This window comes from Lissotriton vulgaris, chromosome 7 (genome assembly GCF_964263255.1).
Source record: "Lissotriton vulgaris chromosome 7, aLisVul1.2, whole genome shotgun sequence".
Lineage (NCBI taxonomy): Eukaryota > Metazoa > Chordata > Amphibia > Caudata > Salamandridae > Lissotriton > Lissotriton vulgaris.
In genome coordinates, this window is record NC_141695.1 from 1,774,031,060 (window position 1) to 1,774,152,955 (window position 121,896).

At 51.1% G+C, this 121,896-nt stretch overlaps 2 protein-coding genes across 4 annotated transcripts in view; both read right to left on the reverse strand.

Moving 5' to 3' along the window:
- BCAM (basal cell adhesion molecule (Lutheran blood group)) overlaps positions 1-2,966 on the reverse strand; it is a 261,260-nt gene extending 258,294 nt beyond the window's left edge. For both annotated transcript variants that reach the window (XM_086933147.1, XM_086933146.1), the window contains exon 1: positions 2,756-2,966. In XM_086933147.1, coding sequence (XP_086789273.1) covers positions 2,756-2,795 — 40 coding nt within the window. In that variant the 5' untranslated portion in view covers positions 2,796-2,966. The remainder of the gene's footprint in view (positions 1-2,755) is intronic.
- Positions 2,967-43,551: 40,585 nt separating this feature from the next.
- LOC147706648 (uncharacterized) lies at positions 43,552-118,473 on the reverse strand. 2 transcript variants are annotated; one of them, XM_086933149.1, is made up of 8 exons: positions 118,287-118,366; positions 102,619-102,781; positions 100,355-100,708; positions 95,286-95,591; positions 83,342-83,695; positions 78,344-78,649; positions 71,527-71,663; positions 43,552-45,886 (listed from the first exon to the last, which is right to left on the reverse strand). In XM_086933149.1, the coding sequence occupies exons 3-8, from the start codon at positions 100,650-100,652 to the stop codon at positions 45,824-45,826; spliced, it is 1,464 nt and encodes a 487-aa protein (XP_086789275.1). In that variant the 5' UTR covers positions 100,653-100,708; positions 102,619-102,781; positions 118,287-118,366; the 3' UTR covers positions 43,552-45,823. The 2 variants fall into 2 exon arrangements, with proteins under 2 accessions (XP_086789275.1, XP_086789274.1); XM_086933148.1 differs by lacking the exon at positions 102,619-102,781 and having other exon boundaries at positions 118,287-118,473.
- Between the last annotated feature and the right edge of the window lie 3,423 nt (positions 118,474-121,896).

The window sequence follows — 121,896 nt, forward strand, 5'->3', positions numbered from 1 at the left end:
CAAGGATCGATGCTCTCACCATCCCTCTTCAATCTCTTCATGGAACCCCTTGCAATTATTCTGAAACGAAACATGCAGATGACACACAAATCTACTACAAAATAAAATCACCCAGTGACGTCCGACACCTCAAAGTCACACTAACCAAGATCCAAACCTGGTTTAGCGCAAACCACTTAAAACTGAACCCGGACAAAACAGAATTAATACTGTTCTCTCGGAAAAGTCATCACCGACCAATTCAAGTCTGGCTCAAGGAGCTGGACGTGCTAAACTGCTCCCTCGTCCCATCCGACTCGTTAAAGTCACGAAGCATTACCCTGGATAAGAACCGGTCAATGAAAGACCACATCAAGAACTCTGCAAAAGGTGCGCTTTACTCTCTAAAACACCTCAAGAAAATTAAACCTTTCATTCCCCAGGATGGTTTCAAGACAATAGCACAATCCCTCGTCCTTTCCAAACTGGACTTTGGAAACGCCATCCTAACAGGGGCACCAAACGCTCACCTACCCCTCCAAGGTCAGTCCTCAACATGGCAGCTCGACTCATAACTGGTGTAAAAAAATGTGAACACATCTCACCAACCCTCAACGCACTCAACTGGCTCCCCAAAGAGGGTAGATGTATCTACAACCTGGCCTGCATCACTCGCCCAATCCCCCCACTACCGAAAGAGCAAGCTGGTAAAAGCAGGAAAATCCAGAACTCTGAGAAGCAGCAACTCACTCCTTCCGATCCCTTCGAAACTGAAAAGGAAGCGACCCAGGGCCCTTCTCTGGAAACGCAACGACCCAGGGCCGGCCCGTCTCTGGAAACGCAACGACCCAGGGCCGGCCCGTCTCTGGAAACGCAACGACCCAGGGCCGGCCCGTCTCTGGAAACGCAACGACCCAGGGCCGGCCCTTCTCTGGAACCGCAACGACCCAGGGCCGGCCCTTCTCTGGAACCGCAACGACCCAGGGCCGGCCCTTCTCTGGAACCGCAACGACCCAGGGCCGGCCCTTCTCTGGAACCGCAACGACCCAGGGCGGCCCTTCTCTGGAAACGACCCAAGATGTGGAACGCGCTCCAGATCGACCTCAGATGCGACCCCTCCTTCTCTCGCTTCAAAAGGACCTGAAACCACTTCTCCTCAACCAATACTTGACAGACCAAGTCAACCAACCCAGGCACCAATAACCTAATGGACCCCCCCCCCCCCCCCCCTCAGTTGGACCTCCAAGGATGGGGGTTATCTGACTGTTTCACCACCTGCGTCTTTCTCACCTCTCTGTATACAGAAGTATGATGTCCTTGCGTATATCTTTATTTATCCTTAAGTCCTGCCATGAGATGCAATGTTCTTTTACTTTGAGTATGTAAAGCGCTCTGATACCCACGGGTCTAGTTAGCGCTATATAAAACTTTATAAAGAAAATGAAATACAAATGCACACGCTTGAGACACCCTCCTCTCCTCACACATGAGACACCCTCCTATGTCCAGAGTCAAATGAGACACCCTGAGACCACCCTAGGACGCCCCTCATCCTTGAGGTTTGAGGTTCTTTAGGGTCACTCAGGGGGAGGGGGAGGGGTGACCCCCCTCTCGAGTCTCTCAATCAATGAGAGATGCAGATTGTGCGATCGAAATGAATAAACGTGACCAGACCCAGGTCCGGCGGCTCGGAGAAGGGGGTGGGGGCCGCCCCCCATGCAACCCTCACTATGGGAAGGGGGTGCGGAGGAGGGGGCCCCGGATCTCTGCTGGGGGGGGGGGGTCTTCTTTCTAGGATTGTGATGGGGCGCTCCCTTGGAGGACTCTCTTGCAAGGGGGGGGGGGGTGCTATGGAAGACCCCCCATGTCAGTATCTCTTGGCATCGAATCTCTATGGGGGGGGGGGGTCTTATTTCTAGGATTGTGATGGGGCGCTCCCTTGGAGGACTCTCTTGCAAGGGGGGGTGCTATGGAAGACCCCCCATGTCAGTATCTCTTGGCATCGAGTCTCTATTGGGGTGGGGGGGGGTCTTCTGCCTGAGGTGTCAGACCCTCTTGGGAGGGGGGCGGGTACTTCTATGCTAAGGGGGCTTTCTAAGGTGTCAGACCCCCAGGGTGGGGGGTCCTTCTATGCTAAGGGGGCTTTCTAAGGTGTCAGACCTTCTCGGGGCTCTAGTCTTTATTATGGGGGAACTGAGTCAGACTTCCTTGGGGGGCTCTTTCTATGTTAAGGGGGCTCTCTGATCCTATGTTTGGGGGGCTGGGCGTCTATCCTGTATCTGGCTGCGGGGGGGGGGGGGGGGGGGGTGTTGGTCTATCCCGTATATGGGGGGGTCTATCCTGTATCTGCTGTATCTGGCTGCAGGGGGGGGGGCTGTGGTTCTATCCTGTATATGGGAGCGGGGGGGGGGGGGGTCTATTCTGTATCTGGGGGCTCTCCCATTGGAGGGGCTGCTGCTCCAGCACGAAGCTCTGAAGCTCTTTACATGGGGTGCGGGGGGGGGGGGGGGCAGGGAGTGTGGCAAGAATCAATCCTTGGGGGTCTCGCTGAGATGTCAGGCACTTTTCCTGAGGGGGGGTGGCAGGTGGTGTGCTTAGCCTCACTCCTCAGGGACTCTCACTCACTTCAGGTGTCCGACTGTCTTGCATAAAGGGGGGGGGGGCAGGGAGTGGGGGTCAGGGAGTGTGGTAAGAATCAATCCTTGGTGGGGGAGGTTTGTGGGGGGCTTCAAAAGGTGCCGGCGGTTAGAATTATACAGAAAAGTTGTGCTCTTACCTGAGAGGCCAAGAAGTGCCAGGAGCAGAGAGTCCAACATCCCGGGTCCGATGGAGCGCAGGTCCGGGGGGGTCAGGGGCACCGGGGTACGGGCTCTGGGTCCTTGGGGGGGTTTCCGGGGTGGGGGAGCAAGTGCAGGTGCCTCGCCCTCAGTCCTGGGAGCTCCGGCAGCGGGAGAATCCTTGGGAATCTGTAGGAGGGAGCCTGGGACAGACCCAGCATGAGGGGGGGGCGGGCCCTGGGGGAGGAGCCTGGGACAGACCCAGCATGAGGGGGGGCGGGCCCTGGGGGAGGAGCCTGGGACAGACCCAGCATGAGGGGGGGGCGGGGCCTGGGGGAGGAGCCTGGGACAGACCCAGCATGAGGGGGGGCGGGCCCTGGGGGAGGAGCCTGGGACAGACCCAGCATGAGGGGGGGCGGGCCCTGAGGGAGGAGCCTGGGACAGACCCAGCATGAGGGGGGGCCGGCCCAGGGGGGCGGGCTGATGGAAGAGAGATGGAGCATGCTCCCCTGGGGAGGAGCCTGGAGGATGGGGCAGGATACAGCCCTCTAAGGGAGGAGCTCGAAGGACAGGGCTGGGTACTGCCCCCTGGGGGGAGGGGAGTCTGAAGGAAGGGTGATGGAGCATGCCTCCATGGGGGAGGAGCCTGATGGACAGGGGCTGGATACTGCCCCCTGAGGGAGAAGGCAGGAACCCCCTTCACAAGAGACTGCCCCCTGGGGGAGGAGCGAGGGAGCCCTGTGCGCAACAGACTGCCGGGAAGGGGGGGCTGGTGCTGGATCCTGCTTCAGGATACTGTCCAGTGCACAAGAGACCGCCCCCCCAGGACGGATCCTGACAGCCTCGAGGCTGGAGACTGCCCCCCCCCCCCCAGGGGAGGAGCCGGACAACCCTGTGAACAAGAAATCCCCCCGTCCCAGGGGAGGAGTCAGAAAGCCTCTAGACATGTGGGATGTGGGGGCCCCGCCCCTTCTCCCTTCCCAGGGGACAGATGCCCCCTGAGACGAGACCCCCTCCCCGGAGTGCAGTCGGTGGTGACCCTCGGGTCAGAAGACACCCCCCTCCGCTCCGCCATGACCCCCGTCGGACCCTCGGGTGAGCTCGAGGGCTCTGTCTGTGGGCAAAGAACAGGGCACATCACCCGCCCAGAGGGGCGACCTCGGGGCAACAAAGAGACAGCCCAGGGACTAGAGACACTCACCTTACAAGAGACACCCACCGCAGGCCAAGGAGCGCCCTGTGACGGCCGAGAAAGGCGCCTTGAAGCCCTCCAGGAAGAGGGGCTCACAAGCCCCCAAGGACAGGCTGCCCGGGGGCCACGAAGGGGACCCTCCTAAGAGGGTGGCCACCTTAGTGCCACATGAGGGCCCACGGTGGCAGCCGCCAGTGTTGGAAACCCCTTCGGGGTCCGCGCGCACGAATCACATCCGGGCAGGAGTGGGCGGGTGGGGGGGGGGGGTACAAATACCTCTCCCGCCTGTAATGTTTCAGATGGGGGGCAGCGCCCTCCCTCTGGACAATGTGTGCGGGGCCCTTGCAGCGCGCCGCTCAATAATGAGGCTCACACTCGGGTTATACTCTGGTGCGGACCGCGTGTCAGCTCCGCCCATCTTTATTTATTGCCGCGCTCAGGCTGGCCGGCGTGAGCGCGGGGGCTGGAACTCTAGGCGCGCACCAGCGGTACACGCTGGGGCGCTGACCGTTACATCCCATCTTAACTCAGTTATACCCTGGCGCGGACCGCCGTGTCAGCTCTGCCCATCTTTATTTATTGCCGCGCTCACGCTGGCCGGCGTGAGCGCGGGGGCTGGAACTCTAGGCGCGCACCAGCGGTACACGCTGGGGCGCTGACCATTACATCCCATCTTAACTCAGTTATACCCTGGCGCGGACCGCGTGTCAGCTCCGCCCATCTTTCTTTATTGACGCGCTCACGCTGGCCGGCGCGGGTGCTGGAACTCTAGGCGCGCACCAGCGGTACACGCTGGGGCACTGACCGTTACATCCCATCTTAACTCAGTTATACCCTGGCGCGGATCGCGTGTCAGCTCCGCCCATCTTTATTTATTGCCGTGCTCAGGCTGGCCGGCGTGAGCGCGGGGGCTGCCAACTCTAGGCACGCACCAGCGGTAAAAGCTGGGGCGCTGACCGTCACATCCCATCTTAACTCAGTTATACTCTGGCGCGGACCGCCGTCTCAGCTCCGCCCATCTTTATTTATTGCCGCGCTCAGGCTGGCCGGCGTGAGCGCAGGGGCTGGAACTCTAGGCACGCACCAGCGGTAAACGCTGGGGCGCTGACCGTCACATCCCATCTTAACTCAGTCCTTGACTGGATCTCAAAAGTCGCATGGTTCACTTACTTGACAGGCGAAGTCTCTCAGACGAGTGCTCGGCGGGGGATTCTCTCTGAGAGGTACCTGGAGAGGCTCCGGCCGGTGGTGGAGGCAGGGAGCGGGGTGCGGGGTCCTGGAGGCAGATTGGTGGTTTCACAGGTAACGTAAGGACTTGCTGGCGGCGGGGTTACAGGACTTGCCGGCGGCGGGGTTACTCCTGGATGGTGGTTGTTTGCTTCTGGGGACCCCTCTCGACTGGCCTCGGCCTCCTCGGCTAGATTCTCGACAACCGTGGGAGCATTGGGCTTGTCTACTTGTTTGAACCACGATATGTTGTGGGTCACTATTTCTCCCTCCTTCTCGACAGTCATCATGGTTCCTTGGCTATTGATCACTGTCCAGTACCCCTGCTCCTACCGAGTCTAAAATTTTCCTCTGGGCCTCCAGTTTTTCATGTTGACTGTGTCTCCTTGCTGCAGCAGGCGGAAAACCGCCCTCCAAGATTGATTGGCAGTGTTATTGCGCTTCTCTCTCCTCCTGAGGCCTCCTTCTTCGTCAAACGGAAGGGGAGACCAACCCGATGCAGTGGGGAGACCATCTCGGCGGGTGCCATTGAACATTAGCGCCCAGGGTGCTTGGTGGGTGAACAGTGTGGCGTGCTCCGATACTCCCGCAGGAACTTCTGCAGTTCTAGTTCTGGGTTGCTTTGCTCTGCTACGGCAAGGTTTAGAGTTCTCATGAGGTGCTCAATTTCCCCATTGGCCTGGGGCCATTGTGGGGTGATCCGCAGGTGCCCAATGCCATGGTGTTGCATAAACTCACAGAATTTGTGTCCTTGGAATGGGGGCCCATTGTCACTGCGGATTTCATCCGGACATCCGAGCATGTTGAATATCTTCTCGAAGGCAGGGCCAACATGCTGGAATGCGGTTGACTGCCCGCCTTCTACCTCTGGATACTTTGAGAAGCTGTCGATAAGGGCTAGAGTGACATGCCCGTCAGGGAAACTCCCAAAGTCCACGCTCACCTTTTCCCAGGTGATCTGGCCTTGGGACCATCCATGCCGCTACCTTGGTGCTGACGAAACAAACTTTTGAGGTCCGCAACTTTAGAACCAAAACTTTATTGTGGGAGAAGGAACTGATACGGCTTTCTTCACCGGAACCTATGATGCCGGAGCGTGATATTCGCAACTAAGGGATCCTACCAAACGATATTGAGAGGTTCTGCTAAGGTCCAGGAAGACTTTAAGGCGAACATAGAAAATATTGTAAACAGCATTTCTAAATCAACAGGAAGATTAGAAACCCTTTCAAGCTTATATATATCTTCTTAACGACTCTGGAGGATCCACGTACACGTCACCGGTTTTTACTTTCATCTCGCCCTGAAGAAACTCCCTGGTAGGGAGTGAAACGCGTTGGCTGACTTTGTTGCTAATTGCACTGTGACTGCGTTTTAAAGAATGAACAATAATAAATAAAGGATTTTTTCGTACATCTAAATCAACAGTTTTCTTGGACTTCTTTTTGTGCGCCCCCACACAAGTTAAGCAAATCACCTGGGATCTGGAAAACACAGCAAGGCCAATTAGCAGCTGACGTCGAGGGTGGCTTCACATACACTTACAAAACATTTTTGGAACCGGGTTTAAGGTGCGGCATCGTAAGGTCCGCTGCTACACTTTTTTTGTGCATAACCGTGATCTGGCTGTGTTGTTCTGTGAGGAGGGGGTGCTGGTCGCTCAGGCCCGCTCGTTAGTTGGCAGGACGGGCACTTCCGAACAGTCTCTTCCACTCGAATGTCCATCCCTGGGAACCAGACCTTCTCTCTCATGCCGGCCATCATCTTCTCCATCCCCTGGTGCCCGCCTTGGGTGAGTTGCATCGCCCGTAGCTGCATGGAGGCCGGGATGAGGATCCGGGGTCCTCTGAGGAGAATGCCTCCTTGGGTGAGGCTTAGTTCGTTCGGGACTCTCCACATGTGCATCAGGTTTTCTTTTTCCGGCTTGACCATGTGTTAGCAGACTGTAGGAATTGACGCCACAGCCCTCCCTGGATGGTGTCCCAAACTTTAATCATGACGGGGTCTTGCTCTGCTGTGGTAGCCACTTCTTCGAGCGTCAATGCTCGGGGGCGCCTCAGTGCCGCAATCATGTCTAGGTGGGCCTAGGTGTCATTACTGCTAGGCTCTTCGTTATCATCTTCAGTTGTGTCTGGGTGTCGTGACAGGAAATCGGGCGGGTTCTTGGCGCCAGGCCGGTAGACCACGTCCATGTCGTAGTGTTGGAGCCCGATGGCCCATCTTTCGATATGTGGCAGCAGGTGAGGCACTGATCCTTTGAATAGCGGCACTAGTGGTTGGTGATCTGTGACTACCGTGAATGGGTGTCCGCTTATGTACAGGTGGAAGTGTCTACAACCCCATCGGATGGCTAGGGCCTCTCTCTCGATTTCAGAGTATTGCTTCTCGGTCGGGGATAACGCTTTGCTGGCATATGCTAAGGTGGCCCATTGTCCCTGCTCTTGTTCCTGAGTGAGGACAGCCCCTTGGCCTACGGGGTTAGGGTCTACCAATTTTTTCGTCTTATTCGTTGGGCCAAAGTACACCAGCATCGTGCGGTCGAGGAGGGCTTTATTCTTCAGCTGGACCCCACTGCCACATAGCGTCTGCTCTAGTGAGGTTTCAGAGGGGCTCTGCAAGGGTTGCCAGGCCCGGAATTAAATGGCCACAGTAAGTGGCCATTCCCAGGAAACTGCGTACTTCCGCCATGGAGAGTGGGGCAGCTGTGGTCTTGATGGCTTGGGATTTCTGTGGATCGACTTGTATGCCTTCTTGGGTAAATGTGTATTTGAATCATTCTATCTTTTGTTGGAACAGTAGGCACTTCTGTTCGTGGAGGGTGACTCTGTATTCTACGAGTCTCTTCAGTGTGGCTCCCACGTGCCGGTAGTGTTCTTCTGCTGTCTTGGAGTGAATGAGGATGTCATAGTCACAACTCACATTTAGGGCGCCAGGTAGTCCTACCAGTATTTCCTTGACAGCAATCTGATTATTTCCGCGACAGAGGATATTCTGAAATTCAGCCGTTTGTACCTCCGGAGACCTAGGTGCGTGCTGAAGGTTGTTATGTAACGACTGTCTTTGTCAAGGGCTAGTAGATGATAGCTCGCATTCAGATCCAGCTTCAAAAAACATCTGGATCTATTCAGGTAAGCCTTGATGTCATCCATGTTCGGCGTTATGAGGTGTCCGCGCAGAATGGCCTTGTTAGGAAGGCGCATATCAATGCAGAGCCTGGTCTTCCCTGGTTGGCAAGGTTTTTCGGCAATCACCATGGGTGATACCCATAGGCCCGGATACTTTCTGTATGACCCCTTGGTCTTCGAGTTTCTGCAATTCATCTTCTACCAGAGGCCGTAGGTGGAACGGGATCCTCCGGTGTCATAGGGCCATTGGCGGGTCAGTCGGGTCTATGTGTAGTCGGATGGGGGCTTTCTTCATCTTCCCTAGCCCCTTGAACAGGTCTTCAAACTGGCCCAGTAAATCGTCCGTCTGGTCTGCCTGTATTCTCTTGGCTAACATCACTAGACACAGGTCTTCTGCTGCATGGCTACTGAGCAGTGTGTCCTCTTCCTGGATAATCACATGGACATTGATGGTGATCTCAATGTTTTCTGACTGCACCAGCATGGTCATTTTGCCTCGGAGGGGTAGTGGGGAGCCGCTCCCATACGTGAAGATTTGGGCCTTCGACGGTCTGAGCTCCGGTCTGGGCCTTAGCTTGTTGTACTGCTGGATCCCCATTACTGTCACTGAGGCTCCGGTATCGATTACCACATTGACGTCTGTCCCTGTGATCTGTACTGTGCAGCGAGGTTGGGGTCGCCTCCGGATTTTCAGGGCCCGGGTAAACGAGATAAGGTACATCTCTCCTTCGTCATCTGATGTGGACTGGTCCTGTTGGTAGGCTGTTGGCTCCTTCTTCCTCCTTCTTGGGTACGATGTTAGCGAGACCTGCGACAGTTGTCGGACCATCCTTCTTATGTGTTAGGGTCAGTAACCTTCTTTGCACTGGGTTTTCCTTCTACATACTGACACCAAGTGGTTCTCAAAGCCGCAGCTGGTGCATGTCTTCCCTTGCGCCGGGCACGCCTGGGCGGGATGTTCTTCATACCCACAGTACCCACAGCGGCTCTTTGGGGTCTGCGACTGGCGATCTCTTGGTCTGTAGGTCTTGTCTCGTGTTTTGACTGCGTCAGTCTTCTCTGTTTTGATGGTGATGCCTTTTTCCGCCCCTCGCACAAACTCCATGTCCATTTTCTCTGCTCGCGCCGCCGACCGGTCGTGAGATCGTGCCAGAACGAGGATGTCGTTCATCAGTATGTTCGGCTGCCTGAGTATGAGGCCTTGTAGGACTTTGCTGTGTATCCCAAGCATTAGCTGGTCTCTGATCTCTTTGGCGGCTCTGTCTCCCACGAGGTGGGTGGTGGCTAGTTCCCTGAGCCGCATGTGAAAAGCATCTACTGATTCACATTTTCTTTGCTTGGCTTGCCGCAGCTTCAAGTTTTCGAAGGCCGTGTTCATCGGGGGATCAAAATGGGCATTCAGGGCTGTGACTGCTGCTGCGTAGTCGTCCGGGGGGGGGGCCTGTATCCGGTAGATGCTTGAACAAAAGGTAGATTTCCTCCTATGCGTAGTGGAGTAGCAGTGAGCGTTTCACCCCTCCGTCCTTCTCCCTCATGGCGATGAAGTAGTTCTGCAGTCGACCAAGCCAGGTTTGCCACCTCAGTGTCGCCGTGGAGGGATCTGCCGCCTCACTGAACGTAGGCAAGGCTCCTGAGGAAGGGTGGTGGAGAGTCGCTGGCTCAGGGGCCTGGGCGGCATTATCTTGATCCCCCATTGCCCCATTGCGCTGGCCGTGGGTGCCAACGTGTGGTCTAGTGAGGATACTGGCTTCTCGCAGTGGGCCTATGCGTGCTGGTGCCTGTGCAAAGGCACTGGGCGTCGTGTGGTCCCTCGTGTGTGTGGATGTGAGACGCTCACCAGGCTGTCTTGCACTCTGAAACTGTGTCCCTTTGGCATCCCCTGGAGCATACAGGACTCACCCCTGTCACATGTAGCCAATGGTTTCCGTGGTGGACGCAGAGGTGGGGAAGAACAGCTCTGCTTGTTGCTGTCACCCAGTATCTGCCTATGCAGTCGCTGAGGCAATGGTAGGGTCACTTGTGGTGTTGCCTGGCGGGCCTGCCCCCCTCTGGAGGTGCCCTCGTGGCTTCAGTTGGTTCCAGCTGCAAGCACCTGGCACGGTAAGAGCAGGCATGCGTCGCGCCGCTCCTCGTCGCAAATGTAATGTTTCAGATGGGGGGGGGGGGGGGGGAGCGCGCTCCCTCTGGACAATCAACACGGGGCCCTTGCAGGGCGCCGCACAATAAAGAGGCTCACACTAGGGTTATACTTTGGCGTGGACTGCCGTCAAAGCTCTGCCCATCTTTATTTATTGATGCACTCATGCCGGCCGGCGTGAGCGTGGGGGCAGCGACCTCTTGGAGCACACCAGCGGTAACCGCTGGTGCGCTAACCATCACATCGCCCACTTGGCGTCCTCTTTGCCCACAGCCCTGACGAGGTTTGGATGTTGACCTCCTGGAGCTGTTCTGTGTCTGCGGTGAGTGCTTTTCTCCTCCCCACCCCTTCGGGGGCAAGGTTGCTAGCCCAGCCATTGCAGTGGTTGCGGCCGCCTTACGGGGGGCAGGACAGCTCCAGGGGTCTTAGGGTAGCGGCTCCCTCTCCTGGTCGTTTCAGCTTTCTGTAGACCGGAGAGAGGGCATGGGGTTCGGAGGTTCCAGGCCGTCTAATGCAGCTTACGTGTCTCCGGGGCCCAGGTCCTCGCTGGCCAGTTGTAGGGGGGCCACGAGCGCATGGCCACCTCCCTGGCTTTCTTCCACCCGAGGCCTGATGTGTCAGTGGGGAGCAGCGGGCGTCGCATGGCTTCACCCGCAGACCAATCTCAGCAGGGTTGAAGGAGAGACACATACCCCTGAATGTTGAGGCCGCTGTGGATAGCGCAAGCCGCGTGAGCCACAGAGGCCAGACCAGAAATAGGACCCGCAGGCCCTTTAGGTGCCTTCCATGCAGGAAAGGCACAGCACACGTGGTCTGCCCCTCACCCCAGGGGCCCCGAGGTCACCCCGTGGTCAAATTCCTCTTGAGTACTTGTGAAGTGGCTTCCAGCCTGCACATTTACAAGAGTGAGGCCAAGTGGCAGCGTGGTTTACCATCATTTGCGCCAAGGCATCACGCCTGTCAGCAGTGTCGCATTAGGGGTCCTCGTGCCTACATCACATCCGGGCAGGAGTGGGCAGGGGGGCAAGGTATAAATACCTCTCTCGTCCACTTGGCGTCCTCTTTGCCCACAACCCTGACTCCGTTTCCCTCCCTACTGCTTACCCAGCGTACATGCAGGGTGTGGGGGGGGGGAGAGTTTTTCTAACTTATTATTTTGTGTTGCAGGCGGAGTTAAAGGGCGATCCAGAGGCCGTAAGGTACAGAGGGGTACCCTCTGCAGGAGCACAACAAGAGTGCAAAGGCCAAATATCCCTAGGGAGGTCCTCGCGTTGGACCCTGGAGGAGCGATGGCGCCCCGTTAGTCCTATTGGTGGTTGTGGACCTGAACAACTGGGGTTTGCCTGGAACACTCCGCCCCCTTCTTGGGGCATGAGTCATGGAGTGGACTGGCGGTCTACCGGTGGGAGGGGCTATCCACTCTCCCAAATCTGGCAAACACCATTGGCTATGGCCACGGTGTAATTTGGCTCATCAGGTAGGCAGGTGGCGAGGGGCTGCCTGCCCTGGTATCGCCCGTAAGAAAACCCACCATGTTGGCATATTTGTCATGCAAATAAATCTGAAGCAATTTTCGCCACAAAGAGGTGTCTTTTCTGTTTATTTCTACAGGAGATTTCTGTATGGGGGATGGGGAGTGTTGCTGATATTGGCACTAAGCTCCTTGCATGGTAAACCAGCCCCCTGTGCCCGACTTCTGCACCTAAAATAAACCAAACATTGGGCCTGATTCACAGAACTAATTTAAGACAAAATCTTAAACTTACTACTTTTGGTATTCACAGAAGGCATTTAGTGGTCTTAAATTAGGATTTTGTCCTAAATTAGGATTTTGTCCTAAATTAGGAATTTGTCCTAAATTAGGATTGAGTCTTAAATTAGGATTTTGTCTTAAGTTTGTCTTAAATTTTACTTAAGACAAAATCTTAATTTACGACAAAATCCTAAACTAGGACAAAATCCTAATTTAAGAGAAAATCCTAATTTAAGACAAAATCCTAATTTAGGACAAAATCCTAACTTTAAGACAAAATCCAAATTTAGGACAAAATCCTAACTTAAGACAAAATCCAAATTTAGGACAAAATCCTAATTTAAGACAAAATCCTAACCAAAATCCTAATTTACGACAAAATCCTAATTTACGACAAAATCCTAATTTAAGACCACTAAATGCCTTCTGTGAATACCAAAAGTAGTACGTTTAGGATTTTGTCTTATGTTAGTTCTGTGAATCAGGCCCATTGAGTGTGCTCACTCTCAGACATGCAGTTTCTAGGGTAATTCACGTTTAATGCACCCGCTCTCTTTGATGACACATTTGGGCTTGCTTGCTGCCCTCCACAGTGCTTCTGCAGGCTCGTCTTTAGGATGTAGTGCTTTCTTCATGTTTACCAGTGAAGACTTCCCTTATTTACTGCAGTGCCTTGGTGGTGGGCAGTGATGGAGGTGGGCAGTGGCAGTGATGGGGTGGGCAGTGATGGAGGTGGGCAGTGATGGGGTGGGCAGTGGTGGGTTTGACAGTGATGGAGGTGGGCAGTGGCAGTGATGGAGTGAGCAGTGATGGAGGTGGGCAGTGATGGGGTGGGCAGTGATGGGGTGGGCAGTGATGGAGGTGGGCAGTGATGGAGATGGGCAGTGCAGGAGGGAGTGTCTCTGCGCCTCTTTTTCCCCAAAGTCACCCTGTTGCCAGAGTCTCTGAGTGTCATGTGTCTCGGGCGATCTGTGTTTCCAGTAAATAGTCGCCTCGGTGGTATTTGGAGGCTGTTAGTGCTTTGAGGTTTTTATCACAATGAGCCTTTCAATGAGGTAAAGTTTCTTCCCAGCAATCTGTATGGCTGTATGTATGTGGTAATTCTATAGCTGCGTCTGGTGGCTAAGTGGACTGATGCACCCACTGTAGGGGGCTGTGTTTGACCTCATGGTTGCAGTTTCAAATCAGGACTGGCCCACTCAGCCTCTCATCCTTGTGAGGTGGGTAAAATGAATACTGTTGGGTAACAATAAACACCTGTTATTAAGCGCAAAGAGGCCCTTGTGGGTGAACGTACAGACTTCTGTACTGTTAGACCTGGCACTTTGGCGTGGGTCTCCCTTCCACTTTTTGTTGTTGTGCCTCATAAGTTTTCGCTGGTGTTAGCTGCTCAGAGCACTGTGTCACTGCCGAACAGTGCCATATGCAAGTGCTCCCTGTGTAAATCTGCTATATTGATTGGATTCCATAATTGGCTTATTGCTTTACTATCAGACCCTAGTACAGTGCACCAGGAGTGCCCAGGGCTTGTAAATACAAATGCTGCTGGTGGGCCTGCAGCACTGGTTATGCCACCTACAGAAGCGGCCTTGTAAAATGTGTCTTAGGTCTGCCATTGCAGACCCTGCGTGCAGTGGTACTGTCATGCTGCCTTGGCAAGTGCACCCACTTGCCAGTCCCTAAACCTTCCCTTGACTTCATATCAGTCACCCCTATGGTAGGCCCAAGGGCAGGGTGCATTGTAAGTATAAGGTAGGACAAGCCTGATGTATGTGGCATGTCCTAATAGTGAATTACAGTTATTTTCGTTTTTCACTATTGCAAGGCTACCTGTTCTCCATAGGCCAGAATGGGCTGTTAGAATTATTACATTCTATAATCCTAGCAGACTCCGAGACCATGCTAGAAATTTGAGTTTAGTATGCCTGAACTCAGAATAATAAAATACATCTTTTAGTAAAGTTTATTTTAATATTCTGTGTTTGCAAATACTACTTTTAGAAAGTAGGTATTTGCTTGCCTTACCATTTCAGCCCTCCTCTGCTAGGATGTGTATCTGCTGTCTGTGTTCCGTGAGTGACAGGACTGGGGAATTCCAGAGGGCAGGGCTAGGTAGCCTGGTGGTGAATAGAGAGATTTACATCCAGATGGGTGGGAGGGGTGCACCTGGGCTCTGAATAGGACTGTGCCCCTCCACCACAATGCTGGCTCCACCTCCTGTGGAGTGTGTGATATCTCTAGCCTGCTCCCTGAAGTAAAAGTCAGAGTCATATCAACAAAGTACTCAAGAACTGGTTTTGGCTGGGCCAAGGCCCCTCTACCCCAGGGAAACAAATGATTTAGGGGTATAAGTATTGGGACCCTGCTCCCAAGAAATTAGATCCAGATTTGCCAAGAAGAAACCTCTGCCTGAAAAGAAGGAACTGGGAAATCTGAAGGAGGAATACTGTCCCTGACCTGGGGGATTGGTCTGCAGTGGTTGCCTTGCTGCTGAAGGAGAGGAGAAAGACTGGAAAAATTTATTTTCCACTTGTGCCAAAAGATCTCCAAGGATTTGGAAGTGAGCTTGCCCCCTGAACGAAGTCCCAGGACCAGTGGACTTCATCCGCCTCACAAATCGCTGCCGGAAACACTGTTTTCAGTATCCACCGAGGCTGGGAGCTGTGTACGCCTCGTACGATCGAATCTTTTCCTGAACGCACCGTACCAAGCATCGTCGCCATGATCAACGCGACTCTGAGTTCAACGACCCACACAGGTGCCGTCAACGAGCCGTAGCTCGTACCGTGACTGGGAGGCCCCGCAATGTGCAACGCTTCATGCATCGACTCACACAGGTCGGGACGACTCGCATACCACTGCTGAGGTAGAGTCCGAGAATTGCACGGAGTTGGGTACTCATCGTACTGCCCGACTTGCACCGCTTTCAGAGACTGTATGACACTAGGTCCCGAAATACGGATCGTACGCCGCAACGTGAGCTGACCGCACTGCAACAAGCACCGTCCGCCATAATCAACACAATTCTGAGTTCAACGACCCACACAAGCGCTGTCAACGAGCCGTAGCTCGCACCCTGACCGGAGGACAACTCACCGTGCAACGCCTTCTTTTCACAACTCATTGTCCGTGATGGACTCACCACGAAAAGGTACTGTGTATGACTCGCACCGCATTTTTGTACGCATCAGACTGGAGCGCCCGCTGCGCTTGTTAGACTCTTTTGGGTATCTTCATCACAGTGAGAGCCGGACAAGGGTACGAAGCACACAGAACTCTAAGATAAGCATTTTCACCAGAACTCTTCATTGCTGACCGTCCTGTGGATTATTTTTGTTGTTATTTGGTCTTGTGCTAAGTCTTATATAAAAGCTAACTAGTTTTCGATATACAACTAGTCTGGTGTCCATTTGTAGTGTTGTCACTAAGTTACTGTATGTGGCCACAAATGCTTAACCTGCAATGCCTCTGAAATAAGGCTTGACTGCTCGTGCCAAGCTACCGAGAGGGTGAGCAGGGGTTATTTTGGGAGTGTACCCCCTTACCCTGACTAGAGGAGAGGGTCCCTATTTGCCACAAGTACCTACCTGTGCCAACTAGAGACCCCCAATTCTAACATGTACCAACTGAAAGAACATTCTAGACCCTCTAGCTTGTGTTGAGAAGGCTGTGTTTTGCCTTAATTGTTACACAAGGGTTTAACAACTCTGGAAAAAGTTTGGCTGGATCCTACTCCCCCGAAAGTGTATGAGTGGTTGGGTGAATTTATTAATGTGAGTAGGTAGGAAGTATTGGTTTTCAAGAGAAGAGGACCTAGGGCTCGGAGGGAGGGAGAACGGATTTGGGAACCTTTAAATAACTGGATGACTCTTGAAAATTAAGGCTTTAGGCACTCGGATGAATTGCCAGGTTTTCTGATGTTTCTTCTTCTTTTTTGTATACCTAATTAAGTATTTTTCATTGTATTCTTTCCTTCCTTCCTATCTTCCTGTAGCATTCCCTGGGTGGGAGGGTGGGGGTGGGTGAAAACTGTTAAATTTTGTGATGTTTGACATGGATATTTTGTATGTTAATTTTAAATATTTGAATGGATTTGTTACCATGTCTTATATCTAATAAATATTTTAAAAACAGAGAAAGTATGAGTGAAACTCAGAGTACCAGACCAAGTGTGAGTGAGTGTGAGAGAGTGAGAATGGGTACAAGTGAGGGTGAATGAGAAAGTATGAGTGCCTCAGAGTACCAGAGTAAGTGTGAGTGAGTGTGAGAGAGTGAGAATGGGTGCAAGGGGGGGTGAATGAGAAAGTATGACTGCTTTGGAGTAGCAGAGTGAGTGTGAGTGAGTGTAAGAGAGTGAAAATGGGTGCAAGTGAGGACAAATGAAAAATTATGAGTGCTTCAGAGTACCAGAGTGTGTGTGAGAGAGCGAGAATGGGTGCAAGTGTGGGTGAATGAGAAAGTATGTGTGTTTTAGAGTACCAGAGTGTGAGTGAGTGAATGTGAGATAGTGAGAATAGGTGTAAGTGAGGGTAAATGAGATAGTATGAGTGCCTCAGAGTACCAGAGTACTTGTGAGTGAGTTTGTGTGAGAGAGTGAGAATGAGTGCAAGTGATGGTGAATGGGAAAGTATGAGTGCTTCGCAGTACCAGAGTGAGTGTGAGTGAGTGAGTGTGAGATAGTGAGAATGGGTGTAAGTGAGGGTGAATGAGATAGTATGAGTGCCTCAGTAAGGAAGATGCGGGACATGGGAAAGCAGTTATCACCAATAAGCTGTACCATTTCAAGCCAGCTATGGGAACAACACTTCTCCAAAATATATGCCAACCCTGTCGCTTCTACAGAAGATTATAGTCCCGGCAAACTGAAATCACTAGACATAACCCAGGGGGAGGTCATCGTGGCTATTAATCAAAGCCTTGGGAACAAGGCGCCTGGGCCGGATGGCTTCCCAATCGACCTAATTAAATACAAGCCGGAATTTTGGGGACCCATTCTGGTTAATGTCTTCAATTGTCTGCCGCTGGTCCCTATTCCTGACACCTGGTCAACAAGCATAATAGTCCCTATCTACAAAAAGGGCGAAAGATCTGACCCTGCAAATTACAGGCCCATTTCGCTCTTGGACAACACCTTGAAAATCCTGGGCCGGGTGTTGTATAACAGAGTGAATGACTGGGCTGAGGAAGCAGGGGTGGTGGACAGATGCCAAATGGGTTTTAGAAGCAAGGTCGGGACAACTGAACAATGTTTGAACCTCAACCTTATAATTGGCAAATACAACATAGCTAGGGTCTCACCTATTTATCTAGCATTTATGGACTTATCGTCCGCATTTGACTTGGTAAACAGGTCAAAACTGTGGGCGACCCTCCTGTCCTATGGCCTAGACGAACCTTTGGTGCATTTCCTGGCTTATCTACACGCAGACACTAAAGCACAGGTACGGATTGGTATGGAGGGTGAGATCTCAGGGGCAATCAAGGTTGAAAGAGGCGTCCGACAGGGGTGCGTTTTAGCACCCCTGCTGTTCATCATTTATATAAACGGACTGAGTGATTCTCTGAAAAAGACGACCACTGATGCCCCGAGAATCCAAGGGAGATTGCTACCCGCACTTCTGTACGCCGACGATGCGGTGATTATGGGCTTAACACCAAACGCCCTACGTGCCCTGGTTAAGAAATTTGCACATTATATGGGGAATCTGGATCTTAAAGTGAATTTTAAAAAATCTTTTATTATGACCTGCGGGCCAGGGGCCAAACATCTTAATTCTATTTCTATAGGACAAGATAAGTTGTATTCTACAAAATCATTTCCTTACTTAGGTATGGTCTTTGCTGCGAACGGCCTGTGGAGTGGGCATCTCGCCCACGCCACAGGCAAGTTCTCAAAGGCCATAAACTCAATTCTTTCCCTCCCACGGCCAAAGAGGACTGAAACAACCAATGCAATTTTGAAGATATACAGACTGCAGTGTGCCCCGGTAGCAACCTATGGCGCTGAGATTTGGGGGTTAGTGAAAACACCCAGCCTGCAGACAGAAGAGAATCGGTTATGCAGGAAATTACTGGGAGCCCCAATTTCCTCATCCGGGTATATCTGCCATGCTGAACTCAACTTGCCCTATATAACTGACTTCATCGCTACAAGGCCTGCCCTATTCTGGCTGGCTATTTGGGCCAATGACCGTGCCACCTTAACACAGGAAATCTTGAAGGAGTGGTTAGACTGCGATAAAGGAATGAGTATTCCGTGGCTTCGGGCGACACAGGAAAGCCTGAACAGCATAGGCAAAATCCACCTTTTTAACGATCCCTCCCAGATTAAGAGTACGGATAAAAAGGATGTACAATTTGAACTCTATACCCTCCTCAGGGAAAAGAGGTTGGAGGAAGAATTGCAAAAACAAACTGTTAAGTCATATGTGAATAACGTAAACAAGGACCCAACTCCACAACAAATTCCTTTATACTTAAGACTCCCAATGACTAATTGGGAAAGATCGTTACTATTTCGCCTGAGAGCTGGGACTATAAAATACTCACTTTGCTTTCCTATGGGCCACAGTATGATGAATTCCGGAAATATGCCTTGCCCCTGTCCCTGCGATGGACTTAGTAGACAAAATGATTTACATTTCTTTTTTAATTGTAAATTTTATATGAAATATATCAAATGGTTTTTAGCCCAATGTTTTAAAAAACACAGACCAGTTTCCTTGATTCAATCCTACTCTATGCTCTTAAAACTAGAAAATGATGAATTGATTTTCCGTGTAAGTTCATTTCTGAAAGTTATCTCCCACACACGCAAAACGATGGAATCTCCCTGAAACGTTTATGCGTTGCACAGCTCCCAACGCCTTTGCACTTTAGTAATTGGATTGCACTTTAGTAATTGGACTACACTGACTGTTTACATCTATGCTTGTATGCTCTTTTTTTGTAGTCTTTAATTACTTGTGAAAATTCTGTAACTCTTTTAAACGTATTTTTAAATGTGTTGCTTTTATGGATTTGTTGAAATCCGAATAAAGTACTTTTGAATTGAATTGAATTGAGTGCCTCAGATTACCAGAGTAATTGTGATTGAGTTTGTGTGAGAGAGTGAGAATGGGTGCAAGTGAGGGTAAATGAGAAAGTATGAGTGACTCCGAGTACCAGAGTGAGTGTGAGTGAGTGAGTGTGAGAGAGTGAGTGTGAGAGAGTCAGAATGGGTGCAAGTGAGGGTGAATGGGAAATTATGAGTGCTACAGAGTACCAGAGTAGGTGAGAGTGAGTGTGAGAGAGTGAGAATGGGTGCAAGTGAGGGTGAATGAGAAAGTATGAGCGCTTCAGAGTATCAGAGTGTGTGTGATTGAGTGATTGTACGAGAGTGAGTGAATGTGAGAGAGTGAGAATGGGTGCAAGTGAGGGTGAATGAGAAAATATGAGTGCTTCAAAGTACAAGAGTGTGATTGAGTGAGTGTAAGAAAGTGAGTGAGTGTGAGAGAGCGAGAATGGGTACAAGTGAGGGTGAAGTAGAAAGCATGAGTGCCTCACAGTACCAGAGTAAGTGTGAGTGAGTGTGAGAGAGCGAGAATGGGTGCGAGGGTGAATGTGTAATTATGAGTGCCTCACAGTACCAGAGTGAGTGTGAGTGAGTGTGAGAGAGTGAGATTGGGTGCAAGTGGGGGTGAATGAGAAAGTATGAGTGCTTCAGAGTACCAGAGGGAGTGTGAGTGAGTGTTAGTAAGTGAGTGTAGTTCGGTATGCAACTCTTACCACGCATTTTTTACCACGCATACCATTACCACGCATACCATTACCACGCAGAACCCTTCACCACGCATACCTTTACCACGCATTACACTACAACGCGCATACTATTACAACGCATACCATTACAACGTAAGTATAGGTAAGTATATCATTTAATTTTATATATAGGTTTTAGGGGTGAGTTTGGGTTTTGTGGTACGGGGGTATTTTTAGGTTTTAGGGCTGGGTTTGGGGTACAGGGGTATTTTTAGGGTTTAGGGCTGGGTTTGGGTTTTGGGGTACAGGGGTATTTTTAGGTTTTAGGGCTGGGTTTTGGGTTTTGGGGAACAGGGGTATTTTTAGGTTTTAGGGCTGGGTTTGGGTTTTGGGGTACAGGGGTATTTTTAGGTTTTAGGGCTAGGTTTGGGTTTTGGGGTGCAGGGGTATTTTTAGGTTTTAGGGCTGGGTTTGGGTTTTGGGGTACAGGGGTATTTTTAGGTTTTAGGGATGGGTTTGGGTTTTGGGGTACAGGGGTATTTTTAGGATTTAGGGCTGGGTTTGGGGTTTGGGGTACAGGGGTATTTTTAGGTTTTAGGGCTGGGTTTGGGTTTTGGGGTACATGTTTTTTTTTTAGGTTTTAGGGCTGAGTTTGGGTTTTGGGGTACAGGGGTATTTTTAGGTTTTAGGGCTGGGTTTGGGTTTTGGGGTACAGGGGTATTTTTAGGTTTTAGGGCTAGGTTTGGGGTACAGGGGTATTTTTAGGTTTTAGGTTTGGGTTTTGGGGTACAGGGGTATTTTTAGGTTTTAGGGCTGGGTTTGGGTTTTGGGGTACAGGGGTATTTTTAGGTTTTAGGGCTGGGTTTGGGTTTTGAGATACAGGGGTATTTTTAGGTTTTAGGGCTGGGTTTGGGTTTTGGGGTACAGGGGTATTTTTAGGTTTTAGGGTTGGGTTTGGGTTTTGGGGTACAGGGGTATTTTTAGGTTTTAGGGCTAGGTTTGGGTTTTGGGGTACAGGGGTATTTTTAGGGCTGGGTTTGGGTTTTGGGGTACAGGGGTATTTTTAGGTTTTAGGGCTGGGTTTGGGTTTTGGGGTACAGGGGTATTTTTAACATATATTTACAAATAATAAAATTTAAATTATTTTTATTAATTACATTATTTAATAATTAAATAATAAATAATTAAATATAATAATTAAAACAAAATTATTTACATTATATATAAATATCATATACTTACCTATACTTACATTGTAATGGTATGCGTTGTAATAGTATCTGCGTTGTAGTGTTTTGCGTTGTAAAGGTTTTCGTTGTAACATGACCTGCGTTGTAAAAAATGCGTGGTAATGGTATGCGTGCTAAAAGTACGCGTGGTAACGTCATATATCCGTGTAGTTCAGTGAGAATGGGTGTAAGTGAGGGTGAATGAGGATGCTGTGTTTCTGATCCTGGCATACTGAAGGTCATTCTTGGTGACCCTGGCACAGGGAGACAGTTTTTAGGTCTCGCCTTTACCATTCCGCAGGAATGGGAAATGGGGAGAATTCAAGTCGGCAAAATCCTCTTCAAACCAAGGTCTTTCAGCCCCGCAGTTTTCTTGCAGTTCACGTGAATCACGTGAGTAAACATGCACGCGCATTCACGGCCAGGGCTTCTCCTCCCCTAGCAGCACTCCTCCCACACCAGCAACTCCCCCCTCCCACACCAGCACCTCCCCTCTCTCTCCCCGCAAACACAGCCTTGCCGTAGCAGCACTCCTCCCACACCAGCACCTCCCACACCAGCACCTTCCCTCTCTCTCCCCGCAAACACAGCCTTGCCCTAGCAGCACTCCTCTGTGGTAAATAAATATTTTACCGTATACTTAATTTCTATGCGGTATAAGTTCAATGAAATAGCTCAATCAAAATGAGAGGCAGAGTCCGTGGAGTCTGAGTTATAAGGGTTTTATTCCAAGTAATGGAATGGTTCGAACCATGGTATCATGTTCCATCACCACTAAGGTTCAGGAAGGGATAGACAATACTTTATTAACAGTGCACAATATATATAGTAAAAGCATACAATGGTGATGGATACAGAAGGCGTAACAGCTGAGAGAAACGAGATAAGAACACATGTGCGTAACAGAAGGCGTGCATGAGGGCGTACACGGAGGTGTGTGCTAGAAACGTCACTTGAAAGTGTCATAAGTGGGTGGATTCATAGAGGAATCCTGCAGTGTCAGCAGAAACCTATGGCATAGATGCGCGCGCAGGCGGCATGACGTGACATTGACGTGAAATTGGAGGGTGCAGGGGACTTGACATTTAACGCTACTGAGGGGAGACAGAAGTCTGGCATGTCAGAACAACCTAAACCCAAATCATATCTGATATCTTGTGTTTGGAGAACTGTACTATCTAGAGGTAAAGGTCTCTCGGGCAGAGGCTATTCTATACTGACTGTTAGTGCGTGCATATGTGACTACGTGCAATGTGCGGGGGCCATGGGCCTACCATGGTAACGGGAGCAATGAATTACTTGCATGGAGACAGGAAGGCTTGACTCTTTACTCTGCAACCGGGGAACTGTTTACCTATTTCACTGGACTGGAATGTGTTTTCGAGGAGCTGAACAGATAACTTGAAGGCAAAATACTGTCTTTGGCACGCAGGCAGGCCGAGCCAGGCACCGCTCGCCGAGTAGGGAGTAAGGTAAAGGTCATAGATGTAGATCCGGGCTGCAGCTTTCAGAGGCAGAGATGACTTGAGAAGAGGTTTCGAGCCTCGAGTTCAGGGCCTAGCTCAATTGAGCCAGAAACGTGAAAAGTGCACCATGTAAAGACGTTGGCATGGCATACTTAGGAACCGAATTATCACTCCATTCATGGTGGATCTGATAGAGGACATGTTGACGTTGGACGCAAATGTATTTGCGTCTTCATAGCTGGTCGAGGAGGGAAATTACATGCACTTTAAGCACGTACATGGAGACGTTGGGGTACACGGTAGGGGACATATTTGACCATAAAAATTCTAATTACCTCACCTCCCACACCAGCACCTCCCCCTCCCACACCAGCACCTCCCTTCTCTTTCCTCGCAAACACAGCCTTGCCCTAGCAGCACTCCTCCCACACCAGCACCTCCCACACCAGCACCTCCCCTCTCTCTCCCCGCAAACACAGCCTTGCCCTAGTTTTACGACTTGTGCCTTGGTTGTACAAAACATCAGCTGGATAGTGTAACTTGGTCGTGTAACATGCGTGAGGATGACAAAAGAAAATGAAAAAGGCTCCAAAGTTAAGACACAGACACATCAGATATGTACGTACTGCCTCAAATGTTCAAACTACAGAGCGTCCCTTTCCTTAGGTAGAACACACACTTCTGCCACACTGTCCAGTGGAGTGCAAAAATCCAGCGTCTGCTACACAGATGAAAAACGTGAGGACTCACGCCGTAATTACAAGTTTCTTCACGTTATCGATGCGTCAATTGCTTGGCAACTTGAAGGGAAAACATTCCGAAACAGCAGGTAACTAAGCGGAGTCGATCTGCCAATCCTCAAATGGCGGCACTCAGACACCGCACCGGATGGCTTCCGGCAAAAGCGTATGCCCAAACGTCCTCCACAGCACGCCGATTGAAGAATCCACACACTTCATGGAAGACATCACGGAGGGAACACAGGTATAGAGAGGCTGCGCGCTATGAGTGTGCACGCCTCAGGAGGCTTGTGTAGATTGTAGCAGCACTCCTCCCACACCTTTGAAGTGAAGCTTAGCTTCACTTCAAAGGCCCCTGCTGCTTCACACCGTGTCGCATTTCTCCTCCCCCCTCCCCTTCTATGCTTTCCCTCCGTCATGTCTACTTACTGACCCAGCTTATTATTGGTATGTTTAACGTTATTGGATAAAAAGGTCACATTATCTTTTGGCGGCCATTCAGAATGTAAAAAAAATGTAGAAAGAAGAGTAGTGATCTACTGTAGAAACAATTCTCGCTGCTTTAAAGTAAGAGTTTACCAATACCGGAGCTCCCTCTGCTGTGCATTAGTTGTTAATGAAGTTCCGAGCTTCATTCACTGCGTTGAAAATGCTTATCGCTACATACTGTTCACTGACGTTTTGGGCGAATTCCTCATATTTGATTACTGATCTGTTTCAAAAGTTTGTCTGCTGTCTGACAGGATCTCGTGTTAGGCATGCCTAGGTATCGGGGAGGCAATGATGCCAAACCAGTACTTTAAATGGGCCGTTACTCGCAGGTACAGAGTACCGGCACTTCTTATTTTTTTATCACTGAGTACCGGCACTTCTCTACTGCCGAGGAGAATACCGGTCCTCATTAAGGATAGGCGCATTGCTGCTATGGCTGGTAACATGTCTCTTAACAGTCAACACTTCGGTAGGCCTGAGCCGAGCCCCGGTGAACTATTCAACGTGGGCTCGTTTGTAGGATATCTGGGTGCATCTTCACCATCATGCTGTGTTGAAAGGAATCGAGGCAGCCCGGTGACAGTGCAATTGAGAAAGCCATGGGGGGGGTTAAAATGACTTTAATCCCACCCCACTCTTTTGTGCAAATGTCTGCTTACGTGTGTCTGTTACCTGTGCGTGTTTTAGTGTGAGAGAAAAGAGGGAGGAAATCGAGACACTATTGGGGGAATATTAGAGGAAATGTGTGGAATGCTTTGAGTGTGAACATCTGTTGGTTTCTTTCTGTGTGTGTCTGCATGCTCGAGAACATATAATATTGTGCCAAGTAACAGCAAATAAAAGTATTCAAGCGGCAAATATTAGTAAACAAGGAATTGCTTAAATATCACTCCGTTTGTCTTTGTTTTGTGTAATGATTTAAACAATTTTGTTCTTGGAAATCATTTCTCATGTGTTTTGGTTTGTGCTACAACTAGTATAGAAGTCAATAAGTAAGTAATTTCTTGCCTTTGGCCACGCTCCTAGCCCCGCCCACTCGCCAAATTTAAATGAGTATCTGCGCTATTTTTCTCTGATTTAAAGCACTGGGCCTAACTGCCTGACCTGCCTGACCTGGAACTGGGGAACGAGGCTCGAGTCCCGGCATCGGCTCAGTATTCCGTGCAAAACATTTAATCGACCCGTGACTAAATGAAAAATCTGCTCTTGTGTGACATAATCCAGCTATAATGCCCCATGGGCCAAGTTTTGAATTGAAAGCAATGCACTGGACACAAGTCTGTCCGTTTTGTGCAGTGTTTTTGAGTATTTCAGTGTTCAATTAAGAAATTTCTTTGGCATACTCGGATATTGTAATTTAAAAGCAATTACATGATTGTTTACATATTGTGAAATCGTTGAATTTACTGCTAATAATAATATTCATACTTTGCTAAGTGAGGAGTGGTTAAGCATCTTATTGAGTTAATTGAGCTAGGCCTGGTCAAAATATGTATATTTTCTGTGCGGAAGTTGAGCAAAATGCTTGCTAAAATATTTTGCACTATTTTTTAGCATAGATACGTCTTTACCTCCTTTTTTGGCTCTTCACACAAAGATAAAGCAGAAAATCCGACATGTCACAAACAGCTGTTCTCTTTCCATTCCTCCCTGTCACCTGCAATAACATTTTTACCAGAATTAGGCATAGTGATGTAATTGCAGGCATTTCGATTTAAAAAAGTAATATGAAGGGACGCTAAAGTCCGCAAAACAAAATTGTTGCTCGATATTTTAGGTCCCTGAAAACCAGTTTATATCCAATCAAATCATCATTCTGATTAACCCATCGACTTCTATGATCAACAGATTCACGCACGCCAAGCAATGGTAAACGAAATATCTTAATGTTTGCTCATGTACGTGCTGCTCACGGAACTGAAGGAAGATTGGTGCAGACGGGCCCTGGTCTGGGGCTCTAAGCAGGTACTCGGGCAGATTTGCGTGTCTGGGTGTAACGTGGTTCTTTAGGTGTGACAGTAGCAACATGTAGATGTTACATTTGATAGGAATACAAAATGCACGCTGGTAAATTTCTCAGGAAAACGTCATCCCTTTATTAAAATAAGTTAAATTGAAGATGAACACATCACATGTTGTTTATCCAACAGCTGTCGCTCAGCGGACTCCCAGGTCTCCCTCAAGTTCTAAATATAGCCATATGACACGAGAGCATGTATTCTAGAAAACCACACACCTCTCTTTTTTTTAAAAACAAAAAGTAGAATACCGCACACCAACTCCTTATTTTAACATAGATAACCTCAATTATAACAGATTAAAAATTAATCAGCAGTACCCCCCACAAAAATTATGAAAACAACAAATCATGAAATCATGAAAAACTTAAAAGCAGATTTACAAGCCCCTTGTGCCTCTTTTACGCCGCTGTTGCGTCACTTTTGTGACGCGGCGGCACAAAACCAGCGGCATGCTGCGGGGTATTTACAATGTCACGCATCTGGGAGATGTGTCACGTTGTAAAGCCCTGCACCAGAAGGAGGCATTCCTGCACAGGGGAGGGCATTTCGGCGCAGGAACGCCTCCTAAAAGTGTCTGAGTGAAATCATTGACGCAGCATTGTAAAGATAGGTCAGAGCCTTGCTGGAGCTGCGTCACGCTTGCGATGTGACTCCAGCAATGCACCGCCTTTACGGCACAGATGCGTCACGCATCTGTCCGTTTTGCCCTATGGTGCACCGCATTATAAATGTGGCGCATCCATGGTGGCGGAGCCGTGACGCACAATAACTGGCGCATCCCTGCTGATATGCAGCGATGCGCCAGTTATTGTAAATCTTCCCCTTAGATTTTGGAGGAATCTTGCCTTATCGACAACTTCTTCTTACCTCCGTGCAGCTGTCTTTACAAGCATATCCCGACACTTTGCTGTTGCCAGGGTTGTTATCTATCCCTTCATTAGAGATTTTTCTTGCCCTGTTTTCTTCTCTGGGTTCCCTGTTTCCGGGAGCATCTACAAATATATTCTATCATTTTCTCTTCTCACCTATTTTCCCCTTCGTTTTCATTTGTACTACTCTACAGCCTTCTTGATTTTTTGATGATCAACTTCTATATCATCACCATATTTATTTCTCAATCACCACAATACCAACATGGAACTAGGTTTGCATCCTCTCAGCAATTCAAATGGAGACACCAATGTCACAGAATTTGGGGTATTCCTATAAATGAGTAATGATGCCTATAAAGATTTCCTTCAATTGAGTCCTCCTTTGGTCACTAATTAGATGGACTACTTAATTACCCTGTTGAATCTTTCTACCTGCCCATTAGCTTCGGGATGAAACGCCAACATTCTCGCATGCTGTATGCCACATTTGTAGAAAAATTGTAAAGTACACTTACTTACAAATTGGGAACCCTTATCCATCACTATGACTTCAGGAATGCTATCGCTACAAAACTATTCAGCTAATAACACTACAAGAACCTCAGAAGTAATCTTAATAACCATTTTGATTTCTGGTCTCTTGGAAAAATAATCAACTGCAACAATTCCAAAACACTCCTGTTTGGACACAACAGAAAATCAACCTATGACATCAATTCCTAGGGGCAGATTTATGAAGGGCTTGCGCCACGTTTACGCCGCCGTTGCGTGACGCAACGGCGCGGAAACGTGGCGCATCCCTGCGCCCTATTTACAACGTGACGCATCTATGAGATGCGTCACGTTGTACAGCACTGCGCCATGAGGAGGCGTTCCTGCGCAGGGGGGGGGGGGGGGGGGCGTTCCTGCGCAGGAACGCCTCTTGAAAGTGGCTAAGTGAAATCTATGAGATTTCACTCAGTCACTTTCAGGGCAATGCTGCGTCAAAACCCTGCGCCTGCTTGAAGCAGGCGTAAGGCTTGAGGCAGCATTGAAAGAATAGGCCCCCCCAGAGCATTGCTGGAGCTGCGTTGCGCTTGCGACGCAACTCCAGCAATGCGTCACATTTCCGGCACAGATGCGTGACGCATCTGTGCCGTTTTTGCCCCATGGTGCGCCGCATCATAAATGCGGCGCACCATGGATGGCGTAGCTGTGGCGCATGTTAACTGGCGCATCCCTCGGGATGCGCCAGTTAACATAAATCTGCCCCTAAGTTTCTGCCACAGCCCTTCAGCCAATGTCACAGATAAAGAGTCCGTCACCGTAGCTTTAGTTGATTTGTCGCTACCAGAACTCCAATCGCAGGATCTCACCCACTTGTTTTCCTTTAGATCAATGCCTGGCCTCCAATACTGTGCACATGGACACCTCTTAGTGCTTGACATGTCAGGATGGCTTTCATGTGCATTTTAAATTACTTTAGATCTTACATTAAAGTGCGGTACTATTTGAGCTCTTCTAGACATTTTCATTGCCTGATTCTTCTCTTAAGTTCACACAATATGTCTAGCTCTGCAGGCCACCCCTCAAGAAGATATTGTTGCACTTTTAATAATACCTTGTCTTTATTATTACCCTTGAACCACTCTTCCTCTGAAATGACACACAATCTAGTATTGTTCTTCCCGATTCCACTAACGTCAGCAAACGTAGCGCCACTTCACACTCAGATTCATCTGGGTCTCCGCGTAGTCTTCATTGATGGATAATCTGGATATACAGTCAGTGTGAACATTGCTTTTTCCTGGAACAGGCCCCATCCTATAGTGAACAATTGGCAGTTTGGGAGCACGCCTTGGTAACCTTGCGTTGATGGACTTACCCCCACCGGTCACAACATATTAATGGTTAATTTATGGTCCATTCTAATTACAAATTTACTACCCCAAAAAACACTCTAATGCTCAGCTTCCCACACACATGCTAAAATGTGGTTCTTTATGATCAAGTATTGCCTTTCTGAATGTATTAAGGTCCTAGAACCATGAGATACAATCCCTCTGTCTTTCTATCATGTTGTATGAGACCTGCACCCAGTCCTCAAATGGTAGCATCTACTCAAACGATGCACTCTTTACCGCGTCAAATGATTTCAAACATGGAGAATTCACAATTTCCATTTTCAAAGATTCAAAAGCCTTGTCCCGTGAGGATTCTCATGCAAACTTTACATTTGTCTTAAGAATTGGCATTTTATATTCCACTTTGGTAGCATAGGGACTGGTTACGATCTTGGCGAACAGGGTTTCTCCGTCACAAACGTGCCGGCTATCCCGTCTGCTAAATTACAACTCCATTATATCCTACCGAACTTGAATACGACGCAAGGAATATCCGTCACGTTGGAGATGGAGTATCCCATCCGCCAAGATCATAATCAAGCTCATAGTCTTGAATGAATTTTGAATAAAATACAGTTAAACCTAAAGAGGCGACCAATGTTCTTTCGACATCAGTTTAGTAACATCCATGATGACTGAGACATGGCAAGGCTGGGGTTTGATGCTCATCTATGGAACGGTATGTCCAAGATATTCAACCTCTTGCACGCGCAGCTTACACTAGACTAAGATCAGACGTGTCTTTTGAAGAGCACGTCACACTTCCTTCAGGCAGCCGTCATGATCCAACTCATCCTTTCAACAGACTGATATGCCATCCTGGAACGCCATCACCCCAGAGATACTCTCTAAAGTTTATTTTATTAACCTTTGGAAGACTGAAGCTGCACTAACAGAATAAAGAGGCATTCTGCAATATCAAAACTTTCCTTCCGGAGTCACAAATGTGATGAGGTATCAGGAAATATCACCTAATACTACCTGGTGATACAAACTAGTTAAATCAAGGGTTGAAACAACTGATGCACCACCCAGTGCAGAGGCACCATCTCATGTAAACTAGGCAATGGGTGTGAATCTACCCAAATTTCTTTACTTAAACTGAGGTCAACAATCTCGATTCCCATGATGTTTTCACAGAACATGAGTTGAGGCAGCCCAGGCTAGGGGACATGAGATGACGCAGCCCAGGCTAGGGGACATGAGATGATGCAGCCCTGGCTAGGGGACATGAGATGACGCAGCCCTGGCTAGGGGACATGAGATGACGCAGCCCAGGCTAGGGGACATGAGATGACCAAGCCCAGGCTAGGGGACATGAGATGACGCAGCTCCAGCTAGGGGACATGAGATGAAGCAGCCCTGGCTAGGGGACCTGAGATGACGCTGCCCAGGCTAGGGGACCTGAGATGACGCAGCCCAGGCTAGGGGACATGAGATGATGCAGCCCAGGCTAGGGGACATGAGATGACGCAGCCCAGGCTAGGGGACATGAGATGAAGCAGCCCTGGCTAGGGGACCTGAGATGACGCAGCCCAGGCTAGGGGACATGAGATGAAGCAGCCCAGGCTAAGGGACATGAGATGACGCAGCCCAGGCTAGGGGACATGAGATGAAGCAGCCCAGGCTAGGGGACATGAGATGACGCAGCTCCAGCTAGGGGACATGAGATGAAGCAGCCCAGGCTAGGGGACATGAGATGAAGCAGCCCCGGCTAGGGGACATGAGATGACGCAGCTCCAGCTAAGGGACATGAGATGAAGCAGCCCTGGCTAGGGGACCTGAGATGACGCAGCCCAGGCTAGGGGACATGAGATGAAGCAGCCCAGGCTAAGGGACATGAGATGACGCAGCCCAGGCTAGGGGACATGAGATGAAGCAGCCCAGGCTAGGGGACATGAGATGACGCAGCTCCAGCTAGGGGACATGAGATGAAGCAGCCCAGGCTAGGGGACATGAGATGAAGCAGCCCCGGCTAGGGGACATGAGATGACGCAGCTCCAGCTAGGGTACATGAGATGACGCAGCCCAGGCTAGGGGACATGAGATGAAGCAGCCCAGGCTAGGGGACATGAGATGACGCAGCTCCAGCTAGGGGACATGAGATGAAGCATCCCAGGCTAGGGGACATGAGATGACGCAGCTCCAGCTAGGGGACATGAGATGAAGCAGCCCTGGCTAGGGGACCTGAGATGACGCAGCCCAGGCTAGGGGACATGAGATGACGCAGCTCCAGCTAGGCAAAATGAGATGAAGCAGCCCAGGCTAGGGGACATGAGATGAAGCAGCCCAGGCTAGGGGACATGAGATGACGCAGCCCAGGCTAGGGGACATGAGATGACGCAGCCCAGGCTAGGGGACATGAGATGACGCAGCCCAGGCTAGGGGACATGAGATGAAGCAGCCCAGGCTAGGGGACATGAGATGAAGCAGCTCCAGCTAGGGGACATGAGATGACGCAGCCCAGGCTAGGGGACATGAGATGACGCAACTCCAGCTAGGGGACATTAGATGACGCAGCCCAGGCTAGGGGACCTGAGATGACGCAGCCGTGGCTAGGGGACATGAGATGATGCAACCCAGTCTAGGGGACATGAGATGACGCAGCCCAGGCTAGGGGACATGAGATGATGCAGCCCAGGCTAGCGGACATGAGATGACGCAGCCCAGGCTAGGGGACATGAGATGACGCAGCTCCAGCTAGGGGAAATGAGATGACGCAGCCCAGGCTAGGGGACATGAGATGACGCGGCCCAGTCTAGGGGACATGAGATGACGCAGCTCCAGCAAGGCAACATGAGATGACGCAGCCCAGGCTAGGGGACATGAGATGACGCAGCTCCAGCAAGGCAACATGAGATGAAGCAGCCCAGGCTAGGGGACATGAGATGACACAGCCCAGGCTAGGGGACATGAGATGACGCAGCCCATACTAGGGGACATGAGATGATGCAGCCCAGGCTAGGGGACATGAGATGACGCAGCCCAGGCTAGGGGACATGAGATGACGCAGCCCAGGCTAGGGGACATGAGATGACGCAGCCCAGGCTAGGGGACATGAGATGACGCGGTCCAGTCTAGGGGACATGAGATGACGCAGCTCCAGCAAGGCAACATGAGATGACGCAGCCCAGGCTAGGGGACATGAGATGACGCAGCTCCAGCAAGGCAACATGAGATGAAGCAGCCCAGGCTAGGGGACATGAGATGATGCAGCCCAGGCTAGGGGACATGAGATGACGCAGCCCAGGCTAGGGGACATGAGATGATGCAGCCCAGGCTAGGGGACATGACATGACGCAGCCCAGGCTAGGGGACATGAGATGACGCAGCTCCAGCTAGGGGACATGAGATGAAGCAGCCCAGGCGACATGAGATGACGCAGCCCAGGCTAGGGGACATGAGATGACGCAGCTCCAGCTAGGCAACATGAGATGAAGCAGCCCAGGCTAGGGGACATGAGATGACGCAGCCCAGGCTAGGGGACATGAGATGACGCAGCTCCAGCTAGGCAAAATGAGATGAAGCAGCCCAGGCTAGGGGACATGAGATGAAGCAGCCCAGGCTAGGGGATATGAGATGACGCAGCCCAGGCTAGGGGACATGAGATGGCGCAGCCCAGGCTAGGGGACATGAGATGACGCAGCCCAGGCTAGGGGACATGAGATGAAGCAGCCCAGGCTAGGGGACATGAGATGACGCAGCTCCAGCTAGGGGACATGAGATGAAGCAGCCCAGGCTAGGGGACATGAGATGACGCAGCTCCAGCTAGGGGACATGAGATGAAGCAGCCCTGCCTAGGGGACCTGAGATGACGCAGCCCAGGCTAGGGGACATGAGATGACGCAGCTCCAGCTAGGCAAAATGAGATGAAGCAGCCCAGGCTAGGGGACATGAGATGAAGCAGCCCAGGCTAGGGGACATGAGATGACGCAGCCCAGGCTAGGGGACATGAGATGACGCAGCCCAGGCTAGGGGACATGAGATGACGCAGCCCAGGCTAGGGGACATGAGATGAAGCAGCCCAGGCTAGGGGACATGAGATGAAGCAGCTCCAGCTAGGGGACATGAGATGACGCAGCCCAGGCTAGGGGACATGAGATGACGCAACTCCAGCTAGGGGATATGAGATGACGCAGCCCAGGCTAGGGGACCTGAGATGACGCAGCCGTGGCTAGGGGACATGAGATGATGCACCCAGGCTAGGGGACATGAGATGACGCAGCCCAGGCTAGGGGACATGAGATGATGCAGCCCAGGCTAGGGCACATGAGATGACGCAGCCCAGGCTAGGGGACATGAGATGACGCAGCTCCAGCTAGGGGACATGAGATGACGCAGCCCAGGCTAGGGGACATGAGATGACGCAGCCCAGGCTAGGGGACATGAGATGACGCAGCTCCAGCAAGGCAACATGAGATGACGCAGCCCAGGCTAGGGGACATGAGATGACGCAGCTCCAGCAAGGCAACATGAGATGAAGCAGCCCAGGCTAGGGGACATGAGATGACGCAGCCCAGGCTAGGGGACATGAGATGATGCAGCCCAAGCTAGGGGACATGAGATGACGCAGCCCAGGCTAGGGGACATGAGATGAAGCAGCTCCAGCTAGGGGACATGAGATGAAGCAGCCCAGGCGACATGAGATGACGCAGCCCAGGCTAGGGGACATGAGATGACGCAGCCCAGGCTAGGGTACATGAGATGACGCAGCTCCAGCTAGGGGACATGAGATGAAGCAGCCCTGGTGAGGTTCCGTGACGATTTGAACCCGTGTTTTCAAGTTTGTCGGAAATACATAATATTAGTATCAGCGAACCGCAAATGATCCATTTAGCATATCCTGGTGTTTTCGCTACGATACGAGTAAGAGCACTCCTGTTATGAACACATTTCTAATCTACCCACGGCATCCATCTTAGATCATGTCCGCCATTTTGTGTTTCTTGCCCTCACATATGCAATAACCTCTGATCACTTCATTTCGATTAAGGACACGTAGCCTTAGCCGGAGTTTCACCTCTTTCATGACACGTGTGCCTTAAACCAGATCACGCTGTAGCTGCATGAATCGACAAAGGCTACCTCCTCTGCCCGAGGCCAGCCCACCTGAACTGGTTCTCGTGTCCATTGTTCCGATCATGATTAGGCGGCCGAAGCCGGTAGCCTTGCCCATTTACAACCCACAAACATCTCTTATCCCGCTTCTCTATCTCCTGCACCTGGCTCTGCTCCTTTCCTTCTGGGCCTTTATTAGGGGGAGGTAACGAACTTTACGATGAGGCGGTCCGGCTCTTGAATGCAATATTGACAAGGGATCGTGATGGACTAGTGGGAACCCCTCTTCGTGATGTTTGGCATCAGATATTATCGACAGTTCCTGTGTAACGCCAAATATTTATTGTTTAAGACACAAAGGTTTAGGAATGTACTAGCATGTGAAATATTTGCCTGAAGCACAATTTTTAGTATATAAGGAGCAACCCTCAATGTACAAATCGAACAGGCTCCTAGTCTCTGCCCGTGTGTAGATTCTGTGACTTCTGTGTCCCTGCAGTAATAAACCTTTGGTCTTTGACGCCACCATCGAGAAGCCCGTGTTTCTGTTCATTTGCGCACCAAGGCAGGTGGAACTCCGGGGTCTTTGGGTGTTGTTCCCTGACACCTCTGGACGGAACCAAAAAGTCCAGAACTCCAATTGGCGCCCAACGTGGGGCGACGTCATTCGGTACCGGTCCAAAAGCCTGAAGAGTTCGAGGAGCTTCGTGTGAAGATTTCCGAGGGAGGCGCCCCACTTCATCGATCCCGGCATATCGCAAAAGTGGCCCTGAAGTTCTCTTCCACGAGGGTTCCCGTTCAGGACGGCTGCAGTGGGCCGTTGCCTTGACCGTCGCCCTGTCTTGGACCCGAGGTGCAGCCCTTAGTACAGCGAAACGTGACGGGTTTCTCCTTGGTGACGTCTTCGGTGCCTCAGTTAAGTATTTAGTGATAGCTAGCTGGTTACTTTGTGAGGATTGTTAAAATCCTTGATCGGTTCTTGGTTTGGTTTGGTTTCGTAAGATTATCACTAGTTGTTCTGATTACGATAATCTATTTGGTTCAGTTTGGGTATCGATACATTAGTTTGGTTTTAGTAGGCCTAAGTTCTTGGTTCAAGTGCACATATCTGTTTCGTGTTTTGTTTGTTTTGTGTTCCAGACTGAAAATGGTAAGTCGGAAAATGTTGTCTTGTTTCGGTTGCAACCATGACTCACGATTGGAGGATTCTTGTCTGGTTCCTCCGATTGGGACTCCCCTTTATGACCTATATTGCAAATTTGGAGTGGGTCCTATATCCTATAACGAGGTGTGGGTCCGTTACTGTAAGAAGGATGGTGTCCTTAGTTGGCCACTACATGGTAGTTTTGAACCCGAGATCCTTGATAATTTAGAAGCGAAATTGTTTAGTAAGAAAGCCCGGCCGGCAATGTTTGATTCTTTCCGTTATTGGCGAAAAGAATCTAAACAGAGAGAAATGAAAAGGTTGAAGAAAGAACAGAAAGAGAAAGAAGAGCTAACTCTAGAGCAAGCAACTAAACAACTGCAAGATAATGAGTGCGAAAAGGCCATAGATGTAGCAATTAGAGAGCATAATTTAGCGATTGACAAGTGCTACCCTGCCTTGCCATCGAAAACAGCTAAGATACTGGAGGATCCCGAAAACGATCCTCTGTTGTCTTATCTGTTACGTTCACCTCCACCGTACGCACAAGGTGCTACGGCTCAACTTGTACTGAATGTTCAATTGCCGGTTGCTGGACAACCTGGTGTTCTTGTTCCTCAGAATCTAGTTCCTGTACCTCCTGTGGTTAATATGAATGTTCCTACGGCTCCTCCTCTTCCTGGGTTGCCGACTTCTATACCTGTATCTGTCTCGCTTACGCCTACTACTTCACAAACTATTTTCATCGATACTCCTACTGCTTCGCAATCTGTTCCTACCTCTACTGTGTTCTCTACGTCTGCAAGTGTATTAACTCCACTTTCTGTACGTCGAAAAATAACTGATTCTGTTGCTAATATACTGTCTCCTTTATATAAATCTTTAATTAAGACTCCTACTTCTGATTCAGTTCAGAGACGTAGTCAGCTACCAAGTACTGAAGAACGGGGAGTTTTAGATTCCACGGCTCTCAGATGGATTACGAAAGTTAGAAGATATAGTACGAGAGATGTACTAGATACGTTTATGCAGTGGAAGGAACCAACGCAACGATACGTCTTTGATGAGATGTGCTCGTTGTTACGTGAGGAAATAGAGGAAGATGACGTTGAATCAGACTTGGAGGATTTAATTAAAATTCAAAAAGAGTTTGCTGCAGGAATGATAGTGGGTGATAATATAAAAGAAGCGATGGAACTTATTTTGAGTTTTAGGAATGATCCATCTCTTCGTTCGCCGAGAGATTTAGAGAAAGGTAAAATGAAGCTAAGTCGCCAATATCCTATGAGGGAGGTTCCTCCAATCTGGCGCGAAGCAATACAACGTGATGATAATGCAGGTATTGCAGCTGCTCCAGCACAGTTCCAACGAGTGTGGATACACATTCCATGGAAGCGAGCTGAAGTGCTAGCAGTGAAACAGGCCTTGCCAGATCCGCGTAAGAATCCAGCCGGATATTACAAGGAATTAACACAGACAGTTGAAGCTTGTATAATGAACTTAGCAGATATCGATATGTTATTTGGCAATGTAGTTCCACAACCAGTGTGGGCTAAAATTCGTAGAGAGGATCATCAAGCAGCCTTAGGTGGTGATTGGGCAGCTATCACGGCAGCGGATGGTCAACAAACGGGTGGTGCAAAACCCGAACCCCTAATTGCTAATCTTCCAGGTAGAATAATTGACTTAATGAAGACCCTGATGCCTGCGTTGCGTGTTAATTGGGATAAATTATCCGCATGCAAGCAAAAGAAAGATGAAAGTGTCTCCGACTTCTTCACGAGGTTCGAAGAGACTTTTGTAGACCATAGTGGTCAGGATATGAGCACTGAAGGAGGACAGAGATTGTTTGTCGATAAATTTGTGCATAATTTGTTACCTGAATTATGCAATAAATTAAAGGATTCAGAGAGTGCGTGGGCTGTTTCCACAACTGCGCAAATACTTGCGACTGCACAGTACTACGAAAATAGGGATAAAGAGGAAAAGGAGAAATCAGAGAAGAAAACGAAAGATTTAAAGACTAAAGTTCTATTACAGCAGGCGTATCCGCCTCGCACGAACCAGACTAATATGCAACAGGGTTCGTATCAGAGGACAGATTATAGTTCAACCAGGCCTCAATACCAGTGGAATCAGTGTGCGTACTGTAAGAAAGAGGGTCACTACAAGAATGAATGTCCGATCTTAGCGCAAAATAATGCAGCAGCAGCTCAGAGAGGTCGTGGTGGTTTTGCGCAGAATTCTAGAGGTCGAGGGCGAGGTGCTATGCCTCCGCAAACGAATGATCGTCCCTCTAATCACTTTGATCAACGAAACGTACAGTCAGCTCAACAGAATAGATCTCAGCAATATCTTGTTGAAGATTATTGTGAAGTTGATGAGGGATTTCAGCAAAATGGGTACTAGGACAGCCATGGACAAAGAGAGGGAGTAGTATCAGTTCCAGTGGATCAGAGTGGGCCTTATGTCGCCGTAGCAACATCAGGTGTAGTCGAACCATTTCTGTTGGATACTGGTGCCGCAAAAAGTTCTATCATTCATGCGAAACTCCCTGGCGCACCTTTGTCTGGCTCAACAAATGTTTCCGTAGGTTTTTCAGGCGCCCCTGTTTACAACCCGATATCTGGTCCTTTGTCTATTTCTGTTGGACCGTGTCAATTGAAAGCACCCTTGATTTTGACGACAGGTTGTAATGAAAATCTGCTTGGTTTAGATTTGTTAAAACGACTATATGCGACATTGTACTGTTCTCCGGAAGGGGTACAGCTTACTTTGGGTAAAAGAATCACTTCTCCGATGTACTTGTCAATGGACGCACTCCCGCCAGAGCTGCGCTCACTCCCTGATTCTCTTTGGGCGACTGGTCCTAATGATGTAGGCCTTTTAGAAATACCACCGTATGTAGTAACTTTGAAAGCAAATGTAAAATTTCCAAGAATTCCTCAATATAAAATTTCGAGTGAAGGAGAACGTGCACTTTTATTGATTGTGCAAGATTTGATTAAGAAAGGTGTGGTTGAAGAAACTCGAGGAAATGTTTGTAATAGTCCTGTATTGCCAATTCTGAAACGAACTGATCCTACGAAACCTCCAGTATATAGGTTTGTCATAGACCTTAGAGAAGTTAATAAGATTGTGGTTCCGCAGTTTCCTGTGGTTCCAGACATTACTGCATTGTTAACATTGATTCCTGCTACAGCCAATTGGTTCTCAGTCATCGACTTGAAGAATGCCTTTTTCAGCATTCCGATAGCCGAGGAAAGCAGGGATATTTTTGGCTTCTGTCTAGGAGGTCGAAGTTTCAGATTTAAACGCGCTCCACAGGGCTACTGTGAAAGTCCATCTATTTATAGTCAAGCATTAAAAAGCCAGCTAGATTCTTTTGTCCTTCCTCCAGGTTCTGCCCTAGTACAGTATGTAGACGATCTTTTAGTGGCTGCCGATGACAAGGAAACTTGCAAAGCAGCTACAGTATTGTTATTGCATCATTTGTCTGATTTGAATCACAAGGTGTCACCTTCCAAGATGCAATACTGCTGCCAAGAAGTGACCTACTTAGGTCATCTCTTGTCAAAGGAGGGAAGGAAGTTGACCCCAGAAAGAATAAAAGCAATTACGCAAATGAGTGTTCCACGCACACAGAGAGAAGTACGTGCCTTTTTAGGTATTACCTCCTACTGTAGGCAGTGGATTCCAAATTTTTCTCTTTTAGCGAAACCATTGGTAGCTTTGACTGGGAAAAATGTTCCGAGTCCGGTGCCATGGTCTGATGAATGTCAAGAGAGTTTTACTGAATTACGAAAAGCCTTGTGTTCAGCTCCTGTATTGGGTACACCTGATTACAGTAAACCATTCACGCTCTACGTTCACGAGAGAGAAGGTTGCGCGTTGAGTGTCCTGACACAGAAGTTTGGTGATAAACAACGCCCTTGTGCGTATTTCTCATCAACATTAGATCCGGTAGCTAGAGCGTTGCCTAGTTGTTTGAGAGCTACAGCGGCAGCTGCGGCTTCCATTCGGCAATCTGCTGGTTTGGTGATGAACAACATGCTAGTGGTCATGGTTCCTCATGCAGTGGATACACTCATGAACCGAACGAAGACACAACACCTTACCAGTGCGAGATTATCTGCTTACGAACTGACACTACTAGCGAGTCATATTCAGATCAAAAGGTGTAATGTATTGAATCCAGCAACGCTGTTGCCGACTGATCAAGAGTCGAGTGATTCTGAGCCACATGACTGCTGTTTTAAAACGGAGGAAGAGACAAAAGGACGCATCGATTTGAAAGATACTCCGTTATCCGATCCGGATGGTACGCTGTATGTGGACGGGTCATGTTTTAAATTGGAGAATGGTGATGTGACTGCTGCTTACGCGGTGACGACGTTGAAGACGATTGTGGAGACTGCAAGAGTGAGTCAGAATTCTGCCCAAGCTGCAGAATTAATAGCTCTAACGAGAGCATGTGTTTTAGCTGAGGGAAAGAGAGTGAATGTGTTCACAGATAGTCAGTACGCATTTGGCGTGGCCCATAGTTTTGGCCGGTTGTGGAGAGAAAGAGGTTTCATTACGTCCCATGGGACTAAGATTCAACATGGTCAGCTAGTTAACGACTTGTTGGAATCTCTAACCTTGCCGACTGAAGTTGCAATTGTAAAGTGCAGTGCTCATAAAGCAATCACGGATGATGTTGGACGTGGGAATGCTTTTGCTGATGAAATTGCTAAACAGACAGCTAGAGACGTGATGAGTAGAATGTATGTTGCAACGTCTGCAAGATGGATCGCTGAGTCTGGGATGTGTGAAGATACAATGGAAAGTGTGAAGGAGATTCAGAGAGAAGCAACTGAGGAAGAGAAACGTGTATGGAGAGAGAGTACGGGCAAGTTGGACTCGAATGGATGTTGGATTGATTTGACAGAGCAGCAACGTTGGATGTTGCCGGATGCGTATGTGCTTGCAGTAGTGACAATGGCGCACGGAGTAGCGCATATAAGTTCTAAAGGTATCTGTAAGATGTTGGCTCCGGTCTGGAAGAATGATGGGATCAGTAAGTGTGCAGAGAGAGTGGTGAAAAATTGTATGGTGTGCTTGATGCATAACCCTGGCAAGGGAACTCCAACTCCAGCTGGTCATTTCGCTCCTCCTTCCTGCCCCTTTGAAGTGATTCAGTTAGATTTCATTCACATGGAACGCTGTAATAATTTGAAATACGTCTTGGTGGTGGTTTGTGCTTTTTCCAGGTGGATAGAAGCATACCCGCTAAAGGACAATACTGCCTTATCAACTGCCAAAATTCTTCTCAAAGAATATTTCCCTAGGTATGGAATGCCACGGATTGTATGGTCAGATAACGGAAGTGAGTTTATAGGGAAAGTTATGCAGAGTGTATGTGCAGGCCTAGGTTTGAAACAAAAATTTCACAGTGCGAACCATCCTCAGTCAGCTGGTCTAGTGGAGGGTTATAATGGCACCCTCAAGCTGAAGATAGCTAAGATACAAGCATCCACAGGTTTGGCTTGGCCAGACGCACTTCCTTTGGCTCTGTTATCCACAAGAGCGACTGTACATTCTCGAGTGGGGCTTAGCCCTTACGAGATTGTATTTGGTCGTCCTGCCAATATTTGGGGGGTGCCAAGACCAAGGGAGTTCAGACAGCTGGAATATCCTATGTTGATAGACTACCTTTACGACTTGACTGCTAAATTGAGTCTTATTCATCAACAGGTTTTCGATGCACTACCAAAGCCTCCGGAGAGTCCAGGGCATCAACTGAAACCCGGCGACCAAGTGGTGGTCAGAAATTTTACGAGGACAAAGAATCTTCAGCCCCGCTACGTCGGCCCCTTCCAGGTCCTACTGACAACAAGGACAGCCATTCGTGTAGCTGGCCGCAAACACTGGGTACACGCGTCACATGTAAAGCGTGTACCCTTGCCACTACCTTACGACGACTGGGTGAAAAAGGGAATTGGTGTCTCCGAAACTGACAGCACACCAAAGTTTATTCCTTTCAGTGATGCCGAATTGATTACTGATACTCCAAAATCTGACTCTCCTCCTGAAAAGACTCTTTTGAACACTGAACATTTGTCTCCAGCATCAGAAGACACTTTGCTATCTGCGAACTTAAACACTACAACAGCTGCTAATGATACACTGTTTTCCGATCAGACGATACCTGCGAAACAGAAATACAATTTGAGAAAACGTAAAATGGACAAATAAAGCAGGCAACTGCATATTGTGATTTTGATATATTGAACATTTGATATTGAACATTTGCCTTCAGCCAGGAAGTTTGCTATTGTTTATTGTTTTTTTTAAATTGCCTTGCCGTCTGGGTAGCCGTAGGGTCGTGGCTGTGTGCCTAGTTTGAATTTGCAGGGGTCTGACACAAGGTCGATCTTTCTGTTGATTCTGGGAACTCCCAGGGCTGACAGAGGCATTTTCATCTACGTACACATCATCATTGGTCGCGAGCGGATTGTAGAAGATGGAGCTTCCTGCGCTGCAACGAGAAAATGTGATTTATGTTCGCAGAAACAGACTGTACAAAATACTTCGTAGCAAATGCTTTTTGATGCAATGTGCCGTTACATTTTTGATTATTTTAGCAACATTGGTGGGTGGAATCGTCTTTAGTATAAATCTGATTTTTGTGCCAGTTACTACAGTACCTCCCCTCGATCCTGCTACTTCTACTGTTTCTTCTATACACTCTTTTCACTCGTTTCCTGAACATGAGCAAGCCCGACGTACAGAGTTCATTAACAACACTTTTGTACAGCTCTTGCACCAACACCAACTGGTAGTTAACACTACAGACTGCTGGGTGTGTGGCTTGATACCCCACACTATGGATAAAGGTATTCCCTATCTGGTTTTGCCTTTCAGCTACAATGGATCATTTCAGGCCCTTCAAACCATCTTTGCTTATGCCCTTGAAACCTATCCTCCGCGTCCACCACGTTCCACTAAATATAACTCTGCCAACAAAGCTTTAGTCCAGGGAATTATTGACATGATCAAGGATGTCAATAATACTCCATCATACCCTAGAGACGAACTACGAGTGTATTTAAGTTGGAATACTTCAGAGTATCGCCTTAGTTTAGGAGAAAGCAAGCGTAAAAGCTCAACTCCAATCTGGGTCGTACCTCACCGAGGTCAGGTCTGTTTGCAAGGTAATGGGAGAAATCCGAGAGCTCAGCTAGGGAGGAGTGAGTGCGTTGAGACTTATGTGTTTCCGGCTAACTCTTCCCCTGCCTTCCTTACTGCTAGGGGTACCTATTTCATTTGTCGAGACCGAGCTTATACATGGTTGCCTGCTGACTTTTCAGGTTCATGCTATATTGCTCGATTGCTGCCTCCAACATACACTGCTTCATCTGATTACCACAGAACCAGAATAGCGAGAGGTGTCTTCAGTAAGGAAGATACTGCTGGTCAGGAAGCTGGAGACTTCTTCAAAGGCTTCCTTCCGTTCTGGGGGCCTATGGCCAATAGTAGAAACATACGTCAGCTAACACGGGTAGTTGAATCTACTATTACTGAAACTGCTGGTGCCCTTAGCAATTTGACAGCTGAGCTTCAGGCGGATAGACTCATGACATTGCAGAACCGTATGGTTCTAGATGTTATACTTGCAGATCGAGGTGGGGTATGCAGAATGATCCAATCGAGCTGCTGTGTCTTTATTCCTAATAATGCTCCAACAGTCTACGAGGCGATCTCTAAGCTACACAAGATTTCCGACTCTATACATGTAGACAAGGGAAACTGGTCCTTTATGGAGTGGTTTTGGACTCTGATCTCAGCGTGGGGATGGAAGGTTCTAATGGTCATCGGTGTCATCTTAGTATTCCTGTTCTCATGCTGCCTGATTATCCAGTGTGGTCCTGCTCTGTGTAGTCTTTGCGCTGCAACTTGTCTCAGAAAACCACCTGCGTTTGGAGAAAAGGCACGAGAAAGGATGATGATACAACAACATGTCACTGACCTGATGAGTATAGAACTAGACTCTGATATAGACTGAGTAATTGCCTACGTAAGGGCAAAAGGAGGGTCTGAGGTTCCGTGACGATTTGAACCCGTGTTTTCAAGTTTGTCGGAAATACATAATATTAGTATCAGCGAACCGCAAATGATCCATTTAGCATATCCTGGTGTTTTCGCTACGATACGAGTAAGAGCACTCCTGTTATGAACACATTTCTAATCTACCCACGGCATCCATCTTAGATCATGTCCGCCATTTTGTGTTTCTTGCCCTCACATATGCAATAACCTCTGATCACTTCATTTCGATTAAGGACACGTAGCCTTAGCCGGAGTTTCACCTCTTTCATGACACGTGTGCCTTAAACCAGATCACGCTGTAGCTGCATGAATCGACAAAGGCTACCTCCTCTGCCCGAGGCCAGCCCACCTGAACTGGTTCTCGTGTCCATTGTTCCGATCATGATTAGGCGGCCGAAGCCGGTAGCCTTGCCCATTTACAACCCACAAACATCTCTTATCCCGCTTCTCTATCTCCTGCACCTGGCTCTGCTCCTTTCCTTCTGGGCCTTTATTAGGGGGAGGTAACGAACTTTACGATGAGGCGGTCCGGCTCTTGAATGCAATATTGACAAGGGATCGTGATGGACTAGTGGGAACCCCTCTTCGTGATGTTTGGCATCAGATATTATCGACAGTTCCTGTGTAACGCCAAATATTTATTGTTTAAGACACAAAGGTTTAGGAATGTACTAGCATGTGAAATATTTGCCTGAAGCACAATTTTTAGTATATAAGGAGCAACCCTCAATGTACAAATCGAACAGGCTCCTAGTCTCTGCCCGTGTGTAGATTCTGTGACTTCTGTGTCCCTGCAGTAATAAACCTTTGGTCTTTGACGCCACCATCGAGAAGCCCGTGTTTCTGTTCATTTGCGCACCAAGGCAGGTGGAACTCCGGGGTCTTTGGGTGTTGTTCCCTGACACCTCTGGACGGAACCAAAAAGTCCAGAACTCCACTGGCTAGGGGACATGAGATGACGCAGCCCTGGCTAGGGGACATGAGATGACGCAGCCCAGGCTAGGGGACATGAGATGACGCAGCTCCAGCTAGGCAACATGAGATGAAGCGGCCCTGGCTAGGGGACATGAGATGACGCAGCCCTGGCTAGGGGACATGAGATGATGCAGCCCAGGCTAGGGGACATGAGATGACGCAGCTCCAGCAAGGCAACATGAGATGACGCGGCCCTGGCTAGGGGACATGAGATGACGCAGCCCAGGCTAGGGGACATGAGATGACGCAGCTCCAGCTAGGCAACATGAGATGAAGCAGCCCAGGCTAGGGGACATGAGATGACGCAGCCCAGGCTAGGGGACATGAGATGACGCAACTCCAGCTAGGGGACATGAGATGAAGCAGCCCAGGCTAGGGGACATGAGATGACGCAGCTCCACCTAGGGGACATGAGATGAAGCAGCCTGGCTAGGGGACATGAGATGATGCAGCCCTGGCTAGGGGACATGAGATGACGCAGCCCAGGCTAGGGGACATGAGATGACGCAGCTCCAGCTAGGCAACATGAGATGAAGCAGCCCTGGCTAGGGGACATGACGCAGCCCTGGCTAGGGGACATGAGATGACGCAGCCCAGGCTAGGGGACATGAGATGACGCAGCTCCAGCAAGGCAACATGAGATGACGCAGCCCTGGCTAGGGGACATGAGATGACGCAGCCCAGGCTAGGGGACATGAGATGACGCAGCTCCAGCTAGGCAACATGAGATGAAGCAGCCCTGGCTAGGGGACATGAGATGACGCAGCCCAGGCTAGGGGACCTGAGATGACGCAGCCCAGGCTAGGGGACATGAGATGACGCAACTCCAGCAAGGCAACATGAGATGAAGCAGCCCAGGCTAGGGGACATGAGATGAAGCAGCCCAGGCTAGGGGACATGAGATGAAGCAGCCCAGGCTAGGGGACATGAGATGACGCAGCTCCAGCTAGGCAATATGAGATGAAGCAGCCCTGGCTAGGGGAAATGAGATGACGCAGCCAAGGCTAGGGGACCTGAGATGACGCAGCCCAGGCTAGGGGACATGAGATGACGCAACTCCAGCAAGGCAACATGAGATGAAGCAGCCCAGGCTAGGGGACATGAGATGAAGCAGCCCAGGCTAGGGGACATGAGATGACGCAGCCCAGGCTAGGGGACATGAGATGACGCAGCCCAGGCTAGGGGACATGAGATGACGCAGCTCCAGCAAGGCAACATGAGATGACGCAGCCCAGGCTAGGGGACATGAGATGACGCAGCTCCAGCAAGGCAACATGAGATGAAGCAGCCCAGGCCAGGGGACATGAGATGACGCAGCCCAGGCTAGGGGACATGAGATGACGCAGCCCAGGCTAGGGGACATGAGATGATGCAGCCCAGGCTAGGGGACATGAGATGACGCAGCCCAGGCTAGGGGACATGAGATGACGCAGCTCCAGCTAGGGGACATGAGATGAAGCAGCCCAGGCGACATGAGATGATGCAGCCCAGGCTAGGGGACATGAGATGACGCAGCCCAGGCTAGGGGACATGAGATGACGCAGCTCCAGCTAGGCAACATGAGATGAAGCAGCCCAGGCTAGGGGACATGAGATGACGCAACTCCAGCTAGGGGACATTAGATGAAGCAGCCCAGGCTAGGGGACATGAGATGATGAGGATGACGTCCTTTGTAAGCATCTGAGGTCCCTCCGGTCCAGTGATGATACTGATGATGCTATCTCCCAGTGTCGGGGTCCCTCCAGTCCAGTGATGATGCTGCTGATGCTCGCTGCCAGTGTCGGGGTGCTAGGATGACTGCTCTAGGGTGCCCCCTGAGGGGATGGACAGACTTGTACCTCTGCACCATGGGTTATTCGCTGTATCTGGACATCGTACCACAACCAGCGAGAAGGTCCGTTGTGGAACCCGCACAGCGGGCTCTAAAGCTTGGTGGTGCAGAGCTCCAGCGCTGTGTCCTCGCGACTACTCGGGTACCGCTCGTCCTAAAGAGGAGGGAACAAGCCAGACCCATGGTTAACTGAAAATAAAGTGAGTCTAGATTACACTGAAAAGTAAGAAATGCATTTGATGATATAGCACATGTACGGTGATTATTATTAATGATAATAATAAGAACTTGCTTTTTTATTAACATTAATACTGCATTTTTTCATTTCTCAGCTCTGCAAATAACACCTGCTACTTTGACCTCATTTACTGCTTCTCAATTTATAAACCTCTTTAGCAGCGAATCACAACCTGTGGTCCGAGGACACCTGAGGGTCCGCAAAGCCAACTCCAGGGGTTCACTACCGCTTAGAAAATTAAATAATAGTAACAGATTAAAAAAGTATATATAAATAAAGAAGCAACTTGTAAAGTTGAAATGTTTTTAATGTTCTGTAAATGTGAAGGAATTTGAAATTGAAGGCTAAAAATTAAGGGGCCCATTAGGATGTTGGGCGGATCGCCACCGCCATGCATGTGGTGGCGATCCACCCGACATCCAACCCCGGCTGCCACCTATTTCCTCCACCATATTACAATGGCGGGGGGACCGCGGCGGACAGAAACACCGTCCGCCGTTTTTCCGCCCCGGTCGCCTTGCGGCCGGGGCATAAAAAGGGTTCATATGGCTGGCGGTGTCTTCCAGACACCATCAGCCTTTTTAGGGTGGTCAAATGCAGATGCCTTTCCGTGGCGCCAATGCCGACACGGAAAGGCATGTAGTTTTTACTTTGGGGGCCCCCTGCAGGCCCCCATGGTGAAGGCGGAGAGGGGGGGTGCACATGGGGGGTACCTGTGGTACCCCCCTGCATTTGAATACACAAAGCGGCAGGCACTGCGTGGTTCCTGCCGCTTTGTGTGCATGCCTTAATTTTTAACATTGCGGCGGGCAGTGCTTTCAGCACCGCACGCTGCAATGTTAAAAATGCATGTTGCGCCTGTCAGTGTGGCGGGCGCATCATAATTGGCATGGCGGGACCGCCGCTCACGTCGTGGATGTTCCCGTTTTCCACAGGGATGCCATCCTAATCGGCCCCTAAGTTAGTTTTGTCAGATTGACTTATGGGAGGTGAGCAGATGCATCAGACAGCATGTAGTATTGAAGATGATTTGCCTGAGTTGGATTTCGGAAAGCTCCAATCTAGTCCTGGGTGGAGTTCGCGGAGAGGGACAAAAAATCCCCATCACGCTCCATGGAGGTCCGCAAGGAGTTTGTTCCGCGCTGTAAAAGAGCACAAAGGCGCCATGTGCGGGCAAGGGGCGCAGCTTTTTTCTGCCGCTCGAGCAGATGGTCCGCTCAAGGCAACGCCCTCACCGCGAACGGAAGGTTTCTCAACGCGAGTGGTAGCAACCTGCCGCTATCGCCCGCGCTGAGAAATCTCGCTGGGGAGGGGGGGGGGGGTCTAACATTGGACTTTCCTCACTCGCACTCGCCAACTTAACATGTGCGAGCCGCAAGAGTGGAAGAACTCCGCTCTGCGCCGCAGCACAGTTTTTCAGAACTCCGTGCTGTACGCGGAGCATGAACTGGGAAAAACTCCCGAGCAGAGCAGCGCTTGTCCCGTGTAGGAGTCAAATCCCCAGGTAGGGTTTTTGGCCCACATGCATCATTGTGTCATTTTGCATTTCTTAATTTGCGAAAAATAAGGAATCGCAAATTAAGAAGTGCAAAATGCTATGCATCATTTTTTTCGGTATTTCTTTGTGATTCGGTAAAAATCGCAATTTTTACCGAATCCCAAAGAAATACCGAATTCTTAACTTAATTTTCGCAATTCCCATTGATTCCTATGGGCCAAAAGGCCCATAGGAGTCAATGCAAATTGCGAGTGGCACTTAGAAAATTTCATGGGTGCAGGGGGGGGTCCAAAGGACCCACCCATGCACCCCTGAAATGTATTTTTCGCATCATGTTGCACACACACATGTCCTAAGGACATGTGTGTCCGTAACATGAATGTTGAAAAAAAAGCATTTTCAACATTTTAAACACTTTTTCCAAATTTACCGAGTGGTTCAACCACTCGGTAAATTTGGCACCCTATTTGCGAATTTTCACTTTTTAAAATAATGATGCATTGCTTTTAAGAAATCGCACATCTGCGGCTTCTTAAAAGCACCCGCAATTTTAGAATTCGCAAACATGTTACGAATTCTAAAATTGCTTCATGCATCCCAAAAAGCACTTTTGCATTCGCAAACGGCCGATTTTAAGGAATCGCACCGTTTGCGAATGAAAAAGTGCTTGATGCATGTGGGCCTATGTTTTTATTTTGTATACGAATATTACCCTCGTTGCTGCGTGGGTCTGGGGGTGCAATGCACCAACTGTGGGGGGGCCGGTGCAGCAAGCAGAACACCTGAGCAGCGTGCGGCGAAGAATGACAAACAAGCCTCCAAACCAATCCATGGATAGCGCTTCGCGAAACTCCCAATGATTGCGGCTTTAGGCGCTACTAATTGCAGCGATGACTGCACAGGAGCTCGCCCACAGGACCAGAGCCTGGGGGTGCACGGAGGCTTCGCTGTTGATAAGGGCCAGACCAGGGCAGGGTGGGAGGTGCTGAACCTGGTTGGAGGAGGGGGAAGGGGGGTGGGGGGGGGGGGGGTGATCTCGAGGTCTCAGCAGCAAGGCAGTGAAAAGAAACCTTTGGTAATCCAATCACCGTAGTCTGCCAGAGAGACATTCTTTACTTCACTTCTGGCTCAACTGCAGTTTTGCTTTGTCAATGATAAGTTTCCTCAGGAAGGTGAATGAGTATTCATGGAGTCGCGGCGCCACCTGCTGGTCATGGGGCACCATGATTATAGATTCAAGAATCGCGCAGAGATTGTTGGTTCCACAACTTGTGAAACCCATGGAGAGGGTGTCCGGGAATAAACTCCGCTATGCGGCGGAGTTTTGCTGATTTCTGTGCACAAAGCAGAGCAGGGAGCAGCAAACACTCTGCAAACTCCGCTGGCAGAACTGAGGGGCATAATATCAAGCCTTGGCGATAAAATTATCGCCGCTTTATCGGCAGGAAACTGCCGATGAAGTGGCGATAATGGGCTTGATAATATGCTCTATGGAATTCCAATCGAAGCTCATGTTAGATGTCCTTCACATTTACCATGGGCTTCGATTGGAATTCCAAAGAGCATATTATCAAGCCCATTATCACCCCTTTATCGGCAGTTTCCCACCGATAAAGCGGCGATAATTTTTTCGCCATGGCTTGATATTATGCCCCTGAGTTCACCCCCACCCCTGCATCAGAGGCACCCTTGCATACAGACCACCAGGAGCACACCCTAGCTTCTTCAACACCAGCCCCATCATCGCCCGTCACCACTACATCTTCCCAGGGGATCTTAAATTCCACCTCGATGACCCCTTGACACAAACACAACCCCCCTTCTGGAAAGCTTGAGCAACATCGGCCTCAAACAACTCATCGCCGGCCCTACGTACATCACAGGGCACGCGCTCAGCCACATTTTCATGTCCAGCGACAGAGTGAAGTACAACAACGCATCCCAGCTCACCTGGACCAACCGCTAAGGCACACACTTCACCATGTCAGGACCCACCAATAACAGCACCGCGACCCCCAAAAACATGCAGAGAAACTTGAATTAGACATCAGAAGAACAAGGGAATATGGCACTCAACGTCCACCCCCAGACAAGCATAGAATGTATGACGTTACAACACATGCCTTTACAATGCAGTTTTTACATCGCAACATCCGTTACAACGCACTCCATTAAATTGCATACCACTACAACGCTTTTTTAAAAACTACACTTACAATGCATTCCATTACATCGCATTATACCTTTATAATGCATACCATTACAACGCGTACCATTACATTGCATTTAAGGTAAGTGTTGGATAGTGTAGGGGTAAAAATTACTATTCTAACTCCAGGGGGGTGCAACAGTAGGGTAAGGGTTGGATAGTGTAGGGGTACTATGCGTTGTAATGGTATGCATTGTAATGACATGCAATGTAATGGATGCGTTGTAGTGACGTGTTGTAAAGGATGTTACGATGTAATGCCTGCGCTGTAAATGTAGTGCGATGTAATGGTTGCGTTGTAAAGGTTGTATCCCACAAGCATCCCACCCTGGTCAGGCTGCGAGGAACTTCTCCCGGTGGATCACAGAGTGCTGACACAATCACCCCCGCCAAACCAGCCAAACCCAAGGGAACTGCCACAAGAGTGAGCTGGTTCACAGAGCAGCGGAACTTGACCAAATACAACTGCCGGCAACTAGAAAGGACTGATACACCAGCAAAGAGCCAGGAGACCACACCATCTTCAAGACAGCACTCAACCAGTACCACCGCCTCCTGAAAGAAACAAAGAGGAACACCCTAGCAGACTACATAGAAGCCAGCAGGAACCACAGCCCGGAGCTCTTCGCCACTGTGAAGGAGTTTTCCAACCCTGTAGCCACCACGAATGACATCACCCCCTCCCAAGAATGCCGTGACACCCTGGCGGACTTCTTCCAAGACAAGCTCTCTGCAGTCTATGAAAACTTCAAACCTCGACCCCACCACCAGCAGTGTCAGCCTGCAAACTCCCAAGAACACAGACCCAGAACACCCACTCAACCGATGAGACCCTCTCTTGATGAAAGCCACAATCTCCATCATGAGCTCCATATATTCAGGCGCACGCACGGACCCTGTCCCTGCCATATTTTTATCCTCGGAGCAAGACGATTGGCGACAAGCTCAAGAAAGTCTTGAAGGCCTCCATCACCTCGGCCACCTTCCCAGCGGACTGGAAACATGCTGAAGAGAGGCCCCTCCGGAAGAATCCATCCGCCAACAGAACCAAAGAACTGCCAACCCGTCTCCCTGCTCCCTTTCCAGCGAAGGTTCTTGAAAATGCGATCAACCAGCAACTCACTGAGCACCTGGAACATAACAACCTCCTGGACCCCTCAAATCAGGATTCCGAGCCAACCACAGCACAGAGATAGCTCTTATCGCAGTTACAGACTGCAGGAAAGTGCCCCTATTTGCATGGTTACTCCCCGCTATTTGCCTGACAATTTATGCACTTTAACTTTATGTGTGTAGTACATTGTAAGTTACCTTTCTAGTCTTTGTAGCACTTACTTGCATGGTGTTCCATATTCTGTATTCTGTGTTTGATTACACTGTGGATTCCATGCTGGGGCAGTTTACTGGTTGCTGCTGCAGTCGAGGGTCTGCTCTTGCTCTACCTCTTATCTTGAATAAAGGACTCCACTAACTCTATCTACATGGCCATTGGAACTCATTTACCACAATGTGCCCTGGGTCCCTCCCTGCCAATCAGGTCCCCAGGGCCTGTCTTCATTCAGAAAAACGGTACCTTTGCACCCACAATTGGCACATCCCTGGTGACAGATAAGCTCCTTGTAAAAGGTACCAGGAGTACCCAGGGCACTGTGACCAGGGAAGACCTCTTAGGGTTTCAGCACCTATTGTGCCGCCCTTAGAGGCCCTTTACCCCCACACTCACACACACACACTGCAGGCTGCATGTGTTGGTGCAGAGAAAAGTGAAGAGTCAACAAGGCACACATACTTGTGTGCCATGCTTGCAACCCACTGCCCTGGCATAGGTGACGCAACCCTCTAGCAGGGTGCACTAGACCAAACGCCACTTGTCGTCATTTTTAGAGTGTATCTGAAAATATTCACAGTCATCTACGCAGCTATGCTTCAGTCAGGGCGGAGGCTTTAAGGGTGATGAAGCAGACACACTCTCTAACGGAAATGTACCGTATTGTGTCGCTCTAAACAATGTAAAGGTGGATATTGTGAGGAGTTTGCGGTGGCAATGCGCATGGCATTACTGTTGAGGGCCCGGTCATTATGGCTCGGACCATCCCCTGGCTGCTTTGAACATTTATTAGACGCTGCACTGTGCCACCAAGGGGTTGCTGTATTCCTGGTTATCTGCTGTCTCTGAAGCTTGAATGCTTGCGCTGGTGTGCACAGGTGCAACCTTTACCAACGGGACACAGAGGACGAGGGCTGCCCGTCGCTCTGATTCTAAAGAGAACATTGCTTTTCAAGTTTCAAAAGGTGAAAAATGAGCCTTTGAAGTCCATAGAAGGCCGGTTTGAGGAGGTGGGAGGCCCCTTGGAGTCTCCTTCCCATTATTGCAAGGAAATCCACATGGAGCCCCGTGCGCCTGACGCCGGAGGAATGGCTCACCATTTTATAATCTGAAGTGAACAGATCACTTACAGCACGCGATTAGGGCTACAGTGCCACTAATAGATGACAGGGTGGAAGCCCCATACAGGCTACACACAGATCTTCCAGTTAGTCCCTGAGGAAGACCCCACCAAGACGGTTAAAGTTTCACGCTTTTTTCAGGGGTTGAAACGTCGCCGCTGTATTACCAAGTGTTGATGATCACCCAGGATCCTAAACTAATAATTGGATTAATCTCTTACTGGGCTTTTCTTCTTTCAAAATTGTGCACTGTGTTTAAATATAATTTTTCCATGTAGTATATGTCCATGTATTTTGTGGAATGTTTTGTGACATGTAAATATTTTAAATGTTTGTGCACATCTAAGTCTTAAATGTTAGTTCAGAAGAACTGTTCTGTGTGTATGTTAATATATGTACGGCAATAAGATTACACAGATTGTTTCAAAAACTGATAAAAATATATAGTGGAATATAAGATAAGTGTTTTGCGCTTTTTGGGTTTGGACATAAGGAGCATTTTGTTTTCTCTTTTGTTTCTTTATTTGTTGACTGTTCTCATCCATTTGGAGAGACAGAATTGCAAAAAAGGTTATTGAGATTTTTAAGAGTGGCAGAACCACCTCAAACTTAACGCGCTAAAAATGGAATTCCTCCTAATAGCGCCCCCCACCAAAGTCCCCATCACTCAGTCCTGGCTTAATCATCTCACTGCTCTCAATGTTCAACCTACTATTGTCGACTCAGCGAAATCTTTAGGCATAACCCTCGACGGTAATCTCAACATGCATCATCACATCAGCAATGCAACAAAGGGAGCTAATTTCCAAATCAACTCATTGCGTAAGTTGAAACCTTTCCTTCCTCCCAAGGATTTCAAAACTGCAGTCCAAGCCTTAGTCATCCCTCGAGTGGATTATGGAAGTGTTGCCCTCTGTGGTCTCCCCTTATCGACAATCGCACCATTAAAAGCCTCTATTAATGCTGCAGCCAGACTTATCACGGGCTCAAAAAAACGCTCACACATCTCTCCTGATCTAAAAGCTTTGAAGTGGCTGCCCTACGAAGCCAGAACACACCTGAAAATCGCCTGCATGACCCACAAGGCTATAAACCACAACTCCCCCAGCTACCTCGCTCAGAAACTGACAATCTCGGGTGGCTCAAGAGCGACAAGAAGCGCAGACAATCTTCTTTTGAAAGCTCAGAGATTTCACAAGAAAAAAACGTATAAACGCTCCTTCTCAGGGATGGCGCCCAGGATATGGAATGTCCTCCCCCCAGAAATCAGACTTATCTCATCCACAGCATCCTTCAAAAAAGGATTAAATAAAAGCTAAACTTTCCTTAACTTTGACTATTGTAACCATTTGCACTTCTTTGCTCAAATGATTTGTTTAATTATTACTCATTTGCCTTTTTATCCCGCTCTGTTTGTAAAGCGCTCTGATATCCGTAAGGGTCTTGTTCGCGCTCTATAAAACGTTCAAAATAAACAGGTGCAGCAGGGAGCTATGCTGCGCCCGGCACCTGCGGGTATCATGCCGTCCGTCCACTTGCATCGAAGCACTGGAAGTGAACTGATAGAATCTCGTTTTACCAATAAATATTTTCCTTTTCTATATATACATATGAAAACAGAAATTGAAATGTTCTGTGTATTTTAAACTGTAAAAATATATGTAATGCTGCTACACATGCCAAATTTGGAGCTTTGACCAAATTCTGTGGCAAGAAATACTGCTAACTGCAACAGAGCATGAACAGCGAGTGCGAGCAGCCACTCACGCTTAGTAAATGTGCATGTGGGGTAGGATCTTCCCCCAACTTAATCCCATTATTGAGCAGGCGGAGATGCATTTTGTGCTAAGAAAATAGTGCTAAAGGCAACAGAACACTAACAGCAGAACAGGAAGCCGCTCACACTTGCTAAATGTGCCCTGACTGTAGGAATTTCCCCCAAAAATTACTCTTATAAAAGGAAGTGGCGGTAATTGCGTTATTATCAGTAATTCCACAGAAAAGAGTAATGCAGGATTACAAAAATGACTCCTATTACTGCAGCATCATCGAAATCCCACCCAAGGCTATTCAGAACCCCTAAACTACACATCCCGTGGCGGGCTCGTTCGACGGCTGCCTCGCGCAGTTTCAGGCTCGTAGACCTGCGGAATACGGCAACTGCCACGGCCGTATTTAAAACTCTGGTAAACAATGCTGTAAAAAATACTCCTTCCCACAAGACTAGGACAACTTCCAAAAAAAGGAAAAGAACAACCCACTACTGGGCAGTAATAACATCATATAAACATTTAAGGCCTAAAAACGATTGGAAAACAAATGTTGCTGTGCAGCTCAAAGTGAAGCTCATCTCTTACCGAATGGGCTCTTCCAAAGACCTCACGCCTGTATGGAGCAAAGCCTCTCAAAGAAACATTGCAGAGTCCGGGACGACAAGAAGGAGACAGTTTTACATACTTAGGGGCAGATTTACGATACTGGCGCATCCCTACATATCAGCAGGGATGCGCCAGTTATTGTGCGTCAGGGCTCCGCCACCATGGATGCGCCACATTTACATGGGGCAAAAACGGCACAGATGTGTGACGCATCTGTGCTGTAAAAGTGGCGCATTGCTGGAGTTGTGTCGCAAGCGCGACGCAGCTCCAGCAATGCTCTGGGGGGCCCTATCTGTACAATGCTGCGTCAATCCTTACGCCTGCTTCAAGCAGGCGCAGGGTTTTGACGCAGCATGGCCCAAAAGTGACTGAGTGACATCTTGTAGATTTCACTCAGCAACTTTTAGGAAGCGTTCATGTGCCGGAACGCCTCCTTAAGGCACAGGGCTTTACAACATGACGCATCTCCCAGATGCGGTACAAAAGGGGGTGGTAATGGACGGAGCATCTGAACCAATCAAACACTCACACCCAGTCAAAAGATCTGGGTTTAATCCATCACCGTTCTTTAGCCCACTCTGCCACCCCAGTTCAGACATGGCTATATGCAAATCAGTCTGACCCTGTGCCTCATGGGAACAGTCCAGCCCGAACTGCCAAGCCATGCCTTCCCTGGACCGGAAACAAGCTTCCGAGGACCGGTTTCTGGCATTCCAGCCGTCTTCAGCCCGGCTTGCTTGAATCCAGTGGCAAAGTGAGCAAGGGACTCACGTCTGAGTATACCCTGCCACACTTATGCCGGCCAAAAGTGGTACAAAAGGGGGTGGTAATGGACAGAGCATCTGAACCAATGAAACACTCACACCCAGTCAAAAGATCTGGGTTTAATCCATCACCGTTCTTTAGCCCACTCTGCCACCCCAGTTCAGACATGGCTATATGCAAATCAGTCTGACCCTGTGCCTCATGGGAACAGTCCAGCCAGAACTGCAAAGCCATGCCTTCCCTGGACCGGAAACAAGCTTCCGAGGACCGGTTTCTGGCATTCCAGCCGTCTTCAGCCCGGCTTGCTTGAATCCAGTGGCAAAGTGAGCAAGGGACTCACGTCTGAGAATACCCTGCCACACTTATGGCGGGCAAAAGTGGTACAAAAGGGGTTGGTAATGGACGGAGCATCTGAACCAATCAAACACTCACACCCAGTCAAAAGATCTGGGTTTAATCCATCACCGTTCTTTAGCCCACTCTGCCACCCCAGTTCAGACATGGCTATATGCAAATAAGTCTGACCCTGTGCCTCATGGGAACAGTCCAGCCCGAATTGCCGAGCCATGCCTTCCCTGGACCGGAAACAAGCTTCCGAGGACCGGTTTCTGGCATTCCAGCCGTCTTCAGCCCGGCTTGCTTGAATCCAGTGGCAAAGTGAGCAAGGGACTCACGTCTGAGTATACCCTGCCACACTTATGGCGGCCAAAAGCGGTACAAAAGGGGGTGGTAATAGACTGAGCATCTGAACCAATCAAACACTCACACCCAGTCAAAAGATCTGGGTTTAATCAATCACCGTTCTTTAGCCCACTCTGCCACCACAGTTCAGACATAGCTATATGCAAATCAGTCTGACCCTGTGCCTCATGGGAACAGTCCAGCCCGAACTGCCAAGCCATGCCTTCCCTGGACCGGAAACAAGCTTCTGAGGACAAGTTTCTGGCATTCCAGGCGTCTTCAGCCCGACTTACTTGAATCCAGTGGCAAAGTGAGCAAGGGACTCATGTCTAAGTATACCCTGCCATACTTATGGCGGCTAAAAAGCGGTACAAAAGGGGGTGGTAATGGACGGAGTATCTGAACCAATCAAACACTCACACCCAGTCAAAATATCTGGGTTTAATCCATCACCGTTCTTTAGCCCACTCTGCCACCCCAGTTCAGTTATGGCTATATGCAAATCAGTCTGACCCTGTGCCTCATGGGAACAGTCCAGCCCGAACTGCCAAGCCATGCCTTCCCTGGACCGGAAACAAGCTTCCGAGGACCGGATTCTGGCATTCCAGCCGTCTTCAGCCTGGCTAGCTTGAATCCAGTGGCAAAGTGAGCAAGGGACTCACGTCTGAGTATACCCTGCCACACTTATGGCGGCCAAAAGCGGTACAAAAGGGGGTGGTAATGGACGGAGCATCTGAACCAATCAAACACTCACATCCAATCAAAATATCTGGGTTTAATCCATCACCGTTCTTTAGCCCACTCTGCCACCCCAGTTCAGACATGGCTACATGCAAATTAGTCTGACCCTGTGCCTCATGGGAACAGTCCAGCCCGAACTGCTAAGCCATGCCTTCCCTGGTCCAGAAGCAAGCTTCCGAGGACCGGTTTCTGGCATTCCAGCCGTCTTCAGCCCGGCTTGCTTGAATCCAGTGGCAAAGAGAGCGAGGGACTCACGTCTGAGTATACCCTGCCACACTTATGGTGGCCAAAAGCGGTACAAAAGGGGGTGGTAATGGACGGAGCATCTGAACCAATCAAACACTCACACCCAGTCAAAAGATCTCGGTTTAATCCATCACCGTTCTTTAGCCCACTCTGCCACCCCAGTTCAGACATGGCTATATGCAAATCAGTCTTACCCTGTGCCTCATGGGAACTGTCCAGCCAGAACTGCCAAGCCATGCCTTCCCTGGACCGGAAACAAGCTTCCGAGGATCGGTTTCTGGCATTCCAGCCGTCTTCAGCCCGGCTTGCTTGAATCCAGTGGCAAAGTGAGCAAGGGACTCACGTCTGAGTATACCCTGCCACACTTATGGCGGGCAAAAGGGGTTGGTAATGGACGGAGCATCTGAACCAATCAAACACTCACACCCAGTCAAAAGATCAGGGTTTAATCCATCACCGTTCTTTAGCCCACTCTGCCACCCCAGTTCAGACATGGCTATATGCAAATAAGTCTGACCCTGTGCCTCATGGGAACAGTCCAGCCCGAATTGCCGAGCCATGCCTTCCCTGGACCAGAAACAAGCTTCCGAGGACCGGTTTCTGGCATTCCAGCCGTCTTCAGCCCGGCTTGCTTGAATCCAGTGGCAAAGTGAGCAAGGGACTCACGTCTAAGTATACCCTGCCACACTTATGGCGGCCAAAAGCGGTACAAAAGGGGGTGGTAATGGACGGAGTATCTGAACCAATCAAACACTCACACCCAGTCAAAATATCTGGGTTTAATTCATCACCGTTCTTTAGCCCACTCTGCCACCCCAGTTCAGACATGGCTATATGCAAATCAGTCTGACCCTGTGCCTCATGGGAATAGTCCAGCCCGAACTGCCAAGCCATGCCTTCCCTGGACCGGAAACAAGCTTCCGAGGACCGGTTTCTGGCATTCCAGCCGTCTTCAGCCCGGCTTGCTTGAATCCAGTGGCAAAGTGAGCAAGGGACTCACGTCTGAGAATACCCTGCCACACTTATGGCAGGCAAAAGTGGTACAAAAGGGGTTGGTAATGCACGGAGCATCTGAACCAATCAAACACTCACACCCAGTCAAAAGATCTGGGTTTAATCCATCACCGTTCTTTAGCCCACTCTGCCACCCCAGTTCAGACATGGCTATTTGCAAATAAGTCTGACCCTGTGCCTCATGGGAACAGTCCAGCCCGAATTGCCGAGCCATGCCTTCCCTGGACCGGAAACAAGCTTCAGAGGACCGGTTTCTGGCATTCCAGCCGTCTTCAGCCCGGCTTGCTTGAATCCAGTGGCAAAGTGAGCAAGGGACTCACGTCTGAGTATACCCTGCCACACTTATGGCGGCCAAAAGCGGTACAAAAGGGGGTGGTAATGGACTGAGCATCTGAACCAATCAAACACTCACACCCAGTCAAAAGATCTGGGTTTAATCCATCACCGTTCTTTAGCCCACTCTGCCACCACAGTTCAGACATGGCTATATGCAAATCAGTCTGACCCTGTGCCTCATGGGAACAGTCCAGCCCGAACTGCCAAGCCATGCCTTCCCTGGCCCGGAAACAAGCTTCCGAGGACCGGTTTCTGGCATTCCAGGCGTCTTCAGCCCGGCCTGCTTGAATCCAGTGGAGAAGTGTGGCTCACTGGTTAGAGCAGGCAGACCCTGAAGCAGAGGTCAGACCCGGGACCAGGGTTCAATTCCCGACGCGGCAGGGTGTTGAGCTCATATGTCCACGGACTCGATAATTCTCGCTTCGGTGCCTGACCTAATCATGGGTTCACACTCTGCAACTCTGGGCATTAAGCTTGCTTAATCTCCACAACGGCCCCCACGCGGCGGGATGCCTGGCTTTCACCTTGGGGATGCCCTGTAGGGGCTATCTCACAGGGAAAAACCAGGACGGGTTCCCAAGGCAAGCGCGGAGATACCCCTTCGGGGGTCGATTCTGGCGCTATATAAGAAATGTAATAATAATAATAATAATAATAAAGTGAGCAAGGGACTCATGTCTAAGTATACCCTGCCATACTTATGGCGGCTAAAAAGCGGTACAAAAGGGGGTGGTAATGGACGGAGTATCTGAACCAATCAAACACTCACACCCAGTCAAAATATCTGGGTTTAATCCATCACCGTTCTTTAGCCCACTTTGCCACACCAGTTCAGACATGGCTATATGCAAATCAGTCTGACCCTGTGCCTCATGGGAACAGTCCAGCCAGAACTGCCAAGCCATGCCTTCCCTGGACCGGAAACAAGCTTCCGAGGACCGGTTTCTGGCATTCCATCCGTCTTCAGCCCGGCTAGCTTGAATCCAGTGGCAAAGTGAGCAAGGGACTCACGTCTGAGTATACCCTGCCACACTTATGGCGGCCAAAAGCGGTACAAAAGGGGGTGGTAATGGACGGAGAATCTGAACCAATCAAACACTCACACCCAATCAAAAGATCTGGGTTTAATCCATCACCGTTCTTTAGCCCACTCTGCCACCCCAGTTCAGACATGGCTACATGCAAATTAGTCTGACCCTGTGCCTCATGGGAACAGTCCAGCCCGAACTGCTAAGCCATGCCTTCCCTGGTCCGGAAACAAGCTTCCGAGGACCGGTTTCTGGCATTCCAGCCGTCTTCAGCCCGGCTTGCTTGAATCCAGTGGCAAAGAGAGCAAGGGACTCACGTCTGAGTATACCCTGCCACACTTATGGTGGCCAAAAGCGGTACAAAAGGGGGTGGTAATGGACGGAGCATCTGAACCAATCAAACACTCACACCCAGTCAAAAGATCTGGGTTTAATCCATCACCGTTCTTTAGCCCACTCTGCCACCCCAGTTCAGACATGGCTATATGCAAATCAGTCTTACCCTGTGCCTCATGGGAACAGTCCAGCCAGAACTGCCAAGCCATGCCTTCCCTGGACCGGAAACAAGCTTCCGAGGAGCGGTTTCTGGCATTCCAGCCGTCTTCAGCCCGGCTTGCTTGAATCCAGTGGCAAAGTGAGCAAGGGACTCACGTCTGAGTATACCCTGCCACACTTATGGCGGGCAAAAGCGGTACAAAAGGGGTTGGTAATGGACGGAGCATCTGAACCAATCAAACACTCACACCCAGTCAAAAGATCTGGGTTTAATCCATCACCGTTCTTTAGCCCACTCTGCCACCCCAGTTCAGACATGGCTATATGCAAATAAGTCTGACCCTGTGCCTCATGGGAACAGTCCAGCCCGAATTGCCGAGCCATGCCTTCCCTGGACCGGAAACAAGCTTCCGAGGACCGGTTTCTGGCATTCCAGCCGTCTTCAGCCCGGCTTGCTTGAATCCAGTGGCAAAGTGAGCAAGGGACTCACGTCTGAGTATACCCTGCCACACTTATGGCGGCCAAAAGCGGTACAAAAGAGGGTGGTAATGGACTGAGCATCTGAACAAATCAAACACTCACACCCAGTCAAAAGATCTGGGTTCAATCCATCACCGTTCTTTAGCCCACTCTGCCACCCCAGTTCAGACATGGCTATATGCAAATCAGTCTGACCCTGTGCCTCATGGGAACAGTCCAGCCCAAACTGCCAAGCCATGCCTTCCCTGGACCGGAAACAAGCTTCTGAGGACCGGTTTCTGGCATTCCAGGCGTCTTCAGCCCGGCTTGCTTGAATCCAGTGGCAAAGTGAGCAAGGGACTCACATCTAAGTATACCCTGCCACACTTATGGCGGCCAAAAGCGGTACAAAAGGGGGTGGTAATGGACAGAGTATCTGAACCAATCAAACACTCACACCCAGTCAAAATATCTGGGTTCAATCCATCACCGTTCTTTAGCCCACTCTGCCACCCCAGTTCAGACATGGCTATATGCAAATCAGTCTGACCCTGTGCCTCATGGGAATAGTCCAGCCCGAACTGCCAAGCCATGCCTTCCCTGGACCGGAAACAAGCTTCCGAGGACCGGTTTCTGGCATTCCAGCCGTCTTCAGCCCGGCTTGCTTGAATCCAGCGGCAAAGTGAGCAAGGGACTGACGTCTGAGTATACCCTGCCACACTTATGGCGGCCAAAAGTGGTACAAAAGGGGGTGGTAATGGACGGAGCATCTGAACCAATCAAACACTCACACCCAGTCAAAAGATCTGGGGTGAATGTAAGACATTGTTCTGCATTCTGTCCATCAACTGTGTTTTTTGCAATTTTCACCCCGAGTGGGCTGGGTATGCTCAGATGTGAGTCCCAGGCTCTCCACACCACTGGATTCAAGCTATCAAGGCTGAAGAAGGCTGATAGCCAGAAACCGGTTCTTGGATGCTTGACTCCGGTCTAGGAAAGACAAGGCTTGGTAGTTCGGGCTGGACTGTTTCCATGAGGCACAGGGTCAAGGATGATTTGCATATAGCCAGTGTCTGACCTTGTGTGGTGTGGAGTGCAAAAAAACGATGGATTTAGGCCCAGATCGTTGTACTGGGGTGAATGTAAGACATTGTTCTGCATTCTGTCCATCAACTGTGTTTTTTGCAATTTTCACCCCGAGTGGGCTGGGTATGCTCAGGCGTGAGTCCCAGGCTCTCTACACCACTGGAGTTAAGCTATCCAGGCTGATGAAGGCTGATAGCCAGAAGCCGGTCCTTGGATGCTTGATTCCATGCTAGGAAAGACATGGCTTGGTAGTTCGGGCTGGACTGTTCACATTGAGGCACAGGGTCAAGGCTGAATTGCATATAGCCAGTGTCTGACCTAGGGTGGTGTGGAGTGCAAATAAACGATGGATTTAGGCCCAGATCTTTATACTGGGGTGAATGTAAGACATTGTTCTGCATTCTGTCCATCAACTGTGTTTTTTGCAATTTTCACCCCGAGTGGACTGGGTATGCTCAGACGTGAGTCCCAGGCTCTCCACACCACCGGAGTCAAGCTATCCAGGCTGAAGAAGGCTGATAGCCAGAAACCGGTCTTGGATGCTTGATTCCGGTCTAGGAAAGACATGGCTTGGTAGTTCGGGCTGGACTGTTCCCATGAGGCACAGGGTCAAGGCTGATTTGCATATAGCCAGTGTCTGACCTAGGGTGGTGTGGAGTGCAAAAAAACGATGGATTTAGGCCCAGATCTTTGTACTGGGGTGAATGTAAGACATTGTTCTACATTCTGTCCATCAACTGTGTTTTTTGCAATTTTCACCCCGAGTGGGCTGGGTATACTCAGATGTGAGTCCCAGGCTCTCCACACCACTGGATTCAAGCTATCCAGGCTGAAGAAGGCTGATAGCCAGAAACCGGTCCTTGGATGCTTGATTCGGGTCTAGGAAAGACATGGCTTGGTAGTTCGGGCTGGACTGTTCCCATGAGGCACAGGGTCAGAGCTGATTTGCATATAGCCAGTGTCTGACCTAGGGTGGTGTGGAGTGCAAAAAAACGATGGATTTAGGCCCAGATCTCTGTACTGGGGTGAATGTATGACATTGTTCTGCATTCTGTCCATCAACTGTTGTTTTTTGCATCTCCCAGATGCGTCACGTTGTAAATACACCGCACCATGGCGCATCTTTTGCACTACCGCTGCGTCACATAAGGGACACAACGGTGGAGTAAAAGAGGCTTGTAAATCTGCCCCTTAGGGCTCAATTCACAAAGGTAAACTGAAACTTTTGTATAACTTTATTAATTTTTGGTATTCAGAAAGGTAAACTTAGACCTAAAGTCTAACGTTACTACTTTTTAGTATTTATGAAGGTAAGTTACAACTAGTAAAGTTAGGTTTTTGGTCTAAGTTTACCTTTGTGCGCACTGAAAAGTAGTAAAGTTACATACAAGTAACATCTCTAATTTATTTTCTTTTAGGAAAAAATTAAAAACATACCTATTTACCCAAGACTAATTCACCTTGCTCCCACTCTGCCACGCCCCTCAATAAGTAATCCGACTCATGCAGAAGCTACGCGCGGAGATACCCCTTCGGGGCTGATTCAGGCGCGTTATAAGCATATAAATAAATAAATAAATAAAAAGTTACTTTGTGAATCGAGCCGAGTGGGATTCTGCTCATTGCTGAACGACCGACGAAGAATACATCTACCAACACAGGGGCATATTAGCAAGAACCTCGTTAAAATTATCGCAGTTTTAGCGGCAGGAAACTGCTGCTAAAAGTTCGATAACGGGCATTGCTAATACACGTTATAGAATTCCAATAGAAGCCCAGGTTAGATGTCCTGCACATCTAACTGCAAGGTGCAGACTGCAGCACGTGAGCACCTAAACACGTCAGACTGGCTGAAGGTATCACGCATGACAAAGGCCACAGGATAACTAGATACACTTTGAAAACTCACATTTCAACCAATGAGCAGGGCCCAAAAAGGGACTTTTACATTTCTGAAGCTGAAAATTAAACCACATTGTTCATTATTTTTACTGATCATTACCTTTTGCCTAAAATATGAAGTATTCTTATGATCTAAGAGCTGCTGCCGACAGAGAATGTGCGCAAGAATTGTAGTTTAGTGTAAGGCGACGCCTCTTTTTGTATGGCCGACCTCACATTTTTTAACTGATGCTGCTGGTGTTTCGACTCTGAGAGCGCACTGCGGCCCGATAACCAGAACTCGGTGCCGGCGCCCTGACAGTAAACTGGGAATGTTTGATTGGCTTACACCTGATTGGCAGAAGCAAAGTTACCTATAGGTGCTGGGTATATGGGACCCAAGGCCTGTGAGAAGGATGGTCATCCCAGGGACTGTAGCACTGGCTGTGCCACCCTGGGTGTGACAACGGTAAACATGGCTGACTCGACTTGGTAATTTAAGGTAATGGCAAACCACAAACCTCCCTTTTTAATATATGTAAGTTATCCCTAAGGTAGGCCTAACAAGCCCTGTAGCAGGCAGTAGGCCTGTATTCTAGAAAGAGGAACAGTAACTTTTACATGTTCCAATTGTAAAAACCTGCAATAAAGTTTTTACTGTGTAAACGGCTAGAAGCCCCATTGGTGAGTGCAGAGCTACAGGCTGACATAGCAGCCCTGCTAAGGTCTGATTGGAGCTGCTATAGGTGGTGCTGTAAGGTACAAACAACTCATTACATTAAGCCAGACCTGAGATCCAGGTGGAAATTAATGTGTCTTGTCGCTGGGTGCAACTTTTGTAAAATTGCCACTTTGTTGCCTAAAGCCGCCTTTGCCCTTTCACAGATGCACACAGGGCCTGTCCCTGAGACAGCTTTCTGCCCTCCAGGTAGAATGTGCCATCGACTTCCAGGAAAGGGCACATTAGAAGCCGTCGTCAGGGCAGGTGGTATCACTCCGTGCACTGGTGAACACTTGGGACAGGGGCCGCTCCATTATTCATGCAGACAGGCTGGCACTCGGGAAGGAGAGGGGAAACCAGTAGCCAACCCAGTTTTTCAGGAGCGCATAGCCCCCTAGGTAACCACACATCTGTGTTGCACTACGGAGCTCTGCAAGCTGAGAGAGGGGTTCTGACATCTTGAGTGTGGGCAGAATGGGGCCTTCTGGGATAGCTAGATGCCGCACTTGACAGGACAGAGTCATCAGGAGGGAAATAACCTGGTAGCCCAGTGACTGCAACCTTCCCCTAGGGCATAAAAAGAGCACTCCTGGCACCCTTGGGTAAAAATAACACCCGGTGACTGGAAGACGTTGGCAGGGGTGGAGTTCACATTTTTCCATGAAAACCAACTTCTTCATCGAGATTTCGGCCAAAAGGTATCCGGCATTGAGTGAACTCTTCAGGCACAGCCTTTAACCTTGCTGTATTGGAGGACTCTGACTCCCGTTGAAACTTTGACGGGTGACCTGCGTGGTGTATCCGAGCTCCGCTCCATCGCGGTTAGCCTGCATCCGCACCTAGGTCGCCGTCAGCCACAATCATTGACTTCTGATTGGTGCTTTAATTTTTCTTGGCTTAATTTTTCTATTAAAGTGTAAAAAATCATATCTCTGGTTCCTCTAAATGGATTGTTGGACTTGGCCCTTCTGGCGGCTTCACCCCTAAACTTTTTGCTTTTACTTGTGACATGGTGTTAGTGATTTGTAGCTTCTGCGCACTTTTCCAAGGTGTCCCAGGGTAAAGTGCATGCGTGTAGTAAGGGTGGCCTGCCCTCCCCTAGGAATGCATGGGGAATGTATGTGTCCCTGGTAGTTCCTGATGCGTGGGGAGTGCATGTGCGAGTTTGGTATGTGCAGAGTTGTGTGATTAAATGCTGCGCGATGATGTGTGCGGCGTTAATGTACCTAGTGTGGAAGTGCCACTTCTAGAAGTTGGCCTGTCTGTGTATAAAAGGTAAATTGGCTGTATGGCTTGTGATTGGCTGGAGCTGGCTGGTGTGCCAGGCTCCAGGAGTCAGGATGGGTCTGCCCCAGTGGTGAATTGGAGATCTGCATGTTAATGTGAGGGAGTGGTGCTCCTGGGACCTGAATAGAGCTGGGCTTTCCCCACATAATACTGGCTCCGCCCCCTGTGGTGCGACTGATGACCCTGGCTTGACTAGTGAATGGGAAGAGTGGCTGGGCACAACAGAGTGCTCCAAAACCAGCTGCAACTGGTTTTTCCCCCACCCTGCATCCTCAGACAAAGGATTCCTTGGTATAAGAAGGGGCTGTGACCCCATACAAAATGTTCTCTGTTCCTGACCTGAAGAGGGGGGCCTGCTGCTGCTGGGCACCAGGAAGATACCGCAACTAGGGACTGCGTCCCTACCTGGAGGGCCCTGTGAGCTGGATCCTGGGCCCAGCCTTTGCCCCCCTGCCTGCCTAAGGACCTTGCTGGACTTCTTTTTGACTGGGAAACTTTGTCCCTAAAGCGCCTGGGCAGCGCTGGATTTCCCTGCCCAGGAGCGCTGCTATTCTCATCTGCAGCCCAGCGCTGCAATCCCTAAATCGAGGGATTCCCCGGCATGGGGATCCCCCTGTTTTGGCCAATTCAGAGCAGGTGCCAACCCTGCATTTCACCCGCATTTTGCCTAATCTGCGGTGCGGGTGCCTACCCCGCTCATTGCCGCATTTCTGCCGATTTCCGGGAGCTGACCCCGGTTTATTATTTTAATTTGCCGGGTGCCCACCCCGGTTTATTGCTGAGTGTGAGCTGTTTCCCCCCCTCTGGTCCGCCGCGCTGCCTGCGATGACCCAGAAGTCCTTGGGCAGGGAACGGAAGAGGCCGGAAGTCCCACCCCGCAGCTGCGACGAGAAAGGAAGCCGGCGTCTCTCCCTCCCCCGGGGCTCCCAAGAGTGAGGGAGAACCCCGGAGAGCGCAGGAGGAGTGCGGAGAGAGAGAGAGCCCCGAGGAGCGGGAGCTCTCCTGCTGCAGCCGCCAGCGAGGACCAAGACCGGAGCAGCGCCAGAGGAGCCCCTCAGTCACCGGTGAGTGGGGAATCCTCGGGCCAGTGCTGGGGAAAGGAGGGTGTCGGGGCACATTGCCGGTGCCCGCCCCTCCTCTCCAGCGTGAGGACATCTGTTTAGAGCCTGTCAAGGCTCTTCCGACGTCGGGGCAGTTTCTTTTCGCTTAGAGCGGCCCCGGTTGGCAGCGGGCCTCGCCAACAGACTTTGGGGGGACATTTTTGAATCAGAGCTCACGAGGCTCGAGGGGGCATTTTCGTTGAGGGCCCCGTGGCTCCCCCTTCTGAGGGAGATTGTCTTTTGAGTCCCCAGCGAGGGGCTCCGACATCCTGGGCATTCCGCTGATCTCGAGTCCCAAGAGAGGGACTCCAACGTTGTCGAGGGCATTCCTGATTAAGCCCACGAGCGGCTCCTGGGCATCTGTGTTGTCTCGAGTCCCCGAGCGGGACTCCAACAAGTCCCGGGGGCACTCCAGAGGGTAGAGCGACCCCGGTTGGCAGCGGGCCGCTCCCCCAGTTCAGAGGGCACATTTTGGTATTCGAGCCCGAGAGGCTCCAACAAAGGGGCCATTGTTTCTGAGCCTGAGAGGCTCCACCAAAGGGGGCATAGTTGTTTCAGAGCCCCGAGGAGTTCTACAGCTGCCCAGCAATTAGTGGGCAGCTGCTTCGTTTAGGCTTGCCCCGCCCTTGCGCAATCTTCCTTTGGCTGCCTGCGCAGCCTGCCCTGACTTTGCTGGACACAGGGCGTTTAAGCCCATGAGAGGCCAGTTGGCCTGGAGGACAGTTCTGGTGTTGTGCCCTTGCGTGGGGTACATGTTTTTGGCCCTATATGATCCTTGCGCAATTTGCAATGACCTGCCTAGTGTGATTTCTGTATCATGTATAATGTCTTTGTGCCTATACCTCTGAATGTGTTTTTATGCTTAGGTGATTGTTTTTCCTAGTATAGGTTATGCTAGTGAGCTCATGATTCCCTGCGTGATATTTTCCTAAGGTGGTTAGGGTTGCGTAGGTGGTACTTACCTTTTACCAGTGGTTACTGGTTGTATGCTACAGTTGCTATTTGGTGCTACAATTATTATGTGTTCTAAGTGTTATTCCTACAAAGTGCTAATTCTACCAAGTGCTGATTCTAAAAGTTCATATTCCTGACAGTGGTCCATGTGACCCTGTCACATGTATATAATCCCCTGTAAATTCTGCCCATGCCTCTGGCACATTGTAAAGTGTGTGTTTTATCTAATGTGTTTTGGTGTAATACAAAGGCTATTTTTATATATAACCTTGTGTAAAGTTTCCTTTGTGGTGGGCCTTGGGTGTTGTTGCCTGGTGCACGCGCAAACACTTAACCTACATTGCCTCCGAGATTAGCCTTTCTGCTCGCGTCACGTTACCTAGAGGGTGAGCAGGGGTTATCTTTGGCGTGTATCTCCCTTGTCCTGACTAGAGTGGTGGTTTCTGCCTGGTTTTGGCGCAAGCCTTAGCTAACCGGAAATCCCATTTATAACATGGACTGTAATCCTTTTTGTGAGGATTTTCTTATTCAGTTTTTCTTGATTTTTAGAAATGGACTGTGGCATTTTTATTGGGTTTTGTTTGGACTTTTCAATTGTTTTTGGTTCTGTAAATATTTCACACACTTTTTCTTACCTGAGCCTTTCTGCTCTGAGGCGTGGCCACGGTGGCCTGAGCTGGGTTTACATTCCTGAAACTGTCCGTCGAACCTGACCTTTATTCTTGGGGTGGGGGCCTATCCTCCGCCCCAACTAAGAACCCCCTGTCTCACACTGTGTACTCAGCACACTTGTGGTTAATAACTGGACCATTTACTGATACTGAGAAGGAATCATCGTCTGGACCAGAGGTCTTCAAACATTTTGATGTTAAGACCCCCTTGTTAAACGTTTTCAGGCATAAGGACCTCCTTCCGACAAATATTTCTAGAACCTGGTACTCCTCATCATCAACAACTTTCGACAACCATAAACTCCCCAAATTCCCACAGCAAATAATTTTTGCGGTGGGTAAATGATATGAAACAGTGTGTAGCAAAGCAAAGGTCAGTGAGCCTGGCGTGTAGTCAAAGGTGTAGAAAAATCAAAGGGCCTCTGTTATAAGAGACTGGCGTAGCGACGCGCTGTCAGTCTTCCTGCTGCGCTGCCCTTGGCCAAAGTGAAAGGGCAGGAGTGCGCTGTATTTATGAAATACGGGGCATGCCTGTCCTTTTGCCTTGTGTTGGTGCACAACTTGCTGCCTAGCACCAACATAGCAAGGATTGTTTTTGTGCAGGAAGGGGCACCTTCCTTCCCAGCAACAACCCCAAGAGGTGCTTTCCTCATTCTACGTGAGCTGTAGAATGCAGCGCACATGGAAAGAGGAAAACATGGGGAGAAGTGAAAACACGTCTCCTTGTTCTGCCTCTGCTGGGGAGGCGTCTGCTTTTAGAGCTGCCCCAGGTTGACTTGATTTTGTAACTATGGGGCGGCATCAAAGTCCATGGTTGTTGCGTGGGAAACCCAAACAAAGCCCATGGAACCCCTCCATGACGCAGAGTAAGGCAACGCAGTCACTGGTGCTGCTGTGTTTTACTCCATATCCATGAAGCCATGTAAAGCGTTGCAGGGTGACTTTGCACCGCCTCGTAGGTATGGTTGAGATGCCAGAGCCGTCGGAGCTTAAAAAAAAGTGATGCTCTGGCGATGCGCGCCTCTCATAAATAGGCCTGAAAATATTCTGTGGGTTTTTTATGTCTTTCACCCTCAGGTGTCTACATAAAAGAATGGGCTGCCAAGTGAAAAAAAATGTAAAAAGCTGTTACTCAGTGAGAAATGCACAGTAGTACATTATGAAACCTCTATTAGTTAATGCACTGCAGAGGTCTGTGTGTAACTAGAGAGACATAGAGTTAAATCTTGGTTGGTGCATTGGAGAATAGTGCTGTGTATTTTTAATGCTACGAGGTCACATCCTATGACAGAAAGCACTGTGAATATGTAAGTCATTATTTCATACTTGTATTACACACAGTGCAAGATAGAGTGCTACAAAATGTGCAAAAAGTTTAACAATAAAATGGTGCTTCCAAAATGTTGATTTTATTAATACCGGAGCGTATGTGATGCAATTTCTTTTTCCATAGCTGTTCCTTCAACACCTCTTTAGGGGTACCAAGGGCTGTGTAAATGCAGATAAAATTAAAAGCAAGCACTTCACAGCCCAGTTGTTAACACTTTGCAGTACCACACAAAAAACACATCTTTGTCATCACAAAGCTTGGAGTGATTCGATCAATTAAACCAGAACTGATCCCAAGCACCCTTTACACTTGGAGATTAACTAATAGGAACATTTGCATTTCAATCAGGCAAACAGGCACCCTGGCACAAAGCTTTTTACAATACTAGGGACTCACATGATAAAACTTCAGCTGATAATGATCTAAATTAGCCATTCGAGGAGGGCTGTCTTTTTCCAAAACAAAAGCAAACGTTTTGGATTGCAGGCACACGTGAAGCTGGGGAATGCGCGACCCCCTTCCCAGGACTCCACAGCCCCCCTGTGGGCCGCGCCCCACATATTGAAGACCTTTGGTCTATCCCATACTGCATTACTGCATTAAAAACACCTGTGACAATATTACAGATGTGTGTTAGTAGCAATACTGCACATTTCTACATTACAAGACAACTTTAATTCAACATTGGTTATGCATTTGTTAATTATTGGAAGAAACAAATAAACTAGTAAGTGACTGTGTGCGCCCCGTTTCCCCTCTCCCACCACATCTTGCGCCTCTCCTTTGCAGCCAAGGGTGCAGAGAAAGGAGTCAACAGGGAACTGACACATTTCATCGAAGACAACGCCGTCCTCGACCCGTCCCAATCTGGATTCCAAAGGAACCACAGCACGGAGACCGCCCTAGTCGCCGCCACGGACGGCATCTGCACCCTCATTGACCAAGGCCACTCCGCAGCACTTATCCTACTCGACCCATCAGTGGCCTTCGACACCGTCTCTCACCGTGCTCTAGCCAACAGATTACACTATGCCGGCCTACAAGGTACAGCCCTGGACTGGATCCTATCATTCCTCACCGGAAGAAGCCAAAGGATCAGACTCCCACCCTTGCTCTCTGATCCCACAACAATCACCTGCGGGGCCCAACAAGGGTCATCACTTAGCCCCACCCTCTTCAACATCTACATGGCCCCCCTCGAAGCCATCGTCTGACAACACAGCCTTAACATCGTGTCCGCCGACACCCAGTTCGTTCTCTCCCTCACCAAAGACCCCAACAGCACAAAACTCAACTTTCAGAGAGTAAAGCAAGGTCTGGATGACCGACAGTTGCCTAAAACTCAACGCCAAAAAGACAGAAGTTCTCACCCACGAACCACCCCCTCAGCATGGGACAACACCTGATGGCCCCCGCCCTCGGAAGCCCACCGACCCTCTCAGACCGCGCCAAAAACCTCAGCATCATACTTGACTCATCACTTGCAATGACCCGACAGGTCAACGCCATCACCTCCAGCTGCTTCAACACCATCCGCATCTTTTGAAAGACCTTCAAATGGATCCCCCCTGAATCTAGGAAGACAGTCACCCACGCACTCATCACCAGCAACTGGACTATGGAAACACACTCAATGCCGACATCAATTAATCCCTACCCGCAAACTCCAGACAATACAGAACACCGAAGCCAGACTTTTCCTCAGCATCCCCTGGCACAAACACATCAGCCAACACCTGCGAGACTCCACTGGCACCCTGTGGAAAAGAGAGTCACCTTCAAAATCCTCACCCACGCCTACAAAAGCCTACACAACAACGGACCCAAATACCTCAATGACAAAATACATTTCCTCATTCCCAAAAGAAACCTCCAATCTGCCAGCCTTGTACTGGCCGAAACCCCGCGCATCCACAGAGACCGAGAAGGCGGAATATCGTTCTCCCACATTGCAGCCAAAACCTATAACAAGCTACCGGCACACATCAGACGTGCCCCCTCCCCGAACACCTTCAAGATGACCCTCAAGACCTGGCTCTTCGGCTGAACGGGTCTGCGTACCCCCATGCCCCCTCAGCGCCTTGAGACCCTCACTGGTGAGTAGCGCGCTAACAATTCCCTGATTGATGGAATAATTGAGGACTCCTGCCCCGTGGGGGCTCTCTTCAGAACTGGTACTTACAGGTGGGGGCCTTGCCCCGTGGGCTCTCTTCAGAGCTGGTACTTACAGATGGGAGGGCCTTGGTCCTCGGACACTGGGAGTACATGATGGTGAAGCCGAGAAACGCCATGGTCGCCAGGAGCCCCACACACACCCAGACGGACACACTGGGTGCCCAGACGGGTGTCCTATGGATCGAAGGCCCTGTGGAGGAAAAGTAGACACATCACCGTATGTCAATGTGTGTAAAATGAAATTAATTCATTCAGAGACTAAGTAGCACTGCACTCCCATGAGGGAGGGGTGGGGACCTGTTAGACAGCCTGGACAGTTCCATTGGAGAAAGGGGTAGCTGTACACAACAGTGCCTGGACAGTTCCATTGGAGAAAGGGGTAGCTGTACACAACAGTGCCTGGACAGTTCCATTGGAGAAAGGGGTAGCTATACACAACAGTGCCTGGACAGTTCCACTGGGGAAAGGGGTAGATATTCACTGCAGTGCCTGGACAGTTCCACTGGGGAAAGGGGTAGATATTCACTGCAGTGCCTGGACAGTTCCACTGGGGGGTGGAGTAGCTATTAACATAACATAACATAGCACGTGTATTTGTAAAGCGCACTTATCACCCATGGGTCTCAAGGTGCTGAAATAACAGATGTATATTGTTACCCAACTCAATGGTACTCATTTTGTCGACCTCAGATGGATGAAAGGGTGAGTGGTCCAGCCGGTATTTGAACCTGTGACCATTAAGTTGAAGAGAGGACCCTGCAGTGGGTGCATTAGTCCACCAAGTGGTGGCTTCACTGCAGTGCAGGGCCTGGACAGGTCCACGGGGGGGGGGGTTTGGGGTAGCTATTCACTGCAGTGTCTGGACAGGTCCACAGGGGGGGGTTGGGGTAGCTATTCCCTGCAGTGCCTGGACAGGTCCACAGGGGGGGGGTGGGGTAGCTATTCCCTGCAGTGCCTGGACAGGCCCACAGGGGGGGTTGGGATAGCTATTCCCTGCAGTGCCTGGACAGGTCCACCGGGGGGGTTGAGATAGCTATTCCCTGCAGTGCCTGGACAGGTCCACAGGGGGGGTTGGGATAGCTATTCCCTGCAGTGCCTGGACAGGTCCACAGGGGGGGTTGGGATAGCTATTCCCTACAGTGCCTGGACAGTTGCAGGGGGAGCAGGGTACGGATTTGGACTTCTAACCCCCTTCTGTATTCCGGACACACTGTCCCTTTTTCATTTCCTCTGCCCTATCCTTGATGTCTTTTCACAGCCGAAGTTACACTGTTTGTAGGGAGCTGCCAGACCCTCAAAAAGCACCTGGGGAAGATAAAATAAACGTAAATAAAGAAATGAAAGGAAATGCTGGCCCAGCAGTCCTGGCGCTGTAGTGCAATACTTTGTAGGTGGATGTGCACATGTACTAAGGACTGTCTTCACTCCTAGTGCAACAGAGCGACTGGTTACTGCCCCACCCTCTGTTACGTGTTATGTTACTTGGTACTTAAAAAGCGCGCGGCTACTCCGCAGAGTGTCCCGGCGTTAAGAAAGGACCCAGAGACCGAGAGAGTGAACACAGGCTGACATGGAGATCTCTTCTGATGTTGGAAAGAGAAGTTTAAAGATTTTTCCTAAAGCTGAGTGTGAGAAGTTGGCCTGGCATATGCTGTCCAGTATTCTAGTGGGCACCTTGCACCAGTCTAATCGACCCTTATTGATGGTAGGTTAAAGACAACCTTTATTGAAAGCTATCCTAGTGGTAGCTGTGGAGAGCAGCCTTCAGGCTAAGTCTTGAAGGAGGGTAAAGCAGCTTGTTTGACCAGTCTATAATCTTGTGAATGACCAAATGAAAGGAGAACCACACCAGGTATATATATAAAATATATATATTTATTCTAAACACATCCCTCAAATCTCCTTATGAGGCTAGAGGCAAAAGTACATTCAGTAAACTTAATATCACACAGTAAATTAGCACAATATACGTTTAGCCATAGGGGCGTACCAAACCATATATTAAGAAAGTGATATGAGAACCACAACTGGCATAGAGACAAGGCCTAAAGCCTGTAGAACCACTGGGGCCACCAGGAACCTACCAAAGTAGTGACACAGGGGACCCACGGGGACGCGTGCAGGGTGTGATCACTGCCGCAAATCACCAATAACTTCTATTGGGAAAGTCGCGGTTGGAGTTGTAAAGATAAAGGACACTTAGAGGAGGACTTTGAGCAAACCCCTTTAGACCTAAGGGGTTCTAGGGCCAACACCCATGGGAGCACCGGAGTGCTCGAGTTACCTCACCCAGGGAAGCCAGGTGCATAGGTGTCTTTTAGTGTGGGTTTCGTCATAGTTTTCAATGGTGATCTCCTGCAAAGTGCTGCTGCCGTTGTAGAGGAAAGTGTCCGGTGTGATCCAAGCCTGGATTGAAGATGAGAAGAACCTGAAAGCAGAGGGGACAGAGTCTGGGTCACTTGCCAGTGATCAGGAGCACGATAGGCGGACGCCCACCGATGTCGAGTGATTTCAGGTGAAAGAGGTGAAGCTTGGCTCTTCCGCCACGAGGACCAGAAGTCATCGACGACAACCGGGACCTGAAGTCGGGCTATCCCACAAAGGATGTCGAGTGCTGCGGTGTCGCTTTCCGGATTGGACTCAACAAGCCTTGGCAACAGCAACCCACGCAGAAAGAATAGATAGGCTTCTGTGCAGACCAGAAGGTCTGAGGAACTCACCACTTGGTAGGGAGTCAGGGAACGTCTGGAGCAACCAGGAAAGCCCAAGGAAATTCAGAATGGCCTTCGTGGGGACCCAGCAGTCAACGGACCAGGGATCGTGAAGGAGCCCTGAGCAGAATGGCAAAAAGCAAGCTCATGGAACACTCGTGGATTGTAGGCCCGCAGTCTTCAGCGCAAAGGGTGCTCGGGGCTTGGGCTACAAGTAACTCAAAGCACAACTTCAGGAAAGATCGGGAAGTCAATGCACTTAGCAAATGTGCACGGTGTCCAGGAGTTCCAGTTCCACGTCACTCATGAGAAATGCGGGTCTCAGCTTTGCTGGGGACTCGTTTCGGCCTCTCAGAAGTCTGGAAATCCTCTTCCTAGGCTGCAAATACTTCGGAGGCCGGCGGGAGTTTCGGAGATGCAGACTGGCAAATGCTTTTTTGGTGCCTGTTTGAACAAGAGAGTCACTTCTTGACCCCAAGGGAGATTCTTCTTCCTCTAGTCTTTAGTAGAGCATCAAAGTTCCAGAATTCAGTTTCAGAGTTTCATCCAGGTGTAATCTGAAGTCCTGTTGCAAGGGGTGCCTTACTTATACTAAAGAAAGGGGTTGGACATACTCTGGGGACCCACCTATGGGAGGGTCTGGAAAGAGGGGTGGCTACACCCATTTCCTCTGTCCAGGTTCATGCTAGATCAGGGGCTGATAGACCCTGTAACCGGTTTGAACTGGGCTATGCACAGGGACACCAAGTGTGCCCCAAGTGAAGACTTCAAAAGCACTCATGGAGTGCACCCACCCAGCCCCAATACACTAAAGCCCGTCTGAGAGGTGGTTACACCTCCCTGTGACAGGAAACCTATTGTCCAGGCCTCCTCTGCCGGAGTTTCGTCAAGCAGCAGGAAGTCGAACTTGTGTCTGCAGCGTCCATTTTGTGATCCCAGGGCTCTTTTAAACTATTACCGGTTAGACCAGTGTGTACACGTCTCTCCCTCTAGAAGGGTGGAATTCTACCCCCACCGCCACGACTGGTGGGGGGTGGGGGTAGGATTCCAAAGGGGTCCTGCTCATGCATGGACACCCTCTCATACAAAACTAAGCACATTGCCTTCAGGATTGATAAGGCCTGCCATAGGAGTGACTGATAGGTTTATATGTGTCAGTGATTAAAGGTAGATATAGGTAACCTACAACTTAGTAAGGGGTGCATGCACCACCTTACCCAGGCTGCAGTAGCAGACCTGTGGTGCCATTTTGGAAGGCTTCCCAGGGGTGGCATACTACATGCTTAAGCCACTGGCAGGCCTCTGGGGTACCTATGCCCTTGGTACCTAAGGTACCATATACTAGGGACTCACAAGGGTAACCCAGTAACCAAACTGGAGTGTACCGAAAGTACATGCAATCATTTTAGAGAGGAAGCAGCACGGCTGGGGTCCTGATTAGCAGGGCCATAGCCAGACTAAAGTCGAAAAACAGTGAAACACAAGCAAAAAGTTGGGGTGACCATAGTATGCAGATCCTACTCTCTTACACTGAGGAGATCCTAAACCTGTCTTAAAGAGGGCGGCAGCCTATTCCACGGCTGTGAGGCCACCACCTGAAATGAGTGGCCTTTATGCGAGAGGGAGCAAATTTTGGCACCATGGACAGTCGCTGAGTGGAAGATCCCAGGGTTTTAAGGAGAGCGTAAAGTTGAATACTGTTCCCTGTTGACACTAGGCTAAGGACGTTTGATCACGATGGCTTGTTCACTAGGTGTAGGACCTGTGCTCACCATGGCTTGTGGACTAGGTGCAGGACGTGTGCTCTCCATGGCTTGTTCACTAGGTGAAGGACGTGTGCTCACCATGGCTTTTTCACTAGGTGTAGGACGTGTGCTCACCATGGCTTGTGCACTAGGTGCAGGACGTGTGCTCTCCATGGCTTGTTCACTAGGTGTAGGACGTGTGCTCACCATGGCTTTTTCACTAGGTGTAGGACGTGTGCTCACCATGGCTTATTCACTAGGTGCAGGACGTGCGCTCACCATGGCTTGTGTTTGTTCACTAGGTGCAGGACGTGTGCTCACCATGGCTTGTGTTTGTTCACTAGGTGCAGGACGTGTGCTCACCATGGCTTGTTCACTAGGTTTAGGACGTTTTCTCACCATGGCTTATTCACTAGGTGCAGGACGTGTGCTTACCATGGCTTGTTCACTAGGTGCAGGACGTGCACTCACCATGTCTTGTTCACTAGGGGCAGGATGTGCGCTTACCATGGCTTGTGTTTGTGCACTCAGTTCAGGACGTGTGCTCACCATGGCTTGGTCACTAGGTGCCGGACGTGCACTCACCATGGCTTGTGTTTGTTCATTAGGTGTAGGACGTGTGCTCACCATGGCTTGTGTTTGTTCACTAGGTTCAGGACGTGTGCTTGCCATAGCTTGTTCACTAGGTGCAGGACGTGCGCTCACCATGGCTTATTCACTAGGTTCAGGACGTGTGCTCACCATGGCTTGTTCACTAGGTGCAGGACGTGTGCGCAGTGTGGCTTGTGTTTGTTTTGTTCACTAGGTGTAGGACGTGTGCTCACCATGGCTTGAGTTTGTTCACTAGGTTCAGGACGTGTGCTTGCCATAGCTTGTTCACTAGTTGCAGGGCGTGCGCTCACCATGGCTTATTCACTAGGTTCAGGACGTGTGCTTGCCATGGCTTGTTCACTAGGTGCAGGATGTGTGCTGACCATGGCTTGTTCACTAGGTTCAGGACGTGTGCTTGCCATGGCTTATTCACAAGGTGCAGGACGTGTGCTCAGTGTGGCTTGTGTTTGTTCACTAGGTGCAGGACGTGTGCTCACCATGGCTTGTTCACTAGGTGCAGGACGTGCGCTCACCATGGCTTATTCACTAGGTGCAGGACGTGTGCTCAGTGTGGCTTGTGTTTGTTGACTAGGTGCAGGACGTGTGCTCAGTGTGGCTTGTGTTTGTTCACTAGGTGTAGGAGGTGTGCTCACCATGGCTTGTGTTTGTTCACTAGGTTCAGGACGTGTGCTCACCATGGCTTGTGTTTGTTCACTAGGTTCAGGACGTGCGCTCACCATGGCTTATTCACTAGGTTCAGGATGTGTGCTCAGTGTGTCTTGTGTTTGTTCACTAGGTGTAGGACGTGTGCTCAGTGTAGCTTGTGTTTGTTCACTAGGTGCAGGATGTGTGCTCACCATGGCTTGTTCACTAGGTGCGGGATGTGCGCTCACCATGGCTTATTCACTAGGTGCAGGACGTGTGCTCAGTGTGGCTTGTGTTTGTTCACTAGGTGTAGGACATGTCCTCAGTGTAGCTTGTGTTTGTTCACTAGGTGCAGGACGTGTGCTCACCATGGCTTGTTCACTAGGTGCAGGACGTGCGCTCACCATGGCTTATTCACTAGGTGCAGGACGTGTGCTCAGTGTGGCTTGTGTTTGTTCACTAGGTGCAGGATGTGCGCTCACCATGGCTTATTCACTAGGTGCAGGACGTGTGCTCAGTGTGGCTTGTGTTTGTTGACTAGGTGCAGGACATGTGCTCAGTGTAGCTTGTGTTTTTTCACTAGGTGCAGGACGTGTGCTCACCATGGCTTGTTCACTAGGTGCAGGACGTGCGCTCACCATGGCTTATTCACTAGGTGCAGGACGTGTGCTCAGTGTGGCTTGTGTTTGTTGACTAGGTGCAGGACGTGTGCTCAGCATGGCTTGTTCACTAGGTGCAGGACGTGTGCTCAGTGTGGCTTGTTCACTAGGTGCAGGATGTGTGCTCACCATGGCTTTTTCACTAGGTGCAGGACGTGTGCTCACCATGGCTTATTCACTAGGTGTAGGACGTGTGCTCACCATGGCTTGTGTTTGTTCACTAGGTTCAGGACGTGCGCTCACCATTGCTTATTCACTAGGTTCAGGACGTGTGCTCAGTGTGGCTTGTGTTTGTTCACTAGGTGCAGGACGTGTGCTCACCATGGCTTGTTCACTAGGTGCAGGACGTGCGCTCACCATGGCTTATTCACTAGGTGCAGGACGTGTGCTCAGTGTGGCTTGTGTTTGTTCACTAGGTGCAGGACGTGTGCTCAGTGTGGCTTGCGTTTGTTCACTAGGTGCAGGACGTGTGCTCACCATGGCTTGTGTTTGTTCATTAGGTGCACCATACACACTTACATCTCTCACAGCTGATGGACAGGAACACCTCGATGCTCTCTTCCACTGCCCCGGGCTTGTTGCTGATCTCGCACGTTGCTCTCTGGTTGTGGACCTGGACAGTGGGACTCACGAGGAGGTGGCTTTGCACACTGACTGTCCCGTCGGGGTTCACCGTCTCGGTGGTGTTCACATCAAAGCTGAGTTCCGACCTCCAGGTGATCTTCGCTGTGGGAAGTCCGCTGGCCGAGGTGCAGATGGCCACCACCGCTAAGCCAGGGGTGCCCACCGCAGCTGGCACTGCGTGGGCACTGTTGTTGGGTGTGGCTGAGGAGAGAAGAGGCGAAGAAGCAAGAGGTTCAGTTGGAAGGAGGCTGGCACAAGTCTTTTAAGGGCACCTCAAGCCGGACCCACAAAAGATGGACTCTGGAAGAGGCCTTACCTCGACCCCTTCTAAACTCCCGCTGGGAGAGTGAGCCCTGGCACCCACTGGGAGAGTGAGCCCTGGCATCCACTGGGAGAGTGAGCCCTGGCACCCACTGGGAGAGTGAGCCCTAGCACCCACTGGGAGAGTGAGCCCTAGCACCCACTGGGAGAGTGAGCCCTGGCACCCAATGGGAGAGTGAGCCCTGGCATCCACTGGGAGAGTGAGCCCTGGCACCCACAGGGAGAGTGAGCCCTGGCACCCACTGGGAGAGTGAGCCTTGGCATCCACTGGGAGAGTGAGCCCTGGCACCCACTGGGAGAGTGAGCCCTGGCATCCACTGGGAGAGTGAGCCCTGGCACCCACTGGGAGAGTGAGCCCTAGCACCCACTGGGAGAGTGAGCCCTGGCATCCACTGGGAGAGTGAGCCCTGGCACCCACTGGGAGAGTGAGCCCTAGCACCCACTGGGAGAGTGAGCCCTAGCACCCACTGGGAGAGTGAGCCCTGGCACCCAATGGGAGAGTGAGCCCTGGCATCCACTGGGAGAGTGAGTCCTGGCACCCACAGGGAGAGTGAGCCTTGGCATCCACTGGGAGAGTGAGCCCTGGCACCCACTGGGAGAGTGAGCCCTGGCATCCACTGGGAGAGTGAGCCCTGGCACCCACTGGGAGAGTGAGCCCTAGCACCCACTGGGAGAGTGAGCCCTGGCATCCACTGGGAGAGTGAGCCCTGGCACCCACTGCGAGAGTGAGCCCTAGCACCCACTGGGAGAGTGAGCCCTAGCACCCACTGGGAGAGTGAGCCCTGGCACCCAATGGGAGAGTGAGCCCTGGCATCCACTGGGAGAGTGAGCCCTAGCACCCACAGGGAGAGTGAGCCCTTGCACCCACTGAGAGAGTGAGCCCAGATATCCTTTGTGAGAGTGAGCCCTGGCACCCACAGGGAGAGTGAGAGTGAGTTCTGGCACCAACTGGGAGAGTGAGCCCTGGCACTCACAGGCAGAGTGAGCCCTGGCACCCACAGGGAGAGTGAGCCCTGGCACCCACTGGGAGAGTGAGCCCTGGCACCCACAGGGAGAGTGAGCCCTGGCACCCACTGGGAGAGTGAGCCCTAGCACCCACTGGGAGAGTGAGCCCTGGCACCCACTGGGAGAGTGAGCCCTAGCACCCACTGGGAGAGTGAGCCCTAGCACCCACTGGGAGAGTGATCCCTAGCACCCACTGAGAGAGTGAGCCCAGATATCCTTTGTGAGAGTGAGCCCTGGCACCCACAGGGAGAGTGAGAGTGAGTTCTGGCACCGGCACCCACAGGGAGAGTGAGAGTGAGTTCTGGCACCAACTGGGAGAGTGAGCCCTGGCACTCACGGGCAGAGTGAGCCCTGGCACCCACAGGGAGAGTGAGCCCTGGCACCCACTGGGGGAGTGAGCCCTGGCACCCACAGGGAGAGTGAGCCCTGGCACCCACTGGGAGAGTGAGCCCAGACACCCTTTGTGAGAGTGAGCCCTGGCACCAACTGGGAGAGTGAGCCCTGGTGCCACAGGGAGAGTGAGGCCTGGCACCCACAGGGAGAGTGAGCCCAGGCACCCACTGTGAGAGTGAGCCCAGGCACCCGCTGTGAGAGTGAGCCCAGACACCCTTTGTGAGAGTGAGCCCTGGCACCAACTGGGAGAGTGAGCCCTGGTGCCACAGGGAGACTGAGGCCTGGCACCCACAGGGAGAGTGAGCCCAGGCACCCACTGTGAGAGTGAGCCCTAGCACCCACTGGGAGAGTGAGCCCTGGCATCCACTGGGAGAGTGAGCCCTGGCACCCACTGGGAGAGTGAGCCCTAGCACCCACTGGGAGAGTGAGCCCTAGCACCCACTGGGAGAGTGAGCCCTGGCACCCAATGGGAGAGTGAGCCCTGGCATCCACTGGGAGAGTGAGCCCTAGCACCCACAGGGAGAGTGAGCCCTTGCACCCACTGAGAGAGTGAGCCCAGATATCCTTTGTGAGAGTGAGCCCTGGCACCCACAGGGAGAGTGAGAGTGAGTTCTGGCACCAACTGGGAGAGTGAGCCCTGGCACTCACAGGCAGAGTGAGCCCTGGCACCCACAGGGAGAGTGAGCCCTGGCACCCACTGGGAGAGTGAGCCCTAGCACCCACAGGGAGAGTGAGCCCTGGCACCCACTGTGAGAGTGAGCCCAGACACCCTTTGTGAGAGTGAGCCCTGGCACCAACTGGGAGAGTGAGCCCCGGTGCCACAGGGAGAGTGAGGCCTGGCACCCACAGGGAGAGTGAGCCCAGGCACCCACTGTGAGAGTGAGCCCAGGCACCCACTGTGAGAGTGAGCCCAGGCACCCACTGTGAGAGTGAGCCCAGACACCCTTTGTGAGAGTGAGCCCTGGCACCAACTGGGAGAGTGAGCCCTGGTGCCACAGGGAGAGTGAGGCCTGGCACCCACAGGGAGAGTGAGCCCAGGCACCCACTGTGAGAGTGAGCCCTGGCACCCACAGGGAGAGTGAGCCCAGACACCCTTTGTGAGAGTGAGCCCTGGCACCAACTGGGAGAGTGAGCCCTGGCACCCACAGGGAGAGTGAGAGTGAGTTCTGGCACCAACTGGGAGAGTGAGCCCTGGCACTCACAGGCAGAGTGAGCCCTGGCACCCACAGGGAGAGTGAGCCCTGGCACCCACTGGGAGAGTGAGCCCTGGCACCCACAGGGAGAGTGAGCCCTGGCACCCACTGGGAGAGTGAGCCCTAGCACCCACTGGGAGAGTGAGCCCTGGCACCCACTGGGAGAGTGAGCCCTAGCACCCACTGGGAGAGTGAGCCCTAGCACCCACTGGGAGAGTGAGCCCAGACACCCTTTGTGAGAGTGAGCCCTGGCACCAACTGGGAGAGTGAGCCCTGGTGCCACGGGGAGAGTGAGGCCTGGCACCCACAGGGAGAGTGAGCCCAGGCACCCACTGTGAGAGTGAGCCCAGGCACCCACTGTGAGAGTGAGCCCAGACACCCTTTGTGAGAGTGAGCCCTGGCACCAACTGGGAGAGTGAGCCCTGGTGCCACAGGGAGAGTGAGGCCTGGCACCCACAGGGAGAGTGAGCCCAGGCACCCACTGTGAGAGTGAGCCCTAGCACCCACTGGGAGAGTGAGCCCTGGCATCCACTGGGATAGTGAGCCCTGGCACCCACTGGGAGAGTGAGCCCTAGCACCCACTGGGAGAGTGAGCCCTAGCACCCACTGGGAGAGTGAGCCCTGGCACCCAATGGGAGAGTGAGCCCTGGCATCCACTGGGAGAGTGAGCCCTAGCACCCACAGGGAGAGTGAGCCCTTGCACCCACTGAGAGAGTGAGCCCAGATATCCTTTGTGAGAGTGAGCCCTGGCACCCACAGGGAGAGTGAGAGTGAGTTCTGGCACCAACTGGGAGAGTGAGCCCTGGCACTCACAGGCAGAGTGAGCCCTGGCACCCACAGGGAGAGTGAGCCCTGGCACCCACTGGGAGAGTGAGCCCTAGCACCCACAGGGAGAGTGAGCCCTGGCACCCACTGTGAGAGTGAGCCCAGACACCCTTTGTGAGAGTGAGCCCTGGCACCAACTGGGAGAGTGAGCCCTGGTGCCACAGGGAGAGTGAGGCCTGGCACCCACAGGGAGAGTGAGCCCAGGCACCCACTGTGAGAGTGAGCCCAGGCACCCACTGTGAGAGTGAGCCCAGGCACCCACTGTGAGAGTGAGCCCAGACACCCTTTGTGAGAGTGAGCCCTGGCACCAACTGGGAGAGTGAGCCCTGGTGCCACAGGGAGAGTGAGGCCTTGCACCCACAGGGAGAGTGAGCCCAGGCACCCACTGTGAGAGTGAGCCCTGGCACCCACAGGGAGAGTGAACCTTGGTAACCACTGGAAGAGTGAGCCCAGACACCCTTTGTGAGAGTGAGCCCTGGCACCAACTGGGAGAGTGAGCCCTGGTGCCACAGGGAGAGTGAGAGTGAGTTCTGGCAACCACTGGGAGAGTGAGCCTTGGTAACTATGGTGAAAGTGAGCCCTAGAACCAACTGGGGGAGTGAGCCCTGGCACCCACTGGGAGAGTGGTCTGAGAGAATGGGTGAAGGAGGCACCTACTACGAAGGACTGTTGGGGACGTCTACCAAAGAGGGGGTACGTGGGCTCGACTAAGAGAAAGATTGAGTGGCATCTACCAACATAAGTGAAAGGAGCAAAAAGAAAGTGAAAGTAGGGAGCTCTGATGGAAGCTCCCAAGACGAGGACGGCTTTTATCCACAGAAAGAGTGACTATGGCGGCCAGAGTGAGCTTCCTGAAGTTTATTTATTTATAGAGGATTTATAGTGCGCATGGCTGCCTCAGCGACGAGGCGTCGCAGCGCAGACCAGAAACCAGAAGGGAAGAAAAGGAGATTCACAGGTGGAAGCGGCCAGGATCTGGAGTGAAGGTGACAGTGAACAAAGGTGAAGTAAGTGGGCATCGCTCAGTCATCAGAGCTTTTATGATACCCCCATAACCCTCTGTCAGGCCACGGTCCGGGACGCCTGTGGTTGGCGCTTCAGGTCTGGTGCCCATGAAGCCGTTGGTCAGTCCCTAGTAGTCATTAGCGCTCCTTACCTGTAATGATCAGTGTTGTTGGCTCCTCTGCCCTTCGTTGAGGTAAGTCGAAGGTGCAGTAGTAGGTTCCTCCATCCTTGACCGTCAGTGACCGGATGATGAGCGTTGCGTCTTCAGTCGGGAGTGAAGACCTGAAGGCGAGGCGACCAGGGTGTCGCTCCAGAGGGTAGTATGGTCTCCCAGCTCGCTCAAATACAGCCACCTGCACCCGATCTCCATTGGTCACCACTGACCAGCTGACCTTGGCCACGTCACAGGAGGCGGGAACAAGCGAGCATCTCAAGCTGACCTCGTCCATCAGAGAGCCAAAGACAGTGGGAGCCACCCGGACTACTGGTCCTCTCTCCCGCGACACTGAGAAGAGAGCATTGTGGGAGTTAGGCTCAAGCCAAAGTGTTAACAGAAGAGGATAAAGAAGCAAGGGTGTGGGCAAGAGACCTGGACTTAAATAGAAGAATCAAGAGAAATTAAAAAGAGAATCAAAAAAGAAGGAGCAAATATAAATACTGGGACAGGGTGGAGAATAGAAAACAAGGTTAAGCCCCCCCCCCCCCCCCCTGCTGCCCCTCATCAGTACCTTTCCAGGATGGACACAAGGTTGAGCCCCCCCCCTGCTGCCCCTCATCAGTACCTTTCCAGGATGGACACAAGGTTGAGCCCCCCCCATGCTGCCTCTCATCAGTACCTTTCCAGGATGGACACAAGGTTGAGCCCCCCCCCCCATGCTGCCTCTCATCAGTACCTTCCCAGGATGGACACAAGGTTGAGCCCCCCCCATGCTGCCCCTCATCAGTACCTTCCTGGATGGACACATGGTTGAGCCCCCCCCCCATGCTGCCCCTCATCAGTACCTTTCCAGGATGGACACAAGGTTGAGCCCCCCCATGCTGCCCCTCATCAGTACCTTCCTGGATGGACACAAGGTTAAGCCACCCCCCCCCCATGCTGCCTCTCATCAGTACCTTCCCAGGATGGACACAAGGTTGAGCCCCTCCCATGCTGCCCCTCATCAGTACCTTCCTGGATGGACACAAGGTTAAGCCACCCCCCCCCCATGCTGCCTCTCATCAGTACCTTCCTGGATGGACACAAGGTTGCCCCCCCCATGCTGCCTCTCATCAGTACCTTCCCAGGGTGGACACAAGGTTGAGCCCCCCCATGCTGCCTCTCATCAGTACCTTCCCAGGATGGACACAAGGTTGAGCCCCCCCCATGCTGCCCCTCATCAGTACCTTCCTGGATGGACACATGGTTGAGCCCCCCCCCCATGCTGCCCCTCATCAGTACCTTTCCAGGATGGACACAACGTTGAGCCCCCCCCCCATGCTGCCCCTCATCAGTACCTTTCCTGGATGGACACAACGTTGAGCCCCCCCCCCCATGCTGCCCCTCATCAGTACCTTTCCAGGATGGACACAACGTTGAGCCCCCCCCCCATGCTGCCCCTCATCAGTACCTTTCCTGGATGGACACAACGTTGAGCCCCCCCCCCCCATGCTGCCCCTCATCAGTACCTTTCCTGGATGGACACAACGTTGAGCCCCCCCCCCCCATGCTGCCCCTCATCAGTACCTTTCCTGGATGGACACAACGTTGAGCCCCCCCCCCCATGCTGCCCCTCATCAGTACCTTTCCTGGATGGACACAACGTTGAGCCCCCCCCCCATGCTGCCCCTCATCAGTACCTTTCCAGGATGGACACAAGGTTGAGCCCCCCCCCCCCATGCTGCCTCTCATCAATACCTTCCCAGGATGGACACAAGGTTGAGCCCCCCCCATGCTGCCCCTCATCAGTACCTTCCTGAATGGACACATGGTTGAGCCCCCCCCCCCCCCCATGCTGCCTCTCATCAATACCTTCCCAGGATGGACACAAGGTTGAGCCCCTCCCATGCTGCCCCTCATCAATACCTTCCCAGGATGGACACAAGGTTGAGCCCCCCCCCCATGCTGCCTCTCATCAACACCTTACCAGGATGGACACAAGGTTGAGCCCCTCCCATGCTGCCCCTCATCAGTACCTTCCTGGATGGACACAAGGTTAAGCCACCCCCCCATGCTGCCTCTCATCAGTACCTTCCCGGGATGGACACAAGGTTGAGCCCCTCCCATGCTGCCCCTCATCAGTACCTTCCTGGATGGACACAAGGTTGAGCCACCCCCCCCCCCATGCTGCCTCTCATCAGTACCTTCCCAGGATAGACACAAGGTTGAGCCCCCCCCCCATGCTGCCTCTCATCAATACCTTCCCAGGATGGACACAAGGTTGAGCCCCCCATGCTGCCCCTCATCAATACCTTCCCAGGATGGACACAAGGTTGAGCCTCCCCCATGCTGCCCCTCATCAGTACCTTCCCAGGATGGACACATGGTTGAGCCCCCCCCATGCTGTCCCTCATCAGTACCTTCCCAGGATGGACACAAGGTTGAGCCCACACATGCTGCCTCTCATCAGTACCTTCCTGGATGGACACAAGGTTGAGCCTCCCCCATGCTGCCCCTCATCAATACCTTCCCAGGATGGACACAAGGTTGAGCCTCCCCCATGCTGCCCCTCATCAGTACCTTCCCAGGATGGACACAAGGTTGAGCCCCCCCCATGCTGTCCCTCATCAGTACCTTCCCAGGATGGACACAAGGTTGAGCCCCCCCCATGCTGTCCCTCATCAGTACCTTCCCAGGATGGACACAAGGTTGAGCCCCCCCCATGCTGCCTCTCATCAGTACCTTCCAAGGATGGACACAAGGTTGAGCCCCCCCCCATGCTGTCCCTCATCAGTACCTTCCCAGGATGGACACAAGGTTGAGTCCCCCCATGCTGCCTCTCATCAGTACCTTCCCAGGATGGACACAAGGTTGAGCCCCCCCATGCTGCCTCTCATCAGTACCTTCCCAGGATGGACACAAGGTTGAGCCCCCCCATGCTGCCTCTCATCAGTACCTTCCCAGGATAGACACAAGGTTGAGCCCCCCCCCCATGCTGTCCCTCATCAGTACCTTCCCAGGATGGACACGAGGTTGAGCCCCCCCCCCCATGCTGTCCCTCATCAGTACCTTCCCAGGATGGACACAAGGTTGAGGCCCCCCATGCTGCCTCTCATCAGTACCTTCCCAGGATGGACACAAGGTTGAGCCCCCAATGCTACCTCTCAACGGTACCTTTCCAGGATGGACAAAAGGTTGAGCCCCCCCCCCCCATGCTGCCCCTCATCAATACCTTCCCAGGATGTACACAAGGTTGAGCCCCCCCATGCTGCCTCTCATCAATACCTTCCCATGATGGACACAAGGTTGAGCCCCCCCACCCATGCTGCCTCTCATCAGTACCTTTCCAGGATGGACACAAGGTTGCGCCCCCCCCCATGCTGCCGCTCATCAATACCTTCCCAGGATGGACACAAGGTTGAGCCCCCCCCCCCATGCTGCCTCTCATCAGTACCTTTCACCTTTCCAGGGTGGACACAAGGTTGAGCCCCTCCCATGCTGCCGCTCATCAGTACCATAAGAATGGGGCGGGGTCACCTCTGTGCATTTATAGATTGGATAGCAAAAGCGGCAGTGCGGGTTGAGGCGAAGGTAAACGCTGCATGTGAGCTGTGTTGTGACTGCACCGTCCCCTCTGGTGACTCAGGTCGCACCCTCGAGCCCTACAGGACGCGCCTGTGAAAGACAACAGCAATCTGTCTTTGCTGCTGCATCACACAGGCCCCTCACTCGTCACCCTCCCCATCAAATTCCCTCAGGACTGATGTCAACACAGGGGGGTAAATATAGGAACCTCTTCCTCCCCGGAAGCTCTTCCCATCGCCGCGCTGCCTATTGCAAGCTGTCGCTTCTTTCCTGTGTTCCATCAGGGTCCTGCATTACTACACCCCATATATCATCAGGACAGCTAGTACTAGTTTGTTTCATTTGTAGTGCCTCTGCTGGCGGGCAGCACCTTTCCCGATCGCCTTCACGGGCCGGGCACAGCCCTCCACGACACGGCGGCGGTTCTCTACTGGCACCGAGGGCCGCCGTGGCGGATGACAGCACGTCACGGGGCTGCGGCGGTGATCCTGCGCCAACTGAGGAAGCTCTTGGGGAGCAGACTCAGCTGGGGTGCGTGGACCAGCCAGCGCTTTCTTTCCTGCAGTGCTCGCCTGGGGGCACAACACGTGGGGACAAGCGGCGCTTCTGCACTAACAGTCTCTGGGTCCACAGAGGGTCTCTGCGCCGCAGCGCTTAAGGGGCATACAGCGCTTGGGCCACAGGCATCAGGTCAGAGTTCTAGCGCTACGCAGAGGGAGCGTGTTAGAATTGTGGGTCTCTGGTTGGCGCAGGTATGTACTTGCGACAAGCAGGGACCCTCTCCTCTAAGTCAGGGCGAAGGATTACCCTCTAAAAATAACCTCTGCTTACCCTCTAGGTAGTGTGGCGCAAGCAGTCAAGGCTAATCTCTAGAGCACATAGGGTTAAACATTTGCAGCATCACACACAACAATCACCAACCCACCACACAACGACACTAGACCGTATTCTTGTAAAAATATATCTCCTTTATATAGATTTAAAGCAGGCTTGTAAATACAGTCTTTATACCGTTCAAAATGGTTCCAGTTACTTGTTCAGGTTGCCACAGATCTTGTTCAGCTTTAAAAATAGTACTTATACTTCAAAAGGGGTGAACCTCTCTCTAGGATAGCTTTAAGGTACTTCAGGCAGTGTCACAGTTCAGGATGGGTTAAGGCGACCTTAAAAAGTGGTTCTACGCGCCGTAGAAAATGCTCCTAGAGTTATGGTACTGTGCGCGAAGGTTTTGAGCTCGTCGTAGCCCTCTGGTATGTCTTGTAAGGGAGCTTTTAGCCGGGCCTCGCCAAGCCTCACGCGTCCCGCGTAGCCAGCGTATGGCGCGTTCAGAGGCAGCAAGGCGGATGGAGCGTACAGGGAGACAGGGATCAGGTGAGCGAGTCTCTCCGGTACGGTGCGTACAACAGTGTGAAACGAAGGCCGGGGGGTGCATGCATCACGGACACTGCAGTCCGGAGCGCGTCGCACGGCTAACTTGGGCACAGTACCTCAGAGGTCTTGAAAAGGAGGGTCTGGGGGCGGACAACTCCGGGGTCGATTCCAGGTCCCATGTCTCAGTGTCTTCCTTTGTAGATTGGAGCTACGGCTCGGCTCAGGAGGGCGGCGTTGCGTTGAGGGTCAGGTCTCCGGCGAGGTGCTCCCAGTCTGGCAAGAGGGGGCAGGGCCCCGGGCAGCAGTGTGAGGCGCAAACACAGCCTCTCTGTGCATAGCGTGCGCTCCTTCTCTCCCTACACCGCTGCAGCTTACGAACGGCGGCGGCTGGGGTTTCAGGGCAACTTTTTCTTCTGTGGAGCAGGCAGACACAAGGCAGGGTCCGGTCTTGCAGTGCAGTCCTCAGTTAGGCAGGCGACAGGCACGGTGCTTGGGCCAGCGAGGCTGGCCTTTGCGATGTCAGCTGGGGCCTGTCAGGTAGCAGATGCGTTGCTCGAAAGGACGGGGGTGCCCAGGGCCTCTCAGAGGGTGCAGTGATTCCTTCACAGCGCACTCAGCTTTTCCTCAGTAGTGTTGCAGGGCAGATGCACGGCTCACAGCAGCTTTCTCTTTCCAGGAGGGGGGGGGGGGGTAGCGCCCAATGTTCCTGGGGCGCAGTTCAGGGGGCAAGTTCCACAGCAAGCCCTTGGAGATTGTCAGAGGCACAAGCAGGAAATAAAGCAAAGTCTCTTCTAGTCTTTCTTTTCCTCTCCTTCAGCAGCAAGGCACCCACCACAGGCCAGTCTCTCAGGCTTAGAGACAGTACTTCTCCATGCAGCTTTCTTAGGTCCTTCTCTTCGGGCAGACTTTCTTCTTGGCGTCAACAGGATCTAATTTAGAAGGAGCAGGGCTCCTACTTTTATACAGCATTTTCTTTGTTCTTGCACGCCAGGGGGGCCTCTGCATAACTTCTTTCAGTCTCTGAGCACTTGTTGGGTGTAAGCTTCTTTCAGTGTGAGGGGCAGGCACATCAGACGCTCCACAGGAGGCGGAGCCAGCATTGTGTGGACAGGGGCAGCCAGGAGTACCTTGTTGACAGTGCTTCGCCTCTCCTGCGCCAGGTGTCGGGCTGAGTCATCAGTCGCTTCCCAGGGGGCGGAGCCAGCATTGTGGTGGCAGAGCACAGCCCTATTCAGAGTCCAGGGGCACTCCCACCTCCCACCAAGGTGTAATCCTGCCATTCACCACCTGTCATCCCCCAGCCCTGTCACTCACATAACCCAGACAGTCAGATACACATCAGACCAGAGGCGGGCTGAAATGGTCAGGCAAGCAAATGCTAGCTTTCTAACAGTAGCATTTGCAAACACAGGATATTAAAATAAACTTTACTAAAAGAAGTATTTTATTATTCTGAGTTCAGGCATACTAGACTTGACTTTCTACCATGTTCCCTGAGCCTGCTGGGATTATAGGGTGTAATAATTCCAGCAGCCCATCTTGGCCTAAAAGAACAGGTAGCCTTACAATAGTGAAAAACGAAATTGGCTGTAATTCACTATTAGAACATGCCACAAACATCAGGGCATGTCCTACCTTACACTTACAATGCATCCTGCCCTTGGCCTACCATAGGGGTGACTAATATGAAGCAAAGGGAAGGTTTTGAGGCTGGCAAGTGTGTGCACTTGCCCAGCCAGCATGACAGTACCAGACTGCACGCAGGTTCTGCAATGGCAGACCCTAGACACATTTTAAAGGGCTGCTTCTGTGGGTGGCGCAACCAGTGCTGCAGGCCCACTAGCTGTATTGGCATTCACAAGCCCTGGCACTCCTGGTGCGCTTTACTGGGGACTGACAGTGAATCCAATAAACCAATCATGGACATCAATTACAGGTACACTTTGTACAGGGAGAGCATATGCACTTTAGCACTGGTCAGCAGTGGTAAAGTGCCCAGAGTCATTAAACCAACAAAAACAGGTCAGAGAGAATATTGGAGGAAGGCAAAAAGTTCAGGGATGACCCTGCCAAGAGGGCCAAGTCCAACAGAGCGCTTAACAGACAGTTCACTTCAGGCCGCAGTTCAAGGTGGGGGTAGTGCTCAGAACGAAGCACCCAGCAACTCAGTTTGGCGAGGGGGGATGAGGCCGGACAGCGCTGGGGGCCCAGGTTGAAGCAATTATTATTGGGCATTTATTAAGCGCCTGGTTACGCCACTGGCGTGTCCCCGCGCTATGGTAAGTGAAATGACTGTCCCCCCTCCTCCTAACCCAGCTGTCTACTGAAAAAGATAAGTCTTAAGTTTTTTCCTAAACTGGATCTCGGAAGGCTCAAGCCGAAGTTCCAGTGGCAGTTTGTTCCAGAATATGGGAGCGAGGTATCTGAAGGACCTGCCTCCCATCCGAGCTTTAGATATTCTTGGAACTTTTAACAGCCCAACCTGCGAGGACCGAAGACTGCGTGTAGGCTCGTAGTAGGCTACTAAGCTCTGGAGCGGGAGAGGTGCCTTGCCGTACAAAATACGGTGGCAGGTGGACAGGGCCTTGAATTTTACTCTCCTCTCAATGGGGAGCCAATGGAGCGCTCGCAAGGCTGGCTTGGCGGAAGATCTCCTAGGGAGTCCAAGGACCAACCGCGCTGCCGCGTTTTGAAGAACCTGCAAGCGACCGATGACCTTGCCTGTGGCCCCCAAATAGAGCAGGTTCCCGTTATCAAGTCGGGAGGTGACCAAGGCATGTACCAGCGTCCGACGAGCAGAGATAGGAAGCAGGTCTAAGACTTTCCTAAGAACTCTCAGAACGCTGAAACATACCCCCGCCACTCGACCGGCATGTGGGCCAAAGGTGAGGTCCTTATCGACCCACACGCCCAGATTCCTAGCCTCCCGGCAGGGAGCGGGGACTTCCCCCAAACAGGGTGGCCACCACGCCGACGACCACGCCGACGGTACACCCCCCACCACGAGCACCTCGGTCTTGCTCCCGTTCAACTTTAAACAGTTGGCAGACATCCAGGCCGCAAGGTCTTTCATGCAATTCCTGAAGATGTCTGCCGCAAGACCGGGCGCGCGCGATAAGGAGATGACCAACTGCGTGTCATCGGCATAGGACACCAAGCGGAGGCCGTGACCCTCCACAATAGTCGCTAGGGGGGAGACGTAAATGTTAAATAGAGTTGGGCTCAGGGACGAACCCTGAGGGACGCCCTGGCCCAACTCAATCTCCCTGGAATAACACTCACCCAGTCTGACCTGAAAGCATCTCTCAGAGAGGAAGGACTTGATCCAGCCAAGCGCAGCACCTGTCACCCCACCTTCACTCAGACACTGTAGCAAGGTGGCATGCGCTACAGTGTCGAATGCTGCGCTTAGGTCTAAAAGGATCAGTGCCATCGTCTGGCCCTCGTCTACTCCCTGTCTAAGAGCTTCTACCGCCACGAGGAGAGCGGACTCCGTCGAGTGGCGGGGACGGAAGCCAAACTGCGAGTCGTGGAGTAGCGAAGCCGTCTCCACGAACTGCATGAGCTGTATATTGGCTGTTTTTTCCGCCACCTTCGCCATGTAGGGGAGGAGGGAGATAGGACGGAGGTTATCCAATTTATCAAAACTGACATTGGCCTTTTTTTGCAGGGGAAGTACCACCGCCTGCTTCCAGGCCTTCGGGACCACCTGAGACTCAAAGGAGACGTCCAAAAGCTGCCGTACGTAGGGCTCTAGCACTGGTAAGCTATCCTTAAGCCGGCTCGGGGTAGTCGGGTCTCTGGGGGAACCGGATTTGATGGATCCACATATACGGAGAAGCTCCGTTGTGGAAGGAGTGACAAACATGGTCAACCGATGTTCCCCTTCCCTTCGAGGGAGTTCCACGGGGGCAGTGCCTCTATCTGTCTTCTGGGGGAAGGAGTTGTAAATGTTGGAGACCTTAGTTGCAAAGTACTCCGCAATACGATTGCAGCCCTCCGTGGTGCAAAGCTCCTTCGGTGCTGTGGCAGTTTTTCCTATTGCAATGGATTTATAAATAGAGAAAAGCTCCTTGGTAGACTGTTTGGCTTCCTCAATTTTATTGCAATAATACGATGATTTGGCCTTCCTAATCATCATATGATATGCACGCCTGCAATCCGTATAAGTAGTTTTGGCCTGTGCGGAGTATGCAATCCTCCATTGCCTTTCGGCGCGTTTGCATGCAGCCTTGGCCGTTCGCAGATCTTCATTATACCAAGGTGCCGACCGTTGTATTCGGCCGCCTGATTTCGACAAGCCAAGCGGTGCCACCTGATTCAGGGCTTCCAAAATGCGTTGGTCAAAGTTGTAATTGACTTCATCAGCCCCGTCACCCCCAGGAATACCTTTCTCGGTAAGTGCCAGATTGAATTTGGCCTGGGAGAACGCCGTCCATTTCCGCCTAGGATGTTTATCAGCGGGAGGGTCACTAGGACGGGGTTCCTGTAATTCAATGGAAAGAGGGACGAGGAAGTGATCAGACCATGCAATGGGAATCGGGGCATGGGCGTCCACTTGGCTTCAGTTGGCAAAAACGGGGTCCAGAAGGTGACCCAGCTTATGGGTAGGCAACAGTACCTTCTGCTCAAATTGCAGGTTAGCCATCATGTGGCATAGCTCGCTCGCCACTTTGTCCGAGGGGGTATCTAGGTGAAGATTCAGATCCCCTAGGACCAGATATTTGTCCGAGCGCAGAGCAGCTTCTGTGACACCTTCCACTAGCTCTTCAACGAAGGCTGTAGAAGAGCCTGGAGGACGATAGATTAGCAAGCCTTTCAGAGTGAAGCAGCCATTAATCAAGATGGAAAAGGCGCCAGCTTCACTGCCGTCTATCGCCATGCGATCCAGCTGGCATTGGTAATCTCGCCGCGCAACAATGGCTATACCACCCCCTCTCCCTCGTGGTCTATCTAGCCTTTGTATACCGTAGCCTTCAGGAATGGCCTCAATGACCTCCGGCATGGAGTCTTGATCAAGCCATGTTTCCGTGAGGAATAAAAGGTCCCACTGTTTCCCCGTGAGGAGATCATGAACATCGAGGGCATGTTTCCGTAGGGAGCACACATTCAGTAGACCACATACCAAAGTATGCTGGCCTGCGGTAAGCGCCTTGCCAGTATCAAAGGTATATTTACAGTGGCTGCAGCCCGCGTTGGTCCCTACATCAACGCTGTGGGGGCATAGCCCGCATAGCTGTTTTCGGAGGAGAAGTAGCTCATCTCGACTCCAGGAGATTTGACGGAAGGGAGGGACAGGGATTATGGCCCTGGACCGCAGTCGGCCGCGGACGGGCGCAGACGGGCTTAACTCTGGCGCGACTCCGGCGCGCCTTCGTCGCGCCCGCTGCGCTCGCCCGCTGCGCTGTCGACAACACATCCGCCTTATATCCCCCCCAGCGTTCCAACCACTAGAGCGCTGCTGTTCCCTACCGGAAGTGCCTGGCTCGGACCCTCCACGCCCTCTGCACAACGGCGCTAATCACCGGCGTCAGACCGAGGCGGGAGGGAGGGGCGAGTCCAGTCCTCCGTGATCCGTCTAGTGGAGCTCAGCCGAGCTAAAAATCAAGGGGCACACCCAACGCGCTGCCAACACGCTGTGTCTCCCAGCCAGGTAAGGAAAGATGAGGTGCAATATTTAAAAAAGCATGAAATGCTCACGTGCTGCTAAGCAGATGAAGTGCAATATTTATAAAGCATAAAATGCTCACGCGCCGCTAAGCAGGCGAGCAACACACAATAGCGCTTAGGTTTTTAAAAAGCGGTAGGGACGCTGCCACAGTCCACTTACCACATCAGGCTCCAGAATCCAGTGCCTTATATCCCCCCCAGCGTTCCAACCACTAGAGCGCTGCTGTTCCCTACCGGAAGTGCCTGGCTCGGACCCTCCACGCCCTCTGCACAAACGGCGCTAATCACCGGCGTCAGACCGAGGCGGGAGGGAGGGGCGAGTCCAGTCCTCCGTGATCCGTCTAGTGGAGCTCAGCCGAGCTAAAAATCAAGGGGCACACCCAACGCGCTGCCAACACGCTGTGTCTCCCAGCCAGGTAAGGAAAGATGAGGTGCAATATTTAAAAAAGCATGAAATGCTCACGTGCTGCTAAGCAGATGAAGTGCAATATTTAAAAAGCATAAAATGCTCACGCGCCGCTAAGCAGGCGAGCAACACACAATAGCGCTTAGGTTTTTAAAAAGCGGTAGGGACGCTGCCACAGTCCACTTACCACCAAGGGGCGCAGAAGTGACACAGCCCAGTACCTGGTTGATCCCCAGCAGCCCTGGTCAGAGCACATGAACTTCTTCTTGGCGCTTATGAATTCTGGCGCCCTTTTGTTGAAGAAGGTTCTTGGTTTCTTGAGGGGAGGGTTGAGTAGGAGGATTTCCTCAGCAGGTCACTGCAGGTGGTCCCTGGGTTCCCCTCCTGCCGGGCCAGATCAGTGGGCTAGTTCAGGGTTCCTCACTCAGCTTGGTGGGCAGTGCCTATACCCTGTCACCCCCAGTGGTGTAGGTTCCTGACTAGGCCCTACGGCCTAAATCTCCTGCGTAGGGTCCCCCAGGTCAGTGATGCCCCAACTGACTAGAAAGTTTCCCTCCCTTTCCTTTTATAGCGTCAGTTGGCAGTGGCAGTTGGTGACCACTCCCTTATTCTGGAAGGTTCCAGGAGCTTCCTTACTCTAGCTATGGGCAGGCTGGCAGGCTGGCATTGCAACAATGTTTAAGGGTTCCAGCCAGCTCCTGGTTACTAGAGTGCGTCTAAACAGACCACGCTGCAGTAGCAGGGGTCAGTGGCAGCCATGTTAGGGGAAGAGAGCACCTGCACCTTAGCATTGCCTAGCAATAGGAAGGCGCCCAGAGACCGTAGGCCAACAAAAAGAAGGTGGGAAAAATGAGGCAAGAGCTAAAAAAAATTAGGGAAAGACCACCGTAAGACTGACAGGTCTAACAGTGCACCATACACACTTACATCTCTCACAGCTGATGGACAGGAACACCTCGATGCTCTCTTCCACTGCCCCGGGCTTGTTGCTGATCTCGCACGTTGCTCTCTGGTTGTGGACCTGGACAGTGGGACTCACGAGGAGGTGGCTTTGCACACTGACTGTCCCGTCGGGGTTCACCGTCTCGGTGGTGTTCACATCAAAGCTGAGTTCCGACCTCCAGGTGATCTTCGCTGGGGGAAGTCCCCTGGCCGAGGTGCAGATGGCCACCACCGCTAAGCCAGGGGTGCCCACCACAGCTGGCACTGCATGGGCACTGTTGTTGGGTGTGGCTGAGGAGAGAAGAGGCGAAGAAGCAAGAGGTTCAGTTGGAAGGAGGCTGGCACAAGTCTTTCAAGGGCACCTCAAGCCGGACCCACTAAAGATGGACTCTGGAAGAGGCCTTACCTCGACCCCTTCTAAACTCCCGCTGGGAGAGTGAGCCCTGGCACCCACTGGGAGAGTGAGCCCTAGCACCCACTGGGAGAGTGAGCCCTGGCACCCACAGGGAGAGTGAGCCCTGGCACCCAGTGAGAGAGTGAGCCCAGACACCCTTTGTGAGATTGAGCCCTTGCACCCACTGAGAGAGTGAGCCCTGGTGCCACAGGGAGAGTGAGAGTGAGTTCTGGCACCAACTGGGAGAGTGATCCCTGATGCCACAGGGAGAGTGAGCCCTGGCACCTACTGGGAGAGTGAGCTCTGGCACCTACTGTGAAAATGAGCCCTGGCACCCACTGGGAGAGTGAGCCCTGACACCCACAGGGAGAGTGAATCCTGGCACCGACAGTTAAAATGAGCCTGGCACCACCTGGGAGAGTAAGGCCTGGCTCCCACTACGAGTGAGCCCTTGCAAGCACACGGAGAGTGAGCCCAGGCACCCACTGGGAGAGTGAGCCTTGGTAACCACACGGAGAGTGAGCCTTGGTAACCACAGGGAGAGTGAGCCTAGGCACCCACTGTGAGAGTGAGAGTGAGCCCAGGCACCCACTGTGAGAGTGAGAGTGAGCCTTGGCACCCACTGGGAGAGTGAGCCCTGGTGCCACAGGGAGAGTGAAGCCCAGGCACCCACTGTGAGAGTGAGAGTGAGCCTTGGCACCCACTGGGAGAGTGAGCCCTGGTGCCACAGGGAGAGTGAAGCCCTGGCACCCACTGTGAGATTGAGCCTTGGCACCCACTGGGAGAGTGAGCCTTGGTAACCACAGGGAGAGTGAGCCTAGGCACCCACTGTGAGAGTGAGAGTGAGCCCAGGCACCCACTGTGAGAGTGAGAGTGAGCCTTGGCACCCACTGGGAGAGTGAGCCCTAGTGCCACAGGGAGAGTGAAGCCTGACACCCACTGGGAGAGTGAACCCTGTCGCCCACTGGGAGAGTGAGCCTGGGCACCCGCAGTAAGAGTGAGCCTTGGTGCCCATGGGAAAAGTGAATCCTGGCACCCACAGGGAGAGTGAGCCCTGGCGCCCACAGGGAGAGTGAGCCCTGAGTGGTCTGAGAGAATGGGTGAAGGAGGCACCTACTACGAAGGACTGTTGGGGACGTCTACCAAAGAGGGGGTACGTGGGCTCGACTAAGAGAAAGAGTGAGTGGCATCTACCAACATAAGTGAAAGGAGCAAAAAGAAAGTGAAAGTAGTGAGCTTTGATGGAAGCTCCCAAGACTAGGGAGGCTTTTATCCACAGAAAGAGTGACTATGGCGGCCAGAGTGAGCTTCCTGAAGTTTATTTATTTATAGAGGATTCATAGTGCGCATGGCTCCCTCAGCGACGAGGCGTTATTTTATTTTATTTCTTTTAGTTTCTTCTATAGCGCTGGAATCAATCCCGTAAGGGTATCTCCGCGCTTTGCCAGCTATAGGGTCATCAGATAGTGCATCATAAGAAGTTAAAAAGACAGAAATGCTTCTTGATAAAGAAGGGTCTTTAATGTCTTTCTGAAGGACAAGTGGTTGATGTTCATTCTTACATCAGTGGGAAGTTTGTTCCACAAGGCAGGTCCAACCGAGGAGAAAGCACGGTCTCCTTGTCTGGATTTCTTTGTGGCAGGGGATTTTAGAAGGGCTTGGTTGCTTGAGCGGAGAGACCTGCTGGGCTGATATAGCTCAAGGGATTGAGACAGATATTTAGGGCTTGCTCCATAAAGGCATTTGTGAACCGTGCAGCATATCTTAAAGTTGATGCGCTGCCGTATGGGAAGCCAATGTAGTTCTTTCAACAAGGGCTTAGAGGGAGTCCTGGCTGGTGCACACATGACCAATCTTGCTGCTGTGTTCTGGACTACCTGCAAACGACCTACTGCATCTGCGTTAGCTAATGTCAGCAGGCCGTTGCAGTAGTCCAGGCGACTAGTCACCAAGGCCTGTACAAGTGTCTTCCTATAGGTGGCAGGGAGCTACGGGAAGACACGTCTAAGTAGGCCAATGGTGTGGAAAGACAACCCTGCGATGTAGTTGGTGTGTTCCTTCAAGGTCAGCTTTTGGTCCAACTTCACCCCTAGATTCTTTACATGAGGTTTGGATGTAGGTACTGGGCCTAGATCTATTGGCCACCAGTCTGGGGACCAGAGGAGACTCGCCTTGCCAAAAAGCATGACCTCTGTTTTTGTCACGTTACATTGGAGGCAGTTCACATCCATCCAATGTGACACTGCCCTCATACCCTCAGCAAAGTTCTCCTTGACTTTGGGGCCAAGGGAGCTGAAAGGGTAGAGGAGCTGGGTGTCATCAGCGTAGGAAACCGGTATGAACCCATATTTCCGCACAATCTCAGCAAGGGGGGCCACATAAACATTGAACAATGTAGGGCTAAGGCATGAGCCCTGTGGCACCCCCTTCGTGAGCAACCTTGAGATGGAACGAAAGGGGCCCAGGCTGATAGATTGTGATCTCCCGGAGAGGAAACTCTCCAACCATGATAGTGCTAAGCCTCCAATTCCTACTCCCTGCAAACGGCTGAGAAGGATGTTATGGGACACGGTATCAAAGGCTGCGGACAGGTCCAACAGCACTAGAATCATGGAACCGCCTCTGTCCTGTGACATTTTGATCTTATCTGTCACAGAGAGAAGGGCTGATTCAGTGCTGTGGTTGGGCCTGAACCCAGATTGAGATTGGTCCAGGCCCCCTGTCGCCTCGATAAAGCTGGAGAGGATGGTGTTGACGTGTTTCTCTGCCAGTTTGCTGATGAAAGGAAGGAGAGAAATCGGGCGGAGGTTGGAGAGTTCTGACCAGGGCAAGGTGGAATTTTTGCGTATGGGGTTCACTACCGCTTCCTTCCAGGATTGTGGGAGTTGTCCCTCGGCAAAGGAGAGATTGAGCAGTTTCTGAATAGGGGGTCCTAATATCTCGCTCACAGGGGAGATTAGTTTGGCGGGTATCAGATCAGTGGGAGAGCCGGTCTTTATTTGATTGATAAGTGCAGTCAGATCTTTAATGGTTATTTCTGGGATTACATGATGAGTTTTCCCAGAGGTCTCCATCGGGAAAATTTCAGGGGCCTCAGTTTCCAAGGGACCTGAGACTGCAGTAATTTTCTTGTATATCCCTTCTATTTTGTCCTCAAAGAACTGAGATATTTCATCACATAGAACTTGAGTGAAGGTATCTGGGCTCTCACACACTACAGGATTGGTGAAGGTCTGAAAGATTTAAAAATAACTCTCTTGTAGAGTTGCCCGCCTCTGCAATTTGGGTGGTGAGGCTTATTTTTCTTCCTTTTTTATATTTTTGTAATAGGAGGTCATAGCCTCCAAGTATCGGTTCTTGTCTTCCCCATTGCCTGTCCGTCTCCAAAGTTTCTCCAGTTTTCTACATCCCTGCTTTTCTGTTTTAAGGGCCTCAGTATACCATGCTTCCCTTTTAGCTGTGGTAGGTTTTTTCACATTTTTCTGAGGAGCCAGAGTGTCAATGGCTGTCGTCAGTGTGGAGTTAAACTTTGAGAGAGCAGTATCGATGTTATCGGAATTAGAGGGTATAGGCTGTTTCCAGGTTTGTGTGAACCTCGCAGGAGTAATTTTATGCCATGGTCTACGTTTAGTGGACTGAGTGGCAGGGCGATTTATGGGATTGGATAAGTGTGGTAAAGAGAAATCTATCATTTTATGGTCAGACCAGTAAATGAGCTTAGGGGGGTGGCAGTGGACATTAGGATGGGTAGTAAAAATCAAATCCAGAGTGTGACCACCCGAGTGAGTAGGTCCACTATTTCGAGGATGTAGACCGAAAAGAGCAAGATCTGCTAGGAATACATTTGTATCCGGGTGGTCATCAATGTCAATGTGAAAATTAAAATCTCCAAGTAAAATAAAGTTCCCGTTAGCTTTCGTGTGGGGGGCTAACAATTCAGTGAGGGCAAGGGAGAACCCAGCATTGGGTCCAGGCGGGCGATAGACTAGTGCTCCTTTCCAATGTACCTTGGGACTTATTTTTAAATGAAAAATTAATACTTCCATGGTAGGTAGCATCACTTGTTCTAAGACTCTAATATTCAATGTGCCTCTATATATGATAGCAGTCCCGCCTCCTACCTTCTCAGGGCGGTCTTGACAAAGAATTTTATATCCCATGAGTATCCCTAAGATGATAGTGGGGATAGTATGGGGTTTCAGCCATGTTTCTGTCAGGAAACATATCTCAGGCTGAATGCTGTGAATGGTGTCCCATAATTGTATATGGTGTTTAGGGAGTGATCTGACATTTAACAAAAAGCTTTTCCAGCCTCCCTGGGAGTCTATACTGTCTGTCTGGCGATGATGTAGGAATGAGTAGCTTGAAATCCGCATTTGATGCAGGAAAAGGGACCCTCGGGACATCTCATCGTTCAGCGCAGACCAGAAACCAGAAGGGAAGAAAACGAGGAGATTCACAGGTGGAAGCGGCCAGGATCTGGAGTGAAGGTGACAGTGAACAAAGGTGAAGTAAGTGGGCATCGCTCAGTCATCAGAGCTTTTATGATACCCCCATAACCCTCTGTCAGGCCACGGTCCGGGACGCCTGTGTTTGGCGCTTCAGGTCTGGTGCCCATGAAGCCGTTGGTCAGTCCCTAGTAGTCATTAGCGCTCCTTACCTGTAATGATGAGTGTTGTTGGCTCCTCTGCCCTTCGTTGAGGTAAGTCGAAGGTGCAGTAGTAGGTTCCTCCATCCTTGACCGTCAGTGACCGGATGATGAGCGTTGCGTCTTCAGTCGGGAGTGAAGACCTGAAGGCGAGGCGACCAGGGTGTCGCTCCAGAGGGTAGTATGGTCTCCCAGCTCGCTCAAATACAGCCACCTGCACCCGATCTCCATTGGTCACCACTGACCAGCTGACCTTGGCCACGTCACAGGAGGCGGGAACAAGCGAGCATCTCAAGCTGACCTCGTCCATCAGAGAGCCAAAGACAGTGGGAGCCACCCGGACTACTGGTCCTCTCTCCCGCGACACTGAGAAGAGAGCATTGTGGGAGTTAGGCTCAAGCCAAAGTGTTAACAGAAGAGGATAAAGAAGCAAGGGTGTGGGCAAGAGACCTGGACTTAAATAGAAGAATCAAGAGAAATTAAAAAGAGAAACAAAAAAGAAGGAGCAAAGATAAATACTGGGACAGGGTGGAGAATAGAAAACAAGGTTAAGCCCCCCCCCCCCCCCTGCTGCCCCTCATCAGTACCTTTCCAGGATGGACACAAGGTTGAGCCCCCCCCCTGCTGCCCCTCATCAGTACCTTTCCAGGATGGACACAAGGTTGAGCCCCCCCATGATGCCTCTCATCAGTACCTTCCCAGGATAGACACAAGGTTGAGCCCCCCCCCCATGCTGCCCCTCATCAGTACCTTTCCAGGATGGACTCAAGGTTGAGCCCCCCCCATGCTGCCTCTCATCAGTACCTTTCCAGGATGGACACAAGGTTGAGCCCCCCCCATGCTGCCTCTCATCAGTACCTTCCCAGGATGGACACAAGGTTGCGCCCCCCCCCATGCTGCCTCTCATCAGTACCTTTCCAGGATGGACACAAGGTTGAGCCCCCCCATGCTGCCTCTCATCAGTACCTTTCCAGGATGGACACAAGGTTGAGCCCCCCCCCCCTGCTGCCCCTCATCAGTACCTTTCCAGGATGGACACAAGGTTGAGCCCCCCCCCCCCATGCTGCCCCTCATCAGTACCTTTCCAGGATGGACACAAGGTTGAGCCCCCCCCCCTGCTGCCTCTCATCAGTACCTTTCATGGATGGACACAAGGTTGAGCCCCCCCCATGCTGCCTCTCATCAGTACCTTTCCAGGATGGACACAAGGTTGAGCCCCTCCCATGCTGCCCCTCATCAGTACCTTTCCAGGATGGACACAAGGTTGAGCCCCCCCCCCCCCATGCTGCCCCTCATCAGTACCTTTCCAGTTTGGACACAAGGTTGAGCCCCCCCAGCTGCCCCTCATCAGTACCTTTCCAATTTGGTCACAAGGTTGAGCCCCCTGTAGTAAATATCCAAACAAAAATTGTTGATGAATAAGTCTAAATTTATTCACAGCACGAGTAACATCTTCCAGTAATCAGTGTCCAGCTTGTACTGAACAATAACAGCCCTAACCTCAGGTTCCAGACATTAGAATCTAGAACCAGCTTAAAGCAAAACACGTCGCATGCACAAGCATGTAATGACAGGATTGTATTTAACCCGTTCCCAGCGTCGAACGTTCTGCGCCCAGTGCTGAACGTTCGGAGAACGAATGCTGACCCGACGGCCAACGGTCGTGCGCAGCACTGGGGAGGTAGCGCTCGTGACGACTGTTGGCCGTCGGCAGCAATTAAAGGGTTAAAGAGATATGCCACGTTAGTGAGAATGTAACACATCTCCCTTATTAATAAACAAACAAATAAACTAAAATTAAATTAATTTACATATCTCTTAGGCAAATTGATATCACGTTTGGTATCCTTAACTCTATGAGCAATAGAATCATTTACAATCAAATCACTTTGTTTATCAGATACATTCAATTCATTATTTCTAACAAAAGTACATTTTGCCAATTTCTTAATGTTCCAACATTTTCCATCTTGTTTCATAACACTGTTTGAAAATACTTTTTTTATTTGAATAGGATCGCTAATTTTATTAGATCCTTTGGAAATTAAACCAGGTCTAAGAATTCTCACCCATTCCCCCACCTAAAATTCTTGCAATTTTGTATTCCATTTCCTATCATACCACACTTTAGTTTTGAGTTGCTTATTCTCCACTCGTCTGGCAACATCATCAACATTTTCTTTATTCACAAAAAACTGATTGCATTTCTCCTTTAACCACCATGGCAACACTCTTGATGCGGGATTACAACCTTTAAACAACTTAAAAGGACTCACCTCAGTAGTAGTATGGGGTGTAATACGGTACGTCCATAAACGTTCCCTCAGAGCATTTATCCAATTTGTTCCAAACTTTACAGATTCCACTACAAAACCCTTCAAAACACGATTGAACCTTCCTACTTGGCCGTTTTCATGTGGTTCGTATAATGAAGTCAACCTGTGAACAATGTTACATTCCTTAAGAAATTTGTCCATTTCTATGGATGTCAGTTGAACACCATTATCCGAAACTAATACGGATGGACATCCTTCCCTAGTAAAAATTTCTTTAAAAAATGCGATGACTGCTTCAGTGGTAGCCTTGGGGACACATTTCACTTCAGGCCACTTTGAATGATAATCCACCACAACTAATGCATACCGTGAATATTCTGGCGGCATATGAAAAGGGCCTGATCTATCAAAGGCAATTTTCTCCCACGGCTCAGAAGGCCATTTAACCGTTTTAAGTGGTGGTACATGTACTTTTAACATCCTCTCCTTACAGACACACTCTTGGCATTCCCTAACCTTCCTATCAATGAATCTGTCAATTCCTGGCCACCAGAAAAAAGATCTAACTAAACGCTTCATAGACGAAATTCCAGGATGTGTGTCATGTGCAACCTGTAAAATGGCCTCCTGCATGCTTTCTGGAGGTATGCATTTGCCTGATTTAAAATTAAATCCCCTGTCACACTCCAACTCATCCATAACTTTGTGAAAAGGCATTAATTCTGATTTAACACTATCCTTGTTTGGCCAACCAATCTGTATATAATTTATTAATTCCTCCCATTTGGAATCTTTCTTTACACATTCTTGCCAATTGGATTCAGAAATACTCTTAAACTTTTCCTGCAACACATCTTCAATAACTAACACAAAATCACACTCCTTAACTACCCCAACATCATCCACTTTGCACGGTAAACACGACAAACAGTCAGCTGTAACATTCTTTTTTCCAGGAACATAAACCGTGATGAAATTATATTCCTGTAACCTGGATGTTAGTAATTCTGGCTGCGGCATTCCACCCATCACCAACAGATAAGATATTTACCAAAGGTTTGTGATCCGTTCTCAATATAAATTTGGATCCCCACACATACAGACTAAAATGTTCGATTGCCCACACACACGCAAGTAATTCCTTTTCCATCACAGCATATTTGCGCTCACATTCATTTAAAGTTCTCGAAGCAAATGCCACGTTCCATTCCTCACTGCCCTCTCTTTGTGAAAGTACTCCCCCCAAACCATAAAGGCTTGCGTCAACTGTGATGATGCACTCTTTGTTAATTCTAAAAGGTTTTAGAATGGGAGCTTTGACTATATCCCTTTTAATTTCATCAAAAGCTTGTTGTTGTGAATCAGACCAAGCATATTCCACTCCTTGCCTTAACAACCTTCGCAACGGCTCCATCTTATTAGCGAAATTCATAACAAACTTGCTATAGTACTCGCACATGCCAGCAAAAGATAACAATTGATTCTTGGTCTCTGGAATCGGGGCTTTGATTATAGCCTCCACATTAGATTTTTTGGGAAACACACCCTTACCTGATAGAGTATGTCCTAAATATTCGACTGATTCCTGAAAAAGTTTGCACTTGTGTGCCTTCACTGTTAACCCATTACCCTGTGACCTTTTACATACTTCTTGTAAATGGTGTTCATGTTCGGTTCGGTCTAATGTAGAAAAAAAAATTGCACCATCAAAAAATGACACTAATTCATTTATGTTTGGTAAAGGATGGCAATCAATCACAATGTTGGAATTCAATGCTCTCAGGTCTACACACAATCTTTACTTTTGATCCGGTTTTCTTACTAAAACTATGGGAGAAACCCACTCTGAGGACTCTATTGGTTCAATGATACCGTCCTTCAATAAATCATCTAACATAACTTTCAGTTCTTCTCTTATGTTGATGGGAACACCCCTGAGTTTTTGATTGACAGGAGTATGATCCTTCTTTAATATAATTTTATGGGAAACATTTTTAAGTTTCCCTAACTTTTCACTGAAAACTGTAACAAAACGTTTGATAAGATCACAACCTTTCCCACTTTCCATGGAATGATTGGACAATTCAACTACCAAAACTGCATCCATTAAGTTATCGTCACAAAGTGAAACTGGTTCTTTTGCCCTAGGGTTTAAAATGATGCCCAACTTCCATTGATCATACCAACCCAACACATTGACTCCCTTTTGAGAAATGTATAACTTAATATTGGCTTTCCTATGTTTAAATATAATTTCAACCAGAAAAAAAACAATAACCTCAATAGTTGTACCACAGAAACTTATTGCAAGAATGTCAGGCTCATTAATTTTCCCTAATTTTTTTGATTGGGAAAAATTGCTTTGAAAATAATCTTGGGTAATAATGGTCCATGGTGATCCTGAGTCTACCATAAGATATAAATCGACTTGACAAATTGTGAACATACATTTGGGAGAATTACGTTGTGAATTAAAATGGTTATTTACAATTGATACAACAAAACCTGTTTCATTACTAGATTCCATACTTCTGATGTTGCCTACACTTTCTTCAGTGATGGCAGAAAAAGATACAGACGCCTTATTCTGTAATGGAGGACATCTATCCCTGCACATATTACTGAAATGTCCAATTCTTTTGCAAAAGTTGCATTCCCTTTTTAAGGCTGGACAACCTGGAAAAGAAGCCACATGAAATTTTTTACCACATCTGAAACACATGCCCTGGAAATTATGGTTGAAAGAGTCACTTTTCTTTACTGAGGGAGATTGTCTTCCTCTATTAAAGGACAATTCTTGTTTAGTTCCCGGTTTGTGTTTAATAACACAAACTTCCTCCTCAGTTTTTTTCTTTTCAGAGTCATTTCTCACAGTACTCATCCACAAGTCTGATTGTTCCTGTGCCTTGGCAACTGCAATGGTTTCAGTCAAATTTGGGTCTCCCATGACCCAGAGTTTATCTTGAGTTTTTTTTGCATTTAGTATGGACAATAATTTGATCTCGTATCATCTCATCTGTGATGGTACCAAAATTACAATGCAAACTTAGTGATCTTAAGGAAGTTAAAAAATCATCAAAAGATTAACCCTTTTTTTGTTTCCTAATATAAAATTTGAAGCGTTTTAGAGCGATGCTTAGATTAGGTTTGAACCTTTTTTCAAGTTTTGCTAGAGCTTCAGTATAAGGATTCAAATTATCTCCACCTCCTTCATTCGCAGTAATAATTTGGGGAAGAGATCTAAAAATGTCTTGACCTTCTGAGCCAAGACAGTGAAGAAGAATGCTCTTTTTTCTTTCTGCACCCATTCTTTCGCCATCAATGGCTTTCATGTAGTTTATGAACTCCTCTTTCCATCTTGCCCATGGCATAGGTGGATCACCTTTTACTTGCAAAAATTTAGATGGAGGATCAAACTGCATCGTTTCCAAGAAAAACAAAGTATTTTGTGCTGAAATTGCTCTCAAATAAACTTGTATGTATCAATAATATGTAAACAAATTTGTCACAATAAATAAATAAATAAATAGAAAAGTGAAAAAAATCATCTTTAAATGAAAATATCATAAATCACAACTCTGGTTCATATAATGAATAAAGTAGTAAAATAGTAAAGTCTTTTACTCTTGTATTTAGTCTTGGTAAGTGGAGTGATCAGTCAATAAAGCGGTGTATAAAGAAAATAACATTGCTGTCGTATATACTCACAAAAATGTGATGAAATGAGGTTGATGGTAAAGAAAGGAAGAAATATATAAGCTCACGAAGAAGTACAAACACAACGATGTCTTCGTGAAATTTGGTTACCATGGAAACTGAACACGAAGAAATCAAAATGGCCGCCAGACGCTTCACGCTGTTCGTAATAAGCGTGAAGTGCGTCTCCTCCTATGCGTTCCACAAGATGAGATCATTAGTGCGTCTGTGTCACCAACGTAATGACGCGATCTTAGAAGCTGAAGGATCTTAACGCTCGAGAGGAAAACAGTAAGACGCGCATTATTTGAAAGTTATATTGACAAATTCAATTTATGTTCACTTAAAAGAAAAAACGCAGGGTCTTTCAAATCTTCGCTCGATTTCATGCTCAGTTTCAAAAATATATAACATACGAAAATAGTCCTGGTCAGAAACAAAATGCGCAGAACTAATTTAGAAAGAGCGATAATGTCATTAAAATGAAATTAACTTCTCCAAAAAGAATGAATAAATCGGTAAAAATCTGGTTCTGCCGCAGGTGCAATCAAGGCACAAAGTATTCTACAGTCACAATGCATAAATACATTTATTTTTGTACATACCAAACCACGAAGTGAAGAAAATTACTTGAAAATGGGTTCAAAACACCACTTGAATTCGTGCTGTAAAGTGGTGATTTCCCTCGTCGCCAAAATTGTAGTAAATATCCAAACAAAAATTGTTAATAAATAAGTCTAAGTTTATTCACAGCACGAGTAACATCTTCCAGTAATCAGTGTCCAGCTTGTACTGAACAATAACAGCCCTAACCTCAGGTTCCAGACATTAGAATCTAGAACCAGCTTAACCACATCGCTGCTGCACATTTTCCCCTCCGGTGCTGAAGACTTCAGATTTACATCGTTTCATGACGAGCTCAGCTCGTCATCAGCACAGCTCCACTGCCTCATGACGAGCTGAGCTCGTCATGAGCATGGAAAGGGTTAAAGCAAAACACGTCGCGTGCACAAGCATGCAATGACAGGATTGTATTTAAAGAGATATGCCACGTTAGTGAGAATGTAACACCCCCCCCATGCTGCCTCTCATCAGTACCTTCCTGGATGGACACATGGTTGAGCCCCCCCATGCTGCCACTCATCAGTACCTTCCTGGATGGACACATGGTTGAGCCCCCCCCCCCCATGCTGCCTCTCATCAGTACCTTCCTGGATGGACACATGGTTGAGCCCCCCCCCATGCTGCCTCTCATCAGTACCTTCCTGAATGGACACATGGTTGAGCCCCCCCCCCCCATGCTGCCTCTCATCAGTACCTTCCTGGATGGACACATGGTTGAGCCCCCCCCCATGCTGCCTCTCATCAGTACCTTCCTGGATGGACACATGGTTGAGCCCCCCCCCCCATGCTGCCTCTCATCAGTACCTTCCTGGATGGACACATGGTTGAGCCCCCCCCCATGCTGCCACTCATCAGTACCTTCCTGGATGGACACATGGTTGAGCCCCCCCCCCCCATGCTGCCTCTCATCAGTACCTTCCTGGATGGACACATGGTTGAGCCCCCCCCATGCTGCCTCTCATCAGTACCTTCCTGGATGGACACATGGTTGAGCCCCCCCCCCATGCTGCCTCTCATCAGTACCTTCCTGGATGGACACATGGTTGAGCCCCCCCCCCATGCTGCCTCTCATCAGTACCTTTCCAGGATGGACACAAGGTTGAGCCCCACCCCTATGCTGCCTCTCATCAATACCTTTCATGGATGGACACAAGGTTGAGCCCCCCCCATGCTGCCTCTCATCAGTACCTTTCATGGATGGACACAAGGTTGAGCCCCCCCATGCTGCCTCTCATCAGTACCTTTCATGGATGGACACAAGGTTGAGCCCCCCCCCCCATGCTGCCTCTCATCAGTACCTTCCCAGGATGGACACAAGGTTGAGCCCCCCCATGCTGCCTCTCATCAGTACCTTCCCAGGATAGACTCAAGGTTGAGCCCCCCCATGCTGCCTCTCATCAGTACCTTTCATGGATGGACACAAGGTTGAGCCCCCCCATGCTGCCTCTCATCAGTACCTTTCCAGGATGGACACAAGGTTGAGCCCCCCCATGCTGCCTCTCATCAATACCTTTCATGGATGGACACAAGGTTGAGCCCCCCCATGCTGCCCCTCATCAGTACCTTTCATGGATGGACACAAGGTTGAGCCCCCCCATGCTGCCTCTCATCAGTACCTTTCCAGGATGGACACAAGGTTGCGCCCCCCCATGCTGCCTCTCATCAATACCTTCCCAGGATGGACACAAGGTTGAGCCCCCCCCCCCCCATGCTGCCTCTCATCAGTACCTTTCATGGATGGACACAAGGTTGAGCCCCCCATGCTGCCTCTCATCAGTACCTTTTCTGGATGGACACAAGGTTGAGGCCCCCCATGCTGACCCTCATCAGTACCTTTCCAGGATGGACACAAGGTTGAGCCCCCCCCATGCTGACTCTCATCAGTACCTTTCCAGGATGGACACAAGGTTGAGCCCCCCATGCTGCCTCTCATCAGTACCTTTCCAGGATAGACACAAGGTTGAGCCCCCCCCTGCTGCCTCTCATCAGTACCTTTCATGGATGGACACAAGGTTGAGCCCCCCCATTCTGCCTCTCATCAATACCTTCCCAGGATGGACACAAGGTTGAGCCTCCCCCATGCTGCCTCTCATCAGTACCTTCCGAGGATGGACACAAGGTTGAGCCCCCCCCATGCTGACCCTCATCAGTACCTTTCCAGGATGGACACAAGGTTGAGCCCCCCATGCTGCCTCTCATCAGTACCTTTCCAGGATGGACACAAGGTTGAGCCCCCCATGCTGCCTCTCATCAGTACCTTTCCAGGATAGACACAAGGTTGAGCCCCCCCCCTGCTGCCTCTCATCAGTACCTTTCATGGATGGACACAAGGTTGAGCCCCCCCATGCTGCCTCTCATCAGTACCTTTTCTGGATGGACACAAGGTTGAGCCCCCCCCATGCTGCCTCTCATCAGTACCTTTCATGGATGGACACAAGGTTGAGCCCCCCCATGCTGCCTCTCATCAGTACCTTCCCAGGATGGACACAAGGTTGAGCCCCCCCCCCCATGCTGCCCCTAATCAGTACCTTTCCAGGGTGGACACAAGGTTGAGCCCCACCATGCTGCCTCTCATCAATACCTTCCCAGGATGGACACAAGGTTGAGCCCCCAATGCTGCCTCTCATCAGTACCTTCCCAGGATGGACACAAGGTTGAGCCCCCCCCCCATGCTGCCTCTCATCAATACCTTTCCAGGATGGACACAAGGTTGAGACCCCCATGCTGCCTCTCATCAGTACCTTTCCAGGATGGACACAAGGTTGAGCCCCCCAATGCTGCCTCTCATCAATACCTTCCCAGGATGGACACACGGTTGAGCCCCCCCATGCTGCCCCTCATCAGTACCTTTCCTTGATGGACACAAGGTTGAGCCCCCCCATGCTGCCTCTCATCAGTACCTTCCTGGATGGACACATGGTTGAGCCCCCCCCCCATGCTGCCTCTCAGCAATCACTTACCAGGATGGACACAAGGTTGAGCCCCCCCCCCCATGCTGCCCCTCATCAGTACCTTTCCTTGATGGACACAAGGTTGAGCCCCCCCATGCTGCCTCTCATCAGTACCTTCCCAGGATGGACACAAGGTTGAGCCCCCCCCATGCTGCCCCTCATCAGTACCTTCCCAGGATGGACACAAGGTTGAGCCCCCCCATGCTGCCTCTCATCAGTACCTTTAATGGATGGACACAAGGTTGAGCCCCCCCATGCTGCCTCTCATCAGTACCTTCCCAGGATGGACACAAGGTTGAGCCCCCAATGCTGCCTCTCATCAGTACCTTCCCAGGATGGACACAAGGTTGAGCCCCCCCCCATGCTGCCCCTCATCAGTACCTTTAATGGATGGACACAAGGTTGAGCCCCCCCCCCCCCCATGCTGCCTCTCATCAGTACCTTTAATGGATGGACACAAGGTTGAGCCCCCCCCCCATGCTGCCTCTCATCAGTACCTTTAATGGATGGACACAAGGTTGAGCCCCCCCATGCTGCCTCTCATCAATACCTTTCATGGATGGACACAAGGTTGAGCCCCCCCATGCTGCCTCTCATCAGTACCTTTAATGGATGGACACATGGTTGAGCCCCCCCATGCTGCCTCTCATCAGTACCTTTAATGGATGGACTCAAGGTTGAGCCCCCCCATGCTGACTCTCATCAGTACCTTTCCAGGATGGACACAAGGTTGAGCCCCCCATGCTGCCTCTCATCAGTACCTTTCCAGGATAGACACAAGGTTGAGCCCCCCCCTGCTGCCTCTCATCAGTACCTTTCATGGATGGACACAAGGTTGAGCCCCCCCCATTCTGCCTCTCATCAATACCTTCCCAGGATGGACACAAGGTTGAGCCTCCCCCATGCTGCCTCTCATCAGTACCTTCCGAGGATGGACACAAGGTTGAGCCCCCCCCATGCTGACCCTCATCAGTACCTTTCCAGGATGGACACAAGGTTGAGCCCCTCATGCTGCCTCTCATCAGTACCTTTCCAGGATGGACACAAGGTTGAGCCCCCCATGCTGCCTCTCATCAGTACCTTTCCAGGATGGACACAAGGTTGAGCCCCCCATGCTGCCTCTCATCAGTACCTTTCAAGGATAGACACAAGGTTGAGCCCCCCCCCTGCTGCCTCTCATCAGTACCTTTCATGGATGGACACAAGGTTGAGCCCCCCCATGCTGCCTCTCATCAGTACCTTTTCTGGATGGACACAAGGTTGAGCCCCCCCCATGCTGCCTCTCATCAGTACCTTTCATGGATGGACACAAGGTTGAGCCCCCCCATGCTGCCTCTCATCAGTACCTTCCCAGGATGGACACAAGGTTGAGCCCCCCCCCATGCTGCCCCTAATCAGTACCTTTCCAGGGTGGACACAAGGTTGAGCCCCACCATGCTGCCTCTCATCAATACCTTCCCAGGATGGACACAAGGTTGAGCCCCCAATGCTGCCTCTCATCAGTACCTTCCCAGGATGGACACAAGGTTGAGCCCCCCCCCCATGCTGCCTCTCATCAATACCTTTCCAGGATGGACACAAGGTTGAGACCCCCATGCTGCCTCTCATCAGTACCTTTCCAGGATGGACACAAGGTTGAGCCCCCCAATGCTGCCTCTCATCAATACCTTCCCAGGATGGACACACGGTTGAGCCCCCCCATGCTGCCCCTCATCAGTACCTTCCCAGGATGGACACAAGGTTGAGCCCCCCCATGCTGCCTCTCATCAGTACCTTTAATGGATGGACACAAGGTTGAGCCCCCCCATGCTGCCTCTCAGCAATCACTTACCAGGATGGACACAAGGTTGAGCCCCCCCCCCCATGCTGCCCCTCATCAGTACCTTTCCTTGATGGACACAAGGTTGAGCCCCCCCATGCTGCCTCTCATCAGTACCTTCCCAGGATGGACACAAGGTTGAGCCCCCCCCATGCTGCCCCTCATCAGTACCTTCCCAGGATGGACACAAGGTTGAGCCCCCCCATGCTGCCTCTCATCAGTACCTTTAATGGATGGACACAAGGTTGAGCCCCCCCATGCTGCCTCTCATCAGTACCTTCCCAGGATGGACACAAGGTTGAGCCCCCAATGCTGCCTCTCATCAGTACCTTCCCAGGATGGACACAAGGTTGAGCCCCCCCCCATGCTGCCCCTCATCAGTACCTTTAATGGATGGACACAAGGTTGAGCCCCCCCCCCATGCTGCCTCTCATCAGTACCTTTAATGGATGGACACAAGGTTGAGCCCCCCCCCCATGCTGCCTCTCATCAGTACCTTTAATGGATGGACACAAGGTTGAGCCCCCCCATGCTGCCTCTCATCAATACCTTTCATGGATGGACACAAGGTTGAGCCCCCCCATGCTGCCTCTCATCAGTACCTTTAATGGATGGACACATGGTTGAGCCCCCCCATGCTGCCTCTCATCAGTACCTTTAATGGATGGACACAAGGTTGAGCCCCCCCCATGCTGACTCTCATCAGTACCTTTCCAGGATGGACACAAGGTTGAGCCCCCCATGCTGCCTCTCATCAGTACCTTTCCAGGATAGACACAAGGTTGAGCCCCCCCTGCTGCCTCTCATCAGTACCTTTCATGGATGGACACAAGGTTGAGCCCCCCCCATTCTGCCTCTCATCAATACCTTCCCAGGATGGACACAAGGTTGAGCCTCCTCCATGCTGCCTCTCATCAGTACCTTCCGAGGATGGACACAAGGTTGAGCCCCCCCCATGCTGACCCTCATCAGTACCTTTCCAGGATGGACACAAGGTTGAGCCCCCCATGCTGCCTCTCATCAGTACCTTTCCAGGATGGACACAAGGTTGAGCCCCCCATGCTGCCTCTCATCAGTACCTTTCCAGGATAGACACAAGGTTGAGCCCCCCCCCCTGCTGCCTCTCATCAGTACCTTTCATGGATGGACACAAGGTTGAGCCCCCCCATGCTGCCTCTCATCAGTACCTTTTCTGGATGGACACAAGGTTGAGCCCCCCCATGCTGCCTCTCATCAGTACCTTTCATGGATGGACACAAGGTTGAGCCCCCCCCATGCTGCCTCTCATCAGTACCTTCCCAGGATGGACACAAGGTTGAGCCCCCCCCCCATGCTGCCCCTAATCAGTACCTTTCCAGGGTGGACACAAGGTTGAGCCCCACCATGCTGCCTCTCATCAATACCTTCCCAGGATGGACACAAGGTTGAGCCCCCAATGCTGCCTCTCATCAGTACCTTCCCAGGATGGACACAAGGTTGAGCCCCCCCCATGCTGCCTCTCATCAATACCTTTCCAGGATGGACACAAGGTTGAGACCCCCATGCTGCCTCTCATCAGTACCTTTCCAGGATGGACACAAGGTTGAGCCCCCCAATGCTGCCTCTCATCAATACCTTCCCAGGATGGACACACGGTTGAGCCCCCCCATGCTGCCCCTCATCAGTACCTTTCCTTGATGGACACAAGGCTGAGCCCCCCCATGCTGCCTCTCATCAGTACCTTTAATGGATGGACACAAGGTTGAGCCCCCCCCCCCCATGCTGCCCCTCATCAGTACCTTTCCTTGATGGACACAAGGTTGAGCCCCCCCATGCTGCCTCTCATCAGTACCTTCCCAGGATGGACACAAGGTTGAGCCCCCCCCATGCTGCCCCTCATCAGTACCTTCCCAGGATGGACACAAGGTTGAGCCCCCCCCATGCTGCCTCTCATCAGTACCTTTAATGGATGGACACAAGGTTGAGCCCCCCCATGCTGCCTCTCATCAGTACCTTCCCAGGATGGACACAAGGTTGAGCCCCCAATGCTGCCTCTCATCAGTACCTTCCCAGGATGGACACAAGTTTGAGCCCCCCCATGCTGCCCCTCATCAGTACCTTTAATGGATGGACACAAGGTTGAGCCCCCCCCCCATGCTGCCTCTCATCAGTACCTTTAATGGATGGACACAAGGTTGAGCCCCCCCCCCCCATGCTGCCTCTCATCAGTACCTTTAATGGATGGACACAAGGTTGAGCCCCCCCATGCTGCCTCTCATCAATACCTTTCATGGATGGACACAAGGTTGAGCCCCCCCATGCTGCCTCTCATCAGTACCTTTAATGGATGGACACATGGTTGAGCCCCCCCATGCTGCCTCTCATCAGTACCTTTAATGGATGGACACAAGGTTGAGCCCCCCCCATGCTGCCCCTCATCAGTACCTTCCCAGGATGGACACAAGGTTGAGCCCCCCCCATGCTGCCTCTCATCAGTACCTTTAATGGATGGACACAAGGTTGAGCCCCCCCATGCTGCCTCTCATCAGTACCTTCCCAGGATGGACACAAGGTTGAGCCCCCAATGCTGCCTCTCATCAGTACCTTCCCAGGATGGACACAAGGTTGAGCCCCCCCATGCTGCCCCTCATCAGTACCTTTAATGGATGGACACAAGGTTGAGCCCCCCCCCCATGCTGCCTCTCATCAGTACCTTTAATGGATGGACACAAGGTTGAGCCCCCCCCCCATGCTGCCTCTCATCAGTACCTTTAATGGATGGACACAAGGTTGAGCCCCCCCATGCTGCCTCTCATCAATACCTTTCATGGATGGACACAAGGTTGAGCCCCCCCATGCTGCCTCTCATCAGTACCTTTAATGGATGGACACATGGTTGAGCCCCCCCATGCTGCCTCTCATCAGTACCTTTAATGGATGGACACAAGGTTGAGCCCCCCCATGCTGCCCCTCATCAGTACCTTCCCAGGATGGACACAAGGTTGAGCCCCCCCCATGCTGCCTCTCATCAGTACCTTCCCAGGATGGACACAAGGTTGAGCCCCCAATGCTGCCTCTCATCAGTACCTTCCCAGGATGGACACAAGGTTGAGCCCCCCCATGCTGCCCCTCATCAGTACCTTCCCAGGATGGACACCAGGTTGAGCCCCCCCCCCATGCTGCCTCTCATCAGTACCTTCCCAGGATGGACACAAGGTTGATCCCCCCCCATGCTGCCTCTCATCAGTACCTTCCCAGGATGGACTCGCGGTTGAGCCCCCCCCATGCTGCCCCTCATCAGTACCTTCCCAGGATGGACACCAGGTTGAGCCCCCCCCCATGCTGCCTTTCATCAGTACCTTCCCAGGATGGACACAAGGTTGATCCCCCCCCCATGCTGCCTCTCATCAGTACCTTCCCAGGATGGACACAAGGTTGAGCCCCCCCATGCTGCCTCTCATCAGTACCTTTAATGGATGGACACAAGGTTGAGCCCCCCCATGCTGCCTCTCATCAGTACCTTCCCAGGATGGACACAAGGTTGAGCCCCCAATGCTGCCTCTCATCAGTACCTTCTTAGGATGGACACAAGGTTGAGCCCCCCCCCCATGCTGCCCCTCATCAGTACCTTTAATGGATGGACACAAGGTTGAGCCCCCCCCCCCATGCTGCCTCTCATCAGTACCTTTAATGGATGGACACAAGGTTGAGCCCCCCCCCCATGCTGCCTCTCATCAGTACCTTTAATGGATGGACACAAGGTTGAGCCCCCCCATGCTGCCTCTCATCAATACCTTTCATGGATGGACACAAGGTTGAGCCCCCCCATGCTGCCTCTCATCAGTACCTTTAATGGATGGACACATGGTTGAGCCCCCCCATGCTGCCTCTCATCAGTACCTTTAATGGATGGACACAAGGTTGAGCCCCCCCATGCTGACTCTCATCAGTACCTTTCCAGGATGGACACAAGGTTGAGCCCCCCATGCTGCCTCTCATCAGTACCTTTCCAGGATAGACACAAGGTTGAGCCCCCCCCTGCTGCCTCTCATCAGTACCTTTCATGGATGGACACAAGGTTGAGCCCCCCCCCATTCTGCCTCTCATCAATACCTTCCCAGGATGGACACAAGGTTGAGCCTCCCCCATGCTGACTCTCATCAGTACCTTTCCAGGATGGACACAAGGTTGAGCCCCCCATGCTGCCTCTCATCAGTACCTTTCCAGGATGGACACAAGGTTGAGCCCCCCATGCTGCCTCTCATCAGTACCTTTCCAGGATGGACACAAGGTTGAGCCCCCCTCCCCCCCCCCCCATGCTGCCCCTCATCAGTACCTTCCCAGGATGGACACAAGGTTGATCCCCCCCCCCCATGCTGCCTCTCATCAGTACCTTCCCAGGATGGACTCACGGTTGAGCCCCCCCCCCTGCTGCCCCTCATCAGTACCTTCCCAGGATGGACACCAGGTTGAGCCCCCCCCCATGCTGCCTCTCATCAGTACCTTCCCAGGATGGACACAAGGTTGATCCCCCCCCATGCTGCCTCTCATCAGTACCTTCCCAGGATGGACTCGCGGTTGAGCCCCCCCCCATGCTGCCTCTCATCAGTACATTCCCAGGATGGACACAAGGTTGATCCCCCCCCATGCTGCCCCTCGTCAGTACCTTCCCAGGATGGACACAAGGTTGATCCCCCCCCCCCCATGCTGCCTCTTATCAGTACCTTTCCAGGATGGACACAAGGTTGAGCCCCCCCCCCCCCCCCCCATGCTGCCCCTCATCAGTACCTTCCCAGGATGGACACAAGGTTGATCCCCCCCCATGCTGCCTCTCATCAGTACCTTCCCAGGAGGGACACAAGGTTGAGCCCCCCCCATGCTGCCCCTCATCAGTACCTTCCCAGGAGGGACACAAGGTTGAGCCCCCCCCATGCTGCCCCTCATCAGTACCTTTCCTGGATAGACACAAGGTTGATCCCCCCCCATGCTGCCCCTCATCAGTACCTTCCCAGGATGGACCAGCTCAGTATCAAGACGTTGCCTCTGGACTTTATTTCTCCTTTGTTTCTGTAGTTGCCGAAGTTACCTCACTTCCTGTTTACTCAGTGGAAGCAGTGACGTGTCTGACCTCTTGCCCAGTCCCTACACTGCCCTGGTGTTCAGAGCTTCTTCAAGTAACAAGGTGACCCTGACATTCGGGCCTGCTGAACCCCGAAACCGTGAGAGTCTGAACCAAGACTCAGATGTATCCCCAAATATCTGGAGGGAACCAGTCCTTAATTTGTGCTGGTGGTGGGAGGTGGTGCCCACTGACATTCACTTCGGGAACCAGTGCAAGAGAAAGAAAGGCAGAAAAGAAAGAAATAGGAAAACACGAACAAAGTGAGAAGGTAAGGGTGAGCAAGAACCTCCAAGAGTGAGAGAAGCAGGCACGAGGGGCAGAATTACTAACATTTAGCACCACAAATGGGCTTATTTACAAGCCCCTTGCGCCGCTGGTGCGTCTCGTTTCTTGGCGCTCTGGCAGCGCAGAGTGCAGACCCATATCTACGAGGCCGCACAGAGCCACTCTGCGTGGCTTTTCACGGCCTCGGAACTATGGTGTAAAGCGACGCAGCGCCAGCCGCAGCGCTGCCTCACTCTGCGCCAGGGAGGCCTTCCATGGGTGTTGCAGTGCGTATCCCCCTGCCACACCCTGGGGTTTGGACGAATACTAAGATTTACAAGGATATGTAAACCGCTGAATGCGTCAAAACTGTGCGCCTCCGCAAGGCAGGCGTAACAAGGAGACATATCTTTCTTCTTGTTTGTCCCTCGTTCCATGTGGATTCTGCGGCACAGATAGAAAGAGGAAGCGCCTCCTTGGATTGTCTCTGTGCAGGATCCGCCCCTTCCTGCCAGCCATGCAGACCCCCTGCACCAGGTGCAAGGGCGCCTGCGCTGGCGCTGGTTGAAAGGACAGGAGCGCGTTGTATCTTGTACATACGGTGCGCCGCGGCCCTTTTGATTTGGGGTAGGCCAGCGCAGTGAAAGGGCTCGCAGCGCTGTCCGACAACAAAGCAACCAATCAGTGTGAATGAGTCACAGAACGTTAATTTGGGGTTCACTTTCCTCCATGTGCTGTAAAGATGTCTGAAAGTCACATCACTTCCGCCCACGGCTGGTTCCAACTCTGGCACGGAGGCAAGCATTGAAAAGGAGAAATGGTTGTATTTCTCCAAACTTTGTGATTTTGCACTTTGCCGCACACACACAAAGTGAGAACAGACTTCAAGCGTCACCAGGCAGAGCAGCTTGTACTTGAAGGGCACCCAGGACCACAGGCCACTTCCGGTTACAATCTGATCAGCGTTTGAATCTCAGCACCGAGTTCTTCCCTTTCCTCTCAATACTTTGGCTTCAGGTTGGTTTTAAATGCATAAAGGCTGAGGGTGGAGCGTGTGTGCTGGGGCCAGACACCTGACATGTGGCTGGAAGGTGGCATGTGATCCTCCCTGCCCTGCCACAGCTCACCACTGGGGGCGGACTCTGACATATGTTTACCTCTCCCTTCCACCTCTGATCTCACCTGCTAGTCTCACACTCCTGCGTGACCTCACCTTGACCTTCCGCCAGAAGCGTGAGCAGACACAGGCTCGCCATCCACCGTGCCAGCGGTGCCATGGCCGGACCTCAATGAGGGGCTGACCTGGTGGGGGGTGCTCTGGGTGGTGACCGCGGACCCTCCGCGGATCCAGGTGGCTGCTGCAGGGTGGCTTCCTTGTCTGTGGGAGCCCTACCGCTGTCAGACAGTCACATGTCGAGCCGGCACCGACGGTAGCAGGAAGTGAGGCTTGACTTGAGAGACGAGTCACAGCCTGTGGTTTCAGTGGACGTGGGGGCGGGGAGGGGAAGTGGGGGAGAGGAAGCTCACATCACGTGTAGGGGGGTGCAAGTCCTTCTGAAAGGCGACTGTCCACGTCAATCTGCCAGGGTCCCTCAGCATGTGTGGGCATCTGTACCAGGGCCTCTCATTGACCACCCTCCCACCCCCTGATCTGGGGCAGGGCCTCTCAGTGGCCCCCTTCCCATCCCCGGATCTGTGCCAGGGCCTCTCAGTGGCACCCTCCCATCCCCGGATCTGTGCCAGGGCCTCTCAGTGGGCACCCTCCCATCCCTGTATCTGTGCCAGGGCCTCTCAGTGGGCACCCTCATATCCGTAGACCTGTGCCAGGGCCTCTCAGTGATCACCTTCCCATCCCTAGACCTGTGCCAGGGCCTCTCAGTAGCCACCTTCCCATCCCTAGACCTGTGCCAGGGCCTCTCAGTAGCCACCTTCCCATCCCTAGACCTGTGCCAGGGCCTCTCTGTGGGCACACTCCTATCTCCATATCGTTGGCAGGGCTTCTCAGTGGCACCCTGTCATCCCACTACTGTGCCAGGGCCTCTCAGTGGGCACTCTCCCATCCTCGGATCTGTGCCAGGGCCTCTCAGTGGGCACCCTCCCATCCCTGGATCTGTGCCAGGGCCTCTCAGTGGCACTCTCCATCCCTGGATGTGGTCCAGGGCCTCTCAGTGGGCACCCTCATATCCGTAGACCTGTGCCAGGGCCTCTCAGTGACCACCTTCCCATCCCTGTATCTGTGCCAGGGCCTCTCAGTGACCACCTTCCCATCCCTAGACCTGTGCCAGGGCCTCTCAGTGACCACCTTCCCATCCCTAGACCTGTGCCAGGGCCTCTCAGTAGCCACCTTCCCATCCCTAGACCTGTGCCAGGGCCTCTCAGTAGCCACCTTCCCATCCCTAGACCTGTGCCAGGGCCTCTCTGTGGGCACCCTCCCATCTCCATATCGTTGGCAGGGCTTCTCAGTGGCACCCTGTCATCCCACTACTGTGCCAGGGCCTCTCAGTGGGCACCCTCCCATCCTCGGATCTGTGCCAGGGCCTCTCAGTGGGCACCCTCCCATCCCTGGATCTGTGCCAGGGCTTCTCAGTGGGCACCCTCCCATCCCCGGATCTGTGCCAGGGCCTCTCAGTGGCACTCTCCATCCCTGGATGTGGTCCAGGGCCTCTAAGTGAGCACCCTATCATCCCCGGATCTAGGCCAGGGCCTCTCAGTGGGCACCCTCCCATCCCTGTATCTGTGCCAGGGCCTCTCAGTGGGCACCCTCATATCCGTAGACCTGTGCCAGGGCCTCTCAGTGACCACCTTCCCATCCCTAGACCTGTGCCAGGGCCTCTCAGTAGCCACCTTCCCATCCCTAGACCTGTGCCAGGGCCTCTCAGTAGCCACCTTCCCATCCCTAGACCTGTGCCAGGGCCTCTCTGTGGGCACACTCCTATCTCCATATCGTTGGCAGGGCTTCTCAGTGGCACCCTGTCATCCCACTACTGTGCCAGGGCCTCTCAGTGGGCACTCTCCCATCCTCGGATCTGTGCCAGGGCCTCTCAGTGGGCACCCTCCCATCCCTGGATCTGTGCCAGGGCCTCTCAGTGGCACTCTCCATCCCTGGATGTGGTCCAGGGCCTCTCAGTGGGCACCCTCATATCCGTAGACCTGTGCCAGGGCCTCTCAGTGACCACCTTCCCATCCCTGTATCTGTGCCAGGGCCTCTCAGTGACCACCTTCCCATCCCTAGACCTGTGCCAGGGCCTCTCAGTGACCACCTTCCCATCCCTAGACCTGTGCCAGGGCCTCTCAGTAGCCACCTTCCCATCCCTAGACCTGTGCCAGGGCCTCTCAGTAGCCACCTTCCCATCCCTAGACCTGTGCCAGGGCCTCTCTGTGGGCACCCTCCCATCTTCATATCGTTGGCAGGGCTTCTCAGTGGCACCATGTCATCCCACTACTGTGCCAGGGCCTCTCAGTGGGCACCCTCCCATCCTCGGATCTGTGCCAGGGCCTCTCAGTGGGCACCCTCCCATCCCTGGATCTGTGCCAGGGCTTCTCAGTGGGCACCCTCCCATCCCCGGATCTGTGCCAGGGCCTCTCAGTGGCACTCTCCATCCCTGGATGTGGTCCAGGGCCTCTAAGTGAGCACCCTATCATCCCCGGATCTAGGCCAGGGCCTCTTAGTTGCCACCCTTCCATCCTCGCAGACGTGACCACAGTCCACCACAAGCATTTACAATGCAATGGTCTCGGCAATATCATTGGTAGAGCTATTGGTATTGCTCATTATTATTTTTTATTTTTTGTATCCCTAAATAAATGGCAATGTTATTTCTATTGGCATATACACAGCTTCCCGCGTGCGGCCATCTTCTGCGCACACTGTATGTTTTCGAAGCCTTCACCGGTTGCCCCCACAGCCTGCCCTGCCCCCGCCACCATGGACACCAGGGCCTGCCCTGTCCCCGGGCCCCCCCGCGGTCAGAGTCGTTGTCAGCCGATGGGCCTCTTCTGGCCGCTGAAGCCGCTTCCCCTGCCCCATTATCAGCTCTTCATGCCGCCCCCTCTGGCTGTGCGGGGACAAAAGGGACCAGGGGGCAGCCACTTACCCTGATAGCGGGCACTCACTGGGCAATAGTATCTGCGTCCTCGCGAAGGGGAGGGGGCTCACCCGGATTTACAGAAACCAGGATTCAATGGCAGATAAGCGTGTGCAGCCTGCCCATTTCCGGTGCAATGGGACATAATAATGCCCTCGAGCAGGAGTGGTCCAAATCCTTTTTTGATGCCAACAGATATAGCGCTTCCCGCTGTATGGTCTGGGATAGCTTTAAGGCTGGTCTAAGAGGGGAGACAATCAGTTTTGCTGCACGGCTTTGGAAAAAAATGAAGGAGGATAGGGAATGTCTTTTGGCTAAACTGGTGAAGGCAGAGGAGCAACACAGAAGAGATGTCTGTCGCTGGATCCAGGGGTCGCAGAGTCTAGAGAGCCTAAATACTATAAAAGCAGATATTCAGCGACAATTAGCAAAGAAGGCTGCAGCAGAATATCAGACCCGCAGATTAGGTATGTATGAAACAGGCGAGAATGCTGGCAGGGCTCTAGCGCTTCGGATAAGACAGGCCACCTCAAAAAATATCATCACCGAGATCAAAGATGGCGAGCAGATGTATACAAAACCAATAGAAATCATAGAGGTCTTTAGGCGATTCTATCAGGTCCTTTATAAGGAGGAGGCAGATACAGTACATCCTGGTAGTAATTGGCAGGATACAGGTCTTAATCTGACGTCCAATGAGAGGGAATCCTTAGAACAGGAAATTACTATGGAGGAGCT

Bases quoted from the DNA above. Each gene is read 5' to 3' on its own strand.
- LOC147706648 (XM_086933148.1), bottom strand. From the start codon at position 118,350: ATGGCACCGCTGGCACGGTGGATGGCGAGCCTGTGTCTGCTCACGCTT. The intron at 95,592-100,354 runs GTAAGGAGCGCT...TTCTCTCCTCAG, and splicing joins AACAACACTCATCATTACAG to CCACACCCAACAACAGTGCC. The intron at 83,696-95,285 runs GTAAGTGTGTAT...CTCTCTTCTCAG, and splicing joins GTCCATCAGCTGTGAGAGAT to TGTCGCGGGAGAGAGGACCA.